The 114,285-nt window shown below is 40.0% G+C and overlaps 8 protein-coding genes and 1 long non-coding RNA gene across 14 annotated transcripts; 5 read left to right on the top strand and 4 right to left on the bottom strand.

The window, feature by feature from the left end:
• Window positions 1–6,710: 6,710 nt before the first annotated feature.
• LOC127534064 (uncharacterized) lies at window positions 6,711–8,990 on the bottom strand. Its single transcript, XR_007942009.1, has 2 exons — window positions 8,894–8,990; window positions 6,711–8,811 (listed from the first exon to the last, which is right to left on the bottom strand). It is a non-coding gene; the product is annotated as an uncharacterized LOC127534064 (long non-coding RNA).
• Window positions 8,991–8,999: 9 nt separating this feature from the next.
• On the top strand, window positions 9,000–24,509 carry pcsk1 (proprotein convertase subtilisin/kexin type 1). The gene is made up of 14 exons (XM_022200855.2): window positions 9,000–9,381; window positions 10,587–10,691; window positions 10,787–10,909; window positions 14,071–14,217; window positions 15,350–15,426; window positions 16,545–16,633; window positions 17,213–17,385; window positions 17,824–18,036; window positions 18,143–18,243; window positions 18,374–18,607; window positions 19,746–19,903; window positions 19,995–20,128; window positions 20,718–20,879; window positions 22,306–24,509. The coding sequence occupies exons 1-14, from the start codon at window positions 9,193–9,195 to the stop codon at window positions 22,738–22,740; spliced, it is 2,340 nt and encodes a 779-aa protein (XP_022056547.1). The 5' UTR covers window positions 9,000–9,192; the 3' UTR covers window positions 22,741–24,509.
• Window positions 24,510–28,063: 3,554 nt separating this feature from the next.
• On the top strand, window positions 28,064–31,697 carry LOC110955274 (globoside alpha-1,3-N-acetylgalactosaminyltransferase 1-like). The gene is made up of 3 exons (XM_022200208.2): window positions 28,064–28,346; window positions 29,148–29,210; window positions 29,490–31,697. The coding sequence occupies exons 1-3, from the start codon at window positions 28,313–28,315 to the stop codon at window positions 30,446–30,448; spliced, it is 1,056 nt and encodes a 351-aa protein (XP_022055900.2). The 5' UTR covers window positions 28,064–28,312; the 3' UTR covers window positions 30,449–31,697.
• A 3,231-nt stretch (window positions 31,698–34,928) lies between these two features.
• On the top strand, window positions 34,929–54,088 carry ell2 (elongation factor for RNA polymerase II 2). Its single transcript, XM_022200843.2, has 12 exons — window positions 34,929–35,215; window positions 38,342–38,389; window positions 39,326–39,450; window positions 39,564–39,727; window positions 42,623–42,882; window positions 43,328–43,452; window positions 44,500–44,572; window positions 44,653–45,334; window positions 48,373–48,445; window positions 48,955–49,126; window positions 49,867–49,911; window positions 51,487–54,088. Exons 1-12 carry the CDS (start codon window positions 35,042–35,044, stop codon window positions 51,601–51,603), a joined length of 2,058 nt encoding a protein of 685 aa, XP_022056535.2. The 5' UTR covers window positions 34,929–35,041; the 3' UTR covers window positions 51,604–54,088.
• Window positions 54,089–57,933: 3,845 nt separating this feature from the next.
• On the top strand, window positions 57,934–62,656 carry glrx (glutaredoxin (thioltransferase)). Its single transcript, XM_022200833.2, has 3 exons — window positions 57,934–58,218; window positions 59,764–59,895; window positions 62,187–62,656. The coding sequence occupies exons 1-2, from the start codon at window positions 58,012–58,014 to the stop codon at window positions 59,875–59,877; spliced, it is 321 nt and encodes a 106-aa protein (XP_022056525.1). The 5' UTR covers window positions 57,934–58,011; the 3' UTR covers window positions 59,878–59,895; window positions 62,187–62,656.
• rhobtb3 (Rho related BTB domain containing 3) lies at window positions 60,579–89,792 on the bottom strand. Of its 4 annotated transcripts, none has more exons than XM_022200811.2 (13): window positions 89,208–89,780; window positions 88,628–88,859; window positions 86,521–86,713; window positions 83,493–83,650; window positions 83,053–83,161; window positions 80,176–80,371; window positions 79,831–79,997; window positions 73,152–73,261; window positions 71,702–71,807; window positions 70,701–70,874; window positions 63,603–63,769; window positions 63,230–63,326; window positions 60,579–62,326 (listed from the first exon to the last, which is right to left on the bottom strand). In XM_022200811.2, coding segments are annotated over exons 1-13 (1,830 nt in total). In that variant the 5' UTR covers window positions 89,210–89,780; the 3' UTR covers window positions 60,579–62,207. The 4 variants fall into 4 exon arrangements, 3 of the variants coding, with proteins under 3 accessions (XP_022056503.1, XP_022056512.1, XP_022056494.1); XM_022200820.2 differs by having other exon boundaries at window positions 79,831–80,027; window positions 83,493–83,611; window positions 89,208–89,779; XM_022200802.2 differs by having other exon boundaries at window positions 79,831–80,027; window positions 89,208–89,778.
• A 3,153-nt stretch (window positions 89,793–92,945) lies between these two features.
• Window positions 92,946–96,114, bottom strand: rfesd (Rieske (Fe-S) domain containing). 3 transcript variants are annotated; one of them, XM_051948234.1, is made up of 4 exons: window positions 96,093–96,114; window positions 94,223–94,395; window positions 93,864–93,898; window positions 92,946–93,552 (listed from the first exon to the last, which is right to left on the bottom strand). In XM_051948234.1, exons 2-4 carry the CDS (start codon window positions 94,377–94,379, stop codon window positions 93,226–93,228), a joined length of 519 nt encoding a protein of 172 aa, XP_051804194.1. In that variant the 5' UTR covers window positions 94,380–94,395; window positions 96,093–96,114; the 3' UTR covers window positions 92,946–93,225. The 3 variants fall into 3 exon arrangements, with proteins under 3 accessions (XP_051804194.1, XP_022056483.1, XP_051804195.1); XM_022200791.2 differs by lacking the exon at window positions 96,093–96,114 and adding an exon at window positions 95,361–95,503; XM_051948235.1 differs by lacking the exon at window positions 96,093–96,114 and adding an exon at window positions 95,361–95,503 and having other exon boundaries at window positions 92,946–93,516.
• A 53-nt stretch (window positions 96,115–96,167) lies between these two features.
• On the top strand, window positions 96,168–98,845 carry nudt2 (nudix (nucleoside diphosphate linked moiety X)-type motif 2). Its single transcript, XM_022200777.2, has 3 exons — window positions 96,168–96,269; window positions 97,749–97,879; window positions 97,994–98,845. Exons 2-3 carry the CDS (start codon window positions 97,753–97,755, stop codon window positions 98,314–98,316), a joined length of 450 nt encoding a protein of 149 aa, XP_022056469.1. The 5' UTR covers window positions 96,168–96,269; window positions 97,749–97,752; the 3' UTR covers window positions 98,317–98,845.
• Window positions 98,846–100,761: 1,916 nt separating this feature from the next.
• Window positions 100,762–113,275, bottom strand: ube2r2 (ubiquitin-conjugating enzyme E2R 2). The gene is made up of 6 exons (XM_022200768.2): window positions 112,661–113,275; window positions 112,115–112,304; window positions 108,653–108,739; window positions 107,993–108,090; window positions 106,984–107,118; window positions 100,762–106,563 (listed from the first exon to the last, which is right to left on the bottom strand). The coding sequence occupies exons 2-6, from the start codon at window positions 112,289–112,291 to the stop codon at window positions 106,278–106,280; spliced, it is 783 nt and encodes a 260-aa protein (XP_022056460.1). The 5' UTR covers window positions 112,292–112,304; window positions 112,661–113,275; the 3' UTR covers window positions 100,762–106,277.
• Window positions 113,276–114,285: the final 1,010 nt, after the last annotated feature.

The raw sequence follows: 114,285 nt of genomic DNA, 5'->3' as shown, positions 1-114,285 counted from the left end.
GCCTTGATTTTCCAACACAGCAAATCAAAGTTATTCTTGCCTGCAGGTTTTCTGCACGTCTCTACTGGGATTTAGTTCAACTCATTTTTGTGATGATCTCCACATATTTGAGGCTGGAAGGTTTCTTTCTGGTCTTGAGATTCCAGTTTAGTTTTTTTGTTAACTGTTTCTCCCCCACTCTGATTGTATGTTACTGTTTTGTTGGAAGGTCCTGTGTTTTTCTGCACACTGCTCAATTCTTTTTCCCTCCAGAATCTTCACGTGATCCTCTTTTCTCATGATGCTTTTTTATTTGCCACATTATCTTGGCTTGTTGGGTGAAAAACAATGTTGCATGGAGAAGAGTAGGAAGCCTTGTGAGGCATGTGGAGGACAAACATGCTGGCAAAAAATGTGCTTGAAAATTGGAAGCTGTTTATTTGCAATTTTTAAATCAACAGTACATCTCCAAAAAGAAATCACAAGAGAAAAAAAAACTTCCAAGAAAACTTTCACAATGTCAGTTAAAAGGGTGGAAAGCTGGATCATCCTGCCTTTTGAACAGACTTTTCTCTTGCATGTTGCATCTCTCTAACTACACTCACATATATAGGGCAGGGGCATGCCTTCCATTTTAAACTGGCCAATCAGGACACACCGCCACCCTCAGGGAACCAATGAAAGAGCTGCTCTGGAGGCATGTCCTCTGTTTAACCTCCAGAACAAGATGGCCCCCACAAGGAAGAAACTCACTTGAGGACTTTTGCAAACTTTAGCTTAAACAGACTGCTCGATATATGTACAATTTCCTCTATAGCCACTGGGTTACATGCACAGAGAAAAGCAAAATGGTGTGTTATTCATGTCCACTTCCATGCTTGACTATGGGGATGGTGTTCTTTAGGTTGAATGTTTCTCCCTCTTTTTTACCCAACAAAAGCCACATCCCTGCCTCCAAATGACTCCGTTTTCATCTCACCCAACCACAGAGCAGCAACCAAAAGCTTTCTGCTTTGTCGAGATGACCTTTTGCAAACATTAAGTGAGCTTTGTGTGCCTGTCTTGCAGAAGATAATCATCTGCGGACACTATTGTTGTTCTTTCAGGCGTGCTGTAGTGTCTCACATTCATGGGGATGGTGTTGTTGCTGATCCCTGGATTCATCTTGACCTCAAACGCTGCTGCTCCTGCCAGTGCAGGGCTCACTTCTGGCTTCATATCACCACCTGTATGAGAATGCAGATAGAATTTGCCAGAAGAAATTGGAAATGTGCATATATAGGCTGCATTGAAAATAGTGATAATTTTCTCAGTCTGAATAAATGTGGACATTGGACTTCTTGCACAAATGTTAAACAGAAAAAGCAGTGAAAATGCGCCACTGTAATCTTTAACAAAAGGTCTTGTCCTGTGCTTATATCATTTCCAGCCAGGAGAAACTTACTAAACAAGTAAAAATTAATTTTAAATCCAAGTCTGACATGGCTATGAGTAACTTTAGACTTAACTCTCACAGCTGCAGTGTTGAACACAGGTGTAATGAGACGTTTGGTCATTCTGTTGAGTGAAGAAATTAAATAATTTATACATTTTTTGCCCTAATACACTTTGATAGATGGTTTGTCAGTTTGTGGAATAATTTCTTGATTAATCACACCAGGTAATCTATGTTTCACTGTAGGATACTTCCCTCCCAATAGAATTTGCTTATTTGTTTATCAGGAAATATGTGGTATCAGACATGGTTTTGACATACTGCCTGGAATTAAATCTGGGATGTTGTATTGTGTATGCACTGTAACAATCCAGCCTCCAGGGTGCTCTCACCTCAAACTTTTGAAACACTGGGACATTGTGGAGTGGAAAAAAATGCTCTTTACAAGCTATTTTACTAAATAAAGAGATGAGAGAATCTATTAAGTGCAGCATCTTTAAAGCTGCACAACTGATTTCTGATTGTGTTCATCTTTTTAAGCTTTACTACTAGATATGTTTGACAGCTGGTTTCCATGAAAAGTAAGAATTCAACTTAAAATGACAAATAATGCCAGTGAAAGCAAGACAACATCTGCATTCAGCTAAAGCAGGTTTTGAGATATTTAATGAAAACACATTGAATACAGATATATAGATACTATGTTGTGGTAAAACTGATTCTAGAATTAGTTGCACTTTCTTGTAAGTTTTGTGATAGCTTAGATATTGTATTGGGTTTACACTGATATTACATAAAATGATGACCCCTGACAGGTGAGGAGAATAACACTGATAATCTGTCCATCATGGCACCTGTTAGTGGGTTGGATATATGAAGCAGCAAGTGAACATTTTATTCTCAAAGTTAATGTGTTAGAAACAGGGAAATAGTGGGCAAGTGTAAGGATTTGAGCAAGTTTGACTAGGGCCTAATTGTGATGGCTAGATGACTAGGTCAGAGCATCTCTTGCGGGGGTGTTCCTGGTCTGCAGTGGTCAGCAGCTACCAAAAGTGGTCTAACAGTGGTGACACAGGTCATTGATGCATGAGGGAAGCAAAGGCTGGTCTGCGTGGTCCCATCCAAGAGACGAGCTAATGTTGCTCAGATTGCCTGAAGACATTAATGCTACCTAAGTTTTGTTGTAGATCATGTACACCCTTTCATGGAAATGGTATTCCCTGATTGCTGTGGCCTCTTTCAGCAGGATAATGTACCGTGCCACAAAGCAAAAATGGATCAGGAAGGGTTTAAGGACCACAACATTGAGTTTGAAGTGTTGACTTGACCCCCAAACTCCCCAATCAAGCATCTGTGGGATGTGCTGGACAAACAAGTCCGATCCATGAAGGCCTCATCTCGCAACTTACAGGACTTACAGGATCTGCTGCTAACATCTTGGTGCCAGATACCACAGCACACCTTTGAGGCTCTTGTGGAGTCCATACCTCGATGGGTCAGGGCTGTTTTGGCAGCAGAAGGGGGATCAGCACACTATTAGACAGGTGGTCAGTATGTTATGCCTGATCAGTGTAATTCAAACACATGCATTACAATTGCAGTCTGATCTCATTCCGTCATTGTGTCATGTTTACATCTCTGCCACATTATTTCATCCTCTTCAATATTTCTGTGCAGATTGTGAAATTCTAAATAAATATATATCAACAACATGATGATAATTTCCACCAGCTTGCATGCTATGCATTTATACTATTGAAGTGTTAACGACATTTGTTTGGTTTTGTGCATGACGAATAATGTGTGTGACGCGACACATTGGATCCTCTGTACACTAAAGCTTTTCCATTTTCTGTATCTCTGTTTTTCAGCTCTGATGTCAGTGGTTCAGGGTGAGTCAGGTAATGACTTCCTACAGTGCAATGCTCTTCAGAGACAAAGTCCATCTGACCTCCATGCTCCCTGGTATCAGTATAAACCTGCCACATCCCCACATGAATGAACAGCCTCTCTGTTATCGTCTGTCACCTGAAAAGTGATTCCAATCTGTCTGACAGCAGAACGACATTTTCACAGCCTCCTCTGATAACAGATGACATTTGGCGATGTGAATGAGTGAGATGGATTCTTGAGATTGGATTTTTGTTTCCAGTGTTACTCTTAATTGCGACAGCTGAAACGTCATGGAGTGAGTTACTAAATAAACAATGTGGTATTGAGAGACAGTTATCTAAATCTGCCGTTGCTGTAAGTCATGTGTCACTAGAAAAGCAGTAAATATGTGGAAGTTGATGGTATTTATAAGAGTTTATTGCGAAGAAAGGTTCACTTAGAGGGCATGAGAAGCAAAGCTTTTTTTTCGCTATTGTGCAGCATCTGAATGGAGGAATCGTCATTCAAAAACCTTATCGGTAACATCACAACAGGCTTTCAACAAAGCTAAAGAATGCACTTAAACATCTGTCAAGCAACATCCAGAGCTGTGGAGAGATCAAGTTTAAAGTGAAATCTTTGGCCACAATCAGCAAAGACAAAGAAACATTGTAGAAATGATGAGAAGAAATACATTTTTTGGTTGTAATTTCTGAATACTTTAATTACTAATTCCATTCACTCAAGTACTCCACTGAATTGCAAATTTAAGCTACTTGTATCTTACTTAAGTTTTATTATTTTGTGAAACATACTGCTTCTATTCCAACAGATTAAAATACTGCGCTTCTAATTCCACTATATTTGTCTGACAGCTTTAGCTGCTTTTAAGATTATAATATTTCATATGCTTCCTGTCCAGGAAAAAACACATATGTCCAAGTTTACAGATGGTGAATGTTTGCCATAAACTGATAAATGGTTCTTTATGAGCTGAGAAAATTCTCCTGTTGGAAAATGTCACAAAGCTGAAAAGAGGACTATTGTTCTAAGCCCATGAATAGTTGACTTTTTCGAGATCGTTGCTCTTACATGACAGTGATGTTTCAAACATGTAATGGTCTAATAGAATATGATGCTTTGCTGTTATTTTAAGTCACCACCGGTATATAATGTAGTTAAAATGAGCCAAACTGTAAACATAAACAACAGTAAAATGCAACATATGCAGCAGTAATATTCCCCAAAAGCCTCATATGTCAGGGTAAAATACTAACAGGGACTATTTTATTGCATTTTCAATACTTTTGTCTTTCATACTTTTAGTAAATTTTCATTGCTACTTCACTGCTTTTATTCAAATAAGGTTTTGAATGCAGGGGTTTTAGTTGTAGTAGAGTTCACAGTGTGAGGTCAATGCTTTTAATGAAAGGATCTGAATGTTTCTTCAAACGCTGCTTACATTATAATACAAAATTATATGATGCAATGGCGTCAGTTTCACATCCAACAGAAAACTGTACCATTAATGCAAAATTTTAGACAAAAATCTGCGAAAAATGTTATGTTTAGAGACTTTAGAATGTCACCAAGCATTTAAAGCGCATTGTAATGGATTTTATCAATGTTCACACAGCATTCTTTCATAAAAAAAAAGACAATAATGCAATTTTACTTGAGTTTAACACCAGTTGGATGACTCACATTATTCAACAAAATGCACCTGTGACATATTTGTGAGCTTATTCATTGGAAACTCTTCCTCTTGTGGGTGATGATGTGTCACACAGTTGTACTCTAATGGCCGAAGTCACAATAGAGATGGCAAAAAGAAGCGGGTTGGCATGGCAACCACGTGTCCTTGTTGAGTGTTTTGCTGCATGACAGGATTAGAATTAAGTCTCATATACTATAATTTACTATTAAACCGTTTTATTATTGTAGTCTTGTACTTGGAGTGTATTTGAGATTTGAAAAAGGTCAATGACTAACAAAAGCTATAGAAAATGCTCATGAAACCAGATTTCAGTAAACAGCTGTGAAGTCAGAATATTGTAACTGTCAATGAACCGCGAGATGAGCAGGAAGTGCAATTGAAGTCTTCACATCTATTTGCCACACCTAATTGATTTTGGTTGAATAATTGCGTGGTGAGTCGGGTCCCTGCTCCCCCGGCTTCGTCTGCGTCAACCTCCTGCTAAAAGCCGTGGCTTTCTTTCACCGAGAAGCTGGAAAAATAATTAGCTGACGACACACCTCTGACCTCATTCGATGAAATGGATGCCTGTGTCGGTTGTGTGTGTTTGTGTGAGTGTCCTTTCAGTGGAATAAGGACGAGTGATGTCACACCACTATAGTGAAATACACACCCACACACAGCTCAGAGATAAGGACTGAGGATGCAGAGAATCAATAACAACAAAGTCAAAGATTCAGTGAGCTGTAATGAAGCCAGCATCTCGTGGAATAAACTGTCCAGCTTGCTAATAATTCTGTGGCCCTTCAGCTCTGTGTTTCTGTGTGCACGACTGATTGCTTTGGTCAGAGCAAACAGTTGTTGCTAGGTAAAGATGGATTATACAGCAGATCAGGTGCAGAACTGTTTGCACACAGCCAGATGACCAGAGGTATCAGCTCTTATCGACTCTGACCAGTTTAACTCACAATAGCCAACAAGCTCACTCTGTTAGAAAAACACTGTTCATCGGAATGAAACTTGAAGAGTTATTTGCTTTTATTGTTCTTTGTTCTTAATTCATCGAGTTTGTCGAACATGAACTACACAACCTCCTTTGTGTCTCACTCTGACGGCGCCTTTTTCTGAGGATCACTGTACACACATGAAACGAGTCCATGCTGACACTGTTTCCATTAGTAAACTACTTAAAAATCAGCTCATGTAGACACTATCACTGCCATAAATAACTGCCTACAATCATTATTAGACTTTATAGTGTATATTCTAAAGTCAAAACAATGCACTTTCTGATAAAATGACGTTTCCATATGCTGGCTTACATTCAGTTTTGTCTCTAGTTACCAGCATGACTTATGATCCACTACAATGAGAATGATCAGTTACTAAAAATAAAACTGTGGCATTGATTAAACCTATTAATCAAGCTACTCGGATGCTGTTTCACTCAGCAAATATTTGAGTTCGGAGTCAGTCTGTGCTGCGTTTTTTGATTAATTCTTTTGCACACAACATTGTTCAATGTGAAATCTGTGCAGCTTAAATGAGTTTTATGGCTTAATGAGTGGAACAAACGAATTACACCAAGAAAATGATTTATCACACCAAATGCTGCACTGTGTACTTTACATTACAAATCATATTTATGAATGCAACTTACATTATGAAATTAGGTGGGGGTGTGGTGTATTTGTATTTTGCTTGAGGTTTACAACTGAAACCCTTCAATTAATGTAATTAGATTTTTATTTGAATAGCTCATTACATGAAAACAGACTAAAACAGCATAGAGACATTAACCAATCCTTTGTTATTTTTTATATTGCATAAATGTAAGTTTTGGTGTTTTAAGTCAAACCAAATTACAATTGTTTGCAATATTGAAACATTCCCAGATAAATTCATAATAGGGTTTTTTCACAGCACATATTTAGACTTTTCATAGTATAGGACAGTAGCTGCTTATTAGCAAACCTGCCAGCATGCATCAAAAGTGAGTTGACTTTCATAACTCTTTTTTCCATTCATCTGAATTAAGGAAGTTTGCTGTGTGCCTTTGTACATGTATGAGTCATGGGCCTTTCCTGTGATAAGAATGGCTGTGACAGTAAACATAATGAACATTTACGGTCCATCGTTTCAGTAAGTACTTATAGTAAGAAGTATGTATGTCTCAGTTAAAGCACTCGTACTGCCAACTGTACACTAATGAGCAGAAAAATAAAAGAGAAAACCCTAACATGAGGTAAATGCTGTACTGTTGTCAATGCAATTCAGAGGTACGTTACACTTAATTATACCTTTCAGGTAGCTGACAAGTATAATTTATTATAAATTACCTCAGAAACTTTATCTCATTGCCTCAGAAATGCAAATGAGTTAATTCTCATAACTCTTCTTTCCTCTTATTGAAATAAAGGCAACTTGCAACGTGTGTTTTTGTGCATATTTGTACTAAAACAGACCATAACTATGACATGAACTATAATGAATGCTTACAAATCAAACTGCTGTTTTAACATATTGCAAGGTGTCAGATATTCATATGTCTCAGTAAAATCACAAACACTCACAACTTTACAACAGCAATCATGCTGATTTGTAAAGAGGCAAACTGAAACCAGAAACTCTTTATTTATTCAAGTTTTATGTTATAATTGCAATTAGGAGGTATTTTAAACTCCATTATACCTGTCAAATAATGTCTAAAAGAATCTGTGCTGCTTCTCCACTGGAAAGAGATCTATCTTCTATTCAAAGGTTTAAACTGGTTTTCGTTAATGACCAAAAGGCTTTTTCTTTTTTAACAGTTTAGCTTCACAGTTCAGCTCGTTCTCTCAGTTTCACTCATCAGGTGTTAGTCATCAGGAATTGAGTTAACAACCTTTAAATGATCTAAAAAAAAACACAGCAAGTCCTGTTATTTTTAAATGCTGTGCATAGTGTGTATGCTATTGCAAATAAGCGTAAAGTAGAAGTACAAAATAAGCACCTTTATAAATATCGTGGTCAAAGTGTCTTATTTTCCCCTAAATTACACATAAAATGCAAATAAAGTTATCTACTGCTATCTTACATTTTTAGCTCAGTTTATTCATTCATGCCTTCCATTTTATTCATCTATACAGCATTTTTAAAAGATCTTCTTCTTCCAGGCCTCAAGATTATCTTGAAAACTCCTGTTTGACTTGATGATGTCCATGACTACTGGATTAAAATTTCACAAAATAAACAACAGATTTGTAAGATATGACGCATTACTGTTCATTACCACACAACTGTACATAAAATGCAAATCTTGTTTCATCTCCAGACTGCTGAATGTTTGTGCATCAGAAATGACATCCCAGTTATATAATATAAGATAATGTTTCCCTCTCAGGAGCCTTTCACTTGCAACCTATTACATTACACTTGATCCTCTTTGCTTGGAACTCATTTTGAATCTGTGTACAACATTAAAGAAATAATATCTAATGAACATCTGTTGCTTTACTCTGAATATATGCTTAAAATAATCTACTGAGCTGATGGAATGAGCAGTTTTTCCATCATTTTTTTTCTGTTTGTTTTCCATCTTTCCTCCTCCTGCTGTGAATCAGTGGGGTGGCTGAGGAGCTGTCCATGGTGCTGGAGACTGGAGAGCAGCCTGAGGACACCTTTCCTTTCTCCACACAGTAAAGCTTCGGTAATAACATCCCAAGGACTTCTCTTCTGCACATTTTAAGAGGAGGATCCGAACATCTCATAATGATGAACATCTCACAGGATCGTATCAGATCTCTTCTGTTGCGTTTCTTCCCGGCGTCTCCTCCTACTCTTCCTCCTCCTGCAGGGACACACTTGGATATTTTTAGTCATCCTCCCTCCTCCCGTTCAGACTCCCCCCCACCTCCGGGACTTGAACTCACATCTAAGCGAGAAAGGTAGACGCCAAACTGACGTCAGAGCAGCAGTAATTTGACGTGCGACCGCCTCCCATCGCGACCACACACAGTCCTGCCCTCCCCATCTTCACTATTTCCTCTCCTTGGCGGACCAATAACACGCAGTTTCACATTTCAATCCATCTCAGCCAGCGGTTTCTTCAGGAAAAGAGCTGAAAATCCAAAAACAGTCCTTTAACCATTACTACGCATCTCGAAGAGGAGGCATCTGAGCTGAGCAGTTTGTATTTTTTTTTTTCTCATCTGGTTGAATTTCCTCTGACATGGAAGTGAGATGTCGTCCAGCGGTGATGTGCTGTGTTCTTGCCGTCCTCTGCTCCGTGGTTCCCCGCTCGCTGGAGTCTCCTTACTGGGACAGACAGTACCTGAACGAGTGGGCGGTGGAGATCCCCGGTGGACTGTCCGCTGCAGAGGCGATCGCCAGAGAGTTGGACTACGAACTGGTCCGACAGGTAGGAACCCACTCCCTGGAGCAGGAAAAAAAAAAAAAACCCTAAATGAGCTTAAAGTGAACTGTACATTGGCAGATCGCATACACAGATTGTTCATTTGGCACAAACTGGACCTCATTTTAACATCAAACGTGCCATTTAACAGAAAGCAGAGCATCCAAAGTGAATCATGAAATGTTAATTAAGCCCGCAGCATAAGCAGCTGTGTTGTAACAGACTATAGAGGTAGCAGTTATTCTGTTCTGCTTCAGAAAGGCCATTACACTGGAAACTCATTGTGGTAGCCCAAAAGCACACAATGCATTTTCAGCACCCTGCTAAATTATAGGGCCAGGATTTAATCAAGCTATGACTCACTGTTTACACACTTCTGATAACCCACAACAGGGGTTATTATTTCCCTGTTCTGTACATCACCCGTCTTTCCTAGTATTCCAGTGTGACTAATACAGACTTGTCTTACATGAACACGTCAGCTGCAATCTGAAATATAAGATCAGTTCATTGATTCCTATGAAACCTGTGGCTCTGAGCAGCATTAGTCAATAATTAACTGATCTTTCAGGTGCAGGGAAAAATGAAAAACAGTCTTCTTCCATGTAGTTTGGACATTACAGTAGAATAAAACTACAATAGACAAGAAATAACTACTAAATATATATATTGTAACTGTCAAATGGGCATTGTTTTTTATATAATGCAATTTTACTCACTTTATTTCATTATTCAGACCACTAATGTGATGAAGGCTTCACTAAATATTGATGTAACACAGTCAGATTAAAGCTGAAGCAGCTGTAAGCCTTGTGTTTTGCGTATCTTCCAGTGGAAATAATGTAAATAAAAGCTGTAAATCTTGGATGTCTGCTAATAAATTGGTTGATATGGTGGATGCAAGCTGTAATAACCCCAAATATTGATGTAATGCAGTCAGATTTAAGCTTCAGCACCCGCAAGCCATCTGTTTTCTTTATCTTCAACTTGAAATAATGTAAATTAAAGCTGTAAATACTGATTGTCTGCTATTGATTTCTAACTGCATAGTTTATCATTCACTTGGTAACAGTGTACCACACATTGTTTAAAAGGTGAAAGAAGAGGCAAAAAAAAATTGTCTGACAAGTTTTGGTGACCAGATGGGATGGCTGACGTTTTATCATTTCCTGTAAAATATATTCCCACATATTGTCTTTTCTCCCCTGCAGATTGGGGCCCTGGAAGACCATTTCCTGTTCAAACACCGCAACCATCCTAGCAGAATGAAACGCAGCGCCAGCCACATCACCAGGCAGCTGTCGGAGGACGATCGGGTGAGTGGTCTCTTTTTGCTGCTGTGTTTGTTCAGAAGCTTCTTGTCTTATCCTTGAAGACTAAAGAAACTAAACATCTTCATCTGTCTGTGCAGGTGCTGTGGGCAGAGCAGCAATACGAGAAACGGCGGAACAAGCGAGCGTCCCTCAGGGAGTGCAGAGACTGTCCAGTCGACAAGCTGTTTGATGATCCAATGTGGAACCAGCAGTGGTACCTGGTGAGTCTTCAACATCACTTAAAAAGCAGCACTGGTTGGGGAAATATTTAAGCTTCAACAAGTTTTTCATCAATCTCATAAGCTCATAGAACATATTAGAGATTTGATCTGGGCTCATATCCATGCTGCTGGTCATATGTTGTGTACTTTGGGCCTGGTTCAGCCTTCTGTTTGCGTGCAGCCGGTCTGTCCTCCCCTGAGACGTTACAAAGTGCCGGACAGCACCACATGCTCGCTGCATCCTGCTAGTAATTGTGTGCAAAATGTGCACACAAAGGTGTATCAGCAAGGTAGTGCACTTGCATGTCATGTGTGCGTAAATGCAGCTATCATGGGTGCAAAACACCAAACAGCTACTCTTCCATAACCACCGTCACATGACAACATGACAACAATGAAACAATAGCATGCTATCAAGCAGTTCTAGCCAAAAGAGCCATTTGCTTAATTGGTTATACAGTCCCTTGTGGAGATGAGAGGGGTGGAGAGACTATAATCCAGCAGGATGGAGTAGAGTGGAGCACCGTGCATTAAGTCCCAATTTACCCTGAATCGGATGTTTTAGCCCAACGAGGCCAAATATCATCAGAGAGCGGTAGATTGTCACAGCTGTGCATCCCTGTCCAGATCCATTACCGACACGTTCACTTTACCCTGATCTGACTCCGATGTCTTTACTGATTTTGATTTTTAAGCTTTAAATGAAGTGAGCGCATCAACCAAAGCATAAACATACAATATATAATCTGAATGTGGCTGAACGCAAAGTAGTTCCCTGTACTTAGTAAACCAAATTCAGTCACCAAATACATCAAACCAGAAATCAACCCATGAGGACTGCAATTGATCATTCTGTTTATCAGTTGTTGCTGATTATTTCCTCTCGTGTTTAATCATTTTGATTCAGCAAAAGCAGCTTATCATCACAAATGAACTATGTTTGGCCTTTTTTAAAAACTTAAAATGTGACTTTGCTGATTAATTCTCTGTTCATTTACTAATTAATCAAGCAACTATTTCAACTTCAAACTCAATAATTGAATGCAATTCAGATGAAGTAATATAATATGCTGGTAGTATCATATTTAACAAACAATTAGTTTGTTAAGTTTATTTCATTCAAGTGGAAATCAGACAACGGCAAAAGAAATAGGGAAATATATAATGGAGACAACAAAATCTCAAGAAAAAAATGTGATAAAAAAATAATTAATGGGACTTTAATTAGGCCTGAGACAGAAATCACATTATGTTCACCACAAGCTGTTAAGACGTGATCTTTGTTGTGGGCGAAATCATCTCACATCACTTAGATTATTGGGTTGATAATGTCAGTTATTAAAGTGATCACATTTTTTGAAGTAAAGCAAACAAAATAAGAATTTAAAAGATGAGGAAGCGTATGTAAATGTGTGTTGCATCGGTGGTTGCGTGTGCTTTTAAGGGAGAGAGAGAACGACAGAGTCGTATTACGCTCACTCAGCCTCGGCTTCTTTGCACCTGCACTAACTGAACATGAGTCACTCGCTTGTGGGGAATAAGAAAACAAATTGAGATGAATCATTTTTGCCGATGAGGGATGATGACACTAATGGAATTGGCCTTAAAGTGCCGCTTAGTGTATTTTCATATCAGCCCATGTCTGTGTCACTGCATGGGCCACGTTGTAGTTCATCTGAAGCATCCTGATTTATTCTCCTCTCCATTCTGCGAGGACAAAATGTAGAGATAGATATACCTCTAGTATTTGCAAACAAGGGCACAGATATGATAAAAAGGCAAAGCAGGGAGTAAATAATACATGATTAGTTGTAATGGATTGCAGTATAGGGACTGGAAAGAGATGTGACAGCTTCCAAGATGGGGATGTTGGCAGAGCTGATGATCAGTGATGCTACAGTTTGGGTGGAGCTGTGTGATGGGGGCAGGAACTGGATGAGTGTCTTTATCTACAACGAGTGGGTGACCGTCCTGAATTTATTCAGGGAGTGACTCATACTTGTAGCTTGAAATTCCTCCTGCCTGCATGACTCTGTGTGTGTACGTGCGTGTGCATGCATCCGTGGCTGTACAGGTGTCAGTCTGTGCTAATTGTCCACCGAGGGATGTCTCTGTGTCCACTCGCTCATTCATATATGCAATCAGTGCTGAGAGACTTGCATAAGCTGCTGTTTGTGTTTGTGTTTGCTGCGTATCGTTATAATCAATGCATGGCAGGTCACTGAGAGCCCCCTCAGCTGCTTTCAGCATCAACAAGTGACTCATTTGGTGCTACACCAAAACCAGCAAACTGTAGATTTGAGCTGGCCAGACGTAAAAGCATCTCTGGCAAATTGCTGTTAAAGCACATTGTGTAAAAGTGTGGCATCTGTTGTGCCTTTATTTTCAGATTTGTGTTCTGTTTGCTATCAGCTCGAGCTGATACTGTCCAAAGAGAAAGAGAGGTGCAATAACTGAGAGGATGGGATGAAAACAGGGAATGAGAGTGGAAGCAAGGAGGGGGGGGATCCATCACAGGGATGAGTCACGTCTTGGTGTGGCGTTCTGCAGTGTCTGTGCATAATGCACAAAGAGCAAAAGAGCGGAGTCTTTTTTTAGTCTTAGCTGTCTCCAGCTCTGAATCATACTCTTCCCAAGGCAGGCAGGCAGGCATCGGCCCTGCTCACTCGCCACACTTCCTGCTGATTTTCCTTTTAAAACACGCTTGATGCACCTCAGACCGTGTAATATTATATAGTCTGAGAGATGGATTTCTAAATAATCCAACAGGGGGATTGAATGTGAGTTGAGTCAGAAAAACTGTGGCTTGAAACATCTCTAGGCACTGTAAGGCATCCTGAGGGTTAAATTAATCAGTAGAGGCGCTGTGTCAGGCGGCACAAAGCCTGAATTGTTATGACCTTCTTGAAACAATCTACCTGTAAGTGGCCCCACAGTAGGAGTGGAGCCCTGATAAAGGAAAAGGTGACAGTCCAGTAATAATTTTCTGTAAAGGTCAACCCAGAAGTCTCACTAAGCCAGAAGACAGTACTTTGGTTGACACTTTTAACATAAAGCTTTTACCGTCTGTTTAGGTGAAGTGGGCAGAGATAACTGACTGACAGTTCAGTTTTACATTACAGATGTGTGATTTTGTTGTTGTTGTTGTTTTTGTCCTCCAGCAAGACACACGGACGTCATCGTCGCTGCCGAAGCTCGACCTGCATGTGATCCCCGTGTGGCAGAAAGGCATCACGGGGAAAGGAGTGGTCATCACCGTGCTCGATGACGGCCTGGAGTGGAACCACACAGACATCTACTCCAACTACGTAAGACACCGTTTCCATGGAGACAGCCTCCGTCGTCTGGGCCTGCGGTTGTCATAGCAACACGACTGGTGACACCTTACAAGGAGATTCATAAAGACAGTAATAAATCTTCTGTATGATAATGCACCGTCTCTCAGGAGGTTGACGGTTTTTAATTTCCTAAACGCAAAATTGTTCCTTAAGGATCATTTTGATAAAGAACGACTGCACTCTTTGTGTTTAAGGAAGGCAGAATTTGTGAATATATCTCAGTCCTCCGATAATGTTTTGACAGTCTGGAAGGAGATGCAGATAATTAGAGGGGGCACGACTGAATGGGAGCTCAACGAGATTTCGGTTTGGCACAGTTTCTCTTGTTGAGAGGAATTCTAAAAGCCTGCAAAAGCCCCATCTGTGGTGTGGTTTCAAACAGCGCCGTTGCTCTCAGAAGTCAGACACCACCGCCTTGCCAGAGCACGAAAGAGAAAGAGTGAACGGCTGGGGGAGGGACGAGGAGAAATAATGTGTGACAACAGGGCTGATGGAAACAACTCCCACTGTAATTAAGTTAACGCTGATTAATCAGAGAGAGTCAATCAACCGAGACGCTCATCCTTAACAATCGAGGCGTATGAGCAGCATGAATTTGCATAACTTAACAGCAGTAGCTCTGAAATTACACTGACAGGAATCTGATTTAAAGGGGTATTAGATCTGTTACTGTGCACCAGAAACTATAGTTAAATGGCTTCTTTTGATTTTCTATTTAAGAAGAACATAAATTCAATATTATATCATGTCTTTTAGTACAGGACAGTGATGGGAATGACAAAAACCGATCACAGTGTGATGATATAAACAATGCAGTTTGTCAACCCAGGACACAAACCTCCGGCAAAAACAGCCTTTTCCAAGCAGCACCAGTATTTCCACGGATAGCTGTTGACAAGCAATCCTTCATCCTCAGAGTCCTTCAGTATGTGTGGTTTCACTGTTCGGTCACATCAGGCTCTTCTCTCAGCATCAATAGTATGTGTCACCATGACAGCAGGCTGGCCCTGACAAATCTGTGTTTGTAGCCTTTGTCGCCACTGACGTCATCCCAGCTTCTCAAAAAGATTCAACTGTTTTTTTCCCCTTCTGTTTCCTATAGGATGCAGCAGCAAGCTACGATTTCAACGATAATGACCCAGACCCCTTCCCCAGATATGATTCTACCAATGAAAACAAGTAAGTCAAATGAGAACACTAGTTGACTTTGCTTTGTTATGAAGCTGATTTAGAAAATTAAAACCTTTCCATAAACATAACATTTCCCTTGGTAGCATGAGAGAACTATTCCTTAAAGCAGTTGCATTGCATTGTCATGGTTGTTACATTGTGCAACCAGTTGTAACAATAAATAAGCACAATCTCCATAGCAAAACTAATGGACAATGATAAGACCCAATTAAGAAAGTCTATTTGAAAACAGACCTGTCATGGATTCAGTTTACTACTGAATCCTTCCAGTGAAAATTGAGTTTGTTTGTTTGTTTTTACGTTGGCAACATGTTAATAGTGTCTTTTTTTATGCCATAAGATAATGTCTCAGTACTTCCACCGTGAAAAAAGCACATATTCAGACCTCTGGAGTTTCATATGCAACAAACCTGTCAGCTTGCAGGTTGGGATTTTCTACACAGTCTGGGTGGAACATGTATGGCTGAATTACTCCAGTATTACCACTTGCCAGAGTATTTTCATAGGATATAGGTTAGCTGGTGTGCTCCAGCTGCAGCAAGTGGATTCAGATAGAGAGGCTGGAACCCATGTAGAGCTACACAATCTAGAGGAAGCAACAGTGCTAAGTTACATCTAAGCAATTTCAAGGCAGGAAATGAGTACTTTCATTGAGCAAATCTTCTAAATGTGTAATTTTCACGCACAGAGATGCAGTTTAGGGGTTAAACCAGCGACCAGAGAGAGATTTTAATGATCCACCGTCTGCTACCTGCTGCACAACAACCCTTTACTCCTTTTGTTATCAGAATCCTCCACAGTTCAAAGCCTCCCTGATGGATAATTGCAGAGCCAATCAACCAGAGAACATCCACATTAAAATGATGCAGATGACCCTGTCACCGCCATCATTATTTTGTTCTTTAAACATGAAATATTATGAGATAATTTATGTAACTAAGCAAGATGGTGGGTTCTTATAATAAGTTTTGCATTATTTGGAGTAATGAGGTCATTTAAATAATTTCAAATAACCATTAAGGAAGCAGTGCAGGGAAAATCCTGCCAACAGCAACATGTTTTGTTGTAGTTTTTCTGTTTTACAATTACATGTCGTGTCTTCTCAGGCATGGTACTAGGTGTGCTGGGGAGATTGCTATGCAGGCAGACAACAATAAATGTGGGGTTGGAGTGGCCTACAACTCTAAGGTTGGAGGTAAGAGTTTTGTTGAGTTGAGTTCATTATATCACATCACATAGTATCTTTATGTTTTTGTGGATTGTATTTGTACATTTAATATTCGTCATTGTCACCACCGTGGAGATTTAAGTGATTATATAATAAATTAGAGGCATTAGTTGTGAAAATTTTAGTTTTCTTAGAATTGGTGCATCTCTCGGGATACAAATGATCAAGACACTGAGAGCATTCATCAAATGCAAGGTTCTAAGCTTTTACAAACTCTGGCTGCATGTCCAGGGATTTCTATTTCTTTTGAGCATGTAGGAAAGAAAGATTTCCTGATGGAGGCCTGATTTTGACATCCGATGATTGCGTAATGTCACTCTCCAAAATCACTGATCTCCAGCTAAACAGCGGTTTGCCTTTTGAAGCTGCATGTTGAAGGGCTTCAAACAGCACCTACATCTTCAAAATGAGCATTACACGTGCAAATTAAGTGAAGGACAGGTTTTCTCTCTTTCTTCAGTAGCACCAGAAGTTGCAAATGCTCCACGAGTGTTAATACTGATAAATACAGAACAGCTGAGCATTAATAGTCTTGTCTCTGCTCAGGCATTCGAATGCTGGATGGGATTGTGACCGATGCCATCGAGGCGAGCTCCATTGGGTTCAATCCAGACCACGTGGACATCTACAGTGCCAGCTGGGGACCCAACGATGATGGCAAGACGGTGGAGGGCCCCGGTCGTCTCGCCCAGAAGGCTTTTGAATATGGTATTCAGAAGGTAAATTATAGGACGGGCAGTTTTTACTCACATTGAGTTGGTGTGATTTGACTGAGGGTTCTTAATTGCAGCTTTTATCTGCAGCAGTGATGGAATCAGATAGTACAGAATCAATAAGTACCGTGCAGTTAGCTGATAAGAATAAAGCTTGTATTGACAAAATGCCGCCAGTGGTTGGCAAAGATTTGCATTGGACAGTGTTTCTTCTATGTCAAAATGTGCCTTCTTTGGAACTTGAAGTTGATTAAACATCATACATCATACATAGAATAATTACACCCCATAGCTCGAAAATAAACTATAGAGTCGTACATTTTCCTTTTATTATCTATTGTATAAAGCGCATTACATAGAACATGTTTGTAGTGCAAGCTGCGGGGCCATATCTGATTCAACAACACATCTGCTGTTCCTTTTCCCCTGTCATGCCTTCTGCAGGGCCGTGGTGGGAAAGGCTCTATCTTTGTTTGGGCATCAGGTAATGGCGGCCGCCAGGGTGATAACTGTGACTGTGACGGCTACACAGACAGCATCTACACAATCTCAATCAGCAGCGCTTCCCAGCAGGGCCTGTCCCCATGGTACGCTGAGAAGTGCTCCTCCACTCTGGCTACAGCGTACAGCAGTGGAGACTACACTGACCAGAGGATTGTAAGTAGCTTCACTTGTTTATGTTTTATTGTGTTGTGCATCATCATGGTTGTTTTGTTCAGTGGACACGCCGTGGTAGGTTATTTTACCTGTGATATTCTTTCAGACGAGTGCTGATCTGCACAACGAGTGCACTCAGACTCACACTGGAACGTCGGCTTCTGCCCCTCTGGCTGCTGGAATATTTGCCCTGGCTCTGGAACAGAAGTATGTTATTCTGCTACTCGTACACTTGTCACTCACACAATCTAAAAATGATATTATTTAGACAGCAGACATTACAGCAGATTAATGTCCTGCGACTGACTGATCTGCCTCTCTGTCCGTCTTACATCAGTCCTGATCTTACATGGAGAGACTTGCAGCACATTGTAGTTTGGACCTCGGAGTTCGATCCTCTGGCTAATAATCCAGGCTGGAAGAGGAACGGAGCAGGACTGATGGTCAACAGCCGCTTTGGTTTTGGTCTTCTCAATGCCAAAGCCCTGGTGGACCTCGCTGACCCGGCCATTTGGAAGCATGTGCCGGAGAAGAAGCAGTGCATTGTCAGAGATGATTCTTTTCAGCCGAGGTATGTGAGGATTCTGCAGCAGCAGCTTTTATTTGTCTCGTCTGATGGCTAGCTCTAACTACACAATACACACATGTGCACATTAGAAGATCTCATGTATGCAGTTGTAACTAGTAAACTTGATCATGATTATGTTTGAGACACAATCCAAAACTACTAATATTCATGGCTGTAGACTACACAACAATCTGTCAATGTGTCCTGAATTTAGAGATTGAGAGAGGAGCTTTATTTCCTCTTGTCCTGAGATTCTGCGTCCAACAAAGCAAACTGATAAAAACCATCTGTGTTATTAAAGACGCATCTGTTGGCTTTCGAACGGAGTCATGACAATATCAAGTCTTAAGCCTGGCAGGGCTCTCTGTGCCATAAAAATGAATTAAAGTGTTTTTTGAATTGCAACAGCTGCGATCATTTAAATTTGATGTCAGTCATGAACTACGAGCACTTTGATAATTACTAATTATTAAACAGTGGGATTAAATATCCAAATCCTAAAGCTGCCAACCATGGTCATAAACTAAGAGGAGTCATTCCACTTTCTGCTGTCTCACCAGATGTTTCGGTTGCATGCAATATTTGGAACAGTACTCCAAGAAAACCCTCAAGAGAAAGCTAAGCTGCTCTGCCATGTCCTTGAAACTTTTGTGATCATGTTGTACCGTCAACAGCTGTTAAGGTCAGCTGAGCTCTGTTATTTTAAGTGTCCCTTCTGCAGTTTGCTTTGGATTATGAGACTCAATACTAGTGACACCCAGTTTCCCCATTACCTTGCTACATCCGTGTTTAATCCCGAGGATTTGGCTCTACATTTCCGTCAATGCTTAGAGGTCTACAACCCCCTCCAGCTTTATGCCAGCTTGAACATGGAAATCCTTTCACTCATGTCTGGGAGAGATGGGGATTAGCTGTTTTTGCAAATGAATGCTGAAGGTTTCCAAATCTGCACATGCACACGTATGACTGTCCATGAACAAACTATGCAGTGATATGTAAACTTTGCAGGTATAGCAGCATTATGTCTTTTTACCAGACCTGACTGCAATCATGAGAACATATCAAGGCACATGTGACAGACGTCTGTTGTCACAGGGAGCTGTTTGTGTCTCATTCACTGCTATTTTAATGGATCCCACAGGGAGCTAAAAGCCGCAGGGGAGATCACCATAGAGATCCCAACCAAAGCCTGTGCGGGGCAAGAGAATGCTGTCCGATCATTGGAGCATGTGCAGGTGGAGGCCAGCATCGAATACACCAGGAGAGGAGACCTGCACATCACACTCACCTCCCCAGCTGGTTAGAGACATGCACACAAACACACATAAACACATGTGCAGCAAAACAACAAATCTCTCAAATAATCCACCCTTTTGGATTTTCCCCTCAGGCACCAGTACAGTGCTGCTGGCAGAGCGAGAGAGGGACACGTCCTCTAATGGCTTCAGGAACTGGGACTTCATGTCCGTCCATACGTGGGGAGAAGATCCTGCTGGTACATGGACCCTGAAGATCACAGACACTGTGAGTTGCACACATATCTAGTGAGAAGACATCGTTTATCCACAGTCAGTTTAAGATTTGTACATGCAGCCCAAACAAGAATTCTACTGTTAGATTCAAAAAGTAGTAAAGAATACTCAAAATAAGCACAAAATGGTGCAGAAATATTTCCTGAAAGTGGATAGCCTGTTACTGTAACCAAAATATTGATTCATTTGTGTAGTTGCTACACTTTTGCTGTTTGAATATTATGTGTAACATTTCATTCAAATATGCCGTATTTTGAATAAATGTGCAATATTTCACTTTCATGTACAAGATAGTCGGAGTAATGAGAAGTACATAATTTTTCGGGTGCAATATTTCAGTTTCAAGTGCAAAATTTAATCACGTCATTATTATAGCCAGCATTTTCGGCTTATTTTGGTTCACTTATTTTGCTTCATTATTGTATCATACTTACATCGTATTGCTTTTCTATTAGGCACTGTATTTATTCTCATGTCATGTCGTTTATTTTTTTCTAAAAATGATCTGCCTTTGGGATCAATAAAGTTATCTTATCTTTTCTTTCTTCTTGAGATTAACCCAACTTTATTCCCATTCGCAGTCGGGCCGTATGGAGAACGAGGGTCGGATTTTGAGCTGGAAGCTGATTCTTCATGGAACATCAGAGAAGCCAGAGCACATGAAGAAACCCCGGGTGTACATTCCTTACAATGCTGTGCAGAACGACCGCCGTGGTGTAGAACATATGGATGACATGATGGAGGTGAGTACAAATCTAACATCATTTGCAACTACAGGCGAATCCCTTTTATCAACCAGTGATCCGGATGTAAGAAAGGATGGAAAGAGTATTGGGCCTTAACAAGAAAGGCTTAATGTAGTAACACTGAACTTGCTCTTGGGAGCACAAAGTGAAGTAACTGAGTGATGCAAAAGTGACAGAGGAGACACACTGAACATGAAAGGGTGAGCTATCAAGAGCCCTCAATTAGTATTTTGTGACTCCCTGTGGCCCCTAATGACACAAAGGTCAAGTTAAATGCTGCAGATGTGATAAATGAATGAATAAAAACATGACAGGAACCTTGTTTGGGTCTAGTCTGCAACAAATGACCTACCCAGTGTTTCCCCTGCAAATACAAATTACGTTAGTTTTGTGATAAGCCATTAGGACACTGTGAGCCTGTGCTTTGAGATAAATGCATGCATGGGGTATGCATGCTAATACTACCAATAACAGCATTAAAATACTGATGTTTAGCTAGTGTAAAGTTCACCATGTTAAACAACTTTTAGGTTTTGCTCCTATTTGGTCATAAAATGTAGTAAAAAAAAAAGAAGATCTAATCATCAATCAAATTTCATCACAGTCAATTCAGCAGTTGGTGAGCCACATCACAACATAAATGTGAACCTCATGTTAGTGCTAAAAATAAAGACAAAGGATGACAAAAAGATTAGGATTTGTCTGCTTAGTACCATGAATGTCTTTACAGAATTAAGTCGAAATCCCTACTTGAGACAAAGCAAGACAAACAAAAAAAAATGCATACATAGCACAGTCAGTTTATTATTCTAATTTATTACAATATTGATAAAATGTCAGAGTGCAGTTTAAGCATTTGTGCTGTGATTTAGATTCCAGTAAGTCTGCTTCCTCAGTGTCTTATCAAAAATTAGATGTGATGAATGATGCAACCCTTATATCTGTTTGCAACTACTTCGCTTAGCACAGCATAAAGCCTGGATTAATGAGAAAGAGCTGACCCTATTTCATCTGCTATTGCTGCCTTTGTTGTAACTAATACAAAGTTGAATAAATAAAATAAATGCCTACCAGCAGCTACCAGAGTGGTATCATTCTTTTCATTACACTCCAGTAGCTCTTAGGAAAAAGAATAAGCAAAATATTGTAATATTCATGACTGCATTTTTTTTTTAATCATTTCTAGCCAAATAAAAATTCAGAAAGTGGGAGAGCAAAGTGGCAGTTGATGTTTAATTGGATCCACTGTTGTGCTTTTCATCCATGTAGCTACCTAAGGACTACACAGATCTTATGAAACTGTAATTTCAGCATGGTACATAATTTATCTTGGCAACAAATGAACACTTCTGAGGCATACCCTGGATTGTTTTTGTCTCATAGTGGCCTTCATGACACAATGTCTGTTTGTGGTGTGATACAGGAGTCAACACAAGCTCATCCACCTCAGAAAGCTCAGCCTGCTCAAACCTCCTCTACTTCCAACCCAGAGAAGGAGCCCAAAAAGCCCTCCAACTCCCCCTTCTCCCCCTCTCTGGCCCTGCTGCGCCTCTTGCAGACGGCCTTCAACCGGCAGACCCCATCCCTGCAGCAGCCCCAGACCCTCACCAGGGCCTCTTCTGCCTGGAGGAAGCAGCAGCAGCAGCAGCAGTCAGGCCAGAATCTCCCTCTTCCTGCTACAAGACTCCCACCTCAGAAGCTGTACCAGGCTCTGGACATGATCAACAAGTACCGAGGCGCAGAGGACAATGTCTACAGCGACTACAGCGACGGCTTCTACAGCACCAAGCCGTACAGGCACAGAGACGACCGGCTGCTGCAGGCCCTGTTTCAGATGCTCGATGACGATCGCAAATGAAAGCCTGGAGGGAGCGGAGAGGATGATCCCAGAGAAAGATCTGAAGCGTTGTGTTGGTTGGGGAGCAGAGGAACAAGGCGAAGGAGAGAAAGCAAAGGAACGACACTGGGCACAAGAGAAGATACTCAGAAAAGAGAACTCTTCCCCTCAGTTTTCCCCCCAAAATGCTGCATATCTGATCGGTTTTTCTTTCATTTGCCAATCACAATGTTTTAATTGAGTCTTTTATTTCTTAATTCCATCATGCAAAATTTCAAAATGTAATTCAAAACATGGACTTAGTTAGAGCCTCTCTGCTATTAACTATATCTTCATGTGGTGAAAGTATAAAAGCATTTAAATTAGACTATAAAGGGAGAGTGAGGGTTGATAGTGGCCTTGTCTCTCTTCTCTACTGCCTGCTCAAGCATGCCACCTTTAGAAGATAAGTTTTGTATTAGTATCTATATATTATCTATATATTATAGAGAGACAATGATTGTAATATGGTTTTGAGAACACTTGACATCTAAAATCTCCACTTTCTAATTTAAAAAAAAATTAGATTTCTATTTCTATTTTGGCATATTTTATTTATCATACATAGTTTTTATCAGAATATTTCACACTATAATAAGACACTTACTCACTTTGTTCACCATAGAGGACAAACTGATCTGGAAAAAAACTGAAGTAATTAAATTACATTTGAAATTTGACAAAAAAAATTTAATTGATCAGCTGTTTGACAAGTTTAAACATGCTGACAAACAGAAATTATTCTCAGGGTGTCAACAAACCTCAAGAGTAACCAAGTTGTTTTCAGGACTCTTCAAAGTATTCAGAGAAATATATTTAATGTGAAAGGTTATTTACTAAAACAGTATGCAGATGAGACAATATAGATGTACTAACTATGAAAAACTAAGAAAAAAAAACTGGACCATGTTAATAAATGACACAAAGAGTGCCAGAAAATCTATCAGTTGAGAAAACATATTAATCTTCTTGTGCAATTTGTTTAATTTTGTATGAGTACAATGCTGCATTAAATGAAATATTTTTCTAAGGATCCTCGTAGCTTATGAAATAATATATACAGTATCAAACCCTCTTCACAATTTATGTTCTTGTGGCACAGTTCACTCAGTAACCGTGAAGTCAGTGTAGTTGTCTTAACTACAAACAAACACTGCCAAAATCTTGCTTTCAGAAAGCTTCTCTGTATTCAGTGATTGTGCAAATAGATAAAATGTTATTTATTCAACACATTACAACTACAGACAGTTCAATATTTGCAACTGAACCATTTCTCTGGTGTTATTTATTTGGTATTAAGGGACCTGGCCAGAAGCTCTATAGAACAGAAGCTCTGCACTGCAACCTTCAAGCACATTCATGTTAAACGCCTTAATATCTGCTGTAATAAATGTGCATACTTATATCCATGTGGTGTAGATCTATTTACAGATGCTAGTGTATGTGTTTATGACATGAACTGCTTTGAAGACTCAATGCATGAGTCTCTGTTCTGCAGCTTGGAACCACCTGTCCCACTTCTCTGCCAACAAAGTGTCAGGAAAAAGATAATGTTTGGGAAAAACGCTTTACGTGCACCCTGTAATTTATCCATTCTTTAGAGTAGCCTGTGCTGTTTTCTTTATGTTTCTGACTGAAAACTTCAGTTCAAAGTTGTTTACACAAACCAATATTATGTTGCAATTTCTGTATGGATGTATAAAAAAGAAATTATGAGATTTATCGTAATAAACTGCAAAGTGACCTCTTGAGTGTGTTTGACTATCTGTCAGTAAACAGTGGTATTTGGACATTACATGAGCTGTGGCTAATATAACACCTTGTGGCAAATAACTGAGAATTCAATATTACTAGAAACGTTTATATGATTCAAAAAGTGCATATATATGGATAAAATGCCATTCTGGTAGTTGATACAAATGAATTAGAGAGTAAACTTTGGATGTTCCAGATGGATTTTCAGTCTCTTCTTAAGCTTAAAGTGAAAGTTCATGTTCTCCCTAATGGACATAAGAGGTACAGACAGTCCATAGCTCCACAAAATAAACTATATATTTGGTCACACTAGCAGAAATGCTCTATAAATAGCAACATTGGTTCACCACTTTGGCCAAGACTGAAATATCTCAACAACTATCAGAAGGATTAGTAGTCTACTAAGACATAACAATCTCCAGAAGATGACTCCTAATGACTTGCAAAGATCACCTGACTGGTCTTCTTGCAACATCATTAGGTTAAGTTTAATTTATCCACAATTTCTGGATCAATTGCATCACAAACTCCTACACACATTCAAGGTGCAGAAAGACTGAATCCATAACTCTAGTGAATCATTTGTCCACTACTATAATTTATGGCCAAATACCTGCAACTGGCACTCCCATTAAACTCAGCTGTTAAAGGTTTAAGGCTATTCTGTTGTAAATAAAATACTTAACTTGTGTTACTATTTAGCATTACTCCCTGTTTTAAAGCTATTCGTCAAATGCTGTGCTTTCAGTTTTTATAATGGGGCTACTTTTTGTATGTATCGTGATTCTAATTTTAGGTTTCATTATACATCTTCTATGTTGCAACAGATTGGATAGAATTTGTTGGAAAGTAATTATCTTTAATTCTGACAATTCTCACAAATTAATTTAGAGTCTTGGTTGTCTTTCACTGTCGAAAAATACAGTTGTAGTCTCTAAGTGTCGAAACTAGAGGAAGATGTCTGTCCATCTTTGTATAGTTTCGAGGTTGTTTTTTAAAATTATTATTATAAATTATATTATATTGTTATGAAATGCTCAAACATTTTGCAGTATAAACTTCAAAAAGTAATGAAAATATATTAAGAAAACAGATCTGAAATAAGCTGAGATTCTACACTTGTGGAGTCGGAAATGTACATTTCTTTTCTGCATTGTACAGTGGGTATGGAAAGTATTCAGACCCCTTGAAATCTTTCACTCTCTGTGTCATTGCAGCCATTTGCCAAAAACAAAAAGTTCATTTTATTTCTCATTCATGTACACTCAGCACCCCATCTTGACAGAAAAAAACAGAAATGTAAACATTTTTGCAAATTCATTAAAAAAGAAAAACTGAAATATCACATGGTCAGAAGTATTCAGACCCTGTGCTCAGTATTGAGTAGAAGCACCCTTTTCAGCGAGTACAGCCATGAATCTTCTTGAGAATGACGCAACAAGTTTTTCACACCTGGATTTGGGGATCCTCTGCCATTCTTCCTTGCAGATCCTCTCCAGTTCTGTCAGATTGGATGGTGAACGTTGGTGGACGGCCATTTTGAGGTCTCTCCAGAGATGTTCAATTGGGTTTAGGTCAGGGCTCTGGCTGGGCCAGTCAACAACGGTCACAGAGTTGTTCTGAAGCCACTCCTTTGTTATTTTAGCTGTGTGCTTAGGGTCATTGTCCTGGTGAAAGGTGAACCTTCGGCCCAGTCTGAGGTCCTGAGCACTCTGGAAGAGGTTTTCCTCCAGGATATCTCTGCACTTGGCCACATTCATCCTTTCTTCAATTGCAACCAGTCGTCCTGTCCCTGCAGCTGAAAAACACCCCCACAACATGATGCTCCCACCACCATGTTTCACTGTAGGGATTGTATTGGGCAGGTGATGAGCAGTGCCTGGTTTTCTCCACACATACCGCTTAGAATTAACACCAAAAAGTTCAATCTTGGTCTCATCAGACCAGAGAATTTTATTTCTCATAGTCTGGGAGTCCTGCATGTGTTTTTTGGCAAACTCTATGCGGGCTTTCATGCGTCTTGCACTGAGGAGAGGCTTCCATCAGGCCACTCTGCCATAAAGCCCCGACTAGTGGAGGGCTGCAGTGATAGTTGACTTTGTGGAACTTTCTCCTATCTCCCGACTGCATCTCTGGAGCTCAGCCACAGTGATCTTTGGGTTCTTCTTTACCTCTCTCACCAAGGCTCTTCTCCCACCATTGCTCAGTTTGGCTGGACGGCCAGGTCTAGGAAGAGTTGTGGTCGTCCCAAACTTCTTCCATTTGAGGATTATGGAGGCCACTGTGCTCTTAGGAACCTTGAGTGCTGCAGAAATTCTTTTGTAACCTTGGCCAGATCTGTGCCTTGCCACAATTCTGTCTCTGAGCTCCTTGGGCAGTTCCTTCGACCTCATGATTCTCATTTGCTCTGACATGCACTGTGAGCTGTAAGGTCTTATATAGACAGGTGTGTGCCTTTCCTAATCAAGTCCAATCAGTTTAATTAAACACAGCTGGACTCCAATAAAGAAGCAGAACCATCTCGAGGAGGATCAGAAGAAATGGACAGCATGTGAGTTAAATATGAATGTCGCTGCAAAGGGTCTAAATAGTTATGACCATGTGATATTTCAGTTTTTCTTTTTAACAAATTTGCAAAAATTTCTACATTTCTGTTTTTTTCTGTCAAGATGGGGTGCTGAGTGTACATTAATGAGAAATAAAATGAACTTTTTTGATTTTGGCAAATGGCTGCAATGACACAGAGAGTGAAAAATTTCAAGGGGTCTGAATACTTTCCAGTAAATACACTGTAAATATTTATTATGTTGAGAAATACCATAAATAGCACACATTTACTAGTGGATTCAGTTATTTGTATAGGCGTTATGGTGGATGCCTGGAGAAAATGTGCATCAGTTTATGTGTAATTTCTCTGGCATAATACAGTCACTCAGATGGATAAAAATCTATGTTTTTTACTCACATGAATGGCAGTAGCTCTTGTAGAACTATGATAATAGTTAGCATTTTTTAAATGGATTGTGTTGTCTTGTGCTTACCATAGACTGTATAATAAAGATGGAGTCTCAGACGCAGTCTATGGAGTCCACTTAAGGCATACAGTAGCTTCTCTGATTGTATTTCCTGTTGAATTTCACCACCTTGTGGACAAAAAAGGTGCAACACCCTGCTAACAGACTGAGGCCTGCTTCATAGTAGCTTAAATATACTGTATATCTGTCTACTGCGTACTTTTTCTCAGTTACACAACATTATGAAGCACCTAAGATGCATTAGATTGTATTTTCTGCATGGGAATTGCTGTTGAGGAAAATATGAGCATTGCGAGATATTCTGTTTTTGAGTACAATGTATTATGAATTTATGATTCCAGTATGAGTAGAGGGAAAGAATGATGATCCCGTTCTTTCTTCACTGTCTGTATAATTTTAATGTTATTCTTTCCCTGTTTGCGTCCTATTCTCTGCTTCTGAACTCCTCCCATCTGCCCCTATTCCCCACACATCTGGTTGCTTTGGTTTTCCTCCAAAAGTGAATACTGCAAAAGCCTGACAGGGAATGTGAGAGAGGAGGGGGCAAGGCATGTGAAGAAAAGGGAGTGGAAAATAATATAAAAGCTTTGAGAGAAGACGAGACAGAAGGGGGAAAAGTAAGAAAATAATCACTGGCGGAAAACAGCGAGTTAAGCAGCACATTTTCAGGAAGAGGCAGAGTGAGCAACAGAGTAACACAGTGAAAGGCAAAAATAGCGTCCACAGAAAAAGGCCTGCGTGTTTATCCACCACCAAGTCACAGTATGGCACTGTTCCCGTTCTGCAAGACACCCACAGGTTAGTACAATCTCCACGGCCACTGCTCCACCTCTTCTGCTCGTGTAACATCTGGTTCTTTTCCCCTCACTTGTCATTGATTTGTGACTGGTGCATTCGTACATGCTAAAACTCAGTTGCTTTTAAGCCAAGCAGATTTGGATTAAGCCAGCCAGAATGAAATGCAAACATACAAGCTTTGCGAAGGTTTTCTCAGAGGTGAAAAATCTGATTCTGAAAATATGTCCAGGAAGGCAAAATAAGTCTTTGATTAATTCAAGAACTTTTGTTTTGCTTTCATACTAATCCTCTTGGCTGATGGAAGAACACACGGGGTTCATCTCACGCAATTCTGTGTAACAGCCAGACTCTCTTCACAAATGTCTGACACCTGTCAGATCAGTTGTTCTTCTGCTGTATTTGTCCTCAACATGCACGGTTGTGGATGACATGCTTTTACTATGTTTTATATAGCTGTTATCACAGCGTATTCATTTAAAAATTACTCGTTTCTTATCATGTCCTTTTATTAGAATTCCTCAAAATCAGAACAGGACTTGTTAGTAACTATGATGCATATACAGTAAAATACTATCAGAAAGTTATTATATAACTGCACAACTACTGCATATGCCTTGGAGATAACATTAGTCAGGATGCCACACAGGACAGATGTCTTTCTCTGTTTTATTTCTGTGAGCACAAGCTGTTTTATTTATCAGGTCTTAAAAATACATTTTTGTATATTTATGTACAGTAGTTGTATAGCAGTTTGTATTGGTTTCAATAAATGATCTGTGCATCTGTTTGTCTTCCAAAAAGGACCAGTCAGAATGTCCAGAATGCAGCTGGTCCTGTGCTGCTTTCTCCTGTCTCTTATCATATGTAAGTGAACAGAATAATCTGTTCTGCTCTAACACTATGAGTCAGGACACTGCATGCACAAAGAAAATGTAAAACAGAACTTTGTGGTCTGGTGACCTCAACTGAGCTGTGAACTAAGCAAAAAAAAAAAAGTCTCACTTGTGATACATTTATATATCAGTAACAGTATCTTCTCTAAAGATAAGTTTAATCAGATTAAAATGCATACACTTCACAGGAAGTATCTTTCCTTCAAATAGTTTTGGTGTTGAAATAATGAACCGCATTTTGCCTCCTCAGATTTCCTTCATGGACGTAAAGCTGCTGTCAGTGTGGAGTCAGCTCACCCCATCTTTCATGCCTTTGGAATGGAACGGGGAAGAATGAAGACAGACATGACAGTGGTCAGAGCAGCTAAGCTACCAACCCCTGTGGAGACACCATGGGGGGCTCCTTTAGTGTGGGGTGGCACCCGCAACTCAGAGTGGCGCAGGGCTAAACTCACGCAACAGGAAATCCGTATAGGTCTGTTGGCACTCGTGGTGGGAACTTATGCACAGTTCATCCGACGTTTCCTCTCCTCAGCTGAAACCCACTTCCTCCCTGGTCAGATGGTCACCTATTACATCCTCACAGACAATCCCCGCTCTCTGGATCCCCCCATGGAGCTAGGGCCTGACCGACAGATGAAGGTGCTCCCTGTTGCAGAGCTGCCTGGGTGGGAGAGGTTGGCTCAGCGGCGGATGTTTCTGCTTGCTGATGCCATCCGGAACCCAATCGGCCATGAGGTTGAGTACATCTTCTGTGCTGACATTGACCAGGAATTTATGGCCCCCGTTGGGGAGGAAATCCTCGGAGACTTGGTGGCTACGCTGCACCCAGAACTCTATGGGATGCCACGAAATGCTTTCCCTTATGAAGTTGATGAAGTCTCATCAGCTTGTGTGGAGGAGGATGAAGGAGATTACTACTACACCTCGGAGCTGTATGGAGGTTTGGTATCCGAGATGTACAAACTGGCTCGTGCCTGTTCTTTGCTTATTCTGCAGGACCAGTCTAATGGGGTGAGAGCCAGGGGCCTGGAGGAGAGCTACCTAAACCGCTATCTGATCGACCACAGGCCGACCTGTGTGCTGTCACCAGAGTACAGCTGGTGGGATTCAGGTTTGGCTGCTTACGTGCCTATACAGAGAATAGTCTCCTGGGGAAGGCAATGTGAGGCATATGATAAGCAGAAGAGAGAGGAGCACAAATGTTAATGTAAAAGGAGGAACACAGTGAGGAATTCTGCTTCACATCCATTTAGGTATGGATATAGGTATTACTCCTACATGAAGGACAACTGTTTATAGTGTATTTCCTGTGGAGAGGGTCAAACATTAGCAAGTAGTGTTATGACCAGACAGGAGATAAAGAGAAACGATAAAGAGAAAGCACATATTGCTGTCTTGCTCATTAAATTCCAACTTTTCTGTCCCATTAGTCAACAAATGCAGCCAACAATCACGTAGAAGCACACTAACAATCCGCGCTGAATTAAAGATCCATTTGTGTGAAGAGTGTGTCTCTGTGTGCCCGCTATCTTTCCCACAGCAGACAAAAAAGAAAGAAAGAAATTGACCTGTCTCTTTAAACAAAGCACTGTCCACTCCATTAATGTCAGCCTCAGAGACACTGCTCCAGTGGCTTTGTGGTCAGCAGCGATAAGAGTCAACAGTGTAAGTGCACACTTTCCCCACAGTGGCCAATCATTAACTGGAAGAGCTGCTGTTTCAAGGTTTTTAAAGACCAGCTGGGTGAAAATGGACCCAACGGGATGCTGTTACTCCATGTGTGTAAGAAGTCTGAGCTTTCGCAAGAGGAAATTGTTTTTAAAAATGGTTCAGGATGTATTGAATTCTGTTACAAACTGTTTTCAGGAGTAAGAGAAAAAGGTAAACTCAAATGAGCTGACGGTGGTGGTTATGCTGGTCTGTCAGTCTGCCTCTCTCTCTCCCACACATACAAACATGCTCCCACATTCACACTTTGCTTTCTCTTCCCTGTGTAGTGTGTTTTAATGGGAGGGTTAAACAGCAGCAGATGGTTTTTTTCTCACTGCCAACAGAATCCTTCCTCGGGGCCAGATCGCCACGTGGAGCGAAGGTGGACGTGCACTTCAAATAATCCTATGGAACTAATTTGCAGTTGTGATTTGCCCTTTTTTTTCTCTTTTTTGACCAAACTGAAAATCATCATTGCTCATGGCATGTGCTTTTGGAGACTCATTATCAGTATTCACATGGAAACTTAAGCCAAATAAACTAGAATTTCAACAGAAGTGCTCAGTGAAATGTACATGTCTGTCTCATAATACTAAGCTTTGGCATGTCAACATGTGCATTAAGTACAATATAATTCCAGTTTGCAGATGTCCCTTGACACCTGAGTCCAGTTTCAGTAAGAGTTCGACTATGAAATTGATTGTGCTGAACCTCAAAGATACATAAATGAATCTGTTGCACAAAACTGTCTAGTTGTTTAATATCTTAAGTACTGATGTTATATTTGGTGTCAACTGTCAGCTGGTTTCACTGATGGTCTTAATTGATAAATGGCTCTGATTTCTGAGTTAGATTGTGGAGTCGATTTAATTTTTTTTTTTGCTTAAATAAATACCATGTGTAACTTTCTATCTTGCTAACTAACTAACATAAGAGCAAAAATGAAAAATCCATCTAAAATATATTTGTGAAACTAGTCCCTTCTATAGCTTTGCTAAAAATGCCTCTGTCACCTACATATACCTTCATTCTGTTGGCCTGATCCATGCTGTGTATTCCTTTTCCTGCTATAATGCAAAGCAGTTTAAAGAATTATTTGTTTAATCCATGTCATGTGGTTTACTGGTGGTCAGGGAGCCTATAAGCACAGAAAGAGGCAGCATAGAAATCCTTAACATTAAACGATTTGCATATATTTTTATCAACATATCAAATCTCACTGTGTTGAAAGACAAATCTGTTGTGTAGACAAAAGAGAACAAAGGTGATACAGAGAAGATTACATGAAATTCTAATGCAAAGTAGGGTTCATCAGCATATTTTTCCACAGGCATGTTTAACTGTTTAAGCAAATGTGGAATGACCTCTGGAAAAACAGACATTTAAATATTGATGCTCATATTTATTCAGCCTTATTTGACCCTAAACTAAAGCAGTTTTCAGTTAGTTATCCCCACAATGAAATTGGTGGGTAACTAAGTCTGCAAAGTAGTTTTAACTGTCTAACTTGTAAATATATTATGCTGGTAAAGGATGAAATGGTTATTGCTGTAAATCCCTGGTGCATATTTCCAGCCAATTGTTTATAATGACACAAATTTTTAAATTTACAACCATTTTGTATGTACATGCACGGATTTGCAAAATAATAACAATATTATTATTACCACCTTCATTCTCCACTTGTGCAAATATCTTGCTGCAGAGATAATGTATTTAGTTTAAATAATATCCAAATGGACCCGGACAACTAATGCACATTATGTCAGAAAGACTTACTAAATCCAATTCTGAAAAAGAAAACAACAGCTTTAAATGTTCAATTAGAAGCAAAGTAGAAGCATCTTTATCAGTGTTCCTCACTGGAGCCTCGAGGCTCCAGTCACTCAGCATCCACCTCTGATTAACATCAGTCTGGCCAAATAATACCTCTATCAATCATTAACTTGTGTTGAATCACTAGTAAGGTAGAAGGATATTCCTGGCATTACACAGTACTGCAAAGAAAGACTAATTCAGGAACAAAAGCAGTGTCTGAGGACTAAGCAAGCAACATCATTACGGAGCAATTAATTTAGCCACATTTTAAAATTTGCCATTGTGTTCCTGGCAACACACTTAAGCCTTGTGTGTTTAATATTTACCCTGACACAAGGGGCGTGTAATTTTAAAGCATTCTTAAGCTTCCATAAGATGACACCTTTGTGGCCTCTGCAAACACAAGAGCTCTAAAAGCAATGAGCCCAATCCACCCCAAAGGCTTTATGCGTTTGTTTGCATAGCAGGCAACCTGTCAGACAAACTGGAGCACCTGCGGAATTAAACAGACTAGCACCTAAAATTTGCATGTATTTAGAAGGCACAGTAATGCTTTGAACGAAAGCTGTCAAACGAGATGGAGTTGCGTTTTGTTATTGTCAATCAGATAAAGGTACAGTGGATGTCATTAATGATAACAGCATTGAATGATGTTTCAGATTTTGTATTTTGCACCTGCAATTATCTTTAAACTAACGCCATATCCATGCAGGTCAGTTCATTCTGAGAAACAGAAAGAACTGAGCTGTGAATGGGTTCATATATAAGAAGTCTGTAAAACATAACATCTGCATGTAGGTGTAGGTAGCTGTGTGTGTGCGTGACAAGTCAGGGGGATGGGTGGGGTGAAGAGCTACAGTAATCTGCTGGATTCATGCAGGCCTTTCCCCACCCTGCCCGGGGCTACGCCACTAATCACCAGGTCAAGAGGACTGACACTGGGAGATAGTCCAGCTCACAGGGGGACGCACTGGTGCCCATTGTGCTGATGTCACCGTACATGCCATATCAGTGAAGGAAGCTCATAAAATAGAATTACATGAGTGTGCATAGCTCCAAAAGTAAGTGAAATATCCCAAAAGAGAACTACTAACTAGGTTATTCACCTCAGTGTGCTTAATTATTTGGTTAAGTGTGAGGCTGTACATTTCAATAACAGGAAGGATTGATCTGAGTCAGTTGATATGAGGGGAAATGTGCAAAGATTTGGATATGAACAGCTCAAGTATATATATGTGGTGTGTGTGTGTGTGTGTGTGTGTGTGTGTGTGTGTGTGTGTGTGTGTGTGTGTGTGTGTGTGTTGTACATGTCAGGCAGTGACAAAAATACATGCAAAAAACAATGATTTTGTAAAAGAGAATCAAAGTATAAAACCTTATAAAAAGGCAAAACAGGATCACAAGTTATAAGATCAAAGTTTGCGATAAAAGACACAGAAAGTACCTGAAACTAGGACCATTTAGAACTTCCAAAAGTCATATAAAACATGTAAACTTTGAGATTTTTCTTTAAAATGTCACTGCATTGTGAAAGGAAACCTATTCCAAAGCTTTGGAGCAGCTACAACTATATATTCAAACACAATCAGATGTAATTATTATTACCATTATTTCCATTAACAACTTCCAAAAGCGAGCAAAAACATGTAAATCTTGAGATTTTTCTTGCAATTTTTTGTAGTTTATTGTTTACTGCTGTAAACGTGATCAGATGTAATGTCTCAATTGTGGATTCACTGAATAACGTATTTTTGTGTCATAACTTTAAACATGCTGATGAATTTCTGAATATATAAATAAGTATATAACTCCCTCATTACAATGCATCCCACCCCTTATTTGAAATAAAGTGAAATTACACTGCAGTAGTCTACAAAAGCTACCTTGAACTGTTTCGGTGGGCCAGAATTAGTTCTACCATGTCAGCAAAACACAGCAGGCTCAGGCACTTCAGCCAAGAGTTAACAACAGAGAGAGAAGCTATAGGCTTACAGGGAAAGGGGAACTAGAAAGTACAAGTTTTATTCTATCAAAGGTTTAAAAGGCCACGCGTGACTGTGTGCAGTCTAAATGCATACTAGCACAGTTCTTGCAGTGCAACAACTTCGAAAACAAAGCAGTACCTGCGACAGCAGAAGTTCACTGGGGTTGGAAAGTGGAAAAGTAACAAGCTAGCAAGTCAAGACCAATCCAATCGTGAGCCCTGTAGGCAGCAGCAGCTGTAATCCCTCCCCAGAGCAGAGAGAGAGCGCAGGGAGTCTGGGCTGCTAAATGCTCCAGCCTCAGAGGGACGATGGTGGAGGGCTGGTAAAGATGGCGGCACTCTCCGAGGATGGGAGGTATGGATTAGATTGTGGCCAACAGAGCGCAGACAGAGTCACCGTACTACACGTGAAATTGACCGAGACAGCGCTGAGAGCAATAGAGAGCTATCAAAACTGTATGGTGAGTGAAACGGTCCTTTTATTTCACTTAAAATCAGCCATTACTGTCGAGCTGACACGGCTCGTCTCTTGCTAGGAAGCCCAACTGCCACGCACAGCTAACGCTACAAAGTTAGCTAAGCTGTTGACAGAGCGACTTTCTGCTTGTTTTCTTTATTAGAGTAGCCTTGTGCCAGTAAGTTAACCAACCGTAGATGATAACTGAGGCTTTGGACTAATGTTATGAGCAGGTTTTACGAACTGACAAATGCGAATTAACCTAGAAAACCTGTTGGTTAAGTTAGACTCTCTGATTAGCCACTGTTAGCTTGGAGCTCACTTTGCTGTGCTGGCCAATCAAGTCCTTTTTTTCAAGCCAAACTAACGTTACTTACCAAATTAGGAAAGTGGTAATTTCATATCGGCGAAAACACCCGTCAACAGACAAGTTTTAATGGACTGAGGGTTTAATGTTTAAGCTTAGTTAACTTATATGAATTTTAATCCGACTAGGTTGTATTTATGTCAGAAGCGGGGTGGAAATATTTTCAGATAAATTACGGATAATCCGACTTCATTACAAGTTAGTGGCGTGTGAAGCGTGTTGCTGACTAGTCAGTTTACCATATGGTTTAAAGTTTTTAGCTAGCTGGAAAACCTAACATAACCTGGCAGGGATTTGAAGCTCCTATCCAAGATCACTCCTTTATAGCTCCCGAACTTAATTATAACATGTTGTAGTCAAACTTAACTTCCACACGAGCTCCGTTATGCACAAAATATATGAGCCAGTACTTCTAGGAAGCAAATATTTAATGTGTACTTGTTTACCAAATTAATTTTTTTTCTTTTTGTGCATACCTATTCACATCAAACTGCATGAGAAGACTAAACCAGCAGTTATCTTAGTTACCAGCAGTTATCTTCTAGCAAAATACACCCATATAGTTTTTAAAGATATTAAGATAAAAGTTCATGCAATCTGATATTTTGTGCAAAATGCATTATGTATATGTACTTTATGAGATCTTCTTCAGTAGACATACTGTATTTCACCTAAGAGCTTGACACCAGCGAGCTCTTTTGAAACAGAGTTTGCTATAGGACACTGCATACCTGTACAGATTAAATATAACTTGGTAATCTTAGACTGTGCAAATAGTGTAATCTTGTTGAGGTGAACACAGGTGATCTAATCTGGAGAAACCTGTGCAGTCTTTAGTTGCGGAAGCCTGACGCCAAGTTACCTGACCTTAACTGCCAACAACAACGCAGTTACATAACGCAGAGACTGGGCCTAGGTCTCCACTCTGGGGCCGATGGACTGTAGCTTAGCATGGGTGCTGCAGCGTTCAGAGGTCTCAGAGATTGCTTTTTATGGCACATAGTGTGTGCCTGTGTGTCTGCTCCACACTGCACACCTCTGTATGTAAAACCGTGTTTCACTTTCAGCCCGCGTAGATTGACCAAATGCCAAAATGTGGATATAAAGCAAAATCTTATGTGCTTATTTGCCAAGTTTTTGACAACTGCCGGACTGCGTTATCACTAAGTTGAAGGCATTCTTTTGTGACAGGCCATGCTACAACCTTATTGGATGTGGTAATGTTGGTCTGTTCACTGCACTGAACGACAGCCTGCCATCTCTTGCTGACTGAGCAGCCAAAACTGCCTGCTTTTTGTTTCTCTCTCCCCCTCTCAGTAATGTGTGTTGTAGCTGAACCAGTCATCGAACTATGGAAGCTGGCTATCTTTGTCTTTCTGTGGTGATGTGAAATGTGATCAGAACTGTGTGAGAGTGGGGGAGGGAATCTGTGGCTTGGAGTAGGTTAGCTTTAACAACCATGACACATTTCTTTCAGTCTGATTAAAAGTATACATTTTGTCCTTGAATGTCCACATGTCTGCCATGCATGCCCTATCAAACATATTATGTAGAAAAGCTGTTAATAAAATAAACATTCCACTCAAACCAATTGATGTAACATTTTAGAAGTCTTATGTCCAGCTGGTTCGTCTGTGTTCTAAAGCTGTGTGAAGATGCTGGCAGTCCTATCCTAACCTCGTGTATGCTGCTCCAGGGCAGCCACTGCATATTTGTGGCTGTCATCTCCATTTCAAGTAGCCACCAACGCAAGCCTACACAAAACAAAGACACTTTAGCATTATCCTGTTCAAATATCTGCTGCATTTGAGTGCTGTCCAAGTCTCTGTTTACGTTAAAGCAAATAATTTTACCTGCCATTTAAGAAGAAGACCTTGGTAAAACTGATTTTTGTAGTTTCTCTGTCGCTCCTCACGTGTGGTTTTGTGGTACTAGGCTGTTGTGACCCACGGTTGCTGCAACATGTGCCAGATAATCAGCCGGAGACAAAATGGGGAAAACAAACAAACTATTTTTAAACCAGTTGATAAAGTAATTTTTCAGATAAAAAAGCCAAATGTTCCCAGGCTCAGGTGTCTTAATTGTGAGAATTTGCTGCTTTTTGTTTTGAGTGATTGCTGTAAATTCAGCATGTTTCAGGTTTTCCACTGGTGGTCAGATAAAACTAGCAATCTGGCATTACTTTCATTACTTTCTAAAATCTTTAATGGCCATTTAGTACTATTTTCAAATATTTTGTAGACCACACAATCAGTTATGCTGTTTAACAAATTCACATTCGCACTGGAATGAGAAGGATTGTCTGGCTTTCTGCAGTACAGGTTTTTCAGTTTTTATCTTTTGCATAATGAATACAGTTATGTTTAAGTTATTCTTGCTCACACAGGCAGAGACATGTGCATGTGAGACATCAGCTATCTGTCAGCTGTAGTCTTACCACCATGTTTAAGTGCAACTTTTTACAAAATATGTTAGGCAAGTGTTTCAGCAGTCAGCATTTGTCTGTGCTAGTTCTAAGGTATGCTTATGTACCGTAATAGGACCGGCTCTGCAGTTTCTACAATCAGATGTTTGACTCTAGAAGTGTCTGTCAAATAGTTTAACGCATTTTGCAAGTTCTAGAGCATTTTTTGGTTGGTTTTTTTTTTAAATTTGTGTAGCTGCTCTTTTATCCAACCATCTGGTTTTACTCCCCAAATGATCCTTTATATGTCCATGCAGCTGATAAAGGGGTTAAACTGTGTTGTTTCCCTTCTTTTGCAGAATGTACCTTCTTTGCCACCAACAATACAATTTAAGGGACTCCAAGGGGTAAGTACATTTTTCCACTCAAGATATGAGCCAAATATGTGGTCACATACTATACTGTGAGCTCCTAATGTAGATTAAATACTTGTTTTGTTTAAAACCATTAGTGGCAACTTTAATTTTGCATTAGTTAATGACCCATTATGTTTTTGATGACACATGTTGACTTGTATTTATTATTCATGACCACCCAACACACATGTCTGGAAATCAGTAAAATCACTAGCCATCTTTCCCTACAAATGCCAAGCAAATTTGGGGCATATCTTGTGATATATTGCAATAAAAGTAAAAACTGATGGAAAACCAGCTTAAGCAATCGTGAAAACTTATTGTGAAATTGGGCTGCTTGTTTCCAGCTTTGCCGTTTTAGCGTGATACTTCAAAAAGTGCATAAAATCTTTAAGGAAGCACGGCTACTGATTGACTCATTCTGATGGGATTTAGGATAATAAGCTATTCAGGCACTGCTTAGTTTACACTTATCAGTGTCACCAACAGTGATCCATTATTGCATGATCACAAGTGCGTCATTTGCTTATATATTTAGTGTTGAGATGGTAGATTTCATGTTAAATAGGCATTGACTACATTAAGACAATAGGACCTTTGTATTGAATTTGTCAAACAGAGTTCCTGAAGAGACAGAAGTTGTTTATTATGCTTTTATTTTAAAATAGACTTTTTCCAGCATGTCCAGCAAATTATGTAGTGTGCTGTTTATTTTCAGAAAAATAATGATTTCAGTGTTTTCACATGCTCTGGCTCTTCTTTTCTTCCACCATATAGAACCAAGATATGTATGCTATTTTTTTTAGCAATCTAAATACTTGTTCTGTCTCATGCTAACCCTAATGCTGTGCTGTTCATATCAAATTCCATATCTTCATTGTAAAAAAATTGAATTGTGCTTTTTTTTGTATGTGAATTATTTTACAGCGCATTAAAATTCCCAAGACTGACTCCCCTTCAGAAACCTTCCATAGTTTTGATTTCTACCTGTCTAATGTGGGCAAGGACAATCCTCAGGGAAGCTTTGAGTGCATCCATCAGTATGTGTCGAGGTAATGGTAATCACTGGTCAGCTGAATCAACTGTTACTGTCTTACCACACTTTGCTGGAAGGTAATCCCCCTCTGCCTCACATTTCTCTGTCATACTCCCTCTTTGTCTCCAGCTCAGGGGCCTCACACCTGGCTTTGTTGGCAGCGGTACAGGACAAGGTCACAGTGTGCGCCACTAATGACTCCTACCAGGTGACCCGGGAACGTATGACCCAGGCTGTGGAGGATACACGTGAACGTGGGACCAAAGTCATCAAGCCTGGTGGTCAGTACAGAGGTAAGACCGTCACAGCAGTCCTGCTTATCTGCAACTGTCACAGCCAGATGGCAGGTTGGATCCCCACACACCACCACGGCTTTACATCCTATCAACACCTCTCTTTTCAAACTCTGCCTTTTTTGAGAGCCTGAATAGGTGAAAGCTGACTGCCTAGCTCTATTCAAAGCCATTATTGCACACTGACTAAGCCATTTTGCCGTCTCAGTTTTTTCCAGATTAGGAGTCTGACTGATAAGGGCAAAAAGCAGCAGATGAAGTTGTTCTGTTTTATTTCCCCACAGATTGACAAAATTATAAAGTCAAGTTGAAGTGCCATATTATAGATTTTGAGTTCTGCTTGTGGTAAACACTTAATTTTTGCATCAAATTAAGACTGACTTCATGTTTACTTCATGTGTCCTACGCCTGGTCAATATAATCTCATGTAGACCAGTTTTATTTCCACTACCACACCCAGTATAGTAATCTATGGTAATCTAATTTAGGCTTGTCTCATTCTCTACACTCACTTATATGTCTTATCCAACTTAGCACAAGTAGGGCAAAGGATGTCCAATAGAACAAACTAATGCTGTAACGTTCCAGTTACAAAACAAAAAGAGGCTCAAGACGTAAACTTATCACCAACAGCAGACACGGGTCAGGACCAGAAAGACAAGCTGAGACATATTGCTTAAGTGAAGGCTGAACAATGATTTTACCGTGCTCTTTTAGTGTCAGATGAAGGTAATATAGTAAAGCTCAAATAACATAAATTGGGGGAAAATGAGCATGGCGTTATGCTTACTTGATCCACAAAACTGAGAGAATACCCACATTAAGCTACATAAAGTAGGAGCTGATGTTTTTCTCTTTGTTTCAGTCCTATAGTCAGAATAAAAATAAAATATTCTTCCCCCAGAAGGGAGTTTCTACTAAATGATCACCACAATATCTAAATCTGAAAAAGCTTCCGTGATGTTTTAGGAACTAACTTTAGTTGCTGTTCCAGTACTCTGTCGATTTAATTAGACAGTACTGAAATTATTAAGTATGAATTATACACCAGCAGTGCAGAGTCTTTAGTGTGACTACTAGTTAAAATGCAGCAATTGTGAACAGACAGTTATGTAATTTCTTGCTGGTTTAGTTGTCTTGACAGCAACACAAATGAGGGCAACTATATCATGAACTGGTTACATTAAAACACGGTAGCGGTGACCACAGACAGCTGGAGGGCACTGAATAGAGGTGAAACAGACTGACAATGACGGTGTAACCAGCTGTGAAGGCTGCAGTCACAGACTGGGTGTTTGTAACAGCAAAGCAAAAGTCAGCTTTCTGTTGTCCTAAGCTTTTTCTGTAATTGTAGATTTTAAAGACCAATAAAACCAGTTATACACTAGTGTTGCAGTTAGCCTGTATTTATGCTCATTTTGTTGGACAATGTCCTGGCCATGAAAAATTTAATCCATTGAGTTGTTGATTTTAATTGTGATGCATTTTTCATCTTGCATTTTTGATGAATAAGGCAAAGAACAGACATAGTCAATATTAATGTTGTTTGAGTGTTTCAATGTGGAAAAGGGTCCCAACAAAACCACCTGGAAATGTGTTTGCGAATTATTTTCGTACAAAAACAGAATTTTACAATTTAATTACCATAATACAGATGTTGTCTAACTGAGTTAAAACTTCCTCAGTCCATTTTTTCTGGGCCCTGGGGATAGATTTGCATACACTGGCCCAGATAGAAACTGGGAAACGAGAGGAACTACTGAGAAAAGGGGTGGGTAAGGATCTTGCAGCATCTGGTTTGGAGTGAGCACCATAGTTACTAATGCAAAAGAGGCCTTTAGTTTCTAGTTTTTACAGGTGTTAATTTCAGGTCGTAGTCTGTAACTTATATTTTTATCCTTGTCTTTGTGTGTAGTCTTGGTGATTCAATGAATGGTACAGCCCATGCCATTATGAATGGTGTGGTATATGATGTTGGAAATTACATAGTTTTTTTTTTTTTTTTTTTTTTTTTGGAAGAAGTAAAGCTAAATAGCAAAAAACTTTTACCTGCCACACTGTCATTGGCCTGTTGCGCAAAGTGTGTGAGCTTTCATTGCTTCTAGTTTGCTTTTTAAGAAGAAGGGAGGAGGAGAGTTTTCTCTGCCTTTCTTTAACCTTAATCTCTTAAAGAGCTTTAGAATTTCATAATGGCCATGACGAGGTATAAGGGAAAGTGCAAGCTCCCTGGTTAAGCACATTGCTCAGCAATACAGAACAGTGTCTTGGATCTTAATCACCTCAACATTTCCCAGCCGTTTTTCAAACCGCTCTGAGTTAGTAAGACAACTGTAATTCAGTGTATAATGTGCTTTATTTGTGGCTTCCATTCTTAAGACAGAAACATAAGCAGTATGATAAAAGTAGGTCGTTTCTGCCTGTAATATGGAAATTGAGATATGAGGAACCACTCCTAATTATGCTTCTTGTGACCTTTAGATACAGTTCCCAAGCTTCAGGTGAAATTAGGGTTTATGTGACCGTTTTAACTTCCTCAGTTGATCAAATGTTCCTATACTTAATTGGAGCTCCTTTGTTTGTTTTACCTCATATAGTCTGCTCTTAAAGCTTTTTTTTAAGCAGGCATATTCACGGCCATATGTATCTTCTTTTTGAGGTTAGTGCCATAGAATTGATGGGTGCCAAATGACTACCCATATCCTTAGACTCCCTTTGTTATTGTTATGGATGAGTAGTAATTTATGCAGGTACAATGGAGATGCACTTTAATAAGTGGGTCAGTGATGATAAGCAGGAGAGGGTCTGCAATTATCTGTCTGAATGGCAGAATGATTTATGATGGTGAACCTGTATTCAGAGAAGCAGTGTAGCATTGTCTTTACCTTCTGTTTCTAGGAAAGAAAGTGCATATTCGTAAGCCTGCACTGTCAGCTCCAGAGGTGGCCCCAGAGCGCAAACGCTCCACACCCATCAACCCAGCCAACACTATTCGCAAGTGCCTTTCCAATAACCCCGTTTCCCAGCGGTCGTTTCGGGACCGAATTGTCCACCTGCTGGCGCTGAGGTCCTACAAGAAGTTGGAAGTGCTTGCTCGTTTGCAGCGGGATGGCATCAACCAGAAGGACCGAAACTCATTGGGGACCACCCTGCAACAGGTACTGCATGGCTTTCTTTTGTAGCTTTTTGTCCAAATACCAGAATGTCATTTTTGAATACTAACCGAGAAAATTAAAGGGACTCTGGGCACATATTCTGCTCTACAAAAATAATATATAACCTATAATCACTTTGTATATTGCAGAAGCTGATCTTTAGATATCTGACAAATTACCATAGGTCCTGTTCAAGTGTCTAATTTGATAGTAGACATCCCAAACCCTTATTCAGCAAGAGATTGAGGCATGCAGATCTGCCTAACAAATTCCATTTCTTTGTATAAATGCCTCATTCACAAGAAAGGCACCAATTAAGTGTTACAGTATTTGCATCCACAGACGTTTGGCCAGCACAGGAAATATGAAGTTTCTGTTCATGTTGGATAGTTTTAGTGCTGTAATAGTTACACTCTGAAACTCTTGTGTGTGTTTCAATGCAAAACAGGTGGCAAACTTGAATCCCAAAGACAATACATACTCACTGAAGGACTTTATATACCGTGATGTCCAGCGAGACTGGCCTGGCTACTCTGAGGATGAGAAGTGCCAGGTTGACCGGATCCTGACTCGGTACAGAAGCCGCCTATTAGTCCTTTTCAATCATTTTTTTATGCAGTTTTGCATTAATTTGATATTGCTAGTAGGAAATGCAGGGAGAGATAGGGCTCCAACACAGAGCAAAGATCCTCAGGGTGTAGTTGAATCATGGATATTACAGCTATGAGGTATGTGTTTTTCCCAAATGGCCTTCAGAAGTCCAGAATTGGACTGTTTAGTTATACTGAGCTTAAAGACCTACTTGAACACTGATAAAGCATATGTATCTTATATTAGGCAACTGTAGCTATGTATAAGTACTAGTATTTGTTTACAAAATCACCTTATTATTCAGTGAAAACATTTTTTTTAGTGTATTGCTGAACATACTGTCAGATAATGAATAGACAGTGGAATAGTGAGGTTTGCTGCAAGAGTAGTTTTACCAATTGATTAAATGTTACCATGTATTTTTTTTCTTATCCTTTGAACACCACCATACTTGGAGCACATCATAACTAACATTAATAGTCTTACAGGAGGGATGAGTTAAAAAAAAAAAGCTCATGTTGTAGTCAAATAGTTTTTGTCTTTGTTTTTTTACAGAATTTTTGTGCTTTCTTTCCTTCTGGCCTTGAAACAGTGGGGCAAAAAAATATGCAGAAATTTGGAGTTTTGGTGCAATTTCTAAGTGATAAGTTTAGACAAAAGGCTTGGAAGGTCTTTAATGCACTTCCCTTTTAGTAAAAGATTTTTGAAGCATGTTGTTTTTAAAGGAGCAGTGCATGTTTGACATAGGCATTTGCCAGCTTACAGTCTTTGCCCGTTGTTAATACGTCAGCTGGCAGCTGCTGTCCACCAAATGGAAAATTAAGATGGCAATGGACAAAATTACTTCTTGTGTGCATGAGCTGTAATGTTAAATACCAACACTTTGGAATTGTACACAGTTGCTTTGATAAAAGTATCTTATCTGCAGCAGGTCTTAATGTCATGATATTTAAATGCTAGCCCATAATATGCTCTTTCGAGACACTTACAGTAGCTCCCACTGACGCCACTCTTTCCTTCCCTAAACAGCAAATTAGGTCTTCCTGCCGAGACTATTTCAACAAGTAGTTCTCCCAAAGATGGTGTCCCCACATCCCCCCAGGTAGCACAAACACACACACACACACACATGCAATCTCAGTGGTTGCAATTTCTGGCTAAACTCTGGGTGTTTTCTTGCAGAAGCGCCAGCCAGACTTCGACTTCATCGATCCCTTGGCTCCCAAGAAAGCCCGCATCTCCCACCTCAGCAATCGAGGGCCAGTCTCATCTTCGTCCTCCTCTTCGTCTGACCGCCGCGAGGACGAGGGCAGCCCCAGTTCTAAGCGCTGGTCCCTACCCTCCAATGCCACCTCGGGCCCTCCCACCCATCTCCCCATCTCATCCCACCCCCCCGCGCCCTCTCACCAGCAGCCCAGCCCAGCCTCCAACTCCAATTCACCCAGCACCCCGGAGGGCTGCGGCACTCAGGACCTGCCTATGGACCAGAGTTCCTCCTGCAGAGACCCTTCACCCAGTCCCTTTTCCTCCGATAGGACCCTGCAGGACCGCTATCGACACCCTGTCCCCAGACCAGCCGCCTCCCCCAGTCCTACTCCTCCTCCTTGCACCTCACTCACAGTTACCTCTACTGTCATCACCAGCCCTCCCTTGTCCAGCAGTACCCATAAGAAGTTTAAAAAGAAATCCAAGAAGCACAAAGACAAGGATCGAGAGAGGGAGAAAGGGAAACGAACAGAAAGAGAGAGCATTATACCTCAGAGTGTAGCAGAACCGCCTGAGGAGAGTCGTAGAGCCAAAAAGCGGCGCAGTGCTGAGGAAGAACACAGAGAAGTTATCAACAAAAATTCTCACAAAGATCAAGGTGTGTTTCCATCTTGGTTATTCTCTGCATTGCTGAGCCAGATGTCTCTTAAATGACCGTAGCAGTTTCATGAATGAACTACTTGCAGTGGCCAAAGTGCTGTTAATAGTGTCAAACACATACAACATTAGTGGTTCTGTTCAGCATTTCAACCTTGTATAGCTAATTGAATTAATTAAGCAGCCTGTAAGGTTCTGGCAGCAACAGGCAACTGTTCTGTGCTAGTGGGACAAACACAATAAGCTCAGTTAATACTTGAACTAAAATTTGTAATGTCTGCATGTCACAGTAGGAAAAGCCCAGGGTTAAATGGTGAAATGAATTCCATTTAGCTGATCAGAGACCTAGTAGAGACTTTGTTCACAGCGGATATGCTGGGTGGAATTTATAGTATTAAAGATAAATTCATTACATTTAGATGAGCTAATTCTGGGGTTCTGGCTACAGAAACACCTCATGGAACTGACACATCTTTAACAAAATTTTGATTCACCCGAACTTTCCTCATTTTGAGCATGATAAAGCATGTAAAGACTGAGTTTAGGAGGGCTTCAGTCAGCACTTCAAAAATGTAATTTATAAAAAAGTGCAGGTCTTTTACATTACACTGGCTAACTTTCTTGACTTCATCCTCTCCACTGGCCTTCCTCTCTGTGAACAAACTCTGAATTGATGGAGAGGAGGAGGGGCTGATCAATGTCAGCCTTAATGTACAGCAAATTTTTACATCAATAATTACACTCAGCTGTTACAGTTGTTCGTTTTTGTCTTGCTCAGGTGAAATATAATGGGCAGCATATGGGTGTGTCAAGCATAGAGATTCATAGATGTATTTTTGCTCTGCTTGTTCAGTTGCTGGTTCTCTTTCCATTACTGGCTGTTTTTGTTACATGTTTGAATTACAAGAATTTTTGCAGACACATGGAAAACCTGAAATTAATTTTAAGTTTGCTGCTGTGTGTGTCTCTGTGAGCAGCCAGAGCAGAGAGAGGCACACAGACAAAACACAACTCTCAGAACCAGGTTTTTAATGATAGAATAGTCTGCAGTGCACTGCATAATTTTATTTCATTGTAGCTCATTTTGGCCACTCCTGCATTAAGAACCCTTATTGTTTTAATACAGAAATGTTTGCAAGGCATATTAGCCAGAAAAAAGTATGGATATAAAAGTATGTAAAATGTCCATGCAATGTTAGGGCCTGTTGTTTTGCTTTGGAGTCCTTCTGCCCCCTGCTGACCAAGGACTGATTAATGTAGCTTTAACATAAATAACAACGTCTTGTGACAGTGCTTCCGTAATCATCATTATATGTAACAGTCAAACCAGGTGACTTGGGTTTGCCTGATATTTATTTTCAAAAGCAATGCATATCTGGTTGTCTTTACGTTATCTACTTTAGGGTGTTGAAAGAAAACACTCTGTGTTGTTGTTAGCTGCCTCATGCATGTTTAATCCTATTGAGGTTTGAGTTTTGGGGTAAGCTAAGAGAAGATGTTAATGTTCTTCAAGTCAAACATGCTTTTAAAAGAAAAAATATATTGAACACATTAGAAATGCATAGAATAAAATTTCTTTATTTTTATTGCAAATTTGCAATCAGATTAGTTAATCGCTTAGTGCATAATAAATAAATACAAAGTTCATCAGACATGTTAGTCTTTATGTAATACAGGGCAAGTGAAAATGATGACAAAGCCAAATACATATGAATCCAACTGGTGTCCAACTTTTAGACCTTTCCTTATATAATTTATGTTGTGTATAAAAGTGTGACTGAGTCAGGCAGCATCGGCAGATCTTGTGACTTGCATGCTTTTTCTATCAAAGTTTCCAGACAGTTTATCTTTCGGACTTTGGTTTGTCCTCATACTGTTTCCGTGTTTATCTCAGTCCTGAACCTTACAGCCCATTCGGCTTCATACATTCTGATCCTTAATTGCACTAATACACTGGTATTTGCCCGAACATGTTGAAGTGCTTCCTTGTTGTCTGTATGGCTGTTGAATTTCACATTTTATGCTGCCATGTTTCCAGATCCTGCTGTGTTGATAGATTAGACAACATCTGCATTGATGTTTGATTGAGTTTTACTAAAAAAACAAAATGCAGTCTTCACTGTCATAGACTGGCAGCAGGATATTTAACTACACTGGCTAATGTAATAGAATATATTTACAAGAGGGAGAAATCATTCTAATGTCAACACTAACAAACAAGTTTGAAGATGGAGAAAAATAAATCAGTCATGCACTGTCCTTTTTTCATATTTAATAGAAAATCCAAATTTAGAAAATGGAAAAAAAAAAATCTAAGAAGCAATTCTTTTAGTGTCATTCTTTTATTAATACAAAACAAAAAGAGCTTGTTTTACGTGGTTTCAAATTTAAACGAGCAGGACTTAAACAGAAGTCATTTTGATATTGTGCGATTGTCTGATTTCTTGGACCTGAAACTTGTTGACTTGTTCATGTGTTGCACTTGATAACCTTGAAAAGTGATGGTGCCATCTGATAAGCTGAAGAATCTGATCTTGTGTGAACACATTTCATTTCTTGTAAACAATAAATGTCTGCAAGAAATAAAAAGTGTGATGCTGCCATGGATGCAGTGAGTTACAATATGGGTGACAGCATGAGTCTCACTGTTTGTTCTAATTTTTTTTAAAGTCTACTAATTCAACAAATTCTTTCAAAATTTAAAGTGAGACTCCTGCTGCTCCCACAATGTAACTCACTGTATCCATAGCAACATTATTCTTGCTGTTTATGTAGAAGTTAATGTTCATAAGTTAAGGTCCATATGTTCAGAGTTCAAAGTGCATATAAATACACAGTTGTTTTTGTGTGTTTGCTGAATTCATGAATGCATACAAAACGCAAATCGTCCAACATTAATTTTACACTGAGCGTTTTTTTATTTTTGTGTTATTACGATAGCTGCACATCTAAAGGTATTACTTGCAGAAGTTTTGACTAGATGTATTATGCATTATCAATGCAATGTTTCCAATCCTTTGCTTTGCTCTGTCTCCTCAGACTCTTCAGATAAAGAGAGACCTGTTCAGGCTACTGAATTGTCATCCAAAATTAAGATGCCTGACTATGTAGTGTAAGTATTCCTAGAAAGTGTCCCTCTGTGTTTCTCATTTCGCCATTTTTTTCCTTAAACATCAGTGATTAAACAGATGTTGATATTATTAAAAAGGAATGTTGAGAGCAAACTCAAGCAAATTAGTGAAAGCAAAAGAATTAGGACACATGAAACGCATCCATAAACACAGATTTGTTTCATCTGTCCTTTCTAGTATTCTTCCATTGCTGTACTATGACTGTTCTGTACTTTCCACATCATTGGTAATGAGTTCAGGGAGCATGTTATCTTTGGCACATCTGATAAAGAGAGCCTTAACAGATGTTAAGCTTCCCACGTGTCTTAAAATGTTGTGACCTTTTAGAACGGTGCACTGAAAATGAGTAAAGTTCTGAAAAACAAACAAATAAACGAGCAAATTCTGGCTTTAGTCTTGCATGTACCAATAATATTTTTCTGAAATAATAATTTTGTGTTTAACCACTTTCAAAGGAATCATTCAATGAAATTTCCCTCTGTGTTAATAGGAAGTACACACCGTTGGTGTCCAATGATCAGCGACAAAGCTACAAAGATGATTTCAATGCAGAGTATGATGAGTACCGCCTGCTGCACGCTCGTGTAGAGAACATCACTCGTCGCTTCACCCAGCTGGATACTCGGTGTCGGAAGCTGGTTCCTGGCACCAAAGAATACCAGGTCACGTTGAAACACTTTGCTTACCTGCTCAGTTAAACTCCATTTTCTTCTTTAAAGCTACCTATGTATGGTCGTAGTCCAACATTTTTGATGTCTTTGACATCTTCACAAAGCAAATTCTATCATTGGCACGAACTTTCAGTTAAGATCATTGTGTTTGCGGCAGATAACAGCTGTTAAAGGACTTTTAAAAGATTAAGCCAGTTATCTTATTTAGTCTGTGCACATGTGATCTGATGATTTTCTGCATTTCTTGTATGTAAATGACAATAGTACATCCAGAAATTAAGCTCTACCATTTTTTAATATGAACTTTCATTATTGTCAGTCCAGTTGGTTGTTACAGAATGTAATAATATTGTAAAGGCTTGAGACCATTTAGAACTGCCTGTTAGTACTCTGCTGTCATACTGTGGTGCCACACAGAAGGCAGGACTGCTGGAAGTACTTGCTTATAATCAAGAAAAATTTATAGTGTTGTCAACCTTCGGCATCTGTTCCTCAATCCACTGAGATCTGCCACCAGCAGGCAACGCAAATTAGTTAAGAAATAATTTCCTTCTGTGAAATTCTGTGCTTATTTTCACCACGTTGCTTCATGGAGTTTTCATTCACTCTAATGCATTCATTATAAATAGCTTGGCAGTTTGCATTAGGTTAGTGATGGCAGAGTATGTTATTTGTGATAAAAATGAAAGATGTACATTTTATTTAAGCAAGTATTTTCATGATTTTTACAGAAGGTGCAAGAAGAAGTCTTGAAAGAGTACAAAAAGATGAAACAAGTAAGTAGTTGCACATTCATAGTTTTGTATTTATATCTATATATGTCTGTACCTCTATCTTTGTGGATCCCCTCACTACAACTTCACCTAGTTGTAATTTGAACTATAAAGTTGAGTCTTAGCCCTTTGATAGTGTGCCAGATAAATAAGGATTCTCCAGAACGTCCTCATTCCAAATATCTGAACGCCAAATTGGTCCTTCCAAAGACAGATATAGAAATGCACACAACTGTATTCACCGAGAGAGAAGGCAGTACAGGGGTAAGGAGAAGTTTAGGAGCCCTGGTCCAAATGACACATTTCCTAATTAAAGTCAACAGAAATTTATAGCAGACACTAAACGGTCATTAAAAATGGGTCTGTCTTTAAATGTTAGTGCAGTCTTACTTTTATTTTAATGAACCTAAATAGAAAACAAGCACACAGCTGTGCCATGTGCAAAAGTTTGTGCCGCTTGTAAAAGCGCAGGACCTAATTGAATCTTTAGGATTTTTAAGGAACTTTATTGGGAATTGCCGTCAATTTGAAGCTTGATAAATTCTCAAATTCTCCACACCTTGTGGAAACATTTAGTAATACTAGACTCCTTTTAAACTACTGATCCAGCATCTAAGATGAAGCTAAATGATGCATGTAAAACAGAAGAACGTTCCCAAAACATATTAAAGCACTTTAAACTTGAAGGTACCGCTGGGCTGACACTGTGCCATTATGTAATGACAGCAGAGGGGGACTCTGGAAGTCACAAAAGGAAGCTAATAAAACTTTCAGATAAGACTTCACATCTGGGCAAAGAGGCAGAGAACATCCTCCAGCTGTGAAGGAGCTGCAGTAAATGTTGGCAGACACAGGAGTGGTGGCGCACCATCTAACTGTTTCACTGAAGCATAGACAGGTTCTTTATGTAGAGTCATAAGAAGACAACCCTATCTGCCACCTCATCGCTGAAGTCAGTGTCTGAAAGATGCAAAGCAACATCTGGATATGGCAACGTCATTGTGGGAAAAAGTGCTCTGTAGACGTGAGATTAAACTCAAGCTCTGTGCCAGAATCACCAGAAGTGTGTTTGTAGTACTAATGAGCATTTGATGAAAAACGCTTTGCCAAGAGTTCAGCGCGGGAGTAGAAGTATTCCGTTTTGACAGTAAAGTTTGCACAGATGGAGGGATGAATGAATTCCACTAATCATCAGCATATTCTGCATGTGAAACTGAGAAGAGGCTGGTTTCTACAACAGGACAGTGACTCAAAGCTAAGTTCAAACTCTGCCGTGAAAACTGAAACTCTAGGTTATAAACGCTGCACAGTCTGGCAGCCTAAAATTTCTCAGAATTTTAAGTGATGTGGAATGAAAAGCTCATACCACAGTTACCTTTTAAGAAATTTTTGCACATCATTATCAGTCTCTCTTTTCTTTTTTGCCGCAGAGGTTACATTTCTGCATTTTCTTCAAAAATAGCAGAAAATAGATTTGCATAGGGCTGCCCAAACCTGAGCATTGCAGGAATGATATGATTCAGGTGGAAATGACATCTGTAGTCTGACGTTATGGATGTTTGTTTGTTTTTTTTACAGCACAGCCCCAGCTACCATGAGGAGAAACTGCGCTGCGAGTACCTGCACAACAAGTTGGCCCACATCAAACGGCTAATAGCTGATTTTGACCAGCGTAGAGCCCAGGCTTGGTGCTGAGGGCACAGCACATCTTCACTGCTCAGCATTGAGAATGGAGTGTCAAACCAGGAGGGGGTGTCCAACCGGCTCTTATTTATTAACACCCTCACCACCACATCTTCCTTCTTTTCCGACCTTTTTGTTTCTCCTATCATCCTTCATTCCTTCCTTCTTTTCTGATCTTTGATTCCACAGGCTTCATTGTTGCCTGCCACTTTGAAAATCTCCCTTTGACTTTTACTCCCATCCTTTTTGCTTTCTCACTATTTTTATTTCTTAATTAGCTCCTGTGGAATTTGATACCACTGGACTAGTGGAAGGGGTTGCCTGCATGTGTGAAGGGTTTGCGGATAAACTTCAACTCTTCTAACCTTTGAAGGACTTTCTCTTCAAACAAATAAGTATTTTTGAGCATCAGAGAAGATATTAACATGTATTTAAGTAAAAACAAAAAAGACAAAAAGAGGGAGATCTATTTATTTTAAGACTCGTAGTGCAAAAACCAGAGTCAGCAGATGATATATTGTTTAATTTTTTTCTTGAAAACAATGCAAAAAAATGTACCGCGGGCCTTATGTGTTTTGACTTTGTGAAGCCATTTTGCACGCAAGATTCATATGTTATCTCATCTGGTGAAGAGATCTCCCCTGCCTCGTTTCCTCTCTTTTCAGACAAAACTGTACTGGATAGTCTTGCTTCAACGATTAAGTTTGAAGCTGAAGAGGAAGGAAATGAGGCAAGGAGGAGAAATCATTTGAGCTGATTGAGAAAACAACAGTATGTGTGCATGTTGTAAAGACCACATGGGGTGGTAAGGTTGGGGTAACTGAAGGAGTATGATCCTCTGTCAGTAGGGGGCAGTATTCCCTGCACCAAACGTTCACGGTGCATTATGGGTGCCTTAAGGTGTTTACATTCGGAAATGTCGAGTTGGGCCGACCTGAATGGCCCAAAGGCTACACAAAGGAACTACAACTGCCTGGAAACAGGTGTGTGTCAGTGTGCGAGTGATTGTGTGTGTGTCGGAGCACGTCGGTGTGGAGGAAGGAAGGGATGTGAAGTCTGGAAGGAGTGTTACAAAAAATGTGTGTGTATGCGTTCGTATGGTTGTGCGTTACGTGGTGTGACTTGTGAACGAAAAAATTGAAACGTGGAGAAAGAAGTGAGAATAATGAAAAACAAACAAAAAAAAGCTGCTATAGTGTTTAACCAGCCAGAGCACTCAGGATCAACCTGGCTGGAGTAAAAGTAACTGATCCTAATTGAAGAGATACAGAAGATCTTTATTTTCCAGAATGCTTCCTCTCTTGACCCTACAAAGGACTGCGCCCACCTCTTGAGCTTTGTCCAGTCTTTCTGTTTTTAAAATGGAGCAAAAACTTGTCATCCTCCAGAAATATCACCTGTATTATGGCGTCAAACATATTGATTCTCAGTTTGAGTTCCAGAGAACAGGAAGATTTCGGAGTAGCATTTTTTTTTCAACATTGATATAGATTTAGTTTCATGGATGGATGAATGGCTTCTATGAAATTCTTTATTTCAATAAGGGAAAAATTGTTTACAAACTTGTGTTAGAATGTTTGCCAAAAATTAAATGCCTTTGTGGTACTGCTTCCATGGAGTAAACAATTCTGATTGGGGCTGAATTTGAGGAGACATAAATACTGGAAGATGTGTCTCATCTACTGAACAATAAGTAAAGCCTCCTTAAGTTTGGGGATCTGAAGAGGAACTTGGTGTTAACTGCACTTTGGCAGTGGTCAGCCCCGTCTCAGGAGTCCTATTGAAAATATTGTGTGGACAAGTAAGTCTTGTTTAAAAGAAAAAAAAGAAATGTGGCACAATTTTGTTATCCCCAAAACAGACATTAAAGCAATTTTTGTCCTGTTCTTTTTTCTTATATCTGGATTATGGCATTCCATCAAATAGTCAGTCTCTGCAGTAGACTGGCTGTTTTGGTTGGCTGTCAGTCAATTTAATATAATTAAAAACTTGGCTTTGTTGTTTCTCAAGTTGTTTTGGACAGAAAATCAGCACTTGTATATTGAAGGTGTCACAACAGTAGATAAATGTCCACAGATCTGAGACTTACAGGGTCGGTGTTCTGGTTAATTTTTCCTGTTTTATGTTGAAATGGTCATTTCCCTGATTTCAGAGTTGCAAAAGGCCACTTCTACAAATTAACGTTGAACAGAGCTTTACATGAAGCCTTGACGGTGTAGCCTCTCACCAGTGTCGTCCTCTCAGACTTCCAAATATTTCTGTCCTTATCGGCGAGATTTTGTTTAGGTCGGAGCAATACGGATTATTAATCTGTGACTCGGTGTGGCGGGAGGAGGGAGAGAAGGGGCTTGATTAAGAGTCTTAATGAGGAAGCTATTAGTGCTCCAGCAGTACAAGAAACTACAGAAAATCAAATGAATTTTGAGTGAAATCTGATCCTGCCCACCTGAAAATGTACAAGACATTTCAATAAAAATAAACTTAGTTTTACCTGGAACATGACTGGTTGTCATCTCTTATGTGTCTTCTATGGTTTCCCCTTCTGGTGATTAGAAAAATGACAAACTATAATATGGTTAAAGTTGATTAAAGTGTGTGTTTAAGGCTTTAAGCTTTATAGCAGATGATGTCCAAGCTCTCTCATAAAAAAGGACACATTGTCAACACGAGTTATCAGTATGAGGGTAATGACCTCTAGAATTGTCCTGAAAAGGAATCAGATATTGAGTATTTTACAAATCATGTTAAATTCTCAAGCATCTAAAAATGCTTCCATTCTGGAGGTGTGATTTAATATAATGTCCTTCAAAATGTCCATCTGTCCCACGTAATGATGTTCAGATCACTGGTCCACAGTTTACCGGTCAATGTAGACATATTCACATTCATAATAAATATAGTTCTTCATTAATACAAGTTTGCTTCCATGGTGCAGAATGTCACATTTGTCAAATATTAGATTGTTGATTTAATTTGCTACTGAAGCATTGCGTCTACCATATTTTTGTTAATTTTTTTTCGTTAATTGCTTGGGAATGTAACTAAAATGTGCAAGCCAAATCTGAACACAAAGAATAGGAGGCCTGTTCTAATTTTGTTTCCCCTGTTTCACTGAAAAATTCATGTGATCCCAGGAGACTCTCATATGCCTGGAAGCCTTCCCTGCACCAGAAAGTGTGACCAGACAGCTGTGTGCATAATATGCCTCCAGGTTTCATGCTTGCCATAGTAGCTGAAAAAGAACTGGTCAGACTGGTTTAAATGGGGGACTAAAGTCTTCCTGGATTTGGCTGTGTGTTGTTAGGGCTGAACCAAGCCCAGTGCAACCTGCAAAGCCTGTCTGCTCTACAAAGAAGTTAGGAGATTAAATATCAGTTTCTGTGTGTTTAATACTGAGATGACTGCATCTAAAATCCCAAACATATAACATCCCATTTTATTCATATTTCACACTAAAGAGAATGGCCGACTGCATGGGTAAGGTTTGTTAGTATAACTGAACTCACTGGAAACCAACACCCATTGCCAACATTTTTCATTTTTAGTCACTTTTGGGACATTATTTTGGTTCACTGTTGCGTGTCGTTGAATCCAGACACTCAGATTGTAGAATATTACTGACTAAACTCCCTACTCTGATCTTGCACTAATCTTGACTCTTGTGCTCCTACCTGCTATGGAGATGACAAAACTGAGGTAGAAAGAGCAAACACATTGTAAGTTCATAGTAGGCCTTTGTTTTATTTAAACTTCTTTACATTTCCTTGTTGCTGGGACCAAACCTGAGCTTCAGCAGTCTACAAACCTCACCCATCTTAATCAGTGCTGGTTTATGAACCTGACAAAGTTCCAGTGGGTCACTCAATGTCAACTGGCTGTGTTCATTCGATTATTCACGGACTTATTGGAGAAACTGTTACATTAAAGTACAATATCAGAGAAAGTTTGTCCTGCTTTATCTAATCCAGCATTTTTTTTTTTTTTTTTCATTTTATGCACGCAGAAGTGCAAGGAAGGGTCACACGCATCTTGGGGAGATGCTGAGATTTGTGGATCTCATGAGCTGGCATATGTAGAAAATATAACAGTGTCCTTATACCAGAGCTCACAGTTTCAACCACTAATGTCACATCCTGATGTGCATACAGTTTATATAAATGCAGACCTCTGTGGAAATAATAACTCTGCTGTGGATGCAGTGGGAATGGAAGCCCCAGGGTGAGGGAAGTCAAACATCCATCCATCCATCCATCCATCCATCCTCTATACACCGCTTTATCCTCACTAGGGTCGCCGGGGGTGTTGGAGCCTATCCCAGCTGACTTGAGCGAAGGCAGGAGACACCCTATGCAGGTCACCAGTCTATCACAGAGACAAACAATCACACACATTCACACCTACGGGCAATTTAAATTCACCAATTAACCTCAGCATATTTTTGGACTGTGGGAGGAAGCCAGAGTGCCCAGAGAAAACCCACGCATGCACAGGGAGAACATGCAAACTCCATGCAGAAAGATCCAGGATTCAGTCCGGGACTCGAATCAGGGATCTTCTTGCTGCAAGGCGAAAGTGCTATCCACTGCTTCACTGTGCAGCCCGAAGTCAAACATGTCAGGGTCAAACAGTTTTCACCCCTCGAGCTTCTGTACAAGTTCATTCAGCCGTGCCAGTTATTGTGTGCCCTGGCAGTTTTATCAAATGCATGTGTTGAACAATTATTTGCCCTTATTTTATATTTTCTCTCTTAGCTTTTATGTGTCCAAGAGAAAACTGACGCCTAGAGAATGATTTTCAGGTGTGAGGTAGGACCTTTCAAATATGAGAAGCACCATGGCGCAACATGGCAGATACACACTCAGAGCTGGAAGTGTTAACAGGAAGTGAAGTTTAGTTTGAGTTTTTCCTCTTAGTTCATTAAATACCTTCTGCATCAGACAGCAGTAGGCTCCATATGAGCATCTCCAAAGCAATACAGCACAGTGGTAACTATATTGATTACTTTAATTCATTAATTGTAAATTATGCCAGCTAGTTTGCTGTGTGGTTCTCCATGGAGATCACAGAGAACCAAAGAACACAGTTCGCGACCTTTTGTTGATGTCACAGACCTTGAAAGTGCTGACAGGGGCTGAAGTTTAGTTTGTTGCTTCCAGTTGCTTATACGAGTCTTTCCTCTCGGTGTAATAAATACCTGTAGCATCAGACAGCAGCAGGATCCAAATGAATTTCTTCAAAGAGTGAGCTGCAGGTATTTACATTCATGGAACAACAACAGTAGCTTGATTACTGATCATTACCATCATTAAATTATCCCTAACATGGAGATAGGAGTGATGACTCAGACAGGTGAATTATCACACACAGAATCTCAGTTTACAAGCTGCAAGTAAATCATTCCTTACATAGTGGCCATTCTCAGACTGAGTCCTGAGTGCCACCACAGCTGTCAGATGTTCCACTGGATTAAATTAGTGATTAAATTAGTGGTTCAATTATCATCACACAGAATTTTCTGTGATTAGTAAATGATAAAAAAATTTGGCTATTGGTGTGTGTTGGACAGTTAAACAGATAAGCTGCTATTACATTAGCTTTAGTCTTTAGTTTATTTATCAGGTGTGTGTATATCATCTATCTATCTATCTATCTATCTATCTATCTATCTATCTATCTATCTATCTATCTATCTATCTATCTATCTATCTATCTATCTATCTATCTATCTATCTATCCAGTTTATTTTTTCAACTCTATTTCAAATATCATTTTTTCTTTTTTACCAGTTCAATGGGGAGTTTTTGCAATAAAATTTCATCCAAATGTGCACCAGCTAGTGTATGTTCTGTTTGACAACAGAAGTGGCTATTCTATTCTATTCTATTCTATTCTATTCTATTCTATTCTATTTATACATTAATATATATTATGTGAATGTTAAAAATTGCATCTCGATCACTGTAGTGTGCATAGCTGACTGAAGCTGTGAGGAATATTAACATAAATGTGATCTATGATAGAATTTTGTCACTTTAACAAACTAATGAACCCAGCAATGTTACAAGTCCCATGTTTGAAAAGCACTTATATTTGTGCTTGGTATTATTATAATAATGATGCTGTGACCACTGTGTGCACAGTATTTTTGGATTTTTATACTGTATCTATACCTTTTAATTTTCTTTTGTCGTTGTTTTTTTCCAGTACCATCTGTTCTTTTCTTGCACCCTAACTTGGTTTTTCTATCAGCAGGATTTACGTAGATGCATGTCTCTAACACATGTACTGTCTCTTTAAGAGGGCATACGTCAAGTCACGTCACCCTCATTAACATATTCTTGAAGGCGGAGCGTCGTCGTCTTCTCTTCCTTTCAAGCATTAGTTTCATTAACGACTCGTCGCTTCACCAGTACAATCGAAATGGCTCAGGAGTTCGTGAAGGCTCATGTCAAAGGCGACAAAGTGGTGCTGTTCATGAAGCCCACATGTCCGTACTGCATCACGGCCAAAGATGTGATGTCCAAGTACAAGTTCAAGCCAGGACACCTGGAGTTGATCGATATCACCGAGCGGAGCGACATGGGCAGTCTGCAGGATTACTTCCTGGAGCTCACCGGAGCCCGCACGGTGAAGAAGCTGCTGTGTCACCTTACTACGACGTTTACCGTAAAACAACACAGAGACACAAGTGTTTGTCAACACGCAGTTTCCACCTCACACAGCTCTCGCATCACATTTCATGACCCACCACAGGGTCAGCTTTAATTAACGCCTGCGCTAAACTGAGCGTTTTAAGCTAACTGGCTAGCAATGTTTGGCAGCTAGCTTAAAAAGGCGTTTTAGTTTCAGGTAAACGACAGTGGTAGCTAGCTGTTGTTTTCCTGTCACGAGTACCTTTTGAGAAATTTCCCTCATTAACTCATTTAGTGCAGCATTATAAAATGAATGAAGTAGTCCCTGACAGAGTATTGCTATGATGTATTTCAAAACTAGATTATTATTCCGCTTGTAGTAACGTAAAGACAACATTTTATTGTTGTGGGGCGAATACTACAAAAATGCAACAGTGCCTGAAACTGTCAAATATATTGTGTTATAACTACAATAACCACTTCCCAGTAACACAAATGTAACTCCATTACTGTTTGTTACACTGTACACTCACATTACTATTCTTCTTAGAACAGTGCACATTTTACGCTTATGCTTTTTCTACTTGTGTGTATATTTTAGGACATATTTTTTCACCTATATTTAATGAAATGTATATAAAAAGTATTTCTGATTTTGATAATGAAGACTTAAGTAAAGTGCAGGTACCTCCAATTTGTAATCAAATTATTAAGTAAATGTACCTGAAGAGTTCACAAGAGATCATAGTGAAAAAGTCTTTCATGTTTTCATGCAAACAAAAATGCAAGAAATTGTGAAAAATAAATTGAAGAATGCCTCCAGTCAAATTTAATCAAACCCTCAGAAGCCTGCCTTGTACAGGACAAGTATGGTTTTTAAACTACATGTCAGAAGAGGAAACAAAGCCAAACATACCAGCATTTTATAAAGGATCATGAGGAAAAGAATCCAGTTTGCTGATTATTTTATGTCTATGGCAGTAAGAAACGTTTCTGTAAAGATGGCAACAGGAAATTGATGGAAACAGTCAGTTTAGCAAACCCTCAATGAGTCATGCTGCTGGGAAGTCTGGGGGGTGTTTTACTTCTCTGGAAGTTGAGCTCCTACATTCAGTTGACTCCACTTTTACCAGAAAGTAGCAGCACTGCATTCTTTAGAAAAATTCTCTTCCCTCTGGTTTGCCTCCTAATCATATGATTCATACTGCAGCTGAATATTAATCTCAAACAAACATCAAAGCTTGGATCAAAAAGACCAAAGAGCGCTGGCTGTCATGGGCTTTTCTTCACAGTTTCCTGACCTCAAACCCACTGAAAATTTAAGTGGACACTTGAAAAATGAGAAAATCAAAGATCCCTGACATTTTAAGAAGATTTTTGGAGCCATTGTCAGATCATGCTGGGTTGTCTGGTTTTTCATAAATAGTTTTATACAGTTTAATTTCCATTTTAATAAGTCACTCCGTACGTGAGATTGAAAACCAATAGCTGCATATTTACTGGTTTGGTGCCTGTTTTTCTTGCTTTGATTTAAATGCAGGTGCCTCGGGTGTTCATCGGTGAGGAGTGCGTTGGAGGTGGAAGTGATGTAGCGGCCCTGCATAAGAGCGGTAAACTGGAGGGCATGTTGCAGTCTATTGGAGCCCTGCAGTGATCCACTTCAGATCTCCAGGTACAGGACACACTGCACACACTGTCAGGAGGCATCTTACCTTTACCCTGATGAACACAAACATTCCTAGGAGATGAAACCTGCCATCCTTATGAAAGCATTTGAAATATTCATTAAGATAAGGGAGTGAACGTTGTTCCTCGGGAGATCTGGACTCTCAGTGAGCTCTTATTGGTCAAGAGATAAATAAATCAAGCAACCGAATCCGTACAAACAAACGACAGGGTGTAGACATTGATGGAGTCGGTGGTATGTTCATTCTAAAACATGTCTTTATTTAAAGTCAAACGCTATGTTATCTACAGTCTGTACAGCACTGGCCCAGTGGAGCCATGTGTGTGGGTGCAGCACTGGGGTTCACTTGGTTTCACAGTCCAGAGTTTCACCTGCTATGTACTGATTTCATGAGGATATAAAGATTTATTTGAGGACTTCGTACCAGACATAAACTTCGATTGCAGATTTAATGTACACCACCTACAGGTTAAAGATACCAACTGATATCACCTGCACACTGATAAAATCTGACAGTGGTGACTTGATTGTAGGATATGTACAGCCTCCTGCTGCATTTCTGCAAATATATTGGAAGAATTGGATACAAATAATTTACATACTGTTTGTTGAAGACTGTAGATTGGCAGTGATCTACTAAATGAGAAAATAACTACAAAAAGTCACTATTGATCTTTATTTGTTTTTATTTTGTTGAATGAATCAGACAAGGTAAGACATCCTGTACCCATTTTTTTTAAATCAAGATTTTTTTTTACACCTTTCAAGTAAATAGCAGTAAAACATTAGACTGCAAAGGAGTGCGACCCTGTAGTTTCTACTCAAATGTTTAAAAAAAATCATAAATGTCCACATACAGTATCGTTTACAAAAATAATTGCAGCACCAATAAATCATAATCTCGTTATGATTAAAAACAACCTGTCAAATTAAAAAAAAAGATCAAATAAATATCGTGTATCCCCACCCAGAGGCATTGAGGTTTTCAATTTACTAACTTATGTTCAAGATATGTTATTTCTCTCATATCTTTGTACCACTTCTGTAAATGCTACAAAAGGCTTTTGCCTTTTTGTGACAGAGACAGATCATTATTATTCGTTATTGCAAACAGATAAGGACTCATTTCTACATGAATTCATATTAACCTGCAAAAGAAATGGTGTAAAAGTCCAGCTCAACAGACATCAAATGAAATTTTAAAATACAGTGATGATTGTTCAGAATTTGGTGTACAGAGCAAGGTTTCATTTCATTTGAGCATTTTATTTTAAGCCATTTTTTCAAAGTGAAATGGCCTCGTTTGACAAAGACTGCGATCAAATTGTATTCCATCTTGCATGGTAATAAAATCAGTCAGGCCACTCACTGATGCTGCATTATAGATGTGAAAGAATCTAATAAAAGAATTGTAATTAAATTGGTCCTGCTCATATGCTAAACTGAGTTTCTGATATATTACAGATGGTAATGAGTATGACGGTGCTACCAGCAGCATCACTAGTTGCCCTCTGTGTTACTGTCGGTCACCGCTCTGCTGAAAGAGTTACTTCAGCTTCAGAAATGCTGCATTTGCACATGTTCACAAGTTTTAGATCCAACGGGACACAGATGTAACATGAGCCAACATGGTTTAATTTATGATTGAGAAGTCCTGTGTTCAGCGCACAGAAGAGACACAGACATGTTCAGGTATCATGAAGAGAAGAAAACCCCTCAGCACTGATTTCTTCCTGTTTTTTCAACCTGAAGTCACATAACCCGTTAATGTAGTTTGAAACAGTCTGGACATGATCCTGGCTGGTTTTCCAACAGATGTGTGGGCATTTGATATATATGTACTCAGAATGGAGACATTTTGTGTCACTGTTCATCTTTGAACTCCACTATTGTGCTCCAGCCAGTAGAAATATAATCTTTCACAGAGCTTCTGGACAGTGGCCAGACAAAATAGTCATATTGGTTTTTAAGGAGTAGGTCATTTTGTATTGCCCAACGAGGAAGAAGTCATTATGCAAAGGATGCTCCAGTCATTCCTGTGGGGGAAGAGAGGCGTATTGTAGCAGTGTGTGTGTCACTGCTTGACGATGTCTGATTGGTTAAGGAGTCACACATCTTAATCCACTGCAACACCGTCCTTCAGTCAGCCTTTCATCCAGCAGCACAACCAGAAAGAAACACTCCCTCTGTCTGCTTCCACACATGTTGATGATGACTCTCATCCTTTATTTTCTCTTTGGATTCCCTCCTCTGCTCCCCCCTCCTCTTGTCCACAGAGTTTGGGCATCCAGATGTGGTCACATGACTATACAGCGGGACTTTCGTAGTTTGCGTCGTCGCTGCTGGTACTCGCTGAGCTCCTGCAAGTACCCTCTGGATGGCCAGCGTAGCCTCTCCACCTGCTCACGCTCCTCATCTGGAATGCATAAACACAATCATGTACAACTGTAATCCACTACAGTCGCAACTATCAAAGGTTTTGCTAAAAAAACCATTACAGCAAGATTTACTGTGCATGGCAAACCTGCTCAGATATGCATACTGTAACAACTCCTCGGCTTGCTGCCATATCTGACGTGATTTCATTTCTACCAACAAACAGCTGAAGACCAATGGTAATCACTTGTGTGCTTTCTCCTCTTTCTGGCCTTTGACTTTGCTTGTGCCCTTCATTATCCGTCCAGTGACCTTAAATGAGTTTTGTGTGTGAATAATACTGCCAATAAAACATGTTACTGCTGTGCAATTTTGCTGTTAATTTTTTTATCATTATTCTACCTTTAGCTGCTTTTATGTGGCCTGTTTAACGCACAAAACCCTTAATAAGCGGAAGTAATGCGAAGAATCCAAGCTTAAACTTATAGTATCAAGTGTACTATAAGGAGGCTATTATTCTGAGGGCCTGACAACCCACAGTATAATGTACATAAATACTATCATACTATGCTGTATGGCAGTAGAGTGTAAAATACAGAGTTTTACACGGGTGTCTGACTGGTTCTCAAAAATAAATCACAAAAAAATTATTATCCCAACTTAATAAAGTGAGAAAACAAGTCCGTTTGGTTTCACTTCACAGCTACCTGAAAGGCACCTTGATGTCACTCTCATGTATTTTACCGTCTGGTTGGCTTGTTGGAAAAAGATGCAACCATGCCTGGCATTCTCAGCCTTTTTCCAACAGCTCTGATTTATATTTTTCAAGTTACATTGTTTAAATCAGCAGTGTAATTTTAATATCACTACATGCATCAGTTTTAGTTTAAATAGCTTAGCAATTATAAGGCATATTTGAGATTGTGTAAAAGTTGACACCGACCTGAGAGCTCCAGGAAGTCGGGTTTATGACTGAAGATTAGGTAGTTGTTGGCGATGAAGTGGAGGAGCCAGACGTACAGCTGCTCTGCATTGTGGCACTGAGAATGAATAGAAACACAGAGGCTTTGTGAAACAACAATGATTCTACCATGAATGTCAGCTGCAGATAGAGGCCTGGAGTGAGTGCTACTCAAACGATTAATCTGACTCGAGTTTGACAGACAGCCAGATTTATTCAACACAATGAATTTGCATTTTGTTGGCTAAAGGAAATGTGATATTCTAATGAAATGGCTTTGCATAGACGAGCCATGATGTACAGGTCTGTTCGGAGTTCGCCTCTTTCCTTCTAGTTTACCCATGAGTGCTCTGACCTTTGCTCTGCGGAGTAGTCGGACCACGCTGATGCCTGTCGATGCCAGCTCTCTGCTGGGCATGCTCTGAAGGTACGCGCACACACAGACCTCACAGAGATGCTGCAGTCGCTTCACCTGGTACATCTCGGCACAAACCAGCACGGCCATGGCCTGCAGCACACTGGCTGGACACACAAATACACACAGCACTGTTAGATGTTCTGCATGCACTCATTCCTAACGTATTTAGTATGAAAAATACAGACAGCAGTATAGTATAACAATGTTTACAGCATATATAACACATTTTTAAGCATGAAGAATTCCAGAAGAAAAGCTTTACATTCTTCTAGTGTTTTTATATTTACTCATCCAACAGGCGGTTTGGAAAAGAGCCACACTGAGCTGAAGCTGAAAACAAACAAATGTGTAAACAATAAAAGCAGTTTTGTTTTTTTAACCCTGTAAAACCCACTGTTGCAAAAATACATCAGTTTATTATTGTTTTCTATTATTTATATATTTTATATTAATATATATGTATATTATGTCTATAGATAAATATCTTGTTGATTTTGTTGCATTTTTTTCTGTATTTGGGTTTCTATATATGTATACATAATTATTTTTTTGCTCATTTTTCATGTTTTTTCGATTTGTGGGGGGTTTTTTGCTCATTTTTTTCTATATTTGGGTCTTACTGGGTTAAAACACAGTAAGTATTGTGTGAACAAACTCAACTACATCAGTCCTAGTTTAGGGAATTCGCAACAGAATTTTATTGGCACAACATGCACAGGAGTGATGGCTGAATGCTCAGTCGCCTGTCGGGGTAACAAAGTTGTATAATATGAAAGTAAGAATAAAAACTGAAAACATTGTTAGAGCGACACACAAAATGATCAACTGACTCATTGCTGGGAAGCATTTTTGCATCTTTCAGGGCATTGTTTTGCTCTTACAGACCACAGCGTTATTGTTTTGGTTCACTGTAACGTCTCTCATGGACCACACACAAAAAGCGGGCAGCATTTTAAGTAAAAAAAGGTTAAGCCCACTCTTATGTACTTTGACTCAATGACCAAATGCTTTTAAGAGTTATTTTCTTTCAGCAGTTGATCAATAAAAGCTACAAAAGAATTGTAAATTCTTCAGGTAGACACAAACACTGCTCCTAATAAATATTAATGCTGCAAGTTCACCTTATTGGCATTCTAAGGTGTTAGAGTTGAGTTTTGCAAGTTGTTTCACATTTAATGCAGTTTTTAGTAGAAAATATACTGACAGTCGGAGGTAGAAATGTACGCAGAATTCTACTTGTAGGGGGGTTGTAATTATTCATTGTGGATTTACTGATGATCTAGTGCCCTGGTAGTTGAGATAATGAGGAGTTGTCATTTTGTCATGATTCACTGCACATGGATTGGTCACTTTGCAAAAGTGAACCAAATACACACCAAGCACTACTCAGTGAGTATCTGCACAATTTGAGAATGGGTTTTGAAGGCCTATATAAAGGCCCAAAAAAGGCCACCATTGTTAGTCCAGTGAACAGCATCATGCTGCGTCTATCACATGAACAACGTCTCCGGGCACTGGGTATGGTGGAGGCCGGTTTGAGCTACAGTGATGTAGCCAGGCATATGGGCTGTTCCCAACCCACAATCAGAAGCCTAGTCCAAAGCATGCGCCGACGGATTGCTGGCTGCATCGAAGCAAATGGAGGCCATACTCGGTATTGACTGTTGTGACTTTGTGTTTGGCAGGTGCCGTTTTCTTTTGTGAAATTCTTTATTTTGAAATCATTCTTCAAACTTTAGATTTTTGTTTCTGTATGCTAGTATGCTAAACAAATGATTCATATGAAGAAAATCCAGTTTCGGGCTTCAAAATAAAAATTATGTTGAAAAATATGGTCTCAAAGTTTCTATTGACTGTCAGTGTAGTTATGTTAGAAGACAGCTGATGAAACCACAGTGCAAAAATAATGTTCACAGTATCAAATGTCAAGGTTACATGTTTCTTAAATTGTTCTGAAAAAGAGCTTTTTAACAAAGAGACAGGATGAATTCAAACTGAAAAGATTACGTTCTGACGAAGGCCGTGTAGTGGCCGAAACACGTAAACTGCCATCCATGTATTAATAAAGGACTTTTAGGAACTCGGAGTGCCTCGGATCTTTCTCCTTCTTCTTTTTGACATTTAAATGGATTTTTTCCACTAGATCCTGAAGAGCACCCAGTATACCTTCTTCTACCCACTGATGCACTCATCTTTTTCTTGTTTTTACAAATATTATATATTTCTGATAGATTTTTTTTCTTTGTGCCTCACATACACTGCAAAACTCAAAATCTTACCAATCTATTTGTCTTAGTTTTAGTCAAAATGTCTCATCTCACCTGATTTAAGATAAATCTGAAATTCACCTAACAAGTCCCTCAGCAAGATGGGGACTTGTTTTAAGACAATCCCTCATAAATATCTTGTTAAGTCAAACAATCTTGATTGTTTGACTTAACAAGATAAGTCAAACTCCTGTTGGAGTTTTAAAATGTGGGGAAAAAAAAGAATTTTTCACAGTGAAAACTTCCACGTTTTCAAAATTCTTGGTGGAATTTTTGGTGGAAAAAAAAGAAATGTTCAAAAAAATATTTCTTTAGGAACATTCAGAAAAGTGTTGATTTTTTTCCCCAAATGTTCTTAAAGAAATTATTAGAACTTTTACTGATATATATGGAATCACTTTAGATATATTTAGGATTTTTTGGAGGATTTTTATTCATTTGTTGAAAATATTTACAATTTTTAGACTTTTAATTAAAACTTTTAAGGAATTTCCTTCCTGAAGATTTAGCAAATTTTTTTTTTATTAATTTGGGGAATTTTTTGCTGAATTTTTGAATTTTTTCAGACAAGCAAAAATCTTTTTTGGTGCCGTAAATGCGGACAACAGGAGGGGTAAAACACCTAAGTTTGACAATCCTGGTAAAATATAGCTTCAAATCAGTTTTCCCAGCTAATTTTAAGATCACAGTATTCCAAATATCATATCTTTTTTCAAGAAATCTGACCTAGCCATTTTTCACTTGTTCTGTTGGCAGATTTTTTTTCACTTATTTCAAGGTAAAAGTTCTTTGAAGTAAGTTTTTTTTTTCTTGTTTTGAGAGGAGCATTTTTTTCCATTGTATTATACTCACTGCAGCCCACCCTACCTCAGACTTGCAGTACTTTTTAGTAGTAGTCAGGGGGAAAACACCATATTGAACATAATACCATCAGATTGGCTGAATCTGGGCTGCCTGTGATTTTAAATAGAGGCCGATAGTCAAAGCACATAAAGCATATATAATTGACCATTGCTCTTTCTGTGCTGTCAAATTACATCCTTTCGTGCAACAAATGTCAGACAAGTGCTGCCAATCCTGTTACATAACGCCAAAATGTCAACCCAAATTACCCCAGATGCAACTTGAATCCTGTCATTTTATGTCAGACACCACCCTCAGCATCAATCACTCCCTCGTATACACACTGATTCTCTGCATACGTCTCTGACAGGCTGCTGCACTCTGAGCTGAGCAGCATATCTGACTGCACAAATGAGCATTCACTATGTTTTCTCTCATATATACATTATTTATCGGAATGAAATACTCTGATACCACCCCTGCTTTGATTTCACACCCGTCGTTTTTCTCCCTGCTGGTGGAGTTACCTTGTTTTGACCTTGAGTGCTGAGCTCTTACATAACGGTACAGCGGCTGCAGCCTCTGAAGCCGCTTCGTGGCTTTAATTTCCTGTTCCCTTGACTCAACCTGAAGCAGTATCTCTGGGAGCAGCTTGCTTATCCTACCTGTACCTAAGCTGGATCTTAAGGACTCAAGTTTTTCATCATTTTTTCATCAAACGAGCTCATGCCACTAAATAATGGGATCATCAGCTGCTGGGAGCTGGTTTTCAGAAGTGATTATTCTGACACTTTGCATTGTCTCTTCAGCAGCTTTGTTATATAATACGGCAAAGGAGGGTGACAGTCAGCGTTGTCTGTCACTCATTCTGCAACTATGAGTAACAGTTGTAATTGTAATATTTATCATTAATGAGCATAACACATTGTATTGTTTTCTCAATCTGTAGTTATAACGGCTTATTTTAAGAGCAGAAAGCAGTCATGGTTGTCGTAAAAATAGACAAACACAGTGACATGCGCAACTTCCCAAGCCACTGTAGACACAAAAGCTTGTCATTTAAACCTCTATTAAGTGACCTTTCACTGTACGGGGGCAGAAAAAGTCACAATGCATACGACAGAAAGTCTCAAAGTCCCACTCGGGTCACCACTCTACCCTTCACAATGGCCAGATGTTCTGTATTAGTGGAGCAATTCAGCTACATTTTTGACCTGGAATCTGGTGCTGTAGAAAACTAATGATACAGAGAGCCACACCATGCAAGCAGACATCAGTACACAGCAGTTTCAGTGTGAAATGTGAAAGCGCAGTCATGTCTTCCAGCATATAAAAATGCCATATGGACATGTTAAAAAATGAGATTTTCAGGAAGTGTGGCTTTAATGATATTTCAGCGTATCCAGTTGTTTTTGGTCTGTGTGGCACCTTGTAGTTCTTTGTTCAGTTTGCACCTTCAGAATGAATCAAAGTTGCCCATTTTTTACTCCATTACTTCACAAATGAATAATTGACTCTCAGTTTAATTTTTTATTGTTCCCATTTGGGTTGTTGGGTTAGAATTTACAAGAGAGTTATTTTTAAAGCCCATTTTTCAGATTTTTTTTTTTTTTTTAAATCCCTGTGTGCTGAGCTCGTAGTTGGACTGTACCATTAGTGCCCTGGGGAGTGTACAGCCACAGACTCAGTCACACAGTCATGTATTATACAGTAACATCTGTCCACTTAGTCATTTATTTACTACACTACATGTTGGGATATATCTTTTTTATACTCATCCATTCATGTATTAACCTAAAAAGACATTTGAAGGCTGTTATTCTGTGTGTAAAATGACTAACAATAATAACAATACATTTGCCTTTAGTTCAAGTTTCTGAGTAATATCAATGTATGTCTGCAAACCCTTCCAAAATAAGGTAGCTGATAAATGACTGCGTGGTTAGATGAGCTAAAAAACAACAACAACATGACTGAGTTGGTACAGTCCTACCACCAGCACAACAGCACAAATTAGAGTACTAGAGTCACTTTTTGTTCTTGTACAAAAAGTTCATTCTTAAGGAGGCACTCAGACAATTAGACAATTATCAATTTCAGAAGTAATGACATTTTCAAACTCCTTTTTCATTTGGGGTATTGTGATGGTGCAAATTGATCAACCTGGTACACTTGTATGCAAATATTTGCTATCCAAACATGCAGCAGGCCCAGGCCAACTTGATCCTCGCATACAAATACAACTTTCTGGTCAGTGAAAGTGTCTGACTGTGGTAAAACTAGTTTGGCATTTTAGATATAAATTAATACAGAAAAAACTACATCTTTGTAAATATTCAACTGTGTTCACCAGTCTTTTCCTATGACTCTGCCATTTGTTACCTTAAAGACAGCAAACAACCGATGTGTCTGAGTCTGACTGGGAACAGCTCACTTCTGATTGATTCACAAAAATCAAGAACAGTGGAGCGTGCCTGAAAGGTGGAAAAAGCTGCCAGCTGGATGTTGATTTTCAGTGGGATCAACAGTATTAGCAAAGCCTTCACATTACAATACAAACAGCCAATTCTAAAAATACTCCACAGCCACAGCTTTACAGTTGTGGAAGCCCCTTAGATGTACTGTAATTTTATGCATGTAATGTACTGTAGCTTACTGCCTCACCAGAGAGCATTATCAGAGCTAATTACTTTGAAAAAAGCACACAATGTGTCACAAAGTGACAGAGAAAAACAAGAACAACAACACGTCTGGGGCTGTGATTTGGCAGCAATAAAAGCAGATGAAGCAGTGATGCCACGGGTTGATTTTGTCATGACTAAATCTAATTTAATTTTAAGCTCAGCGCTGTTCTTCGAGCGCCTCTTGAGACTGACACTGGCAGCATGTCGCAGTCACACAGATGGTTGATGGGACTTGTCATCTGCACTTTTGTTTTTGGGCTGCGTTTAGTGACTAAAGGAGGCCTGAAGGAAAACACTGACGTACTCCTTTCAAGTGTTTTTGCGATTTGGTGACAGCGATTATATCTACAATATGTTAAAAGTCAATCAAACGTCTTCTGTCCCGCTGTGAGAGAATGTGGATCAGATCCACATCATACAATATAAAGCAGGTTTCATCTCTGTCAGAAATCAACTGAATCATCACTCCAATCATCTTAGTGTATCTGGGTCCATGGGATGTATCTTGTCTGCATTTTTATTAAAAGTTTAAAAAATAATGTTTTTATGTTCATTGTGATCATGACTTTACAAATAATTATTTATTATGGAAACACTCACTTATTAATAAAAATGACTGGAAATCACTAAAATGTCAACTAAAGAACTGTCCAAATTTAATAACAACCACCTTCTAATTGGCTAAACAATAACAAAATGAGATTATTCAATAATTGTTTTGACTGTGTTCTTTTCATTTAGTTGATATAATCATGACAGATATTTCTTTTTCGGCAACATGTAAAATTTTATACGGAAAAAAATAATTGTAACTGTGTCCAAAGAATCATTTTCAACAAAGTTACTCATTGCAAAAACACCTCTCTAGGAAAGTGTGTTAATTCCAGATCACATGACCTGCTCCACATGAGGTCATTTCCTCCTGAAGAAAAGACTGGCAAGACTCCAAGGCTTTCTCAGTTATTTAATGTAATGTAGTGTGTGGATTAATCGCATGTCAACAGCTTTACTACAGTATCTTTATAAATAACTTTCAATTTCAATTTTAAATATAATATTTAGAAGAATCTTTCTCTAAAAATGCCATGTGCCGTTTGGTTATACGTTTGGTTTTGTTGATTTTAGGCCTGAAAACAGCAAAAATATCAACTATGTTACAACAAGTCACTCAATTATATATTGACCCATCTAGTAAAACTAGTGTAGCTGAGCTGACCGCTGTTTGACTGTAGTGAACTCACCAGGACAGCAGGAGTCAGTGTAGAGATACTCCAAGAAGGACAGGAAGGTGTCAGAGGAGACTCCGTGGATTGGCACCACTCGACTCCGAGCCTCTGCGTATTTCCCGCTAAACATGGCCGCCATGACGTCACAGCGGGCCACCAGCACCGCCCGGTGAGCCGGCAACACACTCCCTAATTCACATGCACACACAAAATTTACATCTAAGCTCAGAATCTGAGAGAAGCACCTGGAAAAGTCCCAAAAAAGACAGAATCGCAGTGCCAGAGAATATGAAGTGTTCATAATTAATGTGCTGAATCTTGAGAGAGAGTGCGTCTTTGGCATTAAAAACTTCAAAGGCCACCGAGAACACATGCAAATATTGAACCACTTTCAACTTCAATCAAACATTCCTAATATTACTAACATGTTGGGGTTTCCTTGCCTCATCGCAGAAGTGCAGAGTGCAAACACGATTCAATTTGGCTTGTTAGAAGTGATAATCAGTCATAATGGGCCCTTTTAATTTAACAGGAAACAAATGACATGTAAAGCCTGGGCACAAGTCCTCACTTAATCACTGTCATTAAGTACCATTACCAGTCAGTCGCAGCACTTAATCGGCAAATTAGCATAAAAAAAAAAACTACAAATGCGTTTTTACAAATTTTCTCCATGACCTCTGAGAGTTTAACTCTAAGCTCCAAGGTACAAGGACAAGAAAAGCTTATGAGATAAATATTGATTAGAAAGGGCTTTTGGGCATTTTCTCTATAATTCTCCGTTTAATAGAGAAATATTAAATGCAGCTCATGGAGGAGCTTTTGTCTGGATGAAACATGACAGGAACGGAAGAGAACCCATCAGTCGGACCATTTTATCTTATTTCGTCTCCAAATGGATGACCAGGCCGGGGGACCGAGATCATAATTCAATCAGGGATAATAAAATGTGACCTTCCTCGGCTGTGTGACGGGGCATGCATTTGTAAATGTGTGGCGGATCGGCGTGAACCTACCTTGCACCATGAAGATGACATCAGAGTAAAGGGGGGAGTTGAAGAGGTTGACAAGAGTCTGGGGGCCGAGCTGAGCCGCCCGGGCACTCGGTGTGTCCCTGGGGCCCTGAACGCACACACAAATGCAACACAAACACACACAAGCAGTGGAGAAAAAGCCAACAGAACTTAGAGTTAACATTCCTGTGCTGCATGGCAGGTACTCGTTACCAGCACAATTGCCATTCCATGCATCTATCCCGCCTCCCCCGTGGAATACCAATGGACTCTCTGCCAGTCTTGCTTAACGCTACCTAAACATACTTGAACTGCAAAGCCGAGAACGATATGAGTGAAGCCGAGAACAGCATCCGAACTGTCCATCATCAACACATTCATGCTCATTTTCCCAATTTTTTAATGAATGCTGAATATGTTACATGCATATAAAAGCTGTCAGTGTGCACCTGGTTTTGTTAAACCCACAAATAAGCGCCGTCAAAGCATCCCATTACCATTACGTGACCTTTCTGAGCCAACTGAAGCACAAAGAACTCCATATTCTCCCACCGCTCCGCTGCAGAGAGACTCTTCAACAAACACACGGTTCTCAGCAGAGACGGCGAGAGAATTAAACCCTTTTTTTCTTGTAAAAGAATGGAAAGCTTGTGGAAAACTTACGGAAAGCTAATTTCAGCGACGACCCCGAGGTGTTTGCAGATGGCGAGATCGAATCATGACAGGACATTAGGATGTCTCATCGCGTTAAAGCGGCTCAGCCATCTCGGTGCGTCAGCTCATCTGAACACCGCCTCAGGTAGAAGACCTACTTCCATCCAGATGGGTTGGTAGACCGTGCATGGTGCCAAAGGCTTGTCAGGCACAGCCATGTCATATCCTCTGATTCCTCTCTAAATGTTAAAGTCTGCTGCCTATTACATGAAGATCCCTTGTGTGTTTTTCTTTGTAACCCTTTGATGCACAGTGTGGGTCAGGAGACACCCATTTCCCATTGGATTTGGGCCACATTTGACCCATGTTGTGCATCAAACGGTTTAAAAAAGACACTGTGCATCCCAGATATGACGCTGCAGTTTTTAGCATAACTTTGCTGATGTGAGTGTGAAGTCCTCCCAGATCTTATGTTGTTCTTTTGCTCCTTGGAGAGCACCTCTTGTTTATTTTCAACAGTATCTGAGAGGTGATTGCAGGCAGTAATTATGTAAATATGCTAATTATAGCCACATTATTACTGCACTGTTTCTAAACAAGGTCTTGCTAATTAAGGCACTTTAAGTCTACAAAAACATGTGTTTGTACATTCAAAGAGCAGATTGGACGCATTATAGTTATTTAACCTATTTTGTGAGGGAGGGCTCCGTATACATATAAAATACTTCAGCCTTAAAATAGATTGCATTATTTTTTTTTATCAGTTTTGCCATAATACAGGTGATTTTGAAGCTCTCACCCTGTCTCTGCCAATGAGCGATCGTATGCGCTCCATAAGCTGAGCCACAGCCAGCGAATTCTTCAGCTTCTCTTCCAGGGCCTCCTGAAGGTGCTCCCACTCCCACGCTCCTACAAAACATCCACAAACACACACATTCTATGCATCCACAACTGAACAGTTAACAAAGACACACAAGAAAACTCTGTTCTAGCTGGCACTGTGCTCTGACCACCCACATACCTTACACCCAACACATGGGGCCTGTTTTTGTAAAAGTTGGCCTGTTCAAAAGTTTGTCTGTTTATATAATCTGTGGTGGTTATGGGTGGGACACTCAGTCCAGATTCCACGAATGTCAGAAACAGTAAATAAATGTCCTTTGCAAAACACACTGATGGCCAGAATAAAAGTCAACTGGTTAGTAAGTATTATTTTTTCTACATTTGTACTTCAATTCAGCTCAGTTAAAAAGAAATGTGTTTGTTTTTTTTTTTTACGTCTTTTCTTCATTTAGTTCCTGGCAAAAAAATGTCTATGTAGTCTATGCAAATCTAAAATATCAAATGCATTAATTTTAGAGTTGTATTACAGGTGTATTTGCAGGTATAAATAAGGAGTTTGACTTTGAGATAAAGCTTCCACACTTTGTTTCTCACTCGATCATATTAAAAATATGGAACATTTTCACTGTACTGTAAAAAAAATGTTTTTACAGTAAAATTCCACCAGCTGTGGTTGCCAGAATGCTACCATAAAATTACAGTAAAACATTTTCTACCTTTATGGTAAAGAAATGTATAGATATTTTTGATTTTAGGGCTAAAAAATGAGCGTCATTCTATATTTTACTGTGAAAAGAAACTTCAACCTTTAAAAATCTAAAAATTTACATGAAAATGCAATCTAAAATAAAATTTGTGTAACTTCTTATAAATATTACAGCAACAGTTAGTGTATGTAACATTAAATATATGCATTTTAGCAAAAACTGCAGTTAAAGCTGTCATAAATATTAAAGCATATGTCCGCTATTAACACAAAAGTACTTCAATTTGACCGGTAGAAAACTGCTTTTTTTTTTTTTTTTTTACATGTAATAAATGCAGAAATTGCCATGCTACTTGTTATAAAAACTGCAGCATGTTTCCATTACCAGTATGACAATATGTCCATTTAACTAGGAAAAACTGCATTCTTTTTTAGAATTAAATGCAAAAATTACAGTATTGTTATACATATTATGGCATTTTTTTTCTATGAAAAACTGTGCAGGAGTCAGGAAATGTTTTTTTTCAAGAGAAAAAAAATCTAAAAAACACATTTTTCTCCTGATTAACCTATTTACCTCTGATTCCATGTTATATCAACTGCATCAAACTGTTTTAGAGTTTACAGATTTTTACCATCATGGTTTGGCAGTTTTTCACCATAAAATGTATAAACATTTTTTTACAGTGTGGCTAAAGCTGCTGCTATAATAAGAATGTGCAGTGATTCTAGCAGCTCTGTGAGGCTGCACAGTGTTGCTTTGAGCGAAATAGTAGCAACAGCATGCCAACATGCTCACAGTGACTCACATGCTGATGTGAAGCAGATAATGCATCCATCTTATGTCAGATTGTTATCATACTTGCATTTGCTAATAGGAACACAAAGTGTGTAGTGTGAACCCCATTAGTCTGTAGGTATTTGGTCATAAACAGAAGCATTGAATTTGACATTTTGGCTTGATGATGCATAATGGCAACGGCAAAAAAAGACAAGGATTGCAAAAGTGATTACAATTCAACAGCTGCTCGGGAATGTAACTAAAATACACAAATGTGATCATTATGGTAGCCCTGGAAATGAACTGGATCACCAAAGTCGTTATGAGTCGACATCTGGGAGCCATGAATGTGAGCAGAAAATTTCACTGAAATGCATTAAACGGCTGTAGAGATATTTCAGTCTGAAACTAAGTAGCTAACCATCCAACAGGCGAACAGACTGAAACTAAAGTCTCCAGACTCACACTGTGAACATACAGGAAACAAACATGACAGCAGAAGTTCGGGGTGAAATATACAAACTCAATGAGGAGCACTGAAATGTGCAGATAAATGTGAACACACAAAACACCACATACACTCTTCTACTTGCTCTGTCAATTGGAAAACATGTGGAGAAAACATCCACTCTACAGTTCGCTTTATAAACCCTCCACATCCCCGCAGCTTGATTGGGGTGGCGCACTCTGTCTCACTGGGACATAAGCAGAGTGCCGAGGAGAGGAGGGAGTTGGACTGGGCAGGATTTAGCTCATCATTAGTTCATAATGACGGTATTTGGGCTGATAGAGGGATTACCTCAACACGGCGCGCTGGATAATGACACTGCACAGCACAGACACCTCAAATGCAGGGTGAGAGATTAGCTCAGGAGCTGTAGCGCTGATACACGATGCAGCTAAACACAAGAAAATACACCAGTGGGAGCCAAAACAAATGAAATGGAATATAGCTGGTAGATATGTGAGAGGAGACGCTGAAAAATGATCATTTCTACAAGTAAGTTTCCATGTTGATGTAGTTATTTTGCTTACCTGTCCACACAAAAACACACACTAGGTAATACTTTGAACAGATTACAGCGAATTTCCTAAAGGTTTTACTTGACTTGTCCATAAATGCATCATTCCTGACTTCAAAATTGACCCTAACTTAAACTAAATCCCTGCAAACATTTGTTAAATTCTGTTCCAAGGGCACCAACTTACATTTTTTTCTACAGTGAGATAAGCTGACCCAAAAAACAACTGGTGTGTTGTCTACAATGTGATCCTGGATGAGACCTGAGAGTCCACAAACACACACTGTTTCATCTGTGTCCTACACATGTACTACATGTGCTAGACATGCACACGCACACAATAGCAACCAAGTGACAAATGCAATAATTCAGTAGCACACTACACAAAGAGACAGAGTCTCACAGTGTTAACATCACACAAGCAAAGTCATGGCCTCTTTGACTGGCCACACACACTCAAATGACAAAAACCCGGAGCGTGGAATAATACCCCCTAGTGTGACGTGTGAAGTGTGTGTTTACTGAAACATGATATTGTTATGGAAATTTGTTCTGATAAGCCAATCAAACAAGGCACAACTGACAAATGAGTGGAATTTGTCCCATCTCCTTAGAAAGGCAGAGGACAGTTTGTTGCAGATTGACTGCAAATGAACATCAAACACTGGCTGCGAATGTCTCTGTGGGCAAAAACGGCGTCCATTCACATCTGATTATGCACCGCAATGCAAGAAAACACGCTAATACACACGCTGTCTATGAATTCTGAAGGTTAACATTTTTCACACTGACTTAACACCGTCTCCCTGCAGTGTTTTATGAAAACGTGATATTCCACTCTGCGCACATTCTCCTCTTTAGACCTCTCACACATTCACAGCATGCTCCGGTGCCCAGCTAGTAACCATCACGCTACCTCGCAAAAACTGCAGGAAAAGCCTCACTCTCATCCCATCCTGCCACTTTTCACTCTCATCTTTCTCCTTTCTGACTAAAAAATAATGAAAAAAAACTCAACTAAATTGTACACGCGTGCTTGAATACACAAACTGCTCTGTCTTTCAACTGCTGGCTTTCTTATTCATGCAGTCACTCAGGGAATCAGTCTAACCCTATAATCTTCTTCTCTTCTCCGCTCAACCTTTCACCACATGCACTCTCAGCTTGTGCATTTCTGCCTCTTGTGTTTGTGTGCCGGAACATCAGCTCTTCTCTCATACATGTTAAAAGGCGGCCATGAATCAGATGTGAGCGCAGCTTTTTGCCATAAGGATTCGTGCATGAGACACAGCCTGTGATGATGGGCTGGCATGCAGAGACACTGTAATCTAACATGCAGCAAGCACAGCACTGCAGAGTCTAAGCCGCAGACTGAGAAGATTTTCATTACGCCGCTAAAGTCGCAGAGAATATCATGTGCCTGTTTAACTAGGCTTCATGTACGACCGGAGAACATTTTGGACGAGAGTGCCACAGTTTACATCGTCTGCAAATGTTTTCTTTTGTGCCTGAATGTGCCTCCATTGTTGCTCGGCGGAGTTAACATACGACACAGATAATTGTACAAGACAGTTGCACTGCAGAGCTCATCATCTGTTGATGTAAATATGAATCTCCTGTCACAGGTTACAGAGTCTGATTCCATCAACTAATCCCATTAGCTGTCAAAATAATGGGAATTCAGTTTCATCAAAGGCTTCCTTCAGTGTAGCAGACCCTCCTCACTGATTTCCATAATGCTTAAAAGAATGGAGCTGGGAGGAGACACAGAAAAACCTGTGTGGCCTGAGGCAGCCAGCAAGTACAACTACAGGTTAAGAAAGCAGATCACACTATTATAAAATGACTGATCAGCTCCTTAATTAAAATACTACAGTGGCTTACTATCAAGTACTTCCACTTTGACTGATTTCTGTTCCTCTGTAGTGGAACATTGGACAAGACCCAATAGCGGGCAAACTGCCTTCTGCTGCCAGGGGACATTAATCATCACATCTAAATTATTAGAAAAAGACCAACTGCTTTTTGGACTGGAGTTCCCATCCTGTGAATGTCCGTCCTGCTCTGGCAGCTGTGTTTAAACTCCAGTGGATGGACCTGGCTGCAGGTACATGAAAAATAAATATCTGCAAACTACTGCATTTATTAAACATGCTGTAAATGTAAAGGATGAAAGCAATAAAAAACACTGAGCAGCCCACAGCATTCAAGAGCAGGGAACAGCTGAATTTTCCAGCAGAACTCCAGTAGTGTGATTATAGACTGTACATGGCAGTGAAGTGACTGAGTCTTGCTGGCTGGGTTTAGATGTCTCTGGATGAAGTACATGACAGCCTCTGTTTTGGAGAAGCTTTTGTCATTTCTGATTCTGTTTGGCACCGAACATGCATCAGATCCGGCTGCCAGAGTGTCATTTTGGGCGACTTCATCTCAGTGAAATCACAGGGTTTTTAATCAGCGCGGATGCTCTTCTGTGGTTGAGATTTTAATACAGAAATTATCTCACACTAGAACTCACTTCTATTTAACTTGGGGTAGCTTTTTGTTGTACACTTTGCAGTGCAATGCTTCAGAGGATTTCTTTTGAGATGGTGAACATGGTGAAAAAAATACTTGATGCACATCTGCATGTTTATATCATCATTACAAGCACTTGTTTGACAAACTGATGTTAGCTTTATCAAGGCTGCGGACTTTTCGGATGAGAAATATTCAGTTTTTCCTTGTCTCGAATAGTATTGTGTGATATTGAGAGAAACTCTGCCAGTTTGCTGAGGTTCTACAGTAGCATCTTGCAAGCAGAACAATGGGTGTTGAAGTGTTTACTGGGCGCTTGAAAAGGCACAAAATAGCAGATTTAACCCTCTGAACCTCAAGCAGTTTGAAAAAGAAATTACAAAAGTAGATTTTTTAAAAATTATTTGTTTTACAAAAATTGAGAAAAACATAGAATCAATATGTATAACCTTTTTCAAAGTGTTTTCAGGTGTGAATACTGAAGAAAAAGTAGCTCTAAATACTACAGATATTTTACTACTTGAATGTGTAGTTTGTTTCCATGTTTATCTCCTCACTAAGCCAGTTGAAAAGTCATAGAATTTTTGTCACATCGCTGGTGGTTGCAGCTGAGTCACAAGGAGTTTTTAGTTTTTTACAGAATCCTCCAGTGAAAACACTTAGATTATGGCAACTTCTTAAATAAGACATGAAAAATAGAGGGATTTTGATGGGAAACGCCACAATGTTAAGCTTAAACCTGTTGTTTTTCAATGGAACAGCACATCACACATGAGTAGTTCAAGGACTGTTGGAAAGTTAAAAATCCAGCGGTTCTTTTTTGATTCTGTTTTCTGTCTAATAGTCTAATTTTGGCAACTTGTTAAATGTAACATGCCTTTCGAATCTGCTGGTGAATTTTAGGGTTTAGCGGGTTAATAAAAGCATTTTCTGGTTTTCTTCGACTTTTATGTCACTAAATCGAATGTCTTGCGTGACCGTTTTTTGGTTGTATTTTGGTCATTTTTCATCATTTTATGGTAGTTTTGTGTCATATTTTGGGTGTTTGACATCTTTTTGTTGCTATTTTGGTCATTTTTGTGTCTCTTTAAGATTGTTTTTTGTCCGTTTTTGGTCAGCTGATGTTGCATTTTGGTCATTTATAATCTCTTTTTGGTAGTTCTATGTCTCATTTTGGTTGTTTGGCATTATTTCATTGCCATTTTGCCTCTCAGAAGTGATTCTGTCCCATTATTTTAGTCATTTTAAGTGTTTCTGTGGTGGTTTTCGGTCTTATTTTTGTCATTTTGAGCCATTATTCGATCGTCTTGCATCCCCTTGCTGCCATGTTGCTCGTTTTTCATCTCTTTTCAGTAGCTTGTCTACAGTGAGAGACAATCAAATAATCAAGTAAATGTATCTGCAAAACAAATGTTCACATTCATCGTAGTCTTCTCTGTACTAGCAGTCAGCTGAAGCTGTACACTGTGCTGCTAGCATCGGGCCAGCAGAACAATGGGTGTTAAAGAGGTTTACTGGACATGAAAGAAAAGGCACAGAGCAGCAGGTTTACGACGGCAGTTTGTTTGTCTGTGTGATCTGAGCTTAAAGTTTAAATGGTGGTTTTTACCTCTATAGATGAACATGAGAGTCTCCCACAGGCACATACACAGGAGGGGGTCCTTCACCACCAGACGAGTGAGACGTCCTGTCAGGTGTCCCTCTGATCTCGGCATGTCATCAATAATACCTCCATCCCAGGTAGAGAGCAGCGAATGGGGGCCTCCATCTCGCTCTCTGCAAACACATCGTGACTGTGGGCGTTCCCTGTCCGACCAGAGACGAACAAAACGCTTCGCAATCACACTAAAGAGGACGTTTTTCAGAAAATAGCTGAGCCCCTGCTGGCTACAGACTCAGGTGGTGAAATAGCTTAATAAGCTGTAACCTGTGAGCAACTTAATGTCTGTCCTACCTGGTCTTGGGCCCCAGGAGCAGCTGTCTGAAGTAGGGGCTGACAGCACATAGCACTGCAGCGTGAGCCCACCCCAGCTCTTTCCCAGAATCCCCAGCGTAGAAAGCCACATCGGCGAACTGTACGCCACGCTCCAGCAACCACTGCATGTCCTGGGAGAAGCTGGACTCCTCCACTCGGATGGGGGGAAGACGAGCTGAATGGGAAGGAAGATCGGGAGCCGAGGGGGGTGGAAAGAAAAGGGAGATAGGATGAGCTGAGATAACGAGCAGTTACTGCTGAAATTCAGCCTGGCTCTAAATCAGAGAATAAAGGAGAAAATCCATCAATTTATTATGTTTAAAGCCTCACAGGCGTGTCGTAATAAAGATTTTTGGTGTTTTCACTTTCCCTTAATCTACCTTGTCCATTTATACGTGTGATTTCTCTATTTTTTGGCAATGGGTTTTGACAATCCAGAGAGAAATAGGCCGTGTACAAGTAGGTGGAGGAAGCAGCTTTGACCGCAATAGTGCAGTGAGATCAAGAAAAAGAGCACTAAGAGAGACCAATGTCACGTTGTGGTCTGTCCTGTTGCACCAGCTAGAAAAATACGCTTCCAGACATGTTTGTCTTTGCACTAATGACAGTCTTGAAAAGATGCAAGCTCAGACTGCTGCATCGGATTCCAGTCGGCTGAAATAACAGAGAAATTCTCCCATGTTTTTGGTCTACAGTGGGCAGTTGACAGTTTCTAACCTTAGGGGACTGAAAAGGGACCAAAAGTTGACCTTTACTAGTTACGTTGCAAGTCATTCTAGTGATAAAACAATAAAGCAAAGCACGTCCAAATGTTTGTTTTCAATGAGGTTAATGTTTGAAGAAGATATACAAAAGAGAAATGAATGATTGGCAGCAAAATGGTGGCAATAATGAATATAAGCACACACAAAAAACACAATGACAAAAGAACAGAAACAAGAACAACCCGGAAAGAAACATTACATAGAAAAAGGAAGAAATAAAATAAAATGATTCATGCATTCAGGAAAGCAAGTTAATAAAAGTGAAAAACCACAGAGGAAGAGAGCTTCGCAAATCATCATCCTATTATATTCCTATTCATGCCTCATACACACTGTACTTCTGTGAACCTTTTATGGCTGCTCTGATTTGTCCACGAACACCGAGCTGTTCCTGAATCACTGCATGCCATATTTAATGTAAGTTACACTGTGAGTAGAGTTAAGTAGTGTTGAACGAACACTTATAAATCCGCCAGCACTTGCTGCCATTTTTGGCAGCACTTAAAGCTGTCAGTCACTGCATCCGATTGAAAGTCACACAGCAGGAAACTGCTCAGATCAATATTTAATGTTAGTATAACAGCGGAGTTTGTGTTGAATATTTTCAGGTGTTTCATTTTATAAAAAAAAAAAAAGCAGCTTGAAAAAATGGTAGCAGCAGTTGTAAAGCAAGAGACAGGAGTGTAGCTGTGAATTCAAACCTTACACAATACAGCAGCGGGCTCCTATTTTTAAAATAAAACAACGCTACTGGGTCTATTTGTGGTGTGAGAGCTGTGCTTGGAGTCACATTAACTTTACTTATGTAATTCCAAATTGAACACAGAGAACGCTTTCAGTTTGTGACAACAGCTGGCAATCAGTTGCAGGTTTATTCAGACTGTCTTTTATCCAATTAGGAGACTGAGAGCCACAGTCTAAAAAAGTGGAACATTAAGACAAAAAAAAAGCAGCTCCTGGCTCAGCTTTTTTCTTTTAGGTCTTTCTACAAAAGCTGCTCACTGCGTATAAATGTTTGTAATTCTGAATTTTGGATCAACATGGTCATTTATCTCATCATAACTAAATGTTTGTGGAATCTGATTGGCTTAGAGGCAGTTTGATTAATTTTGCAATAAATCTGCAAAAAGCCTCTATTTTGCTGCTAGAGACAAAAGCTTTCAGCATGAGGATTGTTATGAAGCTTAATTAAAATGTAATCCGAATTTTACATTTCTAATATGCAGATTAAAACAAATTGCATCTCAAATAATTAGTCAGTAATGAATGGGGAGTTTTTTGACTACTGATTCGTAACTTTTTAGGGAAAAATGCCAAACATTTTCTAGTTTTAACCTTTCAAAGAGAAAGAATTATGAGAATTTGTTTTCTTTGTGAAATAGTCAGCTAAATATCCAGGGAAAATGTGAAGAACATCAGGATTTAATTAACATTAATTATTACATTTATTAAAATAATCAACAGATCAACTGATAATGAAGATAATTATTTATTTCAACCATAATCTTCTTTATACATAAAAAACACATACAAAGAAAGCTCTAGCTGGCATGTTACTAACTAGAGAGAAAGGTTAGTCAAATATCTAAACATATCTAGAAAATGTGGTGGAAGATATGCTTGAGGATTAATCCTGCCTCATTCTTTAACAACAACCACTGAGCTGCCTCGGCTAAAGCAATAAACTCAGTCGGTGTTGCATCCTTTTGCTGAAAGCAGCTCAGTCTAAAATTGATTCAGATGCCATTGAATAAAAGCAGTCTACCTCGCTCTTTGTCTCTCTTCTTATTTCCAGTTTGGAACAGAGAATATTGATCAAGATAAAAACCTTTGTGCTCAGCTCTTTTTATGGCTATGTAAGCTCAAGAAGGAACAATCCGGCCAGTCCACTGACTGTCCTCTAAGCACCATGAGAGCAGTTTAAAGAGGTACTTAATGACATGAACATGAAATTACTATTTAAAAAACAATAATTACGTTTTAAAAATATGTAACAAAAAAGTAAAGATGTGAATCGACAACAAAAACATAAAAACATGCAGCGTAGAGTGAATGTAGTATTACTCATTAATACTCATAGTATTCCTCTGACCTGGTTGTTCTAAGTGCGGGGGACGGAGCTCATTCACTTTATTTCCTCGCCTCTTCTCTGGCCTTTCTTTGGCTTTGTGTTTCAGACACTGAATCATGAAGTACTCCAGCTGAACAATACAGAAACACACACGTTAGTACAAATGCGGGGTACAAAAATAGTGACGTTACATCATCAGTTTCTTTGCTTTGGAAATAACTTCCTGGGAAGACCAGCCTGTCACTGTCTCCTCTACTGAATACTGTAGCTTTCTATGAATGCAAATTTGTATGGAAAGTGCTTGCTGGGATTCAAGCATTAACACATGCAGTATATAGAAGAGTATTTTCCATAACTGAAAAGGCTGGTTTCCTCGGGGAGTGCTGGGTAAATAAAAACACTAAATCTAAGAGCTCATTCAAAACCAGATCCTTTGATTCCTGCATTGCGTCATCACTTACCACGCTGCCAAAGTAGCGACCCACAAAGACGTGGTTGAGGGAGGGCAGCTCCAGATAGGTGGCCCCCAGGTCCCGGGACAGCTGCAGACCTTCACTGTGAGGAACACAGCTGCTCCAGTCTGATGCACACAACGGACACGTACAAGGAGGGCCTTCGTCTGAACACAGAGCACAGTTCAACTCTGAGATGAATTAATGCATCCTGAATGCACAGCGTAATCTGATAAATAGTTGAGGAGGGTTGATGAGGAGCAGCACGTGAGGTATTGATATGATGCTTGTTTGGAAACATGAACCTGGTATGAACTGGACAGCTAATGCTAAATACTAAAAGACTGATGGAGCTGCACTGGACCACTATAGCAGACAGTAAATGGAAACCAATAATGTGCTATTTATACCTTGTAAAAAGCCCAACTAAATAACATACTGTACACCTTCAAGCACAACATCCTCAGTGCTAATGTCCTTAGTTGATACAGATCAATGCATATTAAACACAAATGTGGGACAAAAAATCTGCATGCTACATCATCTATTTCTATTTTTACCTAATCCTTCTATGCTTCATCTATTTTTAGGGTCTAATTGATTTTTAAATTTCCCTTTATTGTAATGTTCATTTTATTGTCTTTTTCTGGTTTTTACCCTCTATTTTCTGTTATTTCACTTCTTCATTCCCTGCCTTAAATGTAGTATTTTTGCATTTTATCTGGTGTAGTTGTACTGGTAATTTATTTACTCATTTAGTCTGAAAGTGCTTTTACGATATTTGGACTGACCAGCCTTCTGTTTTTCACTGTTCTTCCTGAGCATCCTTCTTTCCCTTTTTTGCCCTGCCTGTAAGAGCTCAGTAACCTCTGTTTTTAAAAGGTGCTATATAAATAAGGTTAATATTATACATTAAATGGGTCTCACTAAGTTAAACAGAACAGCTTTTCACTCTAAAAGCCAAAAACACACCCAATCCTTCAGGTGGAAGTCATTTGTATGATCAACACTCAATCTACTACCAGTTAGTCAAAGCACCAAAGTGTCTAGAAAATATCAAACAAGATCATGTAAATCTACTATGTCACAAATAACCAGCAAAAAAATCAACCATACACAAAACTCATTTTGTCTCAAAACATACTTCCAAAAAAATGTTCTGTTGCTCACTTGAACTGAAGAGTAGAGCTCATAATGCAGCATTTTGAAAATCAATTCAAAATAGAAAACACGCTGCGCAAAACAGAACATACAAACCAGATGCCAAAGCCACATGTGGTTTTATAGCCTGGACTCGCCCTGCTCCGAACTTCTACTCTTTCTCTGTGTCACTATGCAGACAGCCAGTGAGGATTTTACAGTGTAAGAGACTGAGTGCACGGGCTTATGCACTTTATTGACTTTGTGAAACATTGCAGTATTTTTTGCTTCTTAAATTATAGCATTTCCAAGCCACAGTTCTCACATCATCCAATAAATCCAAAGTGATTTTTAAAAAAAAAGGATTTTTTTGTACAACTAGTAAAATCATACAAACGTGTAAAATCTGCAGTGGCACGTGTACTAGAACCAGCTGTACTGTGGCATGTGTCCATGGGGATCACAGAGACAAAATCAGACAGAAAATTAGAGGGATTATCTTCAAGGAGGGGGGAAAAAAGACTGCACAAAGGAGGAGAGAGAGAGAATGAGCGGGAGATACAGTCAAGTGCTTGAGCATTTGATAAATCATACTGCTAATATCCTACAGGCATGACACAGAGAGGGAGCCGGGATGAATGTATGCGTGTGAGTGAGTGAGTGAATATAAGGAAGGTATGAGGAAAAGCAGAGTGTGTGTGAGCGTCTGACAGGCAGTGACTTGGCATATCAGTGGTATGTTAGTGCCGCGTGCCCTTGGATAAATCTGTCTGTGCTCTTTCACCGCCGGTTTAATGGCTGCGTTAATGCACGTATGGCAACGCTCTCCCTGCCACAGCTGTGCCTTAGGTGGTCTAAAAGTCGAGCAGCAGGAAGCGCTCGGAGCTCAGCCGTCATTCTCTGCAGTCATGAGGGGATAGCATGAAAATACTCATGGCAGCCACAAACAAAAACACAAACAAAGGCTCTGGTCTACAGCTACCCACTCCCTCCTTCTCCTCCCCGTTTTCTTTTCTCTCCAGTAAAGACTCAACTGTGATCATTCTGCAGCAGCTCTCTGACAGGATCTCAAAGTATGTGGAGCTAAAAATACAACCTGGACTATTTGATGGGCTTGTTTACAGAAGCTGGTTTTAACAGAGGTCAGTGTGTCTGCGAAAACACGTGCACACCCACCGAGGTGACGATGTACTTGTATGTTAATGCCTGTATAAAGTGGCCTCAAGTATAGCTACACTTAAGTGGCTTAATCCTATTGAAGCGACCCTTGGAGCTTCAGTAGAAACCAACCGGACTTGTCTTATAGGTTCTTCAAGGTGTTTCACCTCTTGTCCAAGTAGCTTCTTTCTACTGACGCTCCTAGAAGCACCGTGACCTGGAGGACTGAGAATCTACAGAGTATTTAAGCGACATACTTCTGTTGTGGTGCACTTTTGAGCCACGACGATGAAGTCGGGTCTACTAGAAAGGCTTCTTATGGGCAAGAAAAATCCCATCTTGATGTTTTTGCTTTGCTGTATTCCCTGCAGACAGACATGTGAGCCGAGCGCCCGAAGGCAGCCTGGAGGAGATTTAATCACCAGCATCCTCTTGGTTTGCTGGGAGGACACGCTAGAGGACACAAGACTCAGACAGTGATCTCACTCGTCCAACAAGACGAACACGATATTGTCCCGAAACCAAAAACTGGAACATGGACCAACAACTGAAGCAAAAGTAAACTGGCCCAAAAATACTAGAATATTAAGCACAGAAGCTGAAAGATGAGAATGTTTTGAATTTGGTTCCTCTCAAACTCCACTGTTCACTTGAGGAAGCGTCAGTTGGCAAAGTGCTGTCGGCGAAGCTAAACTCCCTCTCCAGCTCTAACAAAAACACAGAACAAAGGCGTGCTCACCATTCAGCCGTGCTCCAACAGCGACCAGGATGACAGGGACACCCCAGTGCCTGAGGAGCGGGCGGAGTCTCGGGGCGTAGCCGTTCCTGACCTGCTGGAAGGCCAACTTGTCTGTGACTGAATATTTAATAACCAGGATGTCCGCCTGCTCAAGAACTTTCCGTACGCTGGCCCAGTCGCTGTCCAACAAGTCCTGGAAAGATAAGAAAAGGACGACAGCTGTAGGCAGAGGGAGGTCAGAGGAGGACACACACATGAGGAATGCAGGAGTGTCGACATACCCCAACCTGTACCACAAATCTGACCTCAGATAACCTTTCCCCTTCTAAGTATGAATACCTCAGTGTGGCTGCCTCTTGGGACTTTACCCCCAAGGACTTGTGTAAGGATCACTGCTCTGAACTAACCTGATTCAACTCATTAGCCAAGAAAGAATGACTTCAGAAAGCTTTGAGCAATTTGAACACAATAAAGGACAAAAAATGAGACTGACAGACTTTCCTAGGCAACACCCCTGCCATGGTTCGACAGCCCTATAACAGGAGGCATACAGCGCTGCCACAAAGCCATAACAGTGCTTTCATTTCAAATTCATACGGTATTAGGAACAAAAGTTCTTTCATCTGTGTTTTTTTCTCTCTCTGTGTGTGTAGTGCATGTTAAAATAGCGTCCAACTAAGAATAGAGATGTTTTTATAAAGCCTGCAATCAGCGCTGGAAGGCAAGTGCCCTTGGAATTTGAAATTTTGTGTGTCTTCTGAGAAACGGTGGCAGATTGAAAAATATACAGCTTATTAGTGAAGTGACGCACGCTCTCTCACAGTGTCAGTGCTCTGGCTAAACTACACCAGTCTTTCATGACATAGATTCCCATGCTGGCCTTTCCTCTATGAATCAAGTCTGACTTGGCATCGCACAAGCTGAGACGATCATGAATATGGAAATCAGTTTGAAGTAGAAAACATGTTGCACAAAGCAGAACATACAAACCGCATGCCTCAGCCACATGTGGTTTTAAGGCCTGGACTCGCCCTGCTACCCTACTCCTCAACTCTTTCTCTGACTATGTCGACAGCAAGTAAGGATTTTAAAATGTGGAAGACTGTATGCACGGGTCTATGCACTTTTTTGAATTCGAGCTGCCTCTTCATTGCAGGGAGGACACACTAGAGGACATAAGACTCAGACAGTGATCTCATTTGTCTAATAAAAAAAACATGATATTGTCCCGAAATATGGAAAAAACAGAAAGCTACAGTTGTATTGTATTGTGCTGGTTTAGTTGTGCAACAAACTAATCTAAATAGTCTTTCAACTAAACTGTGTCTTTTGTGCTCTCTGTCAGGTTAAACCATAACAGCACCCTAAAGATCCTTGTTAAGGTGCATAAAAGCACACAGCTCCCGGTTACAATGCCATGGCGAAATCACACCACTTTTAGATGATGTGTTTTGCCATGTTGGCCTGTTTCAGAGTCTTCCTCTGTGAATCGAGCCTTATCTGGCATCACACAAGCTGATACGACCATAAGCACGGAAATGCAACGAGGAGTCATAACAGAAAGTTACAACTGTGTTTTGCTTAAATAAGTGCAGACCCCTCTCTTTGCATCCTGATGCTGTCTGATGCTGAAGATATTTATTAAGCTCAAAGGAAAAACTTCTACAAACAGCTGGAAGCAACAAACTAAGCCGAGGTTCCTGGTAACAGTCTGTCAACTAAACAGTTCTTGATGTTAAACCATAACAGCACACTAAAGATCTCCATAAGCACGCTTGAAAACACACACCTCCCAGTGACAATGCTCTGGCAAAATTACACCACCTTCTTATGACATGTTTTGCCATGTTGGCGTATACAACTCTCTGTTTGGATCCTGATGCTGCAGGTAGTTATTAAGCTCAGAGGAAAGACTCCTACAAACAGCTGGAAGCAACAACCTGAACTTCAGTCTGTCAACTAAACTGTCTGTTGTGCTCTCTGTGATGTTAAACCACAACAGTGCAATAAAGATCTCAGTTAACGTGCTTAAAAACACACAATACTCCTCATCAAGCCACTATATCCTGCAGGAGTCTCTTCCATAAACACACCACCCATCTCTTACCCAGCTGGGACAATCCCGGACCACCACGGTGACATCTCCAAACACCCTGGAGGTGTACTCCATGAAGGCCGGGTTGTGCAGGCTGCTCTCCAGGTCGCAGGGTCCCACCAGGGCTCCATGACCCAGGTAGCTCCACAGCAAGCCTCCCTGCAGCTGCCCCTGGCCCATGATCTCCTCCCCGGGTCCCACTCCACCGGGGCACTCGCTGCCCAGAGCCACGATGTGGATAGACCTGTAAGGCAAAACAGCTGGAGTGAATGGAGGCAGCTGAATGATGATGATGATGATGATGCTGGAGCACCAAAGGAGGGAGCGCAGGAACCTTTCTCCTTTGCACCTTATTATTCATGTCTATCACGGAGACAGTGCATCAGTGTTATGTCACTGGGAATGACTGAGAAGAAGCTGAGCCAAGGCCTTTTGTCACACCTGAGTGTGCAGCTATTATGGTTGGATAAATGTTGGAGATTTATTTTTTCCAAGCACTGGTAGATTGGCAGTAAAACAAACAAAGCATGCAGGCAGGAGCCCCTTCTCTTCCTCCTAGGTGGTGATGAGTTGCAGCTTCAGATGAACTTACATTGTGGTCACGGCGGTTTTCGGTCCGCTGCTCTACGCTATGGAGCCCGTTTCCCTCACGGTGCGTCTCCGCGCCAGGCTGCAGTCAAGGCTCGCTTTTTTTCCGCAATGAGCCACGGCTCCGCTCCGTCGTTAATCCCTCTCATCGGCGGCTGGCCCCCCGGGAGCCCGGCTGCAAGGGAGTTTCGCAGTCACTCGCATTTCCCCGCCTCGATATTCATTCATGAAAACAATAAATTAAGAAATAAAATAAATAAATAAAAAAACAAAGCGGCGCCCAACCGATACCCGTCCCGAACCGACCCGCAGAGGCGCACCGGACAACCGGAGTGTGTCAACAGCAGCAGCGCCCATGGACAGCAGCAGCCCAATGCGCTAACACACAAACAAGTTGTCAGGCGGCAGGAAAACGCGAAATAACGACGAGGAGAGGAGAGAAAGAGAGAGAGAGAGGGTAGCTCCGATCCTCCGTGTCCACACCGTGTGAATGACGATGGCGGATAAAACAAAGTCTCAGAGGCGAAGAACAACTGGAGAGAGAGAGGGAGAGAGAGAGAGAGAGAGAGAGAGAGAGCGCAGTGGTCTGACTGACTCAGCAACACGCTCAGGATACAACACACACACACCAAACACACACCTGAACACACTGTGATCAGGCTTTGGACAGATCACTACAGATGCTGTTTTATTCCTGTTGTCTTTTCAAAGCTTTCACCATGATGGGGACCAGCTTTGTCCTCCAAATGTGAGCCCTTGAACTTTCAAAGAGAAACTCCAGCATTTGCATGAAGCTTTAAAAGTGATTGTCCAGAGGCAGAAAAACCAGGGGCGCCTCCAAATGTTTTTCCCTTAAGGGTGGACATATGGGAGTCTTGGTGTGGCCCACAGGACACATTGATATCTTTTTTAAACAAATTTGCACCATCATATTGTTGGTTTGTGTTATTCTATCAAACCACAGTTGTACCATTGGAGACCATGTGTACATATCAATGAGTCTGCAAATTTTCAGGACTCTGACTGCTATGATTCTCAAGTTATGGCACTCCAAACTTTGCTCTACAAATTGACATGAAGAAAAGATGCAAAAATCAACAAGAATGCACCTTCTTTGGGAATTTTTAACTCAAAAACTAAAGATACCGATGACCCCAGATTTTACACATACTCAATCAGTATTCACCACTTAAAAAAAGATCAGGCATGGGGGATCTGGTGAATTGAGGAAGAACAGCCCCTTAACTCAGCTTAATTCATCCATTGTCTATTGATGATTTTACGATGTCTATCCATGTGTGACTAAATGTTCATTTTAGTGATTAAAGAGGTCATGTTCTGTATTACATCCACACTCACATTAACATCACTGCTGCAAATTTCCCGTTGTGAAGTTGTAAAGTCACATCAGTTTAATAAACAACAACTTTGAAATGACAAAAAAATTTTGACTTTAGTAAACAGATCAGACTTTTACAGTAAAACAATATGCCACTGTAATAGAGCTCAGCTTGACTGCAGCTGATAAACTGTGACTCAGTGTGTGCTGGTAAATACTGACCAATCCTGTCTCCATGTCAGGAATAATTGAAATTATTACAGATTAATAAGGATGCTGCTGTGCTGTGTGGTGCGCGTAAATGTGCACACCTCTTGTGTTTTGGAGATGCTCATATTTGTCTTACTGTGTGATGCTGTAGGTGTTTAAGAAACTTAGAGGAGAAACTCCTACAAACAGCTGGAAGCAACAAATTAATGTTCAACGACTGGGAACACTTTAAGGTCCACGTGTGCTCCTCCGTCAACTGAAGTCACTAACTGTGTCTTTTTCCTTGTGTCTGTAATGTTTCTGAATGGGAAACATAGCTAGGCTGCTGCTGCATGTAACACTTTCAGTTTCACTTTCTAATGCTGCTTTCACTTGCACTATGACACCATCGTTGTATTCATGAAAGTTTGATACTGAAGTTTTAGTGAATGAACTTCACCTTTTCAATCAGTGTAGCCTCCCATATATGACTAAAATAGAACCATGAAGAACTGTCTTGCCGTTTATGGTACACAAATGAATACAGTAATTTATAGATTTTTCTTTAGGGTACCTTTGTGGATTTGTGTAAGAACTTCTTGCTAAAAGGTTCTTTGTGGGACTAAAAATGGTTCTCCAATGGCACTGCAAAGAACCCGTTTCGGTTGCTGGTAGCACCTTTATTTACTAGAGTAGTGGTAGCAATAATGACAGCCGCATTGTGCAAGTGTTGGGCTGTTTGCTGACGCAGCAGGAGAATACTTGAACTGGCCGTGGGGGTGTTTTGTTGTGGGAGTATTTGATTAAAGTTTGACTAACAATGAGATCCGGTCGTCCCTCTTGGACAAATTCCAGGCCTGTTGGAGAGCAAGGAGAGTCTGAGCCTTAAAGGTCTAATCAGAGCCTCTTGTGTCATTCACAGCATGATGAGTAAAGCAAACACAAAGCCTGGCCTTCAGTTTAAATGCCCTGCAACACTGTAAATCCATGCTACTTACATGCTCTCCCCCTGGCAGATACTCAGCATTTTCCCCACACAGTCTGCTCTTTATCTTGACAAACAGCCCTCTGCATGACCTGCTGCAAATTACCACCTGCAGATAATGGTCCCTGCCTTGTGTCAAGATTCCCAACTTGACTGTATAATCATATTTTAATATTTAATGCTTTTTCTTCCCCTCTTATTCCGTATAACCCACGGCTCTGCATTTCTTGATCGTATTTGAAGTGTCACAGAGGCCAAGGCCTTCGGACAGCGCGGAGAGTTTGCTGTAAGCCATCTACAGAGACCGGCATCATTCATGCAGAGAGAAACACTGAACCCCATAGCCTTTGTGTTTCCAACCCATGGCATTTGTAGTTCTGGGGCCATGTCACTGCTTTAGCCTGTGCTGTGGGTACACAAACACAGAAACAATCTAAATGTGACAGCCTGTCGTGACTTTTTGCATCAGATTCTAAAGAAATGATGAAAACCTATGCAGTAAAATATGATTTAACTTTGTTTTTTCGCCGAAGCCACATCTCAGATCATTGTGTTAAATAAAGATACATTTAACACATCATTCCATAAATAGGCTAATAGTAGCAATAATAGTTTGCACCTATCCCCTCGTTTCTGGATTTTTCATGTCTCACATTGGACAAATCGCACTCTTTAAATAGTCTTCACAATAAAGCCTAATAAAAAATACATTCCTATATATAGTATGCACCAGTGGGCCATAGGAGGACAGACTGGACAGTTCTTCAGCATCTTCCAAACAGCTACAGTACCGACTTAAGCTGCCCTACACACCTTGTAGCAACCTCTGAGATTTACTCTGAGTACTCAGCAAGATTGTTTTTTTTACAGTCACTGAAGGAGTTCTTTGCCAAAAGACGACACACTAAACCCTAAACACTCTAATCTATGCAGCCTCTGACCTGATATTTATGCTTTTTGATGTTATCTGAGGGAATAAACAGACAAGAATATTACAAAAACGCAGACTCTAGCATGGTGTGATCTTTTTATATTTTACATAAACAATTACCCACTTTAGGACTTTTTGATCTATATAAACCCTTTTTTTTCCTGTAATTTTATCGATTAATTCACTGTATGCATAATACATGAAGAGCACTGAAATGCAAAGTGTGCACCAGTGAGGGCCCACATCTAGTTACTTCATGTCACCATTCAATTTGAGAAGACAGAATAAAAAACTAAAATAATGGAAAGAAATATTTATTAAGTGAAGAAGAAACAAACATAAAATGGCAAAGTGGCACGCTTTAAAGTAAAACATTTTCATGTAAGCTCTGAGCCATGCAATTTAAAATGATAAATGCTCCCACACTCATTAAAAACAAGACCCATTTTGAGGCCATTCCTGCCCAAGTTTACTTGAAACGGAGCACTGTGTGGATGTCATCTAACAACCAACATCCTTTACATACAGTCATTTAGAGCAAAACAGAGGGACAAACGACGACAACTGAGATCCAGTCCTCATTTGGTGTTCTCAAGCTTTTTCTTCTCTTTTTTCTTTTCCTTTTCTTTCTGTTCAGCTGCCTCTGCTTTTGCTCTTTCCAGCTTGCCTTTTTCTCCCTGGAAGAAGTCTGACTCTAGCCAGCCCTGGCTCTTGGAGAGCTTGACAAAGACTTCCCCGTTGATCTCTGTAACCGTGTGCGTCCGCTGCTTCATGCCCTTCGAGTACCATCTGGGAACAGGCTGTGGATCCCGGGGGTCGTTGGCCTTGTACAAACTCTCTCCTTCGGCTAACGTGATCTTGTACTTGTGCTTCGGACAAATTATGCACAGCCTGCCATTAAGCTCCTGTGTATGTGTTTGTGTGTGTGTGTGTGTGTGGAAAGAAAGCAGGTAAACAACCTCGTTATTTAGGCCCTGTGGGACTACAGTATAACATTAATGTTATGCAAGTTTGATATTATAATTACAGTATCCCTCTGTGCCTGAGCCCAGCTGTTGACTTTTGGCACTTCGGTGCACATAGAAAGCAGAAATGAGATAAAACACAAAAATGTACAGTCCTGTGCTTTAACTTAAATGACAGTTTGGCTCATTTTTATCCTCTGGGTTAGACAAAGACACAACATTAAATGTGTTGAGCCAAATGGAAACCTCACCTCAATGTCTCCATTCTGCAGCAATCCCCCAGCATCTGTCGGGAAGATAGAGGATGAGTATATCACAGAATAAGCAAACAGTGTACAGCACACTAACACGCTTGTGCTGACTGGACACCCTTTTGAGGTGATACGTGCTTAAATGTTCTATGGATAACAAAGTAAGTAAGCAACAAAGCAGCCACTGTCCTATCACAGGAGTTCCATTTGCAGCAACTTATCGGCATTCATCAACAACTTTTTGGATCCACATTCTAATCTAATGTAAAATTCAAATTTTCAGTGCAACTAAAGCATTAAATTCCATCTCTAATAAAGAGCAGCTGTTTTGAGTTTTCCACAAGAAAAACTGAACTCACGATAGCAGTAAGAGTCCAGAGCGTAGAAGACTCCCTGATGGTGGATAATCAGTATATCCCGGTCCTCTAGTGTTCTGAAGGAGCGCTTTGCCTCAATCAGTTCATCCTTTTTGCCCACAAAATACGGCCCTCCTGTCGGTTGCTCGTTCTCCTCCATGGCTCTGTGAAGTGCTCTTCAGTGTGTAAGCAGGAAATATCAGGATTTGTCACAATACTTTTACATCCCCAATTCACAACACTGGGTGTAGCTAACCCAAAATCAATGTCATCTGTGCAGCAAAAAGTACATGTTTTCAAATGAGAACTTCCACTGCTTCTTAACTACACATGAAATGTGTGGCTTTTGGATTTGTCACTGGGATTATTGTGTTGGCACCTCGCATCACAGTTGTCAGCTTAAAGTAAGTCCACAACACCTCTAGAACATTCAAGCAAGAACATTTCTTGGCACTGATCAGTTCTTTTCCAGACACACTAAGACCTGCAGCATTCGTCCATAATATCTGTCTCACCATCATCTGTTATATTCTGTGTGAACATATTCATTGCAATAAAAAAAAAGGCTTAAAAAAGGAAATAATTCCACAGCAAGCACAATTTTTGGCTTGTTGTCTGTTTCCTAAATGCAAAATAACAGTTCAATCATGTGCCCGATGATTGCAGTCAATGACCTACATAAAGTGACACATATAGGCTAAAGTAAATGACATAGATTTAGCTGTCATCATTCAACACAGGCATTGGTTCTCCAGAGCTGCATCATCTCCATGTGTAATCTCTATGACAGTCAGTGTAGACCAAAAATATCTGGATGCAAGCATGATTCATGTATAGTGGAGTGGAATAATGAGCACTTCAGCTCAGGCTGAGTAAGCACAGTAGAAGCAGCGGCAAAAGTCACATTTCTTGAAGCCTGTGTCTAAATTACAGACGGCTGATATGAAGGAAGGAGCCACAGAACAGCTAAACAGTAATTCACGTTAAGACAAAAAATAAGTAAACCTTTAAAGATTACAGCTAAGTTTGTACAGTTCTTTCAGTAATATGTTATACAACTCTATGTCTGTGTGATTGTCTCTCACTGTATAGTTTTGGTTTTTGTTTGAAAATATCGAAAGGAAATTTTAACCTATTTTACCTTAAAACTCAGCAGCTGTGTCTCCTCCTTCAAGCTGATCAAATGTTCTGCCGACAGCTCAGGGCTGCGTGGGAAGGGGGGCCTATCTTTTTTATCTTCTGATACAAGCTGTCTTCAGTTAGCCCCACTCGGTACATTTCTTATCAGTCTCTCACAGGCACAACAGCTATTTGATAGTACAGACATGTGCACATTTATCATAAGCCTATTTGATTAAGCTGTCATTGAGAGAGATTTACAGCAGGATGAATCTATCAATTCAAATGTATTATTGTCTTAAAAAGGGAGATCAGTTATCAGAGCATTTTAGTCTTATCATTTCACCTTTTGGTGCCCCTAAGACTTCCTATATAGTTTTCATCACTATCATCATCATCATCATCATTTGTTATCGTAGTAGTAACAATGGTGGCATGTTAAATTTAACAAATTATTGTGCCGATGTATAACTTTGAGAATTTTTCATAAGATTTCTTACTATATTATGATTCCTTTTTCTACTCAATGACATTTCAGAGGCAAATATTGTTCTGTGTACTCCTCTGCTATTATTCATTTCTGTAATTCTTTTGCATATTAAGGTTTGACATCAGTTTGTACAATAATTCATCATTATACATAAAATACCGAGCAGTATACAAACATATTGCAATTCTGATAACAACGATGAATCATAATAACAGCAGTCTATAAAGCATTACATTATCAAATCTGTGACACATTATAATATACCTGAATGCAGCTATGATAGGAACTTTAACCTCTGATCGATTTTACCTCCGTTCTACAAACCGGAACCTTTTGTGCCGGTCCTCGCAGTGGGCCGAACCACTATCTGAGTGCACCGCTCAGTGCTTCTGGTGAGAAACACAACAGCGCCCAATGAAATCTTGTCACTGAGAATAAACAGTAAGTTGTAGATGTTTTTGAAAACCAATGGCTTGCTGCTCGTCATTTGTGCAGTCTGTGAGCATGAAGAATTTAAAAGAAGCGACAGAAACGAGAGAAACATGACGAGAAACTGTAAAAACGTACTTGTATGATTAACGTCTGATTTGTGTATTTCGAGAAGCAAGCTAGCTAACACGCGCCATTCAGCGACACTTTTTTAATGCACCAGTAACTTCCCCTACTGTCTTGTACAAACTGTACATCTGTAAAATCTCCATCACCAGAGTTGTACTGCTTGTGGTAGATAACGTTTGTCACAAATTGTCAGAATGAAATAGGATTTTTTTTTTAGTATCATAACTATACTGTCACAGATTCAATGAAGCTATTAGGAGTATTAGGAGACTGACTGTGTTTGTATGTTAACACCATCTATGCTGTGAAAGATTATCATGGACAGTTCAGGTTAACTCCAGTCAGATTTAGCAATTCTGGACTTTGTAACTTACAAGCAAAGGCTAAACTTAAGCTAGTGAGAGCTGGAAAGTCTGCAGTTAGCAGCAGTACTAGCCAGTTTATATCAGAAAGAGCACTCCCTTCACATGACTAATTTACACATGTTGAATATTAAATGGTCCCATCATGGCAGAACTGTTGCGCAGAATTACGTAGTAAAAATAGTAACAAATAGCAAAAATGTAAAAGGTGAACTAATAAAACATGTATATATACAGTAAACAACAGAGAACACACCTGTACAATGTCATTTAAATGTCAAATGATGCATAATTTCTAAGTTGACAAATAGATTTTCCCCTTATGAAAAGTCAGTAACAACTACTTTAGAAACACTATAGCTAAAACTCAACACAATGTAAGTGACTACACCTGTGATCATTAACGCACAAGTTAGAAAACCTGTGATCAGTAAAACTAAATTAAATACACCTGTGGTTTCCAGATAGCCTAAGTGCACAAGTGGAGTTATAAAATGACCTGTGAACACCAGAGCCTTATCAATTTTTAGTCCGCACATCTGCATCATGATCAACTGTGTGAATTCACAAAAAACAGAGGAAAGGATGCTGACATATTAGTGGTCAACCGACAGTCATTTGAACCACAGGTGCAACAGTAGTCAGGCGGTATGGAACCAGCCATAGTACCTCTAATCACAGCTGCAGCGGCCGTCTGCATACAGCGACGCCACAAATATTGTGCTAGTTGCACAGCGTGGTGTTGGAAAACAGATGAGCAAATGTTTCAAGCTTGAAAAAGCGGTTATGAAGGGAAATAAGACTTTCCATAATAGCCCATTGCAAAGTAGTTTCTCCCCTAAAAAGTGCACAGGTTTACGCTTTGAAAAACCTGTGTTGTGTTTGTGCTGTCAGAAATGACTGATGCTGTCTTTACCTTACACACTACAGTCCTTTGTTTTCTGGAAAGTTGGAACACAACATAATGCAAACATTGTTTATGTGCAAATTTGTTAAACAGGAAAATGGCATTGCGAGCTTGTGGCTTTATAGTGTTTCGACGTCTTGCCAGTTGCATTCCTCCAGCAGGCAATATAGAGTATCTACTTTTGCAGACTTCCTATGGTGAGCACCACTGGACCCCACCCAAAGGTGTGTTAAAAAACAGTGCATGTATCATTTGGTTGATAACAGATAATCAGGTACTAATGAGCTACATGCTAGTGATATGTCTTCAAGTGTTGTCTGTAATATCTTCACCCTCAGGTCATGTGGACCCGGGTGAGGACGACCTCACTACAGCTCTGAGAGAGACCAGGGAGGAGGCAGGTTTAGGGGCCGAGCAATTGCGGGTAATTGACGGTTTCCTTCAGGAGCTGCGCTACGAGGTGCGAGGAAAACCCAAAGAGGTGCTGTATTGGCTGGCCGAGCTGAGAGACCCAGGAACCGCTGTGACTCTGTCTGACGAACACCAGGACTACCGCTGGGCCCAGCTGGAGGAGGCCTGCTCTCTGGCTGGGTACAAAGACCTGCAGGACACTCTTAGGGCAGCACAGAGACACTTGGAGGCTCAGCAAGACAAACAGTGATGCAGCTGTAGACTATACACTGGGGAGGATTAAATAAGGAGGATAACTGCCAACTCACATGGGACTTTACTCTCTTCGGGCAGGGCATCCAGAATTCTGACTTTTTCTGTGTTTACCATTTGCTTAGGGCTTATCTCTTCTGCGAAATCTTATCTAAGTAATAGATTTTCTTCTGTCAAGACAAGCAGGGAGGAAATGAATCAACAGTTGAACTCGGGCTTAATGATTTTATCCGAGGTACTGCACAAAAAGATGATTATCTGTGTCCTTGTATCTTCTTAGTCATGTGCAATGTGATTAAGCATGCAAATTATGTTTGTTTGAATGTAAATAAGATGAAATCCACACCCAAAGCAGAAAAATGAGTGTAGACAAATATAATGGAGGAGGGCCGCTCTAAACATGAGAGTTCCACCACAGGTCAAACAGCAAACCTTAAAGTGAAGGATATGTTTTGTGTGGTAATGCTGTTATCTGTCTCTACTTTGAGTCAGATTTTGCCAGAATAAATACTAGAAATTTTGTCCAACCTCCTGATGTTTCCTCCTTCGTATCACGTTATTTTTAAATGTATTTTTAAAGTGTGAAAAACAAGGATAAAAGGGGATACTGGTGTAAAAATAGCATGATAAAGTGAAAAGGAAGCTGAAAAAAATTGAATTGTGAACAGAAGATGCTGCCACTGGGTGGGGACAAAAACATGTTATTTCTTCACAATGCTGCACTTTTGGTACCATTGGTTCAAAACTGCATTTTACATGAACTCTAACATCAGAAACATCTTTTTATTCCAGCTCTAAGCAATGAAATAAAAATGAGAAACGCCTCTCATTTTATTCAGAGGAATCGCTGTTCAGAAATGTAAAGCAAGCAGCAGATCTCACTACATTATGTCATAAATAATGATCATGAAATTTAAGAGCGACTGTTACGATGTAATGATTCTAGTTGAATCTTAGTCATCATCATAAATGTCAAACGGTGAACATTAGGAAAACCGTATTTGTCACGGAGGATAAACTATATTTTATGGAGCTTTTAGTAATGATACCTTTACAAATGGAGCTCATATTCAAATGCATTGTGAAGCCTGACACATACAGTGGTTTCAATTAATTTTTTGTGTTTCCTATCCTTTACTGTAGATAAATTAATTCAACATTAGTGATCTGAAAATAAGTTGCACTTTAAAGACAACAGTATAAACCTATAAAAACGTAATCCAAAGTGCTTGTTCTCTTACAAGCAAATGGTCAGACTGACATGCTACTGCTGCACTACTATATACAGGTACGTGCTCTGATCTGGACTTCATGCCGCAGGATTAGGTTATTATCCTCTGCTGAAGGGATGAAATAAGAGTCATTAAAGAAACAAATGTGATCTTTCAACTCATAAAGCAGAATGGAAGCGCTGACATCAGTTAACCCGCCATTTTTCATTATAAAGACATGCAGGAAAGTGCAGTGAACGTGGATCATGTAAGTGGAGGTCAGTGAAAGTTCCCCCGTATCATTTCAGTTTCCATACACCATGAAGTAGAACTGTTGTACAGGCAGAAAAAGATGGAATCAGTAATTCATTTCATGCTTGGCAGAGCATATAGGCACCTCTCTGTGATTAAAGATAGCTAATTGTTCTGTTTGGAATGACCTTCACGATTTAGCATTTACTGTGCAGTTTGGTAGCTTTGGGGTGTGGAGCATCCAAACATCGCCTCTGTGCTATGAAATCAGTCTCACAATGGATTCAAACTAGGGGGTAATGTTAATGTTCCTAAACTTTCATTTTTAACTTTGATTCTTGCTGTAACGGTCTGAAGATATCCAATGCGGATAAAACAACTTGGAGTGGCAAAAAAATACTGAAAATGAACGGGACTGTAACACATGAACTGCATAAATACCACAGGAGGAGTGACTCGCATCCACACTGACAAACACACACGCTCACATTCAGAGAAAATGAAGTGTATTTTTTCACTGTTCCAAAGTAGTTCATTCTTTGACACACAGTTTACAGTAACTTTGTCTCACCCCATACTGGCTGCTCTTTTTTTTTTCTTAAATAATTCATTTCTGAGGTTTCTGCCTCCTCACCAATAGAATGGAGCTGAATGGAATTTTCTTTAATGACTTTACAGAAAATATTTCTTTGCTTAAAAAAGTAGTTCCAATTGGATTATTTTACCGTGAGGACTGTGGATCATCCAGATTGACATGGATAATATATATATATTTTAAATATGCATGTTTTTGTGACAATCTTGTGTGCATGACAAACAAAATCAGGCACAAATCTCAGAGACAAATCAACCTCTGGACAAATGAAACCACAACTAAATGCATGGCTACATACCATGACAGGTTTTTACTATAACTTGAGTATTAATAAATAAATAACACAGTAATTGGCTCAAAATAAGATGAAAACCTCTCAGCCGGCTTCAATGACATACTGTTTTATTTTGAATGATTCTCCAACTTAACCACAACTGTCCATCTGAACACCGCTCCTAATCTTAGTCCAAAACTTGCTGTCGTCTGTTTTCCATGACATGTGGGCTTAGCAACAGATATCAAAGCAATATTGAAAACAAATCCAACAACTTAGGTTTTTTCCTTTTTTTTTTTTTTTTTTTTTACAATAGAAACTTTATGAGTGACGTTTGCATCCTCACAAACACAAAATGATGAGGAAAAAACAAAAATAAAATCAAAGATGAAACCAACGAGGACAGCTTTAACATCGATTGGTGCGGACACGTTGTGGTAACAATGTGGACAGGCCAGTCCAGTGAGTGTGTGACCGCACAGTGTCGGCCAACGCTTCAAAAACACACACTTGTGCACACACACGCACACGCACACGCACACACACACACACACACACACACACACACACACACACACACACACACACACACACACACACACAGATTAAATGAACTGAATGATTTCATTCGGGTTTTGTATGTAACGGTATGTGTGAGCTAACGTCTCGACATCTTAGACTGCAGTCCTTTTTAGTGAGCCGTTTCTCAGGTTGAGTTTTTGAAAATTAGCTGGTGGCCAGTCTTCCCTAGAGAGGTCTTCTGAGCTTTTCTCCACCTGCCCCTGTTGTGAAAACAAGGGCAGGAGGAGAAATTTCAACTTAAAAATGGACAATACTGAAGAAGTTTAAACTGAACAGCTATCATAAGGGCTACACTAAACCTAGACGTTGCTCTCACAAAACAAAAACGTGGATTCTGATTTCTAAACTTGCGATGGGAGGCAGTAACTTGGCTTTGAAGCAATAGTTTAACATTTTGATTTAGGTAAATACGCTTATTTGCTTCTTGCAGAGTCAGATGAGAAGATCGATACAACTTTTATTGGTCTGTTAAATGTCAAGTTACTGCCACAAGTTGATTTTCTTAGTTTAGCACAAAGACTGGAATAAGGAATAAGCTCCACTTGGCCAGATTTTAGTCCAGCACATTAACCAGGTGAAACCACAATCTCTCATTCTGGTTTTTTTTTTAAACAGATATAATGTGTTACTTAGGTGTTAATTTGAAGCTGACTAGATGTTTCACTGTTTCTGGTCTTAAAGGTGGAATCAGTGATTCAAATCCAACACTATTTTTATGAAAGTCACTGTTTATCTCCTCACAGTCCACTTAGATCCACAGTGCTGACTCTGTAAATGGGAAATCAACAAAGTGGCTCAGACTGATCCACACAACACTATTCCATCATGTCCCGTGCATGTTGTTGCTCATGTACAGAAGAGTGGGGAAGGGAAGAGAGCTGGCAGGAAGGGGGGGCAGTGGGAGTGAGCAGCAGCATAAATCTGACATGTTCCATCTAAAGCCCTTTTCAGACATGGGCTACGTAACGACACAGGCTTCATCAATCTGGTAAAGTGATGGCATTCTGTCGTTCAGGCATAAGTCACTTTTACAATTACACTCCTTACAGCTTCATTCAGATATACCCACAACAGCGACAGAGAGCTAAAGTACCTAGCGATATTTGTCAGAGATTGGACAGTACATCACATGATATGATGCATAATAATGCACTAATAATCAGAAGACTCCAAGTCTGCTTTGTGACAAATGGCAGCTCACCTCTTCTGAAGTAAAGCACACAATGTGACTTCCCATTAGATCCTTTTAGACTTCTCCATGTCTTTACAATTACATGATTTAATACAGCTACTTTTGCCGTTTCATGAGCTTCTGTCTTGATTCCGAGATGCTAATATGAATCTTTCTGCTGCCTGATGCAGGTTTTAGCCAACTATAACCTCAGAGGTGGCAGCTGGAAGCAACAAAATAAACTCCTGTTAACATTCAGCCAAAATCTGGGTTATATTTATAATTGATGAATCTCATTAATCTGGAAGAGTCTGCCTTCATTGCAGTAAAGGTTTATTTTTATGGGCATTCCAGTTTGTAATAGATGTAAAAATGTAGGTTAACGTTCATGGGAAGGTGTCTTGTGTTTTAGTTTTTTTTCCACACTTAATGTCTTTTGCACTCTCTGCAATGTTTTTGGACTAATATTGGTGTTGAAATGTGGAAAAAGCTTCCCCCAAATCGTTTTCTGTTCTTGAGACGGCATGTAGTTCAGACTTGTGCTGTGTTCAAAGTGACACAGAAATGTTACTGGGTCCAACCTAGTGAAACTGCAATTTCGACTTTTATCGAAAAGTGACTAAGATGCCATTTCATGACATGAAGCCAACAAATTCAGAAGCCATCATATTAGCAGAAAGGAGAGCCTGTCTGAAAGTGTTCTAACCAGCTGACATCACCAACCTTTCTCCAGTATCACAGACTCCACCTTTGATGCTAAAATGAGCTAACCTGCTGCTGGTTGTAGCCTCATATTTAATAGACATTCTGATATCAATCTTTTCATCCAACGTACAATCAGAAAGCATATATTTTCCAAAATGCTCGACTATTCCTTTAGCAGACACACACGAGATTGGTACTTGTCATTGCTTACTACTGATTTTACTTCTTCTCTATATGGTGGGGGATGGGTGAAAACGGGGACCACGTCAAGAAAAGTTCCAAATGTCTGGCATGTATCCACCTCCTCTTGTGCTGTAATAAAAGTCCGGTTCAGGAGTGGATATCCTCTCCTCATCCTCAACAGAATCCAGTCTCTGTGAGCCTCCAAAGCACAGGGCCAGGAGAAAAAGTTTCACTCCTTTGGCTTCACATTAAAATCCAAAAGGTAACTCATAAAGAGTCTATTCAAACAGCATTAAATCCACTACATGCATCTGTTGCTCCATAGTCTTTAAAATCAACAGTTGTGGGGCTTTACTTAGGTTCCTTGGCATAAAATCCATCCATTGGAATCACAGGTTTTGCCCCGGTGCTCTGTTGTGTTGAACAGGGCAACAGATTCATAAAACACAGCTCAAAGTGTGTGGTGTACTCAATGCAGCACAAGTAATTTTAGTCACATTATGCTGTTCAGTGTGTTCAAAAGCTTAATACTCAGAGGGTGTGTTTTTTTTCTTTTTTTAAAACCAGTCAAATCCTTGGCCGATTCAGGCCACCCAAAACAGCACTAGGACAAAGTGCAAGCACACTGAATGTTTTCTTAACTGGACAAAGTGGAAAAGGTCATTTGGGCAAACTCAACTCGTGTGACAGAAGTTCCCACTGATTCCACAGAAACAGAAACAAGGAAAATCCTGACATCATAGCCAATATGAATACTAAATGTAAACACACACACACACACACAGACAACAGGCAATCAGTGTCATATTCATTCAAATGCAAATGTGTATCTAAGCTGCATGTTGATTTTGTCCCTGTCGATAAACAGACTCTTTATGTGGTGCAGCACAGTAACAACGTCCAATTTTCACTAGTTTGCATTTAAGCAGAAGTTGGAGTCACGGCGCAAAAAACGGAACATTTTCACATCTATCGCAACATAATGTGAGCTTTGCCTTGAGGAGAAAGTCCCTACAGATGTATTTCGATTTTTCTTTATTTGACTCTTTTCTACCAAAAAGAAAACAACTTGAAGAACCTTAATCGGGACCAACAGCAGCACTCAGTCACGTGTTAACGCTAGCAGTGAGATTGGAGACTTTCAGAGCATTCTTGGCCCTCTAATAACACCAAGTGATATAGAAAGTAAGAAAAGGAGGTGGAGATGAGGAGCAGTTTGTGTCTTAAGATTCTCTTTGACTGGCTTTTCTCTCTCAGTGAAAGTCTATTGAGGCCCTGAGGTTTAAGAGGCAGAGAGAGGTGCAGGAGGCGACGTGAGAAAAAGAGTCTTCTACTTGTTCACCCCCTAACCAAAGGACGTTGCTTTGGGGGAGGCGATCATGAGGGAGACGTTGTGATGGACACTACTGAAAGTGTCCCCCAAGAGGGTGAAGTCACGGCAGAGCCTGTGTTTGCAAGTTTTGCAAGTTTAAGTTGATTGCATCAAAGTCGAACAGACAGGCGTGAGGGACAGAGATATTCTGCTATGGGACGCACTGAATGACAAAGACAGGACAAGCTGGACAGCTCATCGACTGGTTAATGAGCCAAACAGCTAAAGTGTCCCAATGCCAGACTGTCTGAGCCATCCCAGAAAATACAGGAGACAAGTCAGGGAGGACAGTGTCAACCAAATAAACATAGAAAAACAACAAGGAAAGACACAGTGGATAGATCCAATCTTACAATCCGACATGACTGGCCAGACCGCGAGCCAACCGGCTACAGTGGGGTTCAAGAGACCACCACGAGAACAATTTGTTTTCATCATTTATCAGAACTAAGAAAATGCTTACTCAGAGAGTGGTTATAAATAAATAATGCATTATTCAGAACTGATACAAGTATCGGTTGTATCTTTGGGAAGTGCAGCTCAGTAAATGAAATACTGACGTAGTGGAAGATTTAGCCTGACCTTCAACACGGCATGATTCAAATACGAACATATAGAAGCTCCCGTTGCACAGTATACATCATAACGGCCTTTAATGGAGCCAACGTCCTGACTGTTTCTGTTGGTACTCGTAAGTCAACAGACAATGTAAAGCAATTTGGAGCCTCATTGTTTTCTGCAGTAAATCGCAGACTGGAAAGACTTTCGTAAAACCAAACTGTTGTCATTCAGACCTTTACCATCTGAATACCAATGAACAACGCATAAATGTTGCAATAAAACCAAGCCGTGCCTGCATAAAGAATATGAAGCCAGCTCCAGCTGACAAACAGGTAAAAGAAAATAAACTGCAGAAGTGACCAAACTATTCCATTTAAAGTCTAATGGCTGACCTGAACAATACAGATGTTTCAGTGATGAAGACTGAAGAAATTAAATAAAAATGGTTAACTTCACGACTGCAACCAAACAACTTAAAGCAAGTGAGGATTTGGTTGCACAAGAGAGTTACAAAAACAGGAATTAAAAGCTAGAGTTGAATACAGTCATGTAAATATTCAGGCGTGGGGATATTTTGCTTTGTCTAGAGTCAGTAACTTACACTGACTCTGCAGAAGCACGTTATCATCATCATCATCGTGGATCCTCGAATTCTTCAGTGGAGCATTTCAAAACTTATCAAAAACACTCCCAGGTGCTCTGAAACAATGCTGGAATAATTCAACTTTGAAACTCTGCAAAACATTTGATGCCAGACAGAGTGCAAAGCTGTAATTAAGGCAAATGGTGGAAACGCCAAATTCTGACTTTCAGTGAAAACAGTACCAACGAACTTCTGCTGAAAAGCTATGTAACAGCGTCTGAGAACTATTATTTGACCAAACACTAAGTATTAGTTTAATAAATGATGAAAAGTTTTTGGCAGTAGACTTCTGACCCCACTGTATGTGCAAACACACACACACACACACACACACACACGCACGCACGCACACTGAAAAAAAGAAGGACAGTGGCGAGGGAGTTGGCAGGGAAGATTTATCATCCAGATCATCATGAGTCTTCGTTGCCAGAGTCGTCCTGGTTGTCGTAACGTCTGGTGGACGTTCCGCCGTCCTCCACAGCACTCATCCCGCCGGCTTCACCTACAGACTCCATCTCGCTCTCGTCTTCGTCCTCGTCCTCCTCCTCCATGTCGTCGTCGTAGAGGTCGTCGTAGAGAAGGTCTGAACTGCTGTCCTGAGAGGGAACCCTGGTCTGGACGCAGTACTCCGCCAATGTGGTTGGCACCTTGACGCCATCGCGCTCAGCGTCCGCTGCTGTTGACATAACTTGCTTCCTGCCGGCAAATCAGAAACAAGTTCAAGTTGGTATTCGAGCATTTGCCAGATTGAGAAAATTATTGCACTGGTGCACATTCCAAGTTGTTGTTCACATTACATACTATGCAACCTTGTATATTCTCCGGTAACTAATTTGCGCATTCCTCCACACAGGAAATATTTCTCCTACTTTTTTTTAGTTATAAACCCCATACACATTGCTTCTGATTTACCTTGTTCCACCTAATGCCTACAACTTGCAACCCTTTTAATCTACATATTACTGTTTATTGTTATGTACTAAAACAAGTCAAATTCCTTGAATGCGAACACTTAGTAGGCAATAAAACCTCTCTCATTCTGATCTGATTCTGATAAAGTACACTTGTTTGAAGTTATTACAACGTACAACCGTCTGTACATGAACAAAACGTTACCTGATTATCTCTGCATACTCTTTATCCTTGCCTTTGCTGTCCCTCCATTTACGGAACATAACAGAGGCATCCACATTGGCTGGAGAGAACGTGTTGGGCTCATTGAGCAGAGAGATCACACTAAGCAGGATGGTCCTGACCAGAAAAGAACACAGACACAAAATGATTACACTCTGATATCGCATCCTGTCATCAAAGAAAAGCACTTTTTTCAAACTTCACAAGCTTCATGCCAGCTCAGACAGAGGTGCTACCTCACCTCTTTCCTCTTGTGGCTCAATTACACACTGCACCCAATCTGCTTAGGTTTTCAAACACAGACTCAGCACTTTACCTCAACTCTGTGAATAATGCTGACATGCTAACTATAGAAGAAAGACTCATAAACAGTGTCTTCTTTAGATGTAACACAGAACAAAGGAACAGTAAAAGTTGTATGTATCAGACGACCTTTCATGTTTTTTGTTGCAGACGCTCAGGAACAGTTATTAATGGGTCACACCAAAAATTTAGCATGTAAAAACAACGTATCCATTTTATTGCACAAATTTGTCGTCACACGGCATATACATTACCCATAATGCAACTCAACCACATTAGTAATTCAGATGTGTAGCTTTTGCTCTAATGGCAGCTAATTTAGCCTCAAGCAGAGATGTAGTGCTGATAATAAAAGTTTACTAAGTTCACTTCTTTCTGATTTATTCATTTTCAAATTTGCAGTATTCAGGCCCCAACAGAGCCGCCATGTGACATCACTTGAGATGCTTAATGCAACTTTTTTCAGGCTAACAGTAGTAGTACTCTCCAAGACCTGTAAACTGAACTTATTATGTAAAAAATAAGTAAAGTTCCCCTTTAACCCTCAGCTTTATCATCAACATTCAGTTTCAGTTACATTTATTGTACTATAAAATGACAAATTACAGCTATGAACAGGCAAATAAGACAGCACATTTATGTTACAGAATACATGTAAGCTTATACAGAAAATGGAAAAACAAATTACCTGACGTTCTGGGTGGGATTCCACCTTTCAGAGGGCAGTTCGCCGCTCTGTGGGTCATCAACAGGAGGGTGCAGGATGGAGATGCACACATCTCCGTTCTGAAAGGAGACCAAAACACACTGGATAACATCTGTGATGTAAACATGAAGGTGTCTGAATGTTTAGAATCTCCCTGTGGTATTATATAACATCCATCCATCCATCCATCCTCTATACACCGCTTTATCCTCACTAGGGTCGCGGGGGTGCTGGAGCCTATCCCAGCTGACTCGGGCGAAGGCAGGGGACACCCTGGACTGGTCGCCAGTCTGTCGCAGGGCTACATACACAAACAAACAATCACTCTCGCATTCACACCTATGGGCAATTTAGAGTAACCAATTAACCTCAGCATATTTTTGGACTGTGGGAGGAAGCCGGAGTGCCCGGAGAAAACCCACGCATGCACAGGGAGAACATGCAAACTCCATGCAGAAAGATCCCAGGCCCACCCCGGGATTTGAACCAGGATCTTCTTGCTGCAAGGCAAAAGTGCTAACCACTACTCCACTCTGCAGCCCATTATCTAACATGTAAAAACTAATCATTGTGTGTCAAAGTTACTTTTTTGTTGTTTTTTTTGGCATGAAAGATGAAAATGACAAACACACAACATTTTACCTCATAAATGTTGGGGTGCCACATCTTAGTGAGGAAGCGAAAGGTTGGTGGGGAGTACGGGTAGTCGACTGGGAACTTGATGTGAGCCTGCAAGAACATGCACAGGTTGACAGTCAGAACATTTCACAGACAACCAAGCTTGACCAAAGTTATAAGGTTCAGGCCTTTGAATCTATGGGGGTCTCAGATTGAGGGAAAGGCAGAATGTGCCAAAACATAACTCAAATAAATATATCTGTAAAATATATAATAGATCATTTTGCTGGCCTTACAAACTAATTTTTTCCTTTAGGTTTTGAAGTGAAACTGTGTCAAAAATGAACCAACTTGCCCATGCAAGTTGCTATTAGCTTCCTTTTGACATTGAGGAACCAGGAATGTAAGATATTTAAAAACAGATCTTGATAGAATGAATTTAGTCCACACTGCAGTCATACTACAGTGTGCATCCTGCTAACTCCCCAAATCAAACTATAATGCTGCATTAAATAATAACCTCTCTTCTGACTGAATTGTCTAACCTCACAAGTTCACCAATAGCAGGTATTTAATCACAAAGTAGCTTCCTGTAACCTTTCATTTGAAACATGTCACAACACAGAAATCACACATCCAGCCATACTTACAATCACACTAATATGTTTTATAAGCACCAGACATGAGATAACATAACATTAGGTGCTTCTGGATCTGTGTTGGCTTTCCAAAGTGTTGTGCAATTATCTGGGTGAAAGGCTTGTAGGCCTGGGTGTGTGTAACACCACCCCAGCTAACACTACTTGCCAGTCAGATAGGACTATCACTACTCTACAACGAGTCATTCCACTACTGTAGCCGTGGGACATTAAAAACACAGATGTCATGTTGCGCTGGCAAAAGTTTCACTGCATAATGCCCTTCTAAAGCTATTTTAAGAGCTACTTTTTCAGATGTGCAAAAGTAGGTAACAGATTAGTGTTAAATGAAATAGAAGTTAGAAAGTCTAATGTTTGGTTATGTAGCTATCTTATCTACTCTATGAGCCATTGACATAATTCATTTCTAATGTCTTCCTTGAGAATACTTGAAAAAACAGCCGCCTTTAGTTGCTTGGCTCATTTTAGTCTCCTTTTTTCAGCAGGTATAATGATCATTATGGTTCAGTACTGGTGGCTGCCTTGGCCAGTCTAATGCTTTCCACTGATAAAAGCTTTGGCTGCAGAAGCAGTGCGTTTGGGGTCATTGTCTTGTTGCAAGATGAAGGTGTTGCCAATGAGATTGGAAGAATTGCTTTGTAAACAGCCAAACAAAATTTGCCTGTGCGTTTCTGAATTTATCCTGCTCCTCCATCATTTTTAAATATGAGTGATCCAGTAAATTAAAACAGCCATATATGCCAAGGCCTGACACAACCCTATTGTTTCACTAAAGCAGTGGAATGGTTTAGATCAGCTTCAGTCTTCCTCCTAACTTCTAACTTGTTTATTAAGCTTTGCTCCAGAATACTTTTCACTTGTCGATTTATTGTGTTTTGCTGACAAGAGGTTTGTATCTTGTGGTTCAGCCTGTAGATAACTTACTTTTACACATAAAAGTGAGGCCAGTGAACACACCGCAGTCATTTCTGTAAAATGGTAATACATCTCTGAAGGCTATTCGATAAAAGTTGATAATCACTCCTTGTATTTCATTCTCCTTCGGAGTTCAAACCCCTTTCTCTGGACTTTTGGTGAGTACTGTACATACACCAAAACACCTCATCCCTGTTTATAGATTGGATGTTCTTTATAGGCATTATGGAGGATGTTTTTTTTGTTTAATTTGTCTGATTCACATAAAATGAATATACTGACCTTTAGTGGACTTGTATGTATGGTCTCTAAAAGAATAAAAAATAAAAAAAATAACTGTGGACATGGCAGGACCTGAAAAACATCAGCCAATCAATGCGCTCGGACCGAGGCGTTTGGTTTGCTCCCTTTCCTGTCAATCAAAAATCTTCCGGCTCAGGCCTAGTTACGTAGATTACGTACGCCTTGGACTTATGTGTTTTCTGTATGAGTTGCTTTGGTATAGCTTCGTAGTTAGCTGGCGACTTGTTTTGCTCATCTTTTTTACATAATGGCAGATAAAGATCCAGGGGGACCCAGCCGTAAAAGACAACTTCACGAGTGCTACGGAAGTTTCTGGAGGGGGGCGTTTCTTCGTAAATGTTAAGAGGGGGGAGGTTAGAGGGGGGGTGAGGGAGAGGTTGTTTGTGTGCATGCGCATGCTACGTTCAAAGTCGTAGGAAATTAAATCTCCTCTAATGCCTTTAATGCCCCAGGAGTCACACAGGGTTCAGCAGCAGAAACAAAGTTACACAAATACCTTCATCAATCACTTCCACCGATTCTTCATTAAATGAAGGTCAGTTGTACTCACATTAAGTATCACAATCAAGGTACGCCTCTCTGTGGTAAACCACACTCTACAAGTCATTTATTAATGTAATTATATGGAAGTCAGTGGTGCAGAGGTGAGCACTAGTTGTTTTAAAGCAAGTAGGTCAGTGTTGGCAGAGTGAGGCCTCTGTGTTAATAAGTTACATATCTCTTTGAAAGACATGCAGGTTGGGTGATTTAAGGTTGGCGATCTGATCAGAGTTAACTCCAAGTTACAGCACCTAATATCTCCCTGCTTTGCTGTTACTCCTGAGGTTTCTCCTACTTTAGTGCGTATCGGGGATCCGAGCCCAATGTCTAAAGATATATAAGATGAAACAAACATAGAAAGCAGCAGGACAAAACAAATTTGTGACTTAAGATAAACAAAATTGATTTGAGTAAACCCAATAATAGATAACACTCTAAAGGCAGAATCAACATGGGCCAGCTGAAAGAGCAGACTACAGCAATACCTGCTGTGTATTATTTTGGCCTTCCTGGTGGCGTCATCTGCACGGCCCCAGCTTGAAAGCGGGCTCTCGCTGCACTACATTTTTGGAACATTTTACAGAATAAGTAACATTAAAGAAAAGAAGATGAGTCTAATCATGCCCCTCTCTCTTAGTCCTTCTCTGTGGTGCCATCTATATCGGTCTCATCGCTAAAAATAGCTATCTGAAGCACAACCATTGCAGAGTGAGGAGGGTGTCGGCTGGGCAAGGGGAATTAAGGGGACACAGAGGGGTAACTGAAAATTATTCAACTATAGAAATGGCTGTCTTAAAAAAATCTTGTTGACTTATAGGTTTTAGAAGTGCAGGAGTATTTAGTGTGACACTTTGAGTAGGAGTAGGGTGACTGTAAAGTGAACTACCTGGCTGTTTTCAGATCTGTATGTCTTACTTAGGAAGTAAATTTCACCAATAGCGCAGTTGGACTACACACACAAATATGTAATCTCCTGCTGCTGAATTTACTGTATAATGGCTTCACAAAGCAAACATGATGCCCTGCTTTGACTTTTCTGAATACATGTTCTGGTAAAAGTTTGTCCCACCTTAAAGTAGCCGCCCTCATACAGGGTATTCGGGGGTCCGAAGATGGCCACTTCCCAGTTGTAGAGGTCAGACTCCTCCACCAGAGTGATGCGGAAACCCTCCACCGGCTGCTCCTGCAGAGACTTCAGCTCCATCATCAGGGCCTTCTGGGAACTAGGGGTTGCCTGGTGGGCCATGTTAGTTCCACTCCTGACATAAGTAGCCATAGATCAGTCAAAGGTGATTACAGAGTGGACAGAAATATTACCATCCCAAAAACAGACAAGACTCCACTCAAATTCCAGATATTCCTCAGTTCACAATCTGACTCTGCAGCACACAATCTCTTGGCTGTTGTTAGTATTGACATGAGTATTTCTAGAAAACGCTGGGGGAAAAATGCAACAGCAAACCCGATTAGATAACATTCCTGCTGGTAAACTGAACGCAACAGAAAAAAAATTCAAACACAAACAGGATATGTGGCCTGCCAAGCTAGCTTAGGTCAGTGCTTTAGTTCGCAGGCCCTTTATGGGGAAGAAGCAAAGTTAACAGAAAGTGTTTACCTCCGTCTCCTGGCACTGTAATGTGTGTTCGTGTCGTTACAGCTGAGAAGTGGAGGGTAAACTCATTGGCTGTCCATGCTAACCTGGCTATGTCTTGACAAAGAGACAGGGACAGGAGCAGTGGATTTTCTGCTAAAGCCTATGGCTGGTCCTCGTGTTGTGTTTCCGAAATTCTTTGTGTGCCAGTGTTGACAGTTGACATGGAGCAAGTATAATGTAAGTCACGGTCTCCTGTGGATCATTCTTGGGCTCAGAAGAGGAGTCTCGCTCTCCCTGCCATCTCTCCGTGCTGCTGATTCGGTTCGGACAGGCGCTCAGCTGATCCCTGCTTGTTTATATTTGTTTATCTGCTCTCTGGCAGTCTCAACTTCTCCACACGTCAGCTAAACCCTACCGAGCAACTTCGTTCAAATGAAGCAGATTTCTGCTCTCTGCCGGCCCCTCCAGCACAGCTGCAAAGGAAAAGACTGAGAAATACGAGCCTACGGTCGCAAAAACGACAGTAAGTGAAAGGTTTACACTCGCGAATTACAGTGGATTTAATCGATTTTTATTTTCCTCCCATCGATGCTTCCGGCTATCATTGCGCGTGTCTGCGGAACGTAAAGCGCGTACTGTATGAACGTAACGTGCGCGCTCTCGATGCTGGGAAAAATCCTTCTATTTCAACCATAACTACATGCACATGACACATTTATAAATAAACATAACCGTAGCATAAACATAACCGCAGCACTTCAAAACACGTTAAAGTGTATCTTGAAATGTGAATATATTCATTTACGTTGCAATTACATAGAACACTTAAATGTATATAACACGATTTTACATTTTTAACAAACCAAACTCAGCACTTCAAAGCACATGTATACATTTTAAATGTTAATATATTTTGTTCAAGTTTCACTGATATATTTAGGTATATATTATATTTACATGCATAACACAACTTTAGATTTAGACACGCATAACCTTTAGAAACCCACAAACACAAATGTATCTACCGTCTATATTTCAGTTTGTATCTCGTTTGTGAATACCTCTAATATCAATAACTTAAAAAAGTCTGACAATAATTTGACCATCTGTTGCTTTAATTTCATGAACACATATTAGATCAGACCCATCACTTTGCTTGATTTTCAAGTAATTTATAAGTCATTGTATTTCCCCTGTATAGTGAAAAATAATGGATGTGTCATGTGTGCTGTATCTAGTTAGCTAGTTAATTAGTTAGTAGTAAATTTATAAAAATTAATTATTTTTAAAATAGTTTGAATGAGTGTATCTAAGTAATAAATTGTCAACAGCGTAACCTAAAACTAGGGATGGGAATTTCGACTAAATTCCCCACTGACTAGTCTCAAATTTTATTTGCGACTAGTCGACTAGTCAATAGACCCTTTAATGACCCACGTCACGAATGACGTCACAGCTTTAGCTGGAGGCAAAAAGGAAGCCCACGGCCGTGACCGAAAGGCGAAAGACTGAGGGACTAGGCTCTATCAACTTTTCTAAAATGTCGTCCTGCTGTGTTTTTGGATGCCAGAATATGAGGAATGACATTGGCGAACGCAAATTAAAGTTTTATAGGATTCCACTGAACACTCGTGCTCAGAGGGAAC

Source organism: Acanthochromis polyacanthus, chromosome 5 (genome assembly GCF_021347895.1).
Source record: "Acanthochromis polyacanthus isolate Apoly-LR-REF ecotype Palm Island chromosome 5, KAUST_Apoly_ChrSc, whole genome shotgun sequence".
Classification (NCBI taxonomy): domain Eukaryota; kingdom Metazoa; phylum Chordata; class Actinopteri; family Pomacentridae; genus Acanthochromis; species Acanthochromis polyacanthus.
The sequence above is the reverse complement of the archived record's forward strand: the minus strand, read 5'-3'. Positions and strand labels throughout refer to the sequence as shown.

Excerpts from the sequence above, each read along its gene's own strand:
- nudt2 (XM_022200777.2), top strand. The coding sequence starts at position 97,753 with ATGGCATTGCGAGCTTGTGGCTTTATAGTGTTTCGACGTCTTGCCAGT. Across the intron at positions 97,880-97,993 it reads CCACTGGACCCCACCCAAAG|GTCATGTGGACCCGGGTGAG; the intron begins GTGTGTTAAAAA and ends CTTCACCCTCAG.
- ell2 (XM_022200843.2), top strand. The coding sequence starts at position 35,042 with ATGCTCCAGCCTCAGAGGGACGATGGTGGAGGGCTGGTAAAGATGGCG. Across the intron at positions 39,451-39,563 it reads ATCCATCAGTATGTGTCGAG|CTCAGGGGCCTCACACCTGG; the intron begins GTAATGGTAATC and ends CTTTGTCTCCAG. Across the intron at positions 43,453-44,499 it reads GTTGACCGGATCCTGACTCG|CAAATTAGGTCTTCCTGCCG; the intron begins GTACAGAAGCCG and ends TTCCCTAAACAG.
- glrx (XM_022200833.2), top strand. The coding sequence starts at position 58,012 with ATGGCTCAGGAGTTCGTGAAGGCTCATGTCAAAGGCGACAAAGTGGTG. Across the intron at positions 58,219-59,763 it reads AGCTCACCGGAGCCCGCACG|GTGCCTCGGGTGTTCATCGG; the intron begins GTGAAGAAGCTG and ends ATTTAAATGCAG.
- rfesd (XM_051948234.1), bottom strand. The coding sequence starts at position 94,379 with ATGGAGGAGAACGAGCAACCGACAGGAGGGCCGTATTTTGTGGGCAAA. Across the intron at positions 93,899-94,222 it reads TCTGGACTCTTACTGCTATC|ATGCTGGGGGATTGCTGCAG; the intron begins GTGAGTTCAGTT and ends TCTTCCCGACAG. Across the intron at positions 93,553-93,863 it reads TGCAGAATGGAGACATTGAG|GAGCTTAATGGCAGGCTGTG; the intron begins GTGAGGTTTCCA and ends ACACATACACAG.
- ube2r2 (XM_022200768.2), bottom strand. The coding sequence starts at position 112,291 with ATGGCCCACCAGGCAACCCCTAGTTCCCAGAAGGCCCTGATGATGGAG. Across the intron at positions 108,091-108,652 it reads GGCACCCCAACATTTATGAG|AACGGAGATGTGTGCATCTC; the intron begins GTAAAATGTTGT and ends GTCTCCTTTCAG. Across the intron at positions 107,119-107,992 it reads AATCCCACCCAGAACGTCAG|GACCATCCTGCTTAGTGTGA; the intron begins GTAATTTGTTTT and ends TTTTCTGGTCAG.
- LOC110955274 (XM_022200208.2), top strand. The coding sequence starts at position 28,313 with ATGGCACTGTTCCCGTTCTGCAAGACACCCACAG. Across the intron at positions 28,347-29,147 it reads GTTCTGCAAGACACCCACAG|GACCAGTCAGAATGTCCAGA; the intron begins GTTAGTACAATC and ends TCTTCCAAAAAG. Across the intron at positions 29,211-29,489 it reads TCTCCTGTCTCTTATCATAT|ATTTCCTTCATGGACGTAAA; the intron begins GTAAGTGAACAG and ends TTGCCTCCTCAG.
- rhobtb3 (XM_022200802.2), bottom strand. Across the intron at positions 86,714-88,627 it reads TCCGGGATTGTCCCAGCTGG|GACTTGTTGGACAGCGACTG; the intron begins GTAAGAGATGGG and ends TTATCTTTCCAG. Across the intron at positions 62,327-63,229 it reads CGACTTCCTGGAGCTCTCAG|ATGAGGAGCGTGAGCAGGTG; the intron begins GTCGGTGTCAAC and ends TATGCATTCCAG.
- pcsk1 (XM_022200855.2), top strand. The coding sequence starts at position 9,193 with ATGGAAGTGAGATGTCGTCCAGCGGTGATGTGCTGTGTTCTTGCCGTC. Across the intron at positions 15,427-16,544 it reads GATTCTACCAATGAAAACAA|GCATGGTACTAGGTGTGCTG; the intron begins GTAAGTCAAATG and ends GTGTCTTCTCAG. Across the intron at positions 17,386-17,823 it reads TTGAATATGGTATTCAGAAG|GGCCGTGGTGGGAAAGGCTC; the intron begins GTAAATTATAGG and ends TGCCTTCTGCAG.